General features: G+C 50.6%; 3 protein-coding genes across 3 annotated transcripts; 2 read left to right on the forward strand and 1 right to left on the reverse strand.

Annotated features, from left to right (window-relative positions):
* Nucleotides 1-20,423: 20,423 nt before the first annotated feature.
* On the forward strand, nt 20,424-73,912 carry CEMIP (cell migration inducing hyaluronidase 1; the record flags this gene model as incomplete). The annotated part of the gene is given in 33 exon segments (XM_080691670.1): nt 20,424-20,498; nt 20,641-20,734; nt 20,813-20,844; nt 20,846-20,939; nt 21,763-21,848; nt 22,748-22,853; nt 25,770-25,916; nt 26,376-26,514; nt 27,354-27,590; nt 30,590-30,769; nt 33,894-33,964; nt 34,787-34,882; nt 35,503-35,624; nt 39,572-39,704; nt 40,666-40,857; nt 48,189-48,364; nt 50,571-50,780; nt 54,483-54,688; nt 55,623-55,692; nt 56,400-56,528; nt 57,990-58,075; nt 58,959-59,090; nt 60,626-60,661; nt 60,742-60,897; nt 63,741-63,921; nt 65,022-65,237; nt 65,851-66,062; nt 66,665-66,850; nt 68,499-68,703; nt 68,796-68,882; nt 69,765-69,922; nt 72,044-72,144; nt 73,785-73,912. Coding segments are annotated over 33 exon segments (4,479 nt in total).
* A 12,564-nt stretch (nt 73,913-86,476) lies between these two features.
* MESD (mesoderm development LRP chaperone) lies at nt 86,477-92,704 on the reverse strand (the record flags this gene model as incomplete). Its single annotated transcript, XM_080693476.1, has 3 exons — nt 86,477-86,735; nt 89,366-89,598; nt 92,498-92,704. The coding sequence occupies 3 exons, from the start codon at nt 92,702-92,704 to the stop codon at nt 86,477-86,479; spliced, it is 699 nt and encodes a 232-aa protein (XP_080549602.1).
* An 8,502-nt stretch (nt 92,705-101,206) lies between these two features.
* On the forward strand, nt 101,207-102,289 carry TLNRD1 (talin rod domain containing 1; the record flags this gene model as incomplete). Its single annotated transcript, XM_080692993.1, has 1 exon — nt 101,207-102,289. One exon carries the CDS (start codon nt 101,207-101,209, stop codon nt 102,287-102,289), a length of 1,083 nt encoding a protein of 360 aa, XP_080549119.1.
* Nucleotides 102,290-142,126: the final 39,837 nt, after the last annotated feature.

Below are 142,126 nucleotides of genomic sequence, written 5' to 3' on the forward strand. Positions count from 1 at the left end.
TCATTCCCCTGGGCTGGGTTCCCCCTGCAGCACACCGGCATCTCTGGTCACGGGTCTTAGTGGGAGCCTCTCTCCCGCTGTCTCCTGTTCTCCTTGCCATGGCGCCTCCAGATCCCCATGCTGCTGGCTCTGCTTGTCAACATGCTGACCTTGGTTTCAGCAAATGCCACGTTCCCCCCTCGCCACTCAGATGTGCTTGGTGGGCTCAAGCTCCCCGGCTTCTTGCCTTCCTCACTCGCCAGGAGCCCCCAAGAGCAACCTCTCCAGGTGCCGTGTCATTGGATTTCCACTGTAGGAGGGCCCTGTATGCAGTGGTGTCGTGTATGCACACTTTTTACAACCCACTCAATGCATCCACGTAACCAGTTTCTATCTCTAAGGAAGGAATTCCCATTTTGCGGAGGCTTGTTTCTGTGACTCGGTAAGAAAAGGCCACTGCCTGCTCTCTCTGGACAGTGGAAGTGTCGGGTGTTGCGGTGAAGGAGGTTTGAGGTTCAGAGCGCTCAGCCTTTGGGATCTGGGGCTGCCCGAGTGGGTTGGTTTTACAGCCAAGTTTGGAGGCAGTGGGACGGGCTGGGGTGAGGTTGTTCTGGGTGGTAGGAGAGGAAGAGAGACGGCCAAGGGAGACGGTCACTGTGAGGTGAGAGGTGCCCGGCAGGAGGCACAGAGCTTCAAGAGCTGCCTTTGGACTGGCCCTCCGGCCTCCTGTCAGCAAAAGGCTGCACACAGACCAGCTCTCTAGGCCGGTGCTGCTTGTGCAGTGAAAAGAAAGCCTATGCTGGCCTCTCTGCCATCCATGTGGGTGGAAGAAATCAGGGCCGCTCTTGAGAGGCTCCAGGCTGCTCTGGATCCCCCACCTCCTGCTGACCAGAGGGTGCAGAAGATAGTGGACTCCACTGGGCCACACCAGAAGCTGCAAAAGAGCCTGTGCAGGCCGGAAGGTGCATGGGGAGGACCCCCCTCCTGTCTGCCGGCTCCCAGTGGAGATTTTGCTCTCTGCACTGACCCAGAGCTGGCCGCATGGCCGCACGGCCGCTCTGCCGCCAAGATGGCTGTACCTTCCGGCTTTTATCTGCCCAGTGTTTCTCAGTCCCGGTCCTGTCTTTTTTTTTTTTTTTTTTTTTTTTTTTTGGTGGTACTGGGGTTCCTGGAAGCCCTTCTACCTCCGGGCTACGCTCCCAGACCTATTTTATATTTTTTGAAACAGGGTCTCTTATGCCAGCGCGGCTGGCTTCGAACCTGCGCGATCCTCCTGTCTCCGCCTCCCAAGCGCGGGGATTACAAGCGTGCGCCACCACGCCCGGCCCGGTCCTGTCTTTTTAATGGTGCAGCTGGGCAGCCTGTCTCTTTCCTCCAACCTGCTGGTACCGTGGACCCTGCTGCACAGCTGAGCTGCAGAGGTGGGAAAGTGGCAGGTATAGAAAGAGGCTGGGGCCTCAACATGATCTCCTTGAACCCTCTCTTCGGAAGAGTCTGGTGGGTCAGCAAGGGGGAGAAAACACAAGCTCCCACATCTGATGGGAGATGGGCAGATGAGGGGGAACTGAGTCCAGAGGGGCCTCCCCCAGGGTGCCTGGAGGTGCAGTAATGCAGAAGTGTGATGGAGGGTGGGGAGCCCAGGCCAAGCAGGAGCAGGGATGGCACCCATCGCATAGGGCCAGGTGAGCGGAGGGCGGGTGTCATTCCCCGGAGCAGCCAGCTCCAGAGGCCAGCCTGTCTGGGCCTCCTCTGTGGCTCAGCCCTGCTGGCCGTCAGTTCTGCCCTTCTTGGCACCACCCCTGTGCTGTGGCAACTCAGCCGTTTTAAAATATTGGTTTGGATATTTTGGCAGCTCCTTGAAGTCCGAATGAAAAATCTGCCGGTGGCTCTGAAATGTCCTCGTGGCCTTGGTCGCTGGCTCCTACAGAGCTCCCTGGGAAGTAAACAGGCTGAGAAGCATGGTGCTCACTGCCCGGGCTGTGCAGTGCTGCCAGCTTCAGGCGTGGGCGGCTGACCTGAGCCTCGGTGCCTGCCCTGAAAGGCCAGCCTGCGCTCTGGAGGCCTCGGTCACCACAGGAGCCCTGGGGAGTCTGGGCCAGGAAGCCAAAGGTGTTTGAAATTACATTGAAAAGTCCAGCAGGCTTCCTGGGGTGGACTAAGCGAGGTGGTCAAGAGATGGGCTGGCTGGGCAGGCCTCTGGCTCTCCACCCCACAGCCGCTGCGCCTTAGCTTCACTAGCTGACAAAGCCCGCTCTGTCCTCGCAGCCACGGTGAAAGAAGACGGCTGCCATCCTGGAACCTGGAGCTGTGGCCAGGATGCTCCAGAGTCCCCTTTCTCCTCCTCTTTCTGTGAGGGGTTCCGCAGCGGCCGCGGTGGCTGGCTACAGTGGTCAGATTGCTGCTATGTGGAAATCTGAACTCTGGTTACCAGATCTTCAGAATTTTCAGCAGAGCTAGGAACCTAGATATTTGTGTAAGATTCCCCAAAGTTTCAACTTCTTAAAAACACTTGGTAGGCTGAGTTATACACATCTGCAGACCAGACTGGGCCACTGGCAGCCAGTTAGTGAGTCCTGCCCTGGCTCTCAGACCCAAGGGCTACCTGAACAAAGGTCTCCATGTCTGTGTTGGGGAGGGGAGGGCCAGAGAGAACATTCCAGAAGGGTCCTAAAGTCCACCGTCAAGGACATGGCAAATCTATCTGCCACTTTCCACAAAAAGGAGAGATTTCTCCAGTTGGTCTGTGTTCTCATCTACCGCCTTGGCACAGGTACAGAGGTGAGGCTTGCTGGCCAGGGGCACCATCTTTCCTCCCTCTGACATCTCTGGTGGCTCTCAGTCTGAACTCCCATGGCCAGGCCAGCTCATAGGCATGCCGACGAGGAGGCTCCCTTCCCGCCCTCTTTCCCATCTCTTCTGATGGTCTCCCCCTCATAGTTTCTTGGTAGCCCTTTCAGCCTGTCCATTAGAAGGAGCTGGCCAATGATAAAACTGGGAGGCCGGGAGCTGACCAATCACAGCATTTGGCCACAGTGGTAGGAGTTAATGGCAACACAGCTCGTGTGGGTTGGGGAAGAAAGCGTGAACTTTGGGATCAGAGAGACCTGGATGAACTGACAGCTCTTTCCTTAGCACATGGCCTCAGATGGTTTCCTAAACATCCTGCAGCTCTGTCTCCTAGGGGACAGGGATATCGCAGGCATGCCTAGTGAGAGGCACGGAAGTGCCCAGGCCTGGTGCTGGGTTCACACCAAGAGCTGGACGACAGCTGTGATGATGTCGGCCTCATGTTGAGCTGAACCTCCATCTGAGGATGCAATGCCAGGCTCTCAACACCCAAGGCAGAGGCTCATCCTAGAACAAACACAAGTGGGGGCCGCCTGTATACTTTATGAAGATGTATTTCCTTTTTACCTTCTGCCTTAGTCTCTTAAACAAAATCAGCATGGGGCATGCACAGCTGAGCTCCATGGGCCTCCTGCCTTTCACTCTCCAGCTCCTAGGCCTCTCTCCTCCCCCAGGACCTCAGCAAACACTTACTGAGCAGGAGCCTCCTTCCTGCTCTCCAGGGGTAGGCAGAGGTCTGAGGATAAAAGGAAGCTGGGTGCTGCTGGGACCTGGGGTGGGGAAATGTGCCCTGCTAATCCTGGGGTGAGGCTTGAAAGAAGAAGGCAAGGCGGGATTGCAGAGATGGGAGAGAGGGAATCCCAGCAGCTGGGAGGGAGTGTGGGGGGAAGTTGGAGTACAGAGTTATCCGGGACAAGAGGGTAGTGAGAGCCAGGGACCCCATTTGCTTAGGCAACCAAGTGGCAGGCAGAGTCTCTGGTTAAGAGCAAGTGTGGTAGAGGGAGGGTTTTGCAGGAGAGACGAGAGCCAGTCTATCCAGATGGCTTTTGGGGTGTTGGGAAGATGCCTGGGCAGAGCTGCCCAGAAGCGACAGCGCCACTGTGAACCAGGAAGCCCTGAGCCCTCTGGAGGCACCTCCAATGCTGACCCTCCCACAGTGCTCACCGGCCTCAGGCAGACACCCCAGGCTGTCCTGCGAGGAGGCTATAGATACACAAGGCTGGTGCTCGACAGAGCTGGTCCCCTCCAAGGCCCACCCTCCCACCTCTCATGCTTTTGTTCATGGAGCATTTATTGAACTCCTGGTGCGAGGCCGGCACCCTTAGATGCTTTGAATTCAACAGCCAGGAATTCCTGCTGTCCTCAGCTCGGCACAGAGACAGCGGGTGTGTGGGAGGAGGGTCCTGGCTGGAGCACAGGGAGGTGCTGGCCTGGGAGTCTGCCCTGTGCAGATGAGGACTGCCCGCCCTGGCTCCGGCAGCCAGCCTGGGGGAGGGAGAAGAGCCTGCCCCTCACTCAGGAGAGGAGCTGGGAGAACTGATTTGGAGGTCATCCTGACATTCTCATCTGGTGGCTTGACACTGGGGAAAGCATGAGGCTTCTCTTTTGACTGATGGAGAAACTGAGGCAGGGAGGATCCAGGCCCTGCTGGAGGCCTCCCAGTGAATATATAAGAGAGGCAGGTGAGAATGCCCTCCAAGGGGTGCCAGCCACACACCCTCCTCCCCAACCCCGATCCACGAAAAACACAGGGCACCAAGGCCCCTGCCCCATGCCCCCCGTGCAGTCTGCAGGCCTGCACCAGCCTCCTGCCACCCACACCCCCCAGGAGCAGCTGCTCAGTGCACAGGGGCTTCCTGTACTGGGACCCCCTCCCACCCACCTCCCCACCCCGGGCTGAGCCGCAGCTGCCTCCAGCCCCGGCCTGAGCCCGGCTGTGCCCTGCCTTAATGGATCTGGGGGAAATAGCCAGCAAATCTCAGCTCAGAAGCAAGGCCATTAAAGTAAGCCGAGGGAGGGATGGAAACAGCTGCGGCCTCTCCTGATTTCGAGCAGGTGTTGCTTCCCCAGCTCCTTCCTCCCTCTGCCTTTGGAGGCCACTGCCTGGTGGTAGGGGTGCAATCCCAAAAACACCCTAGGATGACATGGGGCCCTGGCAGCCCAAAGAGGGATTTCTGCTCTCCAGCCGAGGCTCTTTAAGCCAGTTGGACCTGACCAGCTGCTCCACCAAGGGCTGGGACCTCCATTTCCTGTGTCCCCACCCTCCCTGGAGGCCTGCTGTCCCCAGGGAACATGGCCCAGTGACAAAGGGAGGTGTGGGGTGATGAAGCCATACCCAGATAGCAGGGATACTGGACCTGGACCAGGACCTCCTGAGGCTGCCCCAGAAACAGGAAGGCAGGGCAGGGGTGGGGAGCAGGGCAAGACCTCGTTGCCAGGATACCTGGGACCCTGGGCACATTGTGTCCAATTCTTTTTACATTCTCAGGACTAGAAAGACTCAAACCAGAAGGGCCAGAGCATGCATATATATATATATATATATATATATATATATATATATATATGTTTGACTTGCAAAGTGATTGTAAACCAGTATATGGACAAGCTTAAAATATCTATGAATAACCAGTGTTTGATGATGATTCGTTGGGGCTGAGGCTTACATTTGAGGAGGAAATGTGTTTGAGCAATGTACTCAGCAATCTCTCTCAGTACTCCATCAATGTACTCCAAGCTCCATCAGCACAGCTCATACAGGTGGAGAACATTATGGCATAAAATTTTGCCACTGGACCCTGGCCAGTCCCCTTGTCTGTCTGCCTCCCAAGCTCTTTCTCTGAGAGGTCTTTGGGAGAAACATTTCCATCACTGGGTCTGGTTGAGTGGAACACAGGACAGCAAGCATTCTGGCCTCTAAGCTTTCCTGGTGACTTTGGCCATAGCCTGGGATAGGCAGGCAGGTCATAGCTGAGGCAGAAAGTCCTGTTGATGAGCTGGATTGAGTCACCAGGTGGGGCTAGATAGTTCAGAGAACATAGAAGGTGGAGACCCGGAGCTGAGACAGAGACGTGATGGACAGCTCATGGGGACACCAAAGGTTGTCCTTCCTGTCTCTACCATCAGAGCTGGGTGAGTCCCTGACACATCCACTGTGCATACCTGGCACACCCAGGACTTCTCTGCAAAGGGAAGAAGGGCTTTGGGCTCCTCTGAGAGTGGCATGAAGTCCTTCACCATGTATGACTGGGCGTAGGACCCTCACCGCCAGATAGCGTGGTTTGTGATATGTGGTGATCCTGGTCCCCAAAGCCAGGCTACTGAGAAGAGAGGTCCTCCCTCCATGAGCTTTGAGATCCACACTGAGGCCCTCTTCTCCCAGCGTGGCTAAGTGGGAGCCTGTTCAAAGTGGTCAAGAGCATCCGGGAGCTTCAGAGCAGGGACGACTGCTGGCCAGTAGCAGATGCCAGCCAGCCCACCTGCCCACCCAGGAGGCCCAAGCAGCTGGTGTGGGGCAGTGGGGACCAACAGCTGAGACTCACTTCCTGTCTTCAGAGAGACAGTGGCACCATGGTCCACTGCTATCCAGCACAGGCATAGATGCTTCCTCCAGAACTTGGGGAATTGATCCCTGAGAGGGGGCTGAGGAGCTCTGTACTGGTCCTGGCAGGTTGAAGAGGGAAGAACTTCCTCTGAGAAGGAGATGACCCAGACAGAGCAAAAAGTGGGTAATTTGCCAGACAGCTTGGCAAAGAGTTTGAACGGCCATGTGGACCCTGCAAGGTCTTGGAGTGGCATCCCCCTGTCCTGGCTTTCTGAAGCCATGCGGACTTCGCTGACCCAGGCCTTGTCAACTGGCCTCTGCAGGCTTTTTCCTACAGAGAAGCCATAGGAAATAGGGGGCGGGACCCAGCTCAGCCAGAGATGTGATGGACAGCTCATGAGGATACTAAACCAAGGTTCACACTCTGTGGGCCTGGAAAAGGGACCCAATGGCAGGATGAGTTCCTAGACAACTGCCCCTGCCGCCCTTGCTGATGCCTTGGTTGGCCTCAGGTGACCCGCTCAGCACCTTGGAATGTGTCTCCAGGCCTGCTCAGGGGAGTGGAGCCCCTGCAGCTGAGCCTGGGCCCTCTCTCCTGAATGCGACACATGCTGAGGCTGACGTTCAGTCCACAGCATCCTCCATTCTCCTGGAAGAAAGGAAGGAAGCTCCTCTTGACATTCACAGGGAGAATAAATGCTCAGAGCACCTAAGCATCCTGGAGCAGAGGGAGCAGGGGCTGTGCGGGACACAGAGGAGAAGGAAATAAGACTGCGGGTCCCTCCATGGCTCAGGGGAAGGTGACTGTGGGTCCCTCCATACCCCAGAGGAGCAATGCCTATAGGTTCCTCCATGGCCCAGGGGAAAGATGCCTGCAGGCCCTTCCATGGCCTGGAGGAGAGGTGCCTGCAGGTCCCTCCATGGCCCAGGGGAGAGGTAACTATGGTTCCTTCCATGGCCCAGGGGAGAGGTGACTCTGGGCCCCTCCATGGCCCAAGGAAGAGATTCTCTCCATGACCCAGGAAAGAGGTGACTAAAGATCCCTCCATGGCCCAGGGGAGAGGTGACTATGAGTTCCTCCATGGTTCAGGGTAGACTACAGGTCCCTCCATGGCCCAGGAGAGTGATGCCTGCAGGGCCCTCCATGGCCCAGGAGAGTGATGCCTGCAGGGCCCTCCATGGCCCAGGAGAGTGATGCCTGCAGGGCCCTCCATGGCCCAGGAGAAAGGTGACTGCAGGTCCCTCCATGGCCCAGAGCAGCAATGCCCACAGGTCCTAACATAGTCCAGGGGAAGGTGACTATGGGTCCCTCCATGGACCAGTCCCTCTATGGCCCAGGAGAGAGTTGCCTGCAGGTCCCTCCATGGCCCAGTGGAGAGGTGACTGCAGGTCCTTTCATGGCCCCAGGGGAGAGATAACTATGAGTCCCTCCATGATTCAGGGTAGAGGTGACTGCGGGTTCCTCCATGGCCCAGGGGAGCGATGCCTGAAGGTCCTTTCATGGTCCAGGGGAAGGTGACTATGGGTCCCTCCATGGGCCAGTCCCTCTATGGCCCAGGGGAGAGGTGACTATGGGTCCCTCCATGGGCCAGTCCCTCTATGGCCCAGGGGAGAGGTGACTATGGGTCCCTCCATGGGCCAGGGGAAGGTGACTATGGGTCTTTCTATGGGCCAGGGGAGAGGTGACTGCGGGTCCCTCCAAGGCCCCAGAGGAGAGGTGACTATGAGTCCCTCCATGTTTCAGGTTAGAGGTGACTGCGGGTCCCTCCATGGCCCAGGGGAGTGATGCCTGCGGGTCCCTCTGTGGCCCAGAGCAGAGGTGACTGTCAGTCCCCTCCCTGAGCATTCTGTTCCAGAGAGTACTGTTCCCTCCATGGGCTGTTGCCTCCTTCCAGGCAGGAAGAGCAACGCAAGGAAGACAGAGCCGCAGGTGTGCTGGGACGGTGCCAGGTCTGGTGGTCACGGGAGTGTGCTCTGGGGTGGGAGAGTGATGGGCAAAGTCGAAGGCAGTGTCTAAGAGTGATATCAGGAGGTCTCTGGGCAGTGTCAAAGCTTTTAGAAGGCCATGAGATGCAAGACCTGCCTCTCGGAGAGTATTGTGGCCGCAGGGTGGGCTGGAAGGAAGAGAATGGTGTCCGGTGAGCAGGTGGGTCTGGAGCCTGCAAATGCCTGGGACCCAGAAGCCCTGCGTGGAGCCCAGAACTGGGCGGTGAGGAGGAGGGGAGGCTGCAGCTGGAGCTTCCAGGCGGATGAGTGAGCTGGAGAACAAGGGGGCGGAGTGGGAAGGGCCTCACCCCAGAGTCACTAGTGCTGAGTACAGACTCGTGGACGGCTGAAGAAGACATGATGGCTCATCGTCCCACAGTTTGTCCAGCTGGATGGCTTACTGGTTACGTGAATTTGGATAAATCACTCAACCTCTTGAATATAAGTGAATAGCTCAGTGCGTGGTGTATAGACGGCCCTCCATACAAGTCTTTTGAACCAGAATCTGAATCTTTTGTAATTTAGTGACATTTTTAGCCTTTTGTTGTTGTTTTTTTAAATTGGAGAAGTGTGAGTAATAACTACTAGGTATTTGTTTCATACCAAGAGAGCAAGTTGTTTTTATGGTGTGGGAATATTCTGAGCCAGCCGCACATATTTCCTCTGCCATTGTCTTCCTGGTTTTTAAAGGTCTTTTGTGCCATTCAGAGAGGGTGTTATGTCTCTGCTTTCCTGTCACAGCGGGATCTGGGGGACAGCTTCCCTGCCCTTTCACACCAAGACCCTGGGGCCAGCCTCTCCAGGCCTGGAGGAAGCTATGTGCGTAGCTAGAGCGACTGCTTGATTTCAGGCTTGTCGTTGTTTCAAGGAGGACTGACAAGTAGACACAGGAGAGCAGCTGAGTCTGAGCAGCTGCAGGGCAAGCTCCCCCTCGGCTGCAGGTCAAACCTGGGATGGGAGTCAGGGAATCATCGCCTCTTCTCCTCTGACATCCAGCTGCCCAACACAGGACATGAGAGAGACCAGGAGAAGATGGCAGAAATTCCTGAAGAGCAAGTCAGATCGTTTTTCATGGGCTCACGAAGTTGGGCTCTTTGAGTTGCAAGTAGAGGCCAAGGTGAGCTGTTGTTAGCCAGCATGAGGGCAGATCTTATCCTAAAGAGGACAAGGGCTGTCTCTTAGGATCACAGGCATAAATAAAGCCAGGTCACAGAAGGGACTCGAACCAGAATAAAAATAACAGCCTGGCTTCGGGGATCAGTCCCCTGGCCCACCATTTTCCTGGGGTGAGGAAGGCCCCCAAGGCAGGCATGGCTCTGGGACCATCCTATGAGAAGCAGTTTGCAGAATGGAGACCTTGGCTCAAAAAGCCTCTGAAGCTGGAGGTCTTTGAAGCCCTAAGAATGTAATTGTCTGAATTCCAATGCCCTGAAACCCAGAGTAAGAGATGGTATTACTTGGGGGAAAGAGATGGGCAGGGAGATTGGATAGCAGAGACCAATGTGAGTCTGAGGGAAAGCTGCCTCCTCTTTCCTGAGCTCACCTGCCTCCTGGACTCAAGGGCAGTCAGTGGGGTGCATAGAAGAAGGCCAGATTAAGCCAGGCATCGTGGTACACACCTATAATCCCAGTACTCAGGAGGCTGGGATAGGAGGATTAGAGGTTGGAGACCAGCATTAAGAACTTAGACCCTTAGCAACCTAGCACCGAGGTTGAAACAAAACCTAATTTTGTTTCAAAACAAAAAATAAAAAAGGGCTGGGGGTATAGTTGGAGGTGAAATATCCCTGGGTTTAATTCACGGTAAAACACACACACACACACACACACACACACACACACACACACACACACAGGGCTGAGTAAATTTGTAGGCTTTATCACAGGGAACTGACACTTCTGTAGACCAAACAATAGGATATTGACAGCTCTTTATATGTATGGAGTAGAATTGTGATTTTGCATTGAGTTTTCTCTAGGGGACCAACTCACAGTCTACTGGGCAAGTCACAGACTCATTGGTCCCTCCCCCCACACTTTTTAGTGTTATTTTACTTTCTATTGATAAATAGTTACATGTATTTATGGGGGGACAAAGTGATGTTGTGACCCATGTGTACACTGTGGAACAATTGAATTGTAGTAATCAGCATTTCCTTCACCTCAGATGGGACAGGAGAGGTTGAGTTCACAAGCCAAAGCTACCGTTGATAGGAGGGGTCAGTTCTGCAATATCTGCACAGCAAGGTGGCTGTAGACAAGAAAGATGTGTTTGTGTTTAAAAACAGCTTGAAAGCTGGGTGTTGTGGCACGAGCTTGTAATCCCAGTATTTGGGAGGCTGAGACAGAGGGTCTCAGGTTTGCAACCAGCCTCAGCTATTTAGTGAGGCCCTCTGCAACTTCGTGAGACCCTGTTTCAAAATAAAAAATAGGGCTGGGGGTGTAACTCAGAGGAAGAATGCCCAGGTTCAATCCCCAACACTCCCACACACACAAAATAAGAGAAGAAAACTGGGCATGGTGCACACCTGTAATGCCAGGACTTGGGAGGCTGAGACAGGAGGATTGTAGATAATCTTTTAATTCCAACTACTCAAGAGGCTAAGGCAGGAGGATTGAAAGTTTAAGACCAGCCTAGGTAACTTAATGAGACCTTGTCTCAAAATAAAAAATAAAGAAGACTGGGTTGTAATAGAGTACTTTGGGTTTCAATCCCAGTACCACCAAATAAACAAGAAAGAAGCTTCAATGTTCTTGTGGTTTAAGGTCTCTTTTGCCCAAAGTGCTGGAAGAATAGACAGAAAAGCAAACTGGCAAGGGCAGGGAAAAGCTGGCCTCACACTGACCTGGGTGGATTCCAGCTAGGTGTGGCCTCCTGGGCCTCCGTGGGCCCCCAGTGAGCCAGCAAGGATGGCCTCAGTAGACAGTTGCCTCCTCTCAGCCAGGACCTTGGGACTGTGCGTGCTTCTCATCTTACAGGGAAAAGCCAGGAGTAACCTTTTCCAGGGGAAGTCTCTGGAAGACCTCAGGCAGTATAGTGGATTTGAGCAGAGCCCAGCCAGCATCCTGGGCCGCAGCTCAGCCTGGCAGAGAGGCCAGAGCCCGAGGCGGGAGCTCTGCCGGTCACCTGGCAGCTGCTCCTTCTTTGAACCAGCAGAAACTGCGTCCAGGAACCAGGCTGAGGGCCCAGGAAGCGTCCAAGCACATTCCATTTTGAAGGCTTCTGCAGGGCGGGGAGCTTGAGGCTGACCTAGATGCGAGTCTTGACTTCTCAGAGCAAGATTCTTAAAAAGTATGTCTTGGGCATCCCTGTTTGTTTCTAGTAACTGTGACTCTGTCACTGCCCTTTGAGAGGACATAGTGACAGGCAGTAACATTTATGGAATGCTTACTGTATACCTGGCACCTTCCCAAACATTATACATGTTGTCTCTGAGTCCTGGAAACCTCAATTAGGCAGAAGATGCTAATATAGCCTTATGTGCTGGAGAGGAACCTTAGCCTTAAAAGTTGAAGGGAGGGAAAGGGGGAAAACAGAAAGAGGAAAAATAAACCCATAAAATAATATCATAAAATAGCATGAAGTGCTCTTCTTTTAAAAGGAGCCTATGGAAATTTCCTGGACTCTCAGAGTCACTAGGGGGACAGGCCAGGTCTTTTAAGGTTGAAGCACCCCTCACTGACATTTAGTCGCCTTTGTTGAACACTCACTGTGCGTCGGTGTGTCTCCAGCACAGTAGCAGAACATTTTATCATCAAAGATTCATTCAGAGGAGAATGCAGACCAGAGAAGAACACACAGAGAAAGTTTCCCGAATCTATGGTTTTGTTTTCTGTGGTTTCAGGTACCCAGAGTCAACCACAGCACAAAAATACTAAATGGAAATTTTCAGAAATAAGTAATTGATAAGTTTTAAGTCTCATCCCACTCTGAGTAGAGGATGAGAACTTGTGCCCTCCCACACGTCTGAGTCATCCCCTTTCCTGCGTATCCACCCTGTATACACTACCCGCCCTGTGTCACCCAGGAGCCATCCACTCCTGAGCCCTACCATCCTGGCTGTGCAGTGGTTTAGTGGTCCTTATTTCACTCAACAATGGCCTCGGAGAACCTTTCACTGTAGCATATGTGTGGGGCTAATACTGGGGCTGGCTTCAGGCACTTAACATTTGTAAATTACTCCTAGTACATTCTACAACTTGGGTGCGTCTCAAAGTCACGCTGAGTGGACAAAGGCCCCTCATGCAGGAGACTCCATACTGGGCAATTCCTCTAGTAGGTTCTGGAACAGGAAGAACTCACCATGGTGTATTTCTGAGACTTTCAGTTAAAAGAGAGCTTGCCTCTTGGGGAGGGGCATGAAGGACAGTGTCCTAGGACAACGATAACATTCTGCACTTTGACAGCATTCTGGCGGCACGTTTATATGCATTTGTCACACTCAACACATGTACATTTCGGGTGTGTGTTTTATTACGTGTAAATTTTCTCTCGAAAGACTAAAACTACCGAACGCACACTGAACTCTAGTTAATAGTATGCACGTCGAAACACTTAAGGGAACATGTAGCGTCGTCAAGGTACCTTGAAATGTATCCAAAATGTAAGATTGATTTCTGAGTGGGGAGAGGAATAGATAGACGGACAGATGTGAGTTAAAGAAAATATAACGCAGTGTGGCTGGTAGCAGCCAGGTGGTGGGTGTGTTAGTATTCACTGTGAAGTTCTTAAAACTTGGCGGTGTGCTTGAACATTTCCATAGCATATCGTTGGGTTGCTGGTGTAAGAGGCCCCGGAGCTCAGGGCAGGGAGGGGACTTTTGCAAGAAGCAAGAACATCCTCCACACGTGTGTGTCTCGCTGGGTGTTGAAAGCTGAGACCCGCAGAAGGCTCACCTGTTCCTAGCCAGGCACCCGCTTCAGCTTCACCCAAGTTCATTTCTGCCAGGGGACGTGGGCTTTTGTTTCATAGCCCAGGGTTGGGAGTCACACCTGTGTGCAGGGATCCAGGGCTATAAAATGGGCCTCTGCCTTAGAACCCCACCTGCTGTGGCTTCCTGGAGGTGCATTTGAAGTGGTAGGAAACCAGAGTGGTTTCTACAAATAAATAACCCAAGAGTGAGAAGCCTCTCAGATCAAAGGAAGACTCCGACCCTAACTTGAACCCCAATCAAGCGAGCTCCTTCGCCTCCACTTGGGCCGGGAGGGGTGCAGAGGCCTATCTGCTGTGCAAACATTGCTTGTCTCTTTCTTCCTGGGTTTGTGTGAGCCTGAGAATGGACCCGGGAGGAGGAAGGCTGCATTCTCTGAACTGCTGCCAGCTCTGCCCCATGACATTCCAGCCCGGCTTCCAGACGCAGCAGGTGCCAGAACCTGAGGGCTCCCCCGGGCCACACGCCCGCTCAGGGCTCTCTCGTAAGCCCTCTGGGGCCCTGGTTCTTTGAGCCACTTGCTGTGGCCAAGGTTGGTCCTCTGGGGACAGTAATGCTGCTGGGGAGGGAGGGCTCTTGGAAAAAAAACTCATGGCTTAGACTTCTTTCCCAGGAAAGATTAGGTCAGAAGGTCCTGGAATAGACCAGGGTCCCTAGGAAGTTCAACTTTGCCAACTTCAGGGTCCACAGCAGCACGGAGACCATGTTTCTAACAACTTGGCAGGTAACATGGATGCTGCTGGTCCCTGGACCGTGCAGGGAATGCCACTTCCATGCCCATGATCCCTCCCCTCATGAGGCCTGTGTGCTGTAGGCAACCTCAGAAGGAAATGTATGACTGTAAACTAGCGGGGAAAGCAACCAGGATACTACCAGAGGCGTTGGAAAAGAAGGGATCAGAAAATGCATCTCTAAGAACAGGGGTTTAACCTGAGCCTGAGGTGGGGGAGGGGAAAGGTCCAGGTAGCAGGAGAGCATAAGACAAGGTCCTGGGGCAGGATGAGCTTAGCCCAGTGCAGGAGGTGACTGGAGGCCAAGGTGGCGGATGGGGAATTTTGTGAGATGGAGCTGCAGGTTGGACAGCTGGGCAGGCCAGGAGGGGCACCTGCATTCTCGGTGTAGCAGGAAGCCTCTGGAGAGTTTTACGTGGAACAGCACTATGAACCACACTGGCTGCTCTGCGAGGGGCAGGAGGGTGAGGCTGGGGAGCCGCCACTGAGTGCTCCTCTCCCACTGGAGTCTCAGGCCTCATGACTACAACGATCCGCGTTCTTTCTACTGGGAGCCACCTCTCCTAGGGATGTGCATGTCCCCAGGGGGATGTACTATGAGGGGGGAAAGGATGTGTCCCCCTCCCCAGTAAAGTAAGACGAGGCTTCACTTTTACAAGACTTTTTTTTATATTTTATATTTTTTTTATATTTTATATAAAAAATATTTTATATATATTTTTTTATATTGACATTTTACAAGAGCAGCAAGACTGTAAGGAGCTCGCTTTCCCCTCTTGGCGCTTTATTAGCCCGGCTTGTTTCCACAGTGGATGTCAAAAACACGACTCAAATTGGCTTATGCAAAAAAGGAACTTTACTGGCTCATGCAATTGAAAACTCCAAGGATAGCATTAGCTTCAGCCGCAGTTGGCTGTGGGTGCTCCAGTGTTCTCTCCTGCTTTGTGCAAGCTTCATTATTCTGGGACTTCTCTCTCTGTCTCTGTCTCTGTCTGTCTGTCTCTCTCTCTCTCTCCGCCCCCTCTCCCCCTCTCTCCATCTCTCCCTCTCTCTCTCTCTTCAGAGGCAAAGATGGCCCTGCAACTCCAGGCTTGGTAGCCACAGTGAGAGAGAGCTGGCTTTCCCAAAATTCTGGCCAATGCCCTGTCTTCATTTTTGGTCAGGTGACCATCACTCAACCAATCACTGCATCCGGAGAGCTGGCCTGAGCCACACGGGAAGGCCTACTGGAGGTCCTCGGGGAGGTCCCCTAATCCATCTGCGTTCTCCCTCCCTGTAGCTGTTTGCTCAAGGAAATGGCTCCTGATTTCCAAACAGAGGAGCAGCTCTCCCTCTCCGTCTCCACTGCTCCTCCACCATCACACACCCACCCATGCGGTGCATTTCTCCCCAGCCAACCCCAGCTGGTGGAGGACAGATCCCTCCCTGAGCCGTTTCCTACTGCCTAGAGCCCTGAACAGTCCACAGCAGCGCTGAAAGTACGCCCCACTCAGCAAAGATGTGGGAGACCTGTAGGCTGCACCCCACCTCTCCACCTCCCCAGCCTCCCTGTCCACGCCTGTGTATCTGTACAGAGCCCACTCAGAGTCCTGGCTCTGCCTGTTTGCCGGGCCTCTCAGGTTTTCAGAAGGTCCAAATCTCTTAACTTGATCCTGTGGTGCTTTTCTGAAATGCGCAACTATGAGCCTTCCTGCCCCCGGCCAGGAGCCCTCAGTGCAAAGAATGGGTTGGAAAAGACCCTCCAAATAGGCTCCATGCTGGCCTTGCACCTGGTGATGTGGAGAGGCATTTGGCATTAATCTTTGTCACCTTAGAAACAAGTGGGCATGCACAGGGCAGCTCAGGCCGGGGAGTGCTATGCTGGCTGCTGATGCCGGTATTTTCAGTTCAAAAATACAGCTGATGAGGTGTTTATGGCTACAATCACTTCCCGAGCCAGTACGGCGCACACCACCAGCCAGGAAGATGTGTAGCGCAGAGATTCCACCTGGGCAGCTCCGGGTTCTGACTCAGAGTTCCAGGAGAGGTTCGCCGCTCTCCGAGGTCTCTGAACTCTGTGCTTCAGCTGCTCCTGGCACCATCAGGCCCCTGGCCCCAGACAGGACATTTGCCAAGAAAGAAAAGCATTTTCCCAGGGTGCTAGGAAGAAAGGCTCTCTGGCCTTCTGGATTGCTGTCTGGGGAGGCCAGGGCTGGGATCGAGATCACCTCCTCTTCAAAGTCATCTTTCCAGGTGAAGCTTGCTTATTTATATACCCATCTGATGGACTGGGCTGCCAAGACAGGTGCTGAATGCACAGAAGGGAAGGACAGTTCAGAGAGGCTTCCCCAGCTGCCGTCGGCAAAGGCTTTGAAGCTGGGAGCCCCTTGGCTGGCTCAGTGGTGCGATAAGAAGTTTGGACTCGATGCCCTGCAGGATTAGACAGGAGTCACTCTAATATACTTGGGCGTGGGGCACGTCTGTGGCAGAGATTTCTGTGATTATGCAGAACTGCAGCCTTGCTCTTCTTTGTCTCTGCAGGTGACTCCCTAGAGGGAATTTCCCATATCAAAGGAGGTATATTTAGGGGGAAAGATAATTTAAGACCCCATGAATATATATAGGATAGGGTACCTGAGATGTGTGTTCACTGTCCAAGCTGTTGCTTGAAACAGGCAGGAATGCACAGACCCAGCTTCTCCCTACCCCTCCTCCCTCCCAAACAAGCATGCTGACGAGAAGATGGCACGTGTCCCATAATTCGGGCCAGAGGGTGATTCCCCTTTCAGATACTGTTTCAGGTTTCCATTTACTTTCTCCTGATGACTGTGAGCAACTCCATAGGCCTTAGTTGGCCTATCTAGAAACGAACGACGGTGATGCTGAGTCAGATCCTTCCTGCTCAAAACGTGGGAGCCCGTTAAAAATGCAGTCAGGCCCGACTGCAGACCCCCGAGGGAGAATCTGCTTTGAACAACTTCCCCAGGCGATTGATGGGCACAGAGCTGTGCATCAACTGTGGGAATAAGTGTGCGTTTCTATCAGATAAATCATAAGCTGTTTCATCTTCAGGAACCATAGGCATGTAGTTTCTGGAGAAGAGATCAGACTTTGGAACACCCCAGCCATAGGAGAAGCAGAGTAGGATGTTTTTAGGAGGGAGAAGCTCACTCAGAGAAGCCTGCCTCAGCCAAAACACAGCCTGAAAGATGCTCCGGCTAGCAGAGGCAGAGGGTCTTCTAAGTGTGTCTGTCTGAGGAGCAGGCTGGGGCTCCTGGTCCCTGAGAACCTTGTAACAGAGACCCACATACTGGCAAAGACAGCTCCTTTGCAAAAAGCTGGCAGGAGGGAGCTCAGGGCTGCTGGGGCTTCTCCGAGGCAGGCATTCTTCCTGTGTCTACCTGTGACCTTGAAGGGTGCCCAGGCTCTCTTCTCTTCTCCTTCCTGTCAAGAGAGGCAGCAGCAGCCTGGGCTTTCTACAGGGCTGGAAATGGGTGAGAGGCTGGGAAAGGGCCAGGTGGGGCTGCAGAGTGACCGAGGACTCTATGGTCATTTCTGGGAAGAAGATGGCAGATCTCCTGGGGTGAGTGGTTTTGAGTGGGTTACATACTTTATGCCTCTTTCTCCATTTGTAAACGAAGGATGATATGGCACCTGCTGGAAGACTACTGGGAGAGAGTGTTTTAGTCTGTGAACAGTGCAGAAAGCATAGACGGCCGCTTTTGAGGGCTGTGCCTGAGCCTGCTTCAATTGTTAGTATTATCATCGCAGGTGAGAGGCCCGTGAGCTTCAGGAAGAGAACTGATTATGTAAGGATGCTATTTTTTTTTTTTTTGGTCAGGTGTATTAGTCTGCTTGCTGTCGCTGTAACAAACACCTGTGATATGTCAACTTAAAGAGGAAAGGCTTATTTTGGCTCATGCTTTGGAAGTTGCAGCCAGTTGGCCCTGTGCATTTAGGCTGTGTGTGTGTGTGTGTGTGTGTGTGTGTGTGTGTGTGTGTGTGTGTAGGGGGAGCACTGAAGGTGGAACCCAGGGGCATCCTAGCTCCACGCTCTACCCCCAGCTCTATTTTATTTTTATTTTGAAACAGGGTCTAACTAGATTGAGAGTCTCACTACTTGCTGAGACTGTCCTTGAACCTGTGATCCTCCTATCTCAGCCTCCCAAGTACTAGGATTACAAGCTTGTGCCACCATGTCCAGCTGCTTTTGCATTTCTAGAGAAGCAGTGCATCATGGCAGGACTGGGATCCCATGGTCCCTCGGGGGGCTCGCTCGCAGTGACTTACTCTCCCAACAGGCCACATTCCCCAAGGTCCCAGCTGCTCCGGCAGCCAAGCTAGGGAGCAAGTCCCCACATTGTGGTTGGGGGACACATCTCCAACCACAGCACTGGGCTATCATAGAGTAGCACAGACAGGGAGAGTTAAACAGCAGACATTCTTCTCTCACAGTATTTGAAAGGCAGGATTCACATCTGATTCCTCACCGAACCTCCACAAGATGTAACCCAGAGACTAGGGCTGTATGAATGGACACTACTTTTTAGAGTTAGCCTATCCCACTTGACCTCACAACATAACTCCTGGATTGTGAGTACTGTTATTGTTTCTTTCTTTCTTTCTTTTTTTTTTTTTTGTGGGTTTGAAGATGGAACCCAGGGGCATTCGACCTCTGAGCTACACCCCCTGCCCTATTTTTCATTCTTTATTTTTTTGAAACCGGGTATCACTGAGTTGCAGAGGGCCTCGCTAAGTAGCTGAGGCTGTCCACGAACAACGATCCTCTGGTCTCAGCCTCCCGAATGCTGGGATTACAGGCGTGCGCCACCACGCCCGGCTGTACTGTTATTGTTTCTATTTTAACAATGAGAAGAGGAAGTCACAAAATTTGAGTAGTGACTTGCATAAGGTCACACAGCTGAGTTTGAACTCAGCTAGATTTTTGGAGCCCATGCCCCAGGCCCTTCTCCCCTGCCACCGAGCATCCTGAGTGGCGTGACGGCCTCCTGCTGACCACTAACCACAGGTCACACGGTGCCATATGATCTTCAGATGGAGCATCTGTTTTGATTCTCCTGACAGCCCTGGAATCCAAGGCACCTCATTCCACTTTTATTGACGTATGAAAGCACAGCCCCATGGCCACATGCTGTCCCAGAGTGACCTGCATGCAGGAGTAAGACCCTGGGACCTGTGCCCTGGCTGCCACGCTGCCCTTCAGCTCTGAGCTCAGCCTTGCCTAAGTTTTCCTGAAGTTTGAATTGCCTTCCTGCAGGTGTGGCAGCCCCTCTGCCATCTCGTCCCCCCCCCCCAAATAACCATGTGGTCATTTGGTCACTCTTTAGCACACTCACCTACTGCTCTGGGGACAGTCTAACCTGGCCCTTTCTTGCGCGTCTAGCCTACAGGAAGCCGGGGCTGCTGCAGCCTCCCCAACAGCACGAGAATCTCCCCTCGTGCCAAGAGGCTGTGGGCTGAGCTCTTGTGACTGCCATTGCTCAGACCTCTCTAGAGACCTTTCTGACTCTCTGTTCCTCTTTCTCTGGCTCTGCAGGTGACCATCCCTGGATGGCAGGGCCAGATGGCTGTGGCTACGTAAGGAAGTGCAGAGGGCCTGGGACCAGGGAGCCATGGCAACAGGGAGGAGGCAGGAGAGACGCAGCAAGACTGGCTTTCCTGCATCGCCTCGTCCCAGAGAGGCCCAGCGAGCATGAGGACCAGTCAGCAGCTGGACTTGGGCGTGCAGAGCTCCTGGGAAACTTGGCTTGTTATTCTGCAGACTCGTGGGACTGCCCAAGGTGCCGGCCAGCACAATGGGGTCTGTGCATTTTTTCACACTGAGGTTGCTGAAGGAGTTTGTCATACCCTTTAAGGAACTTGGGCCATTGTGATGAATCTCCTTCTCAGCAGCCCTGTGATCCTAGAGGGCAGTGGTTGGTCCATGTGCCACCTGAAGCCTCCTGAAGAGACTTCTAGCATTGCTCCAACATGTTCTTCCAAGGCCTTCAACAGCTGGGATTTGTTTGCAGACTACTGTACCAGCCACAGAGCCGACGCCAAAACTCACTGTCAAGAACCTTTAGTGGCCAATTGAGAAAGCCATTCTCCCTTGATGGACAGTTCCCGAGAAGGGTGGGACCCTTTCAGGATCATGTCAACAGAAAGTTCTGAGACACATGCCAGTGCTGGAAGCCACTCACAGGCAGGAAAGCAGGGTGACACCTTGCTTAGCAGCAGGGGGGTTTCTCTGCCTCGGTAGATAGCTTGGATGACTGGCCCTGGGATCTAGCAGGTCCTGCTAATGTTACAGAAGAGGGGTTTGAGCATTAGTCCCTCCATCCATCCAGGGAGTGGGTTTTGTTTTTTTTTTTGTCTTTGACATGACCTATGACATCATCAGTAGACACCAGGGGTTCAATATCGATGTTGCTGGACTTCTGGTTCTGTGAGGAGTTCAAGCCCTCCAGAGGAAGTGTGTTGATGAGTGTTACCAGGCAGGTCAGGCCAAGCGGGGTGCCCCACCCAGGTTCTCCACCAAGCGCAGGTTCCCCAGGGCCTTCCCTTCAGACTCCCCTGGGGGAGCTGGCCACGCGACACAGCTCTTTGGCAGCGGTTGGCAAGTTATCTGTGGTTTTTCCAGACTGATGAAGACCTGAGTGGAGGTCTGGCTTCCCCTGAGGACCACGCAAGGCTCCTGTCCCCGCATCCCCTCCTCTCTATTGCAGAGTGTGAAAGTGAGCCTTCCCCTATGGGGGCCGTGGGAAAGCACCGCTCCCAGACGCTGTGACGTGTGACCTGGTGATCTGGCTGAGGCCGAGAATGGGCTCTGTTGTTCTCCACAGGCCCAACCCGGGTCAGGCAGGGTGCCCGTAGAGAGGACACGGCCAGCATTGATTCTGGGAGCATGGCTCCCCTCCCCTGGGCTCCCTGTGCACCTGTGTGGGAGGGGCCGGGCAGAAGGCCCAGGTGGCCGCCCCAGGGGACAGCTCGCCTGCCCAGCACACTGGACTCACAGAGGTCTTCGCTCTGGCCTGGGAATTCAGGGTGATCAGATTTTCCCACCAGCTTGTTTGAAGGGAGGAGTTTGGGTGCAGAAGTTTTGGCCCTTTCTCTGCATGGGACAATAAGTCATGTTCTGAGGGAGACTGGGGAGACGGCCCAGGGAGAAGCCAGGTTGGCCATGCCCAAAGCCCAGCCTGAGCTCTCCGTGCACCACGTGGGACTGACTCGGGCACTGCCCAAGGGACATTGTGCTCTGAAAGGGAAGTCTCAGGTCTCTTTCTTTTTTTTAAAGCTCCTGTCTTGAAGTCAATCTAGATAGATTCCCATATTCACCTTTTATGTGAGTAAAAGGAGAAAAATAACAATGGCTTTTATAAAACAGAAGTTTAGCTAGGCATGGTGGCACATGCTTGTAATCCCAGTACCTGGGAGGCTGAGACAGGAGGGTCGCAGGTTCTCAGCCTCAGCTACTTAGTGAGACTCACCACAACTTAGTGAGTCCCTGTTTCAAAATAAAGAATAAAAAACAGAGCTGGGGGTGTAGCTCGGAGGCAGAATGCTCCTGGGTTCTATCCCCAGGTCCACAAAAAAAAAAGAAAGAAAGAAAAGAAAAGAAAGAAGAAAGAAAAGAAAGAGAAAGAAGCTTAACAAAGCAGAAGTTTGGCTCTCTCTCAACATGAAAGTAAACCCACCAGCTATACTGTTTCTGTTCTTCGCGTTGATGGGGCCCAGGTGTTTTCTCTCTGCTTTGTGTTCTCAGTACATGGCTCCCTCTACAGAGCCCAAAAGAGCTGCTGGATACCCAGCCATCATATCTCCTCCAACCAGCAGGAAAGAGGAAAGAGGGCAAGTCTTCTGGCCCCTCAGGGGGACCTGCTGGAATCTGCACATTATACAGAACCCCCGTTGTGCGGGCAGAACTCAATTCCAAGGCTACAACTATAAGCAAGGGAGACTGAGAAAAGTAATCTTCATCGTGGGTGGCCATGTGCCTAGAGAAAATCCAGGGGTTCTGTTACTGAAGGAGGGACATGGATTATTGGGTGACATTTACATATTTTTGTCCCTTCTTTCTCTTGGATAGGTAACTGAAGACAGTTTATAATACATAGGCACTTATATTTAGGCTTTCAGTATTACCCTCCAAAACCTGCTTTAGAAGCATACACTGCCTGTTTCAAAATAAAGAATAAAAAATAGGGCTGGGGGTGTAACTCGGAGGTAGAATGTCCCTGGGTTCTTTTCTCAGTACTACAAAAACAACAATAACAACAACAACAACAACAACAACAACAACAACATAATAATAATAATAATAATAATAATAATAAAACATAGGCTGGTGATGGAGGTGCCTCAGTTTATAGATTAGAGACCCAAGGTCCAGAGAAGTTACCTGAGTCAGATAGATCAGCAGGTTGATAGAATCTAATTCCCAGCCCATGTTCAATAGAAGTGTTTTTTTTGTTTTGTTTTGTTTTGTTTTTTTGTTTTTTAAGAAAAAGGCTCCATATGGGGAATGTAGCTTGAGGATCAAGGGTAAAGTTCTTTCTACACTCAGCTCCTGTAGGGCTCAGGACACACTAGGATTCTGCTTGGGGCTGGCTAGAGCGCTCCTGTCCTGCACTGCCATCCCCAGCCTCTGTGTGTGTGTGTGTGTGTGTGTGTGTGTGCGCGCGCGCGCGCCCTGGGCACGGATCCACATGGATGGAGCTTCGTGTCTGACCCCCATGGATCTCTTGCAGAGTGCTCTTGCCAGGATGGGAGCTGCCCGCAGGTGGGATTGCGTCAAGGCCCTGCTGGCCATCAGCTGGCTGGTCTTGGCCCACTTCCCGGTGGCCACACTCACAGGTGAGCCAGAAGCAGCTGGTCTTCCACATTTCGGGGTGGGAGGCCTGGCCCTCCTGCTAGAGGGCAGGGGAAGGGGTCACTGGGGTGCTGTCAGGGAGGTTGGACTCTCTGTCTTTGCTATAATCTTGGATCTGGCCCTTTTTTTTTTTGGACTTCAGTTTCATTATCCACAAAATAGTGGGCTGGTCTGGAACCAGGGATTGCAGACCAGGGTCTGTGGGAACCAGGCACCTGATGCAGAGGGAGGGAGTTGGTGGGTGGGGGAGGTGTGGTCCCCCAGGAGTGGAAACTCTAAGCATAGATTCCTATTGGCTTGCTGCCCTCGTGAATGCTTCCACTACCCCCTCATTTTTCTTTAATGCCCCCTCATTGCATCCAAGGCTACTATAGCCCCCTGACTCATTCCTGCTTCCTGCACCCAGGGGAAAGTATTACAGACTTTGGGAATCTCAATTCTGCCAATTGCCACCATGGGGGAACTGGTCGCCTCCTGGAGGATATTCTGATTTATAAGGGAAGCCAGAAATCTGGATTTTTCCATAAAGGCTCCCCAGGTTTTAAATATTAACAACGAATTCAAATTTTTAAAATGACTCTGGGGCCAGGGGGGGAAAAAAAAAAAAAGAGTGTGCGTGTCAAAGATGGAGCCTTCCCCGCTGTCTGCGCCTCCTGACCTCATGATGAGCCTTCCTGCTGCGTGTCACGAGACGCGGGGTGGGTGCCTGAGCGCTTCTCAGTGGGAGTGCTCTGAGCCAGGCCTAGACGCTCTTCTATCTCAGTATCGTCAACATTTTTCTCCAAGCGATTTCAAATTAATATCCAGGAGGACAGGGGCAGGTTTGCCTGGGGTACCGGAAACAGCGATTGAGTAACCCAAATGGGAAGCAGAAGATGAGAGTTAACGTGGCAATTTTAAAATTTCCAGCAGGGGATGAGTAGTATTAAAATCACCGCTGGCTGCTTTTTGTTTTCCTCTTTTCTTTGCAATTCTATTGTTTATCGAGTGACGGGCTTTTCTACAATAAGAGTGAAGGACTTTCCATTGGATTGCATTTTGCTCTTCTCGGTGCAAGGATTAGTCTGTAACTATATCTAGTGACACTCCCTCATTGAGTTTTCTTGAGGAGTCTTCCTGCCCCATGGGAGACATAGCAAGCAATCGACATTTTGACTCAGTAGCATATGCTTTACTTCTCCCCTGAGCCATTTCTCCAGGCAGAGAACGGGGCACAGTGTGGGCTTCTGGGGTCCCTTATCGGGTGCTGTTGAGAGTAGATAGAGGGGTGACTCCTTTCTACCTTTTTTTTTTTTTTTGAGGGTGGTGGTGCTGGGTATGGAACCTAGGAGCCTTCTACCTCTGGGCTACTCCTCCAGACCTATTTTTTTTATTTTTTATTGGAAACAGGATCTCACTAGATTGCTGAGAGCCTCACTGAGGTGCTAAGGCTGACTTTGAACCCGCAATCCTCTTGTTTCAGCCTTCCAAGAACTGGGATTATAAGCGTGCGCCACCATCCCGGGCTTTCTAGCTCTTCTTGAGATATCAAACTATGGGAGGCTCTCTGACTCTAGAGATAACCGAAGAAAAAAAATCAAGTAACATTTAGAAGCAGTAACGATGGTGAAACCAAAACTCCCACTCACCCCGTCCGCACACCAGTCTGCGCTGGGGATGTGACTGGTGGCACTCATGCTAATTTTGAGGCTTCTCTTCCATCCCTGCTCAGGGCCCTTGCTGGGGCACTGGCCTCTGTTCCTTCTAGCTCTTTCCCACAACTTTGCCATCTGACACACTGCCCTCCCTGGCAAGGGCTCATAGGCATGCTGCCTGCTTGGCAATCTCCTTTGCCTTCTTCAAGCCCTTCAAGCCACAGACAAGGGTGCTGGGGCTTCTCTGAGCCCAGCCATTCTCTCCTGGCTTTGCTCACCGGTCTTCCCTCCCTTTTCTCTTTGAGGAGCCTCTTTCTGTACACTGGTGGATAGAGCCTTGTTGGCTCTGTGGAAACACAGGCTCCTCCCAGTGCCTCTGTGGAGGTCAAGGAGATACACCACTGCTGCATGGCCACAGAGACAGGACATTCAGGCTCACAGTCTGTTGGAAAAAGCAGGGCTGAATATGCAGAACATTTTAGAGCTGCCGCAGGGGCTGCCCTTCTAGGCGGTGGTCCACAGGGCCTTCAGAGCTGTTCGCTTCCCCAAAGCGCAGCTCAGGTGGGCCACTGGCTTGGTAATTTCTTGTCTTACCAGAGCCTGCATCTCCTAGAGCAGCTCCAGACATCACTCCAGGCCCTGTAAGGGTCCTATCTGGTGACAAAAGTCCCTGTACTCAGGGAAGCCTATGATATCTCTGCCAGACATGAACAGAAAGCTTTATAGTCCCTCCCTGTTTAAAGGCCATTCACCAGTTAGGGGCCACTTTTGTTAAAGGCAGTGTTGCTTGGTAACATGGTTGAATATAGGACCATCCTTCTCAGGTTTCCAAGAGAACAGAACTAGAAAATTAGCCAAAGGTCAAATTCTCATGCAAAAGAGGGAAGAGTGTCATTAACTCTTCAAATACTGCTTTCTGGAGAACAGAATGTCTTGGAATCCAAGCAACCTGGATAAATTGTTGTATAACTTTAAATCTTGGAAGTCCTGGGTATTCTTCTGATCTACCTTTTGTCTTGTAAAGGGGGAAATCGAGCCTAGAAAAGGGAGATTATTTGTTTCCAGGCACATGATGAACCCATAGAAGATGTGGAACTGGATCCCCAGAGACCAGGGCATCTCTGATCTCTAAGGTCTTGGGTTTAGTTCTAGTCAAGAGGAGACAGGGGCATGAAGGTGCTCAACACCCCACCTGCCCCATGGTCTGCCTCAGTCCCGTGTAGTGATGCCAATGGCTGGGAGCAGTGACGTCTCTCTTGTTGGCAGAGTCAGAAGAGTGCCCTGATCAGAACCCTGAGCTGCAGCCCTGGAACCCCGGCCATGACCAAGACCATCGTGTGCACATTGGCCAGGGCAGGAAGCTGCTGCTCACCTCCTCAGCCACCGTCTACTCCATCGACATTTCAGAGGGAGGTAAGCCAATCCCCCACCACCTGCCAGAGCCATTAGGCGCACACAGGTTCCGATGACATTATGCACAGAACCAATGCCATGTGCTCTGGGTCCCTGTTGGAGCCTCTGGGTTTTTGAGATAGTCATCAACTCGGAGCACTTAGGAATGGCTTATCAAAGGTCCAAGTCTTTTAAGAGGGATATTTGTAAGGGAAGCTCCCTACTGTACTCTGAGCTGTCCAGCTCTCTTACCTTGAGCTGCTTGGTTGTTGAATGCAGTGCATGTAGCCATGGCAGTAAGCCACATGGGCATCATTTGATTACTGCAAAGCCAAGAGGAAGGTAATTATTTATAAGACAGCACAGAAGTGTTTGGAAGATGTGCCTTTCCCCCACCTGGATAAAATAAGGGAGCCTGCCCTGGGCTCTGCTATGGCCTTACCTTTGACACTTGAACCCTGTTCCTTCCTACCTCTTCAGGCAAGCTAGTCATTAAGGACCACGAGGAGCCCATCATTCTGCGCGCCCGACACATCCTGATTGACGATGGGGGAGAGCTGCATGCTGGGAGTGCCCTCTGCCCTTTCCAGGGCAATTTCAGCATTGTGTTGTACGGAAGGTAGGGAGACCTCTCAGGGATGGGACTCAGATCTGATGGAAGGGTTTCTAAAGGAGGAGGAGACAAGAGGGAGATAGTCATCCTGCCCTGCCAGGTCCCAGCTGGGGAGAATGTAGCCATGGACGCAGGTGAGCTGGGAAGTCACAGGGTAGGCCTGCGTGCCACACTTGTGTTTCGAGTGTCCCAGCCATTCATCTGCCCTCTAACCATAGGACAGTTTGAGAGGCTCTGCAAGTGTTTATTTAATAAGTTATGACATCTGGGAGTGGTGGTGTACTCCTGTAATCTGGTACTCAGGAGACTTGAGACAGGAGGGTTGTAGGTTCGAGGCCAGCCTCAGCAACTTAGCAAGGCCCTTAGGACTTATTAAGACCCTGTGTCAAAATAAATAAAAAGGGCTGGGGGTGTATCTGAAGGTAGAATTCCCCTGGGTTCTTCAGCCTCTAGTACCAAAACAATGAGTTATGACAGACAAGATGGGGGAAATTCCATATGGAGTTCGCTCCTGCCTGCGCCTCTCATTCAGTGATTGAGAGTTCTGGAAAGTGATAGCCAGACCCATGTGCTGGGGAGCAGAACCAGTCTAGTGACCCACACATCTCAGGACCAAAACATGGACCACTTAGCGCTGAGGAGAACCCACATGTGAACTGACCAGCATTCTGCTGGCCTCTGGGCCTCCTGTTGGCCTGTCTTAGGAAGGTCGGATGGCCCCGGCTGTTTTACCAACCCCTCTGATCACCAACCCTATCTGTGGTGCCAGGTTGGGACTGGGGTAGCTCAGACCCTGCATGTGGGGGGCAACACGGGAGCTGCCAGCACAGGGCTTTCTCTTGCAGGGCTGACGAAGGCCTTCAGCCTGACCCTTACTATGGCCTGAAGTACATCGGGGTTGGCAGAGGAGGGACCCTCGAGTTACATGGACAGAAGAAGCTCTCCTGGACGTTTCTGAGCAAGACCCTCCGCCCAGGGGGCTTGGAGGAGGGGGGCTATTTCTTTGAAAGGAGCTGGGGCCACCGCGGAGTGATTGTTCATGTCATCGACCCCAAGTCAGGTGCAGTCGTCCATTCTGACCGGTAAGCCTCCCCATCTCCTGCGCGCTTGTGCACCCAGCACAGTGACTGAGCACCAGCCGGGGGCTACGCTAGTGCTGGGCGCAGAGCAGAGAATGAAGGCGGGGATCCGCTCCTGCCCTGCGAGAGTTCTGTCGTCCCCAGGGGCTAGCCTGCAAAGCTGCATTTAGCAGGACGCCTGCACAAAGTATGCCAGGGGCTCTGCTTCCATCAAGACGGTCTCAGCCGAGGGTGGTAGCGCATTCCTGTAATCCCAGGAATTGGGAGGTTGAAACAGGAAGATGGCAGCTTTGAGGCCAGCTTTCCAACTTAGTAAGACTCTCAGCAACTTAGCAAGATACTGTTTCAAAATAAAAATATAAAATATAAAAGGCTGGGATGTCTCAGAGGTAGAATGCCACTGGGTTTAGTCCCTAGTACAAAATAAAATAAAATAAAATAGAGGACAGTCTCCTTACGTACATGTCAATTCCTAAAATATGTATAGTATCATTACTCCTAGCAACCCAGGAGGAAATTGCATGCACACACGTGCATATGCACACGCATCGTGCACACACATGCATTTGTGCTAGAGTGCTGAAACCACAGAGTCAGATCATGTTAATTGGTAAGAAGAAAAATAAGGAGAGGGAAGACCCGTAATGACTGCATCACCTCCACGCTCTGCCTGAGCCGGGCGGAGCAGTCCCAGCCCACAGGTGAAGCTGGCGTTCAGAGGCCTGCTTCCACAGGAGGAGACAGTCTCAGCAGGGCATGGTGGTGCACTCCTGTAATCTCGATACTTGGGAGACTAAAACAGGACTGCAGGTTTGAGGCCAGCCACAGAAATTTAGTGAGATCTTGTTTCCAAATAAAAATCAGAATGTCTGGGGATGTCGCATGTATGTAGAAGGCACCTATGTTCAATCCCCAGTTAAAAAAAAAAGGAAAAAGGAAAAAGAGGACGGTCTCTTCCATTGTGTGTCGATCACTTAAATATGCACAGTATTTTTACACATAGCAAGCCAGCCTTAAATTAAATTCCTTACAGAGCTGGGTCATGAAAAGTTGTCTGGGAGCTGCTTTAGAGGTTGCAGATAGAACGTCTGCTTGTTCCAGGCCTGCTTTGCCTAAAGCATGTTGGAGACCTCCTGGATGTGAGCTGAATGTGCGGATAATGACATTAATACGCACACACACGTAAGCTGAGGGCTCCCGTAGAGGTGACCTGAAGGAGTGGAGACATAGGTGGGTTCTTGTGATCTGTAGGCTTCGCTTAGGTAGAAGAAGGTGGGGCTGAGCAAGTGAAGACAGGCAGGCCTTGGTGCCCTAAGGGGGACCCTGGGGTGGGCACTGGGCTGGAGGATGAGGCAGGGCTGGGCTAGTTATGCAAACAGGTAAGTAAGTCTGAAGTTCAGGAGCACCTCTCCAGTGTCTTTGCACAAACATTGTTTCTTTTACTCAGAGAGAGAGGGAGAGGTGTGTGTGTGTGTGTGTGTGTGTGTGTGTGTGTGTGTGTGTCTGTTTTACCGGGGGATTGAACCCAAGGGCAGTCTACCTCTGAGCTACACTCCCAGACTTTTTTTCTTTTATCCTGAAATAAGATATGTTGCTGAAGCTGGCCTTAAACCTGCTGTCCTCCTGTCTCAGCCTCCCAAGTACTGGGATTATAGGCATGCTCTACCATGCCCGGTCAAACATTGTTTTTCTTTTCCGAATTCTTCTTGGCCATTCACACTCTTGTTTTTTTCTATATTCATTTTAGAACTATTTTGCACGTTAAGTTTCAAGACAAATTCTTTCCATTGAAACTGCACAAAGTCTTTATACTTGTGTGAGAATTGGAATTGTTACCAAATTAAATTTCCTTCATGAATTCTTCTTGCCAGTGGTGTAGGTTTTATTTCTGAGCTTTATGTTTCACAGACAGTATATGTGTAGGGCAGTAGGTTATCACTGTCAACTTTGACATGATCAGCTTAGTGTAGTAGTGACAGGTGCCTGTAGTCCCAGCTGCTCGGGAGTCTGAGGCAAGAGGGTCCGCTTGAGCCCAAGCATTCAAGACTGACTGGGGCTACACCATGAGACCCCGTCTCACAAAATAAAATAGAGAGTTGCTCAGTTTTATGACATTGTACTTGTAGTCAACCAGGCTGTATTGTAGACTTTAATTTTAATAGGATAATGTTATGGTAAGAGTTCTTACCACAGTAAAGTAAAATAACTTGCCAGGTATGATGATGCATGTCTGTAATCCCAGTACTTGGGAGGTTGAGACAGGATGACTTCAGGTTTGAAGCTAGCCTCAGCAACTTAGCGAGATTCTGTTTCAAAATAAAAAAAAAATAGAAAATAAGGCTGAGGGCATAGCTCAGCAGTAGAATGCCTTTGAGTTCAATCCCCAGTACCACAAACAAACAAACAAACAAACAATGTCTTAAGAAAGGACAAACAGGAAAATTAGAAATGCAACAAGTTTTACCATAGTTAAGGGCTATATCACTGTTCCTCAGTATATACAGTTAGAGATGACATCCGGAAGACTTAGGACGTGTGACTGTCATAAGGCTGCTATGGTGCAGGAGATTCGGGTAAGCGTTAAGCTCTTGTGTGGTTTCCAAGGGTTTGGAGGAGCAGTTTTCATCTGATGGGAGTTAGAAATCCCTGAGTCTCGAAGTGTCTGATCTTTCTCCTGCAGGAGGTTTGGCTCCTGTAGGAGGTGAGCACCGCTGTCTCCAGAACAAAAAAACAGTCTAGGAGGCCTGGACTCCAGATCTGCCCTGATACACTCATTTCTGTGGCACTTCACCCAATGAATGGTTGTTAGGCTTAAGTCAAACATCTTGGACATCGTGGCACGGTGTGCAAAGTAGCCAGATTTACTGCTCTTTAAGGAAAAGGCTCTTTGTTTGGGGTCTTGGGATGCTCCTGGGCCTCTGCAGGAGACCCTTTTCAGATCTGTCGTTTGACTGCTGTTGAGACTCCACCCATCCTCTCTCCTCTCTCTCCGCCCTTCGTAGTTTTGACACCTACAGATCCAAGAAAGAGAGCGAACGTCTGGTTCAATATTTGAATGCCGTGCCCGACGGCAGGATCCTTTCCATTGCAGTGAATGATGAAGGTTCTCGAAACCTGGATGACCTGGCCCGGAAGGTGATGACCAAGCTGGGCAGCAAGCACTTTCTGCACCTTGGGTTCAGGTACTGCCCATCGCGTCCTCTCCCCCAGGTTTGGGAACTTTGAAGCAACCTCATCTTTCCCCCTGCCCCCCAAGTAGTGACATCTGCTTCAGACATACTTGGGGCATGTTCTTAAAGGAAGACTAAGTTTTCTTACAAGCCCAGCCTACTTTTCAGATACACACAAGAAATTAGTATATATAAACTCAGCCCGTCAGCTTCTTACAAAATACTGAGTGCGCGCTGTGCCTGAGATCCATGCCCAGGATTGCATTCAATTTTCATTTCCCCTTCGTTAATGAAAAGTTCGTATCATGTTTTGGGGATTGGCAGACAGTTTTCAGAGATTATACAAAGAATCTCTACCCAGCCAGACACCCAGGGGAAGGGGTCCTCTGATACGTTTCCAGGCGAGTTTGTTTGCACTGGACTGCGGCACCGTTCCGTTGGTGTGCACATGCCTTGGCACCAACACCAGGCCGTTTGCCCTGTCGTAACCACTCCTTTGCATGTAGGTGAGTCAGATCCCAGCGTGTCAGAAGCCGGAGCTACCTGTGCCAGGGCTTTGGGAGACTATAGGGTCTCTCCCTGTAGCTTCCAGACCTGGGAAGACCAGGAGTGGTCCAGCCTCTTCTAGTCTTAGATGAAAGCAACTTTCTGGCTGGACGAGAGTCCCTGGGCGGCGGAAGGTGCTCCAGGTTCCAAGGTTCATACCCTGACAGCCGGGGGCTGCTGCTTCTGGAACGGAAGCTCCAGCAGGAAACAGGAGCAGCCAGAGATGACAATGATACCTTGGCAATGCGCGGCTCCTTTGTTAGCAAACACTGCGCGCACTTCAGTTGCTTCCTCGTTTCGTAAACTAAAAGGCCGGTTTACTGCCTTACACTGGGAGATACAACCGTGGAAACTGGCTGCTTGGGGCTTCAGCAGAAGGTGGCTCTGGCTCTGGCTGAGGCCCCCGTCCCAGTTGGAGTCTGGGCCACATCTCCTCTGAAGTCTGCCTGCAGACAAGTGACTCACCCTCCCTTAGCATGGTTCCTGCATCCGTAAAATGGACTATCTTAGGAACTATCTCAAAAGGCTGGGGAAGACTGTCTGTGATACTATAAGCAAAATATTTGTCATTAAACTGGCACAGACTAAGCAGTCAATAAATGTTAGCAGCTCCTCTCCCTTTAGAAGCGAGAGCCACAGGAAGGATGGTGCCGCCAAGTGCTGTAATGTGCTCACCTGGGTGAAGGAGACAGGCAGGTGGAATTTCAAATCTATTCTTTACTTGCACTGGGGACACACTCTGAGTGATAAGACCAAAGCATCTGGAATCGGTAGGGACACTGAGACTTGGACCCTGGGTTTGCTCATTTATTCAGGAAATGGTTATGAACAGACACTGGCAGGAGGCCCTAGGCTAGACCAGACTCGCCAAGCTCTCCGCAGAAGGCAGAGGCGAGGGGAACGTGGTGAGGCCTCGCCTCCTGAGAGAGCGGCAGAGTGGGCAGGTGGGGTTCAGGCAGGCCTGCAGGTGGAGAGGAGGCCACACAGGGGCCCTGCAGACCCGGGGCAAGAGAGCAGCTCTCCTGAAGGAGAGGGGGAGTCCAGGCAGCCACATGGTGCGTGAGGGTGAGGGCCAGGGGCTGGGGGACGGCGCAGGATGGCACAGGCCTCGGCTCTATGTTAAGGAGCTCCAGTTTTATCCCAAGGACTGTGGGGAACTGTTGAAGGATTTTGAACATGAAAGTGACATACTTGAATCCCTAGTTAACCTCAGTTAATCACCATTCAGTAATGGCTTACCTTCCCAGACAAGAGAGCCAAACACAAATAATAGAAGCTCTCCAGCGCCTAAATCTATTGCTGTCTCATAGTAATAGAGTTGACCACTGCAGAGGAAGGAAAATATCTTCTTCCTGTTGCCCTTCTAAATCCTGACTAGGTTCCCTGTAACAGAATGACTGAATCAATAAGAGGAAGGCCTAGACATTTCTTTAATATAATAAACTGTACGTGATGTGGGAAGATGGAAGAGCTAACCCTGGGTGCCTTTTTGCCAGGTCTGATATTGTAGAGTCGGAGGTTGTGAGCGGGGTATAGTGAGCCTGGGAGAATCGTTGCCACGCTTCTCTGCTGGGTTCTCAGCATGCCTCTGTCTCGGGAGAGGAGCATGCTCTTTTCTTCTGGCTATAGGGTGGGCTTCTCTCACATGAGGGCTCGTGACCTGCAGCAGGAGAGAAGGGTGCAGGATGGTCAGACCTACCATTTCTCAACTTCAGCTTAGAATGTTTAATGGGCCATATTTTGGGATCACGTGTTCCAAATCCATCACTATATTGGGCATGATGGGAAGATAGGAATGGGCAGGGAAACCATTTAGCCTGGCACCACATTCTCTCATGGAGGAGGGATGTGTTAACAGCTTCCCAAAATCATAAACCTTCTTCTCCGCTGGGTGTGGTGGCGCACACTGGTAATCCCAGCATTCGGGAGGCTGAGACCAGAGGATCGCGGTTCGCGGACAGCCTCAGCTACTTAGGCCCTCTGCAACTTAGTGAGACCCTGTGTCAAAATAAAGAATAAAAAATAGGGAAGGGGGTGTAGCTCAGAGGTAGAATGCCCCTGGGTTCCATCCCCAGACCTGCAAAAAACAAAAACAAAAACAAAAAATCTTCTTCTCCTTACCTCCTCATTGCAAGAAGATGTCTGTTGTTTCCAGGGCCCCAGGCAGATGGCTGGTGGCCAGTCAGATGAGCCTGTGGCTTCTTCCTGGAGCTCAGCCCCTAGGGGAGAGAGGCTGGCCACCTAACCTTTCTCTCTTGGAGCGAGCTTTGCTATAGGAATGAGGCACTTGCTCGGGGCATACTGAGATCGACAATGGTTCTCTCGTCAGGTGGCCTGTTGATTTGTGATTCGTACCTGGGTCCATGCCATCATGGCTGAAAGAGGCCGATAACAAGCAGATGCCAGTCTTGGGGGATCCCAGACACCACCTGCAAAGAAAGGCTCTTGTTCTTCTGAAGTGGGAAGCCCCATGAACACACTTGCCCAGCAGTGGGGAGAGAGGCTGGGCCACCTGGTGCTGGTCCAGCTCTGTCCCCGTATAGGTTCAGACATATAACGAAGTTGACTTTTTGTCATTTTTTCCCCTCAGACACCCTTGGAGTTTTATCACTGTGAAAGGAAATCCCTCCATTTCAGTGGAAGACCATATTGAATATCATGGTAATAAATGGCTGGGAGGGGCCTAAATCCCTCCAGTGTCTCTTTGACCAGGCAGCTGTGGGTCTTTCTGCATGACCACCTCCCTGGGAGTGTGGCTGCCCCTCCGTCAGCACCCAGCTGAATGTCCAGCCAGTAGCTGGCCATGTCACAGGGAGGGGGCCCAGCCCTGGCTTATGGGAGGTCAATTATCTACCACGACACCTGTACTTCCAAAGCAGTTTCCAATGACTTACTCTAAACCATAGACACACATGGGAAGTCTAATAACTGAGTGGGGTCAGCAGGGTCATACTTTAGCTACGAACCCTTATGGAGCTGTTAATCCCACAATCCAGTCTCCTCCATCCTGTTAGGGTGGGGAAAGGTCTTGTTTTTGTTTTCTTAAAGAAATTGTCAGCCGGGTGTGGTAGTGCATGCCTTTAGTAATCCCAGTATTCAGGAGGCTGCAACAGGAGGATCGCAGGCTTGAGGACAGCCTCAGCAACTGAGTGAGGTCCTCAGAGACTTGGTGAGACCCTATTTCAAAATAAAATAAAATAATAAAATAAAATAGGAGCCGGGCATGTTGGTGCACGCTTGTAATCCCACTACTTGGGAGGCTGGGACAGGAGGATCATATGTTCACAAGCAACCTCAGCTACTTAGGAAGGCCCTCCACAACTTAGTGAGACCCTGTTTCAAAATAAAGAATAAAAAAAAAAATTAGGGTTGTGGGTGTAGCTCGGACGAAGAATGCCCTTCTGGGTTTTTTCTGTCCCAGAGACCAGATCTTCCGAACTCAAGCGTCAGTCTGGTCACTAAAGCGTCTGATCTCTCTGACAGGACACCGAGGCTCTGCTGCCGCCCGGGTTTTCCAACTGTTCCGGACAGAGCATGGGGAGTACTTCAACGTCTCCTCATCCAGCGAGTGGGTTCAAGGTGAGAAGTTTGAGATGACCTGGTAAGGCCAAACTGTAGGGCTAGGCCCAAAGCCCCGTCCATAGAGAGCTTCCTCTTACACCACAGACACCGTGCAGGGACAACTAAAACTTCACGACTGAGAGCTGGCTAGTGGCTCAGAAAGCTGTTCTCCCACTGGTTACTATTTGAATGCATCTGAACAGGGGTCCAGGCAGTTGGTTTGGTTCATGGAATATCTTTTACATGCCAGGCAACCATGTCAACCAGCCTACAGAAACAGAACCTGGAGGGAACGTGGTCTTCACCTCGCCCAGCTGTGGGACTGCAACCAGCAATGCTCCTCGGCAATCCTTAGATGATGAGTTCATAGATGGATTTTATTTCTCTCTTTTTTGTTTTTCTTTTGCAATAACAAGCAATAACTATTGCCTTTACAAAACCAGAAAGTCAGCAAGAGTTTTTAATTAAAAGGTAGGGGAGTTGGGAGAGTTGACAGGTGGTTTCTGGAGCCCCTTCACTCTGGCCTGTCACCGCCATGGACCGAGGACACTCAATTCCCACTGTGCCCGGGGCCACCTGAGCATGACTGGCCCTCACGAACAACTTCCTCTCTGACCCTGTCTTTGCTTTTTGCCTAGATGTGGAGTGGACAGAGTGGTTCAACCATGATAAAACGTCTCAGACTAAAGGTGGGGAGAAAATTTCAGACCTCCTAGCAGCTTACCCCGGAAAAATCTGCAACCGTCCCATCGACATACAGGTACCCAACTCGTGCTAATTGAATAGTTAGGAAGGCTTTACTTTGAAGAAGACTCTACAGATCACAGACTTTGAGTGGTGGAACTCTCCTGACCTCCTATGAGGCAGGAGAGTATCGTTCCACCCAGAGGCTACATCCAGGCTTATGACCTGTCTCAAAGCCAGGAATCACCCCCATCCCAGGTCCTGCTTCTGATCTCCTTCCTCTCCTTACCTGCTTCTTCAGCCATGGTGAGGGGTCCAGCTCAATGGCCCAAGTTGCCCAACTCTTTCCCTTTGGGTCCTTGACTGCACTGGAAGCTGCCAGGATGTGGTGTGCAAGCCGAGCCCCAGAGAGACAGTACACTCGAGGCCATGTTTTCCACTGAGCTACATAAGCTGGTATTCAAAGAATGACCAGTGTCTGCTTGGGGTCTTCACCTAGAGTCCACCCTGCCCAAAGGAGACCCAAGAGTGTGGAGTCAATGCCTGAGGACCACAGTTCTTCAGCTCTGGGTGGGTAGATCGCAGAAGACATGGGCAAAGTAACTAGATCTGCTTCCTGAACCCTTATCCTTTTCCAGAACCAGATTTGAAGCCATTTAAATGTTTGATATGGAATTAGAAGTCACTTAAGAAAGACTACTGCTGCCTATTTTATCTTCTCTCAGTAATTATAGTTGACTCCCGATAACCATGGGTTTCACATCTGTAAATTCAACCAACTACAGATGGGATACTCTTGGGGAAAAATTGCCTAATAAACACGGACAGACTTTTCTTTTTTGTTGTGATGACCTGAACAACACAGTGTAACAACTATTTACATAGCACTTACGTGGCATTATTATACATAATCTGGAGATGATTTAAAGTATACTGGACAATGTGCATAGGTTATATGCAAAACTTGCACCATTTAAAAGAAACCTGAACTTGGGCAAATTTTGATCTTTGTGGGGGATCCTGGCACAATCATAGATGCCAGGGGAAGGCTGTGATGTCGCCCTTATATCTTCTTCCGGATGCTGAGCTTCCCCTATGCCACCCTGGCTTCTGCCTGGGCTCTGGGAGAGGCCACTTATCTGGGGAGGGCACTCTGTTCTAACTCAGCACAGGCCCAGGAAGCCTTTCTCATTGTTTGGCTAAGGCACTTCCCTTCCCTGCGGCTCCAATGTTATTGAGGAGGATTTACCCAGATTAACTGGCAAGCTGCAGATTCCTCTTGGGTCCAACAGAATAAAAAAGCACGGACTCCCCCAAAGCACATCCTTCCCAGATTTCATTATCATTTTCCCTTGTAACCTTGAGCATTCTGGTTTTAATTCTAAAAGAGCCATACTCTTATCTCTTTGGTTCACTTGATCACAGGAAAGCGAGTCCTTTACCAGCCTCCCCTCTCCAAATATTTCTGTAAATCCTCAAGGCCTGCTTCTAGGTCTACAAATCCTTCCCGGTATCTGCTCTGCCAGGTGTCTGGCCCTTAGACCTTTGTTGATTGAAGGACTACTTCTCTGTGTTAGAACAGTTTTCCCTTGGTCTTTCCCTCTACTCTGCCACCACATGGACATGGGTCCTATCAGAGTGTCTCCCAAAGCACAGTTCACTGTAGGCTGAGAGTGCTGCAGCCTCAGCCTCCCCCGGGGGCCCACCCACACCTCATCACCGCTCTCTTTAGCCATAGCACACAGCTCAGGGTGCTGCCACCAAAGAGAACACTTGACAAGGAATTCCCACGTTCAAGGTATCAGCCATCAAAGACCCAGAGAAAAATGAAAGACCTACAACAGTCCCCTGAGGCTTGGGCTGCTTTGAAGATACTTTGCTGAACATTGTAATTCTTGTTGTTAAAGAGATACCAAAACTTTGGATATGGAATATAATGCATATATTGTGTTTAATTTTCACAGCAAAACCATGATACTGTTTTACAGATAAGGAAAACAACACTCAGAGGGATTGAGTAACTCACCTAGGATTACCAAGCCAGTAAATGGCAGAGCCAAAATCCGAGCCCAGACTTATCTACCTATGAAGCTAAGACTTGTGCCCCAGCCCACTTCAGCCCTCAGGTGCTCACAGTTTATGTCCTTTGTGGAGATACCTGGCTGGATTTCATTGGAATTTCTATTCAGTTCTAGAATAGAACCTTGGCTTCCTTTTGGCAAAACCAAGGTCCATTGAGGCAGTCAATTAAGATCTCAGAGCCGTGCGCCCCCAGGCGTAGACCCAAGCTGGAGTCTATCATGAGGAGAAAGTGCTGTCCCCTAGGGGTGCCAGGCTAACCCACTTCTCGACGCTAGTCCTTAATCCCCTGCAACTCCCAGACATAGCAGAGGATCTCTTTATACCAGTAAAGGTAAAAAACAAAATAAACAAACAAACAAAAAAAAACAGTGGTGCTGAGATCATTCTTCAAGTTAAAGCAAAGGAAAAAAAAACAGAATCAAGTTGAAATTATTGTTAGATGTCACACCTTGAAAAATGTCTGGTTCTGTTGATATTCTTAGACCTAGTTCTCAGTATTACAAAGTCTCCTGCTGCAGAACATGCCAGCTTCAGGAAAACCTTATGTCGGGGGTCACTGGGCTTTCCAGGCCACCTTAGGCTTGGCCCTGAACCCACTGAGCTAAGCAGTTTCCTAGGCAAATGAGTTCACAAGCCAGTCCTCTGGCTGCCGAGTCGGGATCGTGGGAAGGGGTGTGTTGCTTACTGAAAGGAGCATCCTGAGCTGTGAACTTCACTTGTGCACATCTGCGGGAACCTCTTCAAGCCAAAGACAGGAGACCTCCTGGGTTCGAAATATTTCCTAGAAAGTCTTCCATTTTTGAAGTTGGCTCTGTTTGCCCCCATTTCCAGCTCTGATTCCTTTGGTTTCAAAGACTCTTAACGGCTGCAGCCTTGCTCTAAATTGCATGTCTCTAAGGACAGTCTCAGTCTTAATGCAGACACACCCTGGCTTTGGGACAGTACCAGCTGGCAGGGATCGGGGATGGTGTCCTCCCCCGAGCCGGCTCCCTGGGTTTTCTACTTGGCCTTTTAGCCCCTCCTGCAGGGGCCCTGTGGATAGAGACTCTGCTCTTGCTGGGCCCTGGGTGGGCGCTGGGGATGGGGAGATGCTCAAAGCCTGTTCCTTGTCACTCCAGGCCCCAGGTAGGAGGGGCAGATATCTCAACAAAGGACATGAACTGTGAGCACCTGAGGGCTGAAGTGGGCCAGGGCAGAAGTCTTAGCTTCATAGGTGGAGTCTGGGCTCAGGTTTTGGCTCTGCCATTTACTGGTTTGGTAATCCTGGGCAAGTTACTCAGCCCCTCCGACTGTTGTTTTTCTTATCTGTAAAATGATATCATGGTTTTGCTATGATGATTAAATGCAATATATGCCTCATATTCCACATTCAGAGATGTTGTATCTATAACAGAAAGAATGGTCTACATACTTACTGTTCATTGGAATTGCCTGAACAACTCTTAAAGAGTTCCAGTGCCCAGGCTGTAGCCCAGATGCAATCTAATCTCAGACTCTGAGGATGGAGTCTGAGCATCAGGGTTTTTTGAAGATTCCCAGGTGATGGAGAAGCACGTGTGGGCACAGAGAGTCCTTAGGAAGTGAAGTCCCTCCCAGCATGGTGCTGGTGGTCTGGGCTGTCAGACCTTGCCCAGATCCTAAGGGTTCGCTTATTTGAGATGCACCATCAATGTTTTCCCAACAAGCAAGTTACTGGTCTGGACAGCCAGTACTGTAGGACCCCAAGCAAGGCTCTTGCCCATCCCAAGACTTAAAGCTGTCTTTTTATAACAAATTCATGTGGACAGGAGTTGGGATAATCATCTCAGGCCATCAAAAATAGTTTTGCAACAGAGACAATTTTAGACTTGTAAGTACATGTTGAAAACATTAATCATCACCTTTCCTCTTTATATAAAAAAACACCATGACTTTGCTCTGTAATTTCCATGCCATTCCCAGGCCACTACAATGGATGGAGTTAACCTCAGCACTGAGGTTGTCTACAAAAGAGGCCAGGATTACAGATTTGCCTGCTACGACCGGGGCCGAGCCTGCCAAAGTTACCGTGTGCGGTTCCTCTGTGGAAAGCCTGGTAAGCAGCCCCCTGTCTCTTTGTTGGGGAGAGAAATACAACTGTGGCTCCATCTTAGGATTTGGATGGCTGGGCCAGCTGGCTCCCGGTGTCACGAAGGCACAGGACTTCTGCCACACATAGACACAGAGTACCGATGTGGCAGACTTGGCAGCAGACAGCAGAGCCCCACCCAACCCATAAGTGCTTCAGAAGGGCCAGGTCTAGCCCGCGGATGCCAGGGTGTAGATGACAGGCCTCCTGCAGCCTCCTCTGCAGAGAGGAACAGCTCCTTGGGTCTTTGGGTGCCATTAGTTCAAACCTAGTTCCTGAGGTGCTCCTTAGAAGCAACTGGCAATGGCTGGTTTATTCTGGGAGGCACATAGTCCTCTGCAGAAGGCAGTCATTAAGGATGGGTTACTGGAGGGGGAGAAGTTCATGGCTACTGTAAATAATAGTTGAGAGGAACTATATTTGTTTTATATCTTGAGCAAAGTGGGTGTGGTTAGATGGCCACATTTAACTCCAGTTAAGAAGTTAGTGGAAAATTCCCTGCCCAGAGCTAATGAATGGCTCTTTTCTGGTCAAGCTTTTTGTTGACTTCAAAAATCTACCAAAATGGGGGTGGAGTAAGTTGGGTAATTTGGGTTTGGGATAGGCAAACCTGGCATCTACTTATTTAGGGAGAGGAAAGGAAGAGGTGGCCACCGCCGGGTGTGGTGGCACACGCTTGTAATCCCCGCACTTGGGAGGCAGAGACAGGAGGATCGCGCAGGTTCGAAGCCAGCTGTGCTGGCGTAAGAGACCCTGTTTCCAAATAAGAAAAAGTATAAAATATGTCTGGGAGTGTAGCCCGGAGATAGAAGGGCTGCCAGGAATCCCAGTACCACAAAAATAAAAATAAAAATAAAAAAGAAGAGGTGGACAGCCAAGTTTGCTGTAGCACAGGGCTGTACCTTAGTCCTTCCCATTTTGGTTACAGTGAGGCCCAAGCTCACAGTCATCATTGACACCAACGTGAACAGCACCATCTTGAATCTAGAAGACAATGTGCAGTCATGGAGGCCGGGAGACACCCTTGTTGTCGCCAGTACCGACTACTCCATGCACCAGGCAGAAGAGTTCCAGGTGCTTCCCTGCAAAGCCTGCACCTCTAATCAGGTCAAAGTGGCAGGTAGGCTTTTACTTATTCCTTTCAGGCTGGATGAATCTGAGAACTGAAAATCACAACAAATCTGTATCAGTTAGCTATGGCCATGATAATGCTGCATAACAAAAAAACAGCCTTAGAATCTCATGGCAAATACTTATTGCTTGCTCATGCATCAGTAGGTAGTCTAGGTGTGTTGGTCAGCTTTCTGTTGCTGAAGTAAATGCCTCAAATAAATTAACTTAAAAACAGGAAAGACTTATCTTGGCTCACAGTTTTGGAGGTGTCGGTCAATTGTTGGCCCCATTGTTTTTAGACCCGTGGTGGGGAAGTACATCATGGCAGGGAGTGTGGGATAGAGAAAGCTGCTCACCTTTTGGCAGCCAGGAAGAGCCAAGAGAGACAAAAGAGTGGGACCTCAATATCCTTTCCAAGGTCATGCCCCTGATGACCTGACTTCCTCCCTCTAGGCTCTGCCTCTTAAACATCCTACCACCTCCCAGTTGTGCTACAGGCTGGTGACCAAGCCTTCAACACATGGGGGATACTTACCCAAAGTTCTTTTGGAGAAAGTATTTTCGTTTGTTTTGTTTGCTAGGGGCAGACAAGCATAAAGAACACAAAGTCTGGCCCGGCATCCATGAACCAAATTCTAGGAACCAAATTCTAGCTGTGTGTTCTTGGATGGTTACATAACCTCTGTTCACCTCAGTATTCTCGTCTCTAAAAATGGAGATAATGATTACTTTTCAAGTTCCTCGTGAAGATGGAAGGAGTTTGTCTACATGGGGAATTTAAGACAGTGCCTAGTGTATAGTAAGTGCTCACTGAGGGCTAGCTTCCCTTACTATTAATACCAGATGCAGTGATTTTCAACCTAAAGGCTTAAAGATGGGATAGGAGGTAGGATATGGCTGCCAGGCTTGGTTGCCTGGCAGTTGATCTTGTATGTTCTACATTTTATTATTTCTGCTATTTGGGGATATATGCAAGTAGAAGGGGGGTGAAGGGAGAGGGAAGCAAACTATTCCTATTAGTATTATTAACCAGTACAGGGTCTCAGGAGGTCTATCACAGGCCCGCAGTTATTTTTCTGCAAGTCTTGGTGTCTGCAGGCCTGGATGCCAGCTCTGTGAATGTGCCAGCCGCACCCTTCCTCTGCCCCAGGCTGGACCGGCGCCCTCGCTCTTCCTCCACAGGGACTCGGAGGAGAAGGAGGAGCTCACAGCTCACTCAGCAGGCAGTCAAAGAGCGCCTGTGATGTGCCGGCTCTGGGGTGCCACAGAGAGGAAGACAGCTGTCCTCCACCCTCGGGGAAGCTGCAGCCCAGCAGGGATAATAGACACACGTCAGAAATTCACTCCAGGAAAAACAAACCTCAGCCGTGCTCACTGCCCATGTGTGGAATGTGGGAGGGGCTGGGCGCGCAGGAGAGGGGTCAGTGAAGTTGGAGCAGGCACAGGAGCCCTCCCAAGGGAAATGAATGGTGGCGCTGAGAGCTGGAGAGACAGAAGGAGGTGGCAGAGGAAGAGAAGCACAGCCAGAGGGGAGCGCAGGGGGAGGGCTTTATTCTGAGTGCAAAGGGAAGCCCCTGAGGCTGGAAACCTATTGGCTATCCCTTGGCAAGGACAGACTTCCCGTGTCTGTGTCTACAGGAGGGCGCTAAAACAAGCAAGTTCCCAATGACTTTGGATCCTCAGGCCTTTGCCGGTGCCCTCTGGGTGGCCAGGGGCAGCTCATTGAGAACAACCTCTGTGCGTCACAGTCCTGGACTCTCTGCAGGAGTGGCAACAGACTCCGGGAGCTGACTGCTCAGGGCTCCAGGCAGGATGGGTGGCTGTCTGTTTGTGTGTGTGTGGGTCTGACTGTGAGTCCCACCAGCATAGAAGAGAAGGCAAAGTGCCCCTGGGAGAGTGCTCGGGTCTGTTGGGCCCCATGCTGCCCGAGGAGACCTCGCTCCACAGGTCCTGAGAGGCAGCTGTGGTGCCACGGTGGCCCTGAGACGGCGGGAGGGCGAGGTCAGAGTGTGTCTGGCTCGCCCTGCGGAGGGCTCTGGATGCTGGTGCAGAGCGCTGCCCCTCTTATCAGTGTCTGGCCAGCGGGGCCACCTGCCCCTGAGGCGCTCAAGGCTAGACGGAGAGCAATAGGGCCACTGCAGGATCCTGAGGAAGGACTCTGGGGGTGCTGGAGGCCCTTCAGGACCCCACAGGCCCCGCAGCCAGCACTGCCTGTTTCTCATCTCTTTCTGCCAGTCCACACAGCCCACTGCCCAGGTGTCCAGGGTGGACCGTTCACTTTTCTCAGAAGCTTTGGGGGCCCCGTGAAAGCAGCATCTCCAAGTGAACAGCACACAAACTCCCCGGCAAGGGTGCCTGCTGTCCGTCTGTCTAGGAAGCTGGCAGTCCCTCCCTCCCGTCCACTCTAGCCCCACTGGCATGGGGCAAGGCTTCTCTGTCCTCTTACCTGTGTGTCCCTCCACTGATCCTGAGGTCCCAGCCCCGGGCTGGCTGCAGAGAGGGACACGTCCTTCCTCAGTCCCAATTTCCAGTAAACTGCCCTTTTTGCATCTTAAGGGTTTACTGATGGGAAACAGATGGGGTAACAAAAGGAATGAAAACCTGTGAATCATCTAAAAAAATATTTCAGAATTTTGCTAACCACAGCGTGACTCCTGACGCCTCCGAAGTGGCTGTGGCAGTTGGATGCCCCCTGTGTTCTGCCCGCTCCCCCTGCCACCTTCCTGCTTCGCCTATAAACACCCCGCATCCCTTGACTTTCCTGTGCTGTTCCAAGCACTCTAAGAACCTCCTCGCTGTCTCTTTATGAGGCTCCTGCCTTTTCTAAGACACAGACTAGGAAACCCAGACTCTGGAAATTAAGTGTCTACACTAATGCTTCCCCGGTGGTAGCTACCAGCGACGAATGGCTATTGGAACTCACTTAAAGCTAAATACAATGAAAATTCTATTCCTTAACCCCAGTGGCCAGCTCTCAAGTGTCCAATGGCCACATGTGCTCAGTGGCTACCATATTGTATGACTCAGAATGGAGCCTGTTCCATCAACAGAGAAGGCCCCAGTGGGTGGAACGAGTTTAGACACAGCTAGTTGGGGTTTGAGCAACATAAAGATCAGAGCTTTCTGGTTCTAGGCTTGGGTGTGCCTGTTCCAGAAAGACCCCTGCTCCAGAAAGACCCCTGCTTCCAGCTTCTGCACCTGAGTATGGCTGCAGGCCCTCTGTGATAGAACTTGCCTCTCTGGGACCCTGTCCCCCAAGTCCCTCTGAGCTTGTCCTGGTGCCTGATGGTCTGAGCAGGGCACACATGGTCTCCTGCTCTCCAACCCACTGGGTCCTGCAGGGTGTGGGGTACAAGTGTGTGTACCTGCTTCCCCCTTTGCAAGGCCCTTGATATTTCTATGTCTCTTACCCCAGGTGTCTAGCTCTGTGCCACCCTGTGAAGAAGGCTTGGGGGTTTGTTCATGTGAAGCTCTGCACAGGACAGTTGCAGAGAGATCTCTGCCCAGTTCCCCTCCCCTGGTCCAGGTGCTCAAGAACCTTCTGGTTCATTTGGAGAATTCTGACCTGGCTAAGTCTGCTTGCCTATGACCATGTCTCAGGAAAGGAGGGGCAGATGGGAGGATTCCACAGACAAGAAGGGATGCTGGGAGCCAGGCACTGGCTTTCCCTGGGACAGAAGTCCAGGTGAGGCACAGGCAATGGCTGTGTAATGCCTGAGAGATGCTGTGCGGCTGAGCATTCATGCAGAGCTCCATCCTCTTTCCCTTCCTCAGCTCATGGGAGGTCCCTCCCTCCACCTGGGAGCTACTCCTGCACCCTGACTGCTTCTCCCACCAAACAAAGAAAGCCTGTTGAGTCTGCTGCTCCTGGCCCTGGTGGTGAGTTAAGGCCTGGGCTCCAGTCTTAACTCGGGATAGCACCCGAGACACCTGCAATGTTTTCTGTCAGGCTAGCCTCCTGCCAGGTGCCAGGGGATGTTTTAAGCACACTCCTTGGACTGTGACTGTGACTGACTTAACCATTGTAGATGCCTAGCAGAGAATCGCTCGTGGTACAGGGATGGCTTACTGAGTACCTCTGCCACAGAGCAGAACAAGGCCTGGGAACAGGGCTGGTTCTGAATGGCAACAGTGGGAGGTGGTGGGTCTCCTGAAGAGACTCTCCTGGCCGCTGCAGGAAAGGGCCTCTGCGTGGAAATGAGGTGATATACCTAGCCCTCCATGCTAGGGGCACAGACAGCAAAGAGGTTCTGGAAGGCAGCCTTGCATCCCCAGAGAGCCTGGCCTTCAAGTTACAGAATTGAAGCACTGACCAAAGTGCTCTTCTAGGCAGGTTGAGGCTCATGGCTCTCGCTTGGTGGTTGAGAGAAAGCCCCCTGGTGTCAGTCCTTCTTCCACATTCTCCTTGGGGTTCTTGAAGACACAGGGCAAGCCCTAAGCACCCTGTGGCCTTCCATGTTCTCAAACAGGAGACAAGGGAGCTGGCCTAAGACTGCAGAAAGCCTTTCTGTGTTGGATTCTCCATAATGAGACAGGGCTATAATCAATTTCCAACATATTCTCTGCTGAATTCGTGTCTCCTCATTGGCCTTCAGACTCGCACCAACGCAGCCTCTGTCCCTTTCTTCCAAGCCAGCTGTCTTTCAGGCCAGAGTGAAGTTCTTTTTGGGAGAGGTTTTGTCCCATGTCTAAAAAGGGTCTTTGGGCCACAGACACCATAGGCAGGGGGTGAGACAGGATGGAATGAGGCATCAACGTGGGTGCCCCCGAAGGACCCTGCTTCTGGACCTTAAAATGAAGGACAAAGGTCCCCATGATCCAGACAAGTGCTACAGCAGGAGGTGCCAAGAAGTGGGCCTATGTTCTGCAGAATTGGCTACCTGTTTCCTCGCTTGGTGTCAGAAGCCTGGGAGGAATAGACCAGCAGCCCCCTGCGTCATCTCCACTCCAGACCCCTTGGCAGGCACAAGCCTGTGGCCTCAGATGTATCCAGGGAGATGGAGACACAGTAAACAGACTCTTTGCAAGGTTAATGTGTATGTGTCTGCTGTAGTTTGAATCTGGCATGTCCCCAGAGGCTCATGTGTTAGGGCTTGGTTCCCAGCTTGGCACTGTTGGGAGGTGGTGGAACCTTTGGGTAGTAGAGCCTAGGGAAGAGCTTAGGGAAATGGGAAGTGCCCTTGAAGATGACTGTGGGACTGGACTCTCCCTTTCTGTTTCATTCCTGGCTGTGAGCTTCTCTTCTACACTCTGTCATGATATGATGTTTGGATGCAGGCCTAAAGCAACAGGTCAATCTAAAATCTCGGAAACTATGAGCTGAGATGAAACAAACTTCTCCCCTTTTTAAGTGATAACCTTAAGTGTCCATTACAGTGATGGAAAGATGACTGACAGTTTCTGAGACTCTGTGTGTGTGTGTGTGTGTGTGTGTGTGTGTGTGTGTGTGTTCATGATACTAGGGATTGAACCTAGAGGCATTCTACCTCTGAGCTACATCCCCAGCCCTATTTTATTTTTTTATTTTGAAATGGTCCCGCTAAGTTTCTGAGTGCCTTGCTACACTGCTAAAGCTGTCCTCAAACCTGAGATCTTCCTGTCTCAGCCTCCCAAGTACTGGGATTATAAGCCTGTGCTGTCACACGCAACCCCTGACTCTCTTAAGTTGGACTTAGCAGTAGGATATTAAAAGCCTCCAGATAGGTTCCTACCGTGGTCGAAGAAGGTCACCTCATATAGCCAAAGGGACTTTGTAAATGGATCACATTTAGGCTCTTGAGGTAATCACATGGGTCTTTTATAAGAGCAACAGATTTTCCCTACATCTCCATAAGCAACCATTTCTGCTCACTCCTAGACATTGGCCCTGTAAGACTCATTCCAGACTTCTGATTTCAAGAACTAAAAGAAAATAAACTGCTATTTTAAGGCACTTCATCTATGGTGATTTGTTACAGCAGTGATAGAAAACTCATACTAACTCATGAAGATATTTTCTCAGCTTTGTCATAAATTTATATCTTGAACTAAAATGTTCCAGGAAACCACCATCTCACTGAGTCTACAAAATTATATAACTATCAACATCCTTAGCAACAGTGCAGGCTCACGGGATGTGTTCCAGGTGAAGGGGAGGGCAGGCAGGGGTCAGCTCTTCCTGTGGTAGGGAGCAGAAGAAGGTCAGTGCCGCTGCTATTATAGCTAATTATACCCATGGCCTCTGCTGTGGTCACGGTCATGGTGGTACCTCAGGGTCACGGTGAGCTCAGTGTTGTCCAAGTCCAGGTCGCAGTGGAAGCCAGTGGTGTGGGAGGTGGTTCAGGCAGAGATGCCACATGGAAGCATGTGGCTCTTTGTAACTGTGTCCTCAGACGGCAGAGGAAGCGTCCACAGCCAGGTCAACAATCCTAGTGATGAGCCAAATTTAGATCCAGGCAGAGATCTCTTTATTCCAGAAAAGAATTAATTTGAGGCAGCCAATTAAAGACAGTTCCAAAAATTTGAACCCTTTCTACCCAGAAAGACCTATAAACCTTCACAGGACACTTGCAGTGTTACTCAATTGAATGTTTTGAGGCATCCTATATATAGGAAGATGGGAGGCCATGAGTTAAAGTGCGTTTTCTGCACAGATGTAGGGAGAGGAGATGGGAAGGAAAGCAGCATGTGTATTTGGCAAGAATGGGAGGAGTAGGGGAGGGAGATGTGGAGGGGAGATGTGGAGAGGAGACGCAGGGAAACTGGCATCTGGCTCCTTTCAGACCCCGGACTGTGGATGTGCCCCTGGGGCTGAGGGCTGAATGCAGGTGTGCACAGCTGGGCAGCCAGGGCCAGAGGCAGAAAGAGCTTTTCTGTCTTGAGATGCACCTTCAGGAGACACAGGGCGCAAGCTCTGTGGGGTCACCCACAGACCAGGCTTCACTTCTCCCATTGCTCTAGGGCAGGTCTCCCTGCAGTCTGTGTGAGGCCAGCTCACCAAGACCCACACATTCTTCAGCCCCTGGAGAGGTCTTATGGCCACACCTAACTGCTGCATGGCTTCCTTCCATGGCCATGTGTCCAGCAGAAATATAAGATAGTCCAAGACCAAAAGGCAGAAGAGGAGAGAGATCTTAGGGAATGGCTGGCTATTTCTACCACAGGCAGACCTAAGTGTGTATCGCTGTAACCCCAATTCTAAAGTCAGTCCACAGCTCTTCCTCCCTGAGACTGGGGGCCAGGAGCCACCGTGCACTCAGGGCCCACAGGTGAGCCACAAGTGCAGGAGAACATGGCAGGGCGCAGAATCCAGTGGGTTCCCATACAGCACCTGCTGATCCTCCTCTTGCTCTGCCCTAGGAAAGCCATTGTACCTACACATCGGGGAGGAGATGGACGGTGTGGACATGCGGGCCGAGGTCGGGCTCCTGAGCCGGAACATCATGGTGATGGGGGAGATGGAGGACGGATGTTACCCCTATACCAAGCACATCTGCAGCTTCTTTGACTTCGACACCTTCGGGGGCCACATCAAGGTATGGTCTGCCTGTCCAGGCCTATCCATGCAACCCAGATTCCCAGGAGGCCAACCCGTGGAGGGGAGATGTGGGGAACAGGAGGGAGATAGAGGGAAGCAGCCCCCTGGAAGCTGGAGGAGTCCTGTGGCTTGTCCATTGGTGTGACGTCACACCTGTCAGTGCAAGAGAAAGGGGATGGGGGGAGAGAAAGAGAGCAGTGGACTCAGCTCTCTACTCAAGGCCAAGCATAGCACTGCATCCCGGCTCCCCATTCCCGCCACCTCCTCCTCACCATCATCATCCCTGGCTAGCTCCTGGAAGAATGAACATTTGACACACGTAAAGCTGTGGTTATCATAGATCTTCACAATGCACAGGAAACGCTGAGCCGGGAAGGGGAGCTGGAAGCCATGGTATCATGTGCCTGAGGTCTCTTGGTAGGGGCTGAGGAGAGACAGACACCCCAAGCTGCGCGGCTCCCCCTGTGCAGCAAAGAGAAGTAACATCCCTTCCTTGGAAGCTCAGGGTCCCAGTTATCAAGCTCAAAGAGGATTTCTTTCACATCTGTGTACAAAATGCCTGTTGAGTAGCACGGGACACCCAACAGGATGCAGGTAGTGTAATATTATCTTGGAGTCTGTGAAGAGAATTCTCTTGAAGCTAGTCATGTTCCTTAAAGGACAAGAGTTTTCTTTTCTTTTTGGTACTAGGAATTAAACCCAGAGATACTCTACTTCTAGACCATTTATTTATTTATTTATTTATTTATTTATTTATTTATTTATTTTTGTGGTACTGGGGATGGAACCCAGGAGCATTCTACCTCTGAAAAATTTACCTCCAGCTCTATATCTTTATTCTTTATTTTGAAACAGGGTCTCACTACGTTGTGGAAGGCCTCACTAAAGTAGCTGAGGCTGGCCGCAAACCTGAGTTCCTCCTGTCTCAGCCTCCCAATACCGGGATTATAAGCATGTTCCACCACATCTGGCTTATTTCCTATTTTGAAACAGGGTCTCGCTAAGTTGCTGTGGGCCTTGCTAAGTTGCTGAGTCTGTCCTTGAACCTGCAGTTCTCCTGTCTCAGCCTCCCAAACACTGGGATTATAGTTGTGTGCTAGCATGCTTGGCAGGATAAGACTTTTGTAGTTCTGAGGAGACTAACAGAGTCAAATGGAGTGGACACGGGACCTGCTGGCATTTTACCCGAGATGGCTCTGTGTCGCGCAGGCCCACATGATTCTTGTCGCTCCAGGCCCTGCTTGTTGAACATTAGTAACATTCTCCCATAATAGTCATCACCCAAAAACATCTGTGCCTTTCCAGCCCTTTCCTGGGTCTGGGTTGGGGGCTGTTGAGAAGCTCCTTAGCAAGATCACAGTGCCAATGGCAGGAGTATTTCTCAAGCCGCGAAGCCCCGTTTCCAGTGTCGAAAGTGATCCTGAGAGGCCTCACTCTTGCCCACTGAGCCCAAACTAGGCCTCAGAATCCTTCTCAACACAGTGCCTCAGGCATCCACTACTGGAGTTGGTGTTGCAGTTGACGTCTGTTTGGGGTGAAATAACTGGCTTGTTAGCATCCTCCTCTTCTCACAGTTGGCTGAGCCCGGCTTTTGAGGGGGAGCACTTTCCAACTGCTTTCTTTCTTTGTGAGCTCCAGGAACTCAGGCATCTGTGGGCCAGTGGCTCCCCTGAGCATGTGAATACCGTGCAGAGAGTGTGGGGGGCACCCACCTCTCACCCACCCACTTACACGTGGCGAGGTCTCAGCACTAACATCTCCCACCGTCCGCCAGAACGTCTCATGGTGGACGGCGACACGGTATCCTGCTGCCCACAATCCTCCTTGATCTCCATTTCCCAACTCCTTCCACACATTTTCTGCCAGTTCTCCCAAGTTCTCTCAGGCCCATCCCTCCTCCATAATACCCAGCGGCTCAGTAAGCAGAAAGAAAGGTCAGAGCAAGCCCCAGCGGTGCACAGCGGTGCTGGGCACCTTGGGTCCAGGCGGTCTGTCCTCCCTGCAGCACCCTCTGTTGTTAGCAATGAGTTGCCTGGTGAAGAAGGCTGTGCAGCCCAACCCATGCGCACAGGGCATCTTTGATGTCCTGACTGCTGGGTAGGGACTGATTGGGCACCACGGAATATAGCTCTGCCCTCTAGGGATGGGGGCACAGCCAGGGTGAGAAGCTCCTTGGCTCCTCTGACTCTTACCGTCCTCTCCAGGTGGCTCTGGGTTTCAAGGCGGTGCATCTGGAGGGCGTGGAGTTGAAACACATGGGGCAGCAACTGGTGGGCCAGTACCCAATTCACTTCCACCTGGCTGGAGATGTGGACGAGAGGGGCGGCTACGACCCACCCACGTACATCAGGGACCTCTCCATCCACCACACCTTCTCCCGCTGCGTCACGGTGCACGGCTCCAATGGCTTGCTGGTAAGTGCCTCTGGGACCAGTGTATGGATTTGGACCAGGGCGACTGAACTGTCCCTAGCTTAGAATTTAGGACAATATCAACTGTCAGCAGGTCACCCTCCAAACAGGAAAGAGAAGTAGGGGTGCCCTCCCCGAAGGTGTAGAGCGCAGGGATGGGTGAGTGAATAGTTTGCAGTGGCTGCTTGTTGGGAGGATGTGAAATCCAGGGCTGGTCTGTGGCCACGCGTAGGGATCTGCCAGAGCAGATGGAGGCTCATGCGGAGGCTCTGGGTGGTGGCGTCTGCCCCAGAATTGAGCTCCCCTGGTCCCTGTCCTGTGGCACCCATTGAAGAATTCGTTCAGAGAAAGTGCTACAGTAAGATCTTCTCCAAGCAAGCTGCTCATATGCCAGAGGCTGGCCTGGGTTTTCATGTAACTATTACACTAACCTGGTCCTCATTTGTAGGAACTATAAGCTTACGTCCTCTACTCACTTGAAACCCAGACACCACACCGTGACAGCCTCTGGCTGTGGGTTTCATTTTTATTTTTGGGCTGATATGGTATGGAGAGGAATGTTTGATAATTTTCACACTGAATTGATAATTCGACAGCTACACTTTCTTAAGTGAACTAAACTTTCATTCTTTATACACTTTAAAACCAGAAGTCACAGAAGGGCACCTTGCAGGTTGAGTCCAGCCACCAGATGCGTTTTGTGTTGTGTCTAGAGAACAGTTCACCTAAAAATTGAGACAGGGCATAAAAGTCTGGATTCCGGGCTTCTCTCGGAAGTCAGATAAACCTTTTGTGCAGCCAGGCGGCCCAGGAGCCACAGCTCTGGCCTGTTGCCCATTATTTACTGCACATTCCCCAAGCCCTAGTCATTCCCCTCACTGCCCGCTGGCCCCTGTGGACAGCTGAATCGGGACCCTGTTTAGTGCAGCAGAAGGCAGCTCACCACAGGGCTTGGGGCCCTGGGGAGAGGAGGGAGCTGCTGGCATGCCACTGGGAGCCACTGCCAGTTCTGTCCAAGGCGCTCTTCTATCATGAAGGAGTGCTGCTGTCTCTGTGCCTTGAGAGTTGATCCAAACCTTCCCAGCGTGTAGAGAAGCAAGGATGGGCTTTGGAGCCCCGTCTAGAAGGGCCTGGTCCAAGGGCTTGATCAGCAGTCTATGTCATAGGAACTTGGGATCATTTAACCACCCTGAACCTCAGTTTTCTTTTCAGCCAAGTGGTCACCAATCTAATGGCATCACAGTTGGTCAAATGACACCAAACATTTAGGGCCCAATTATCTATCCACCCATCTACCCATATCTCTATCATTTGTTTATTGTGTATCTCCGTCATCTATTTATATGTCTGTGTATATGTCATCTATCATCTATATATCTATCCTCTTCTCACCCTCTTCTTTCCTCTCCTTTTCTTTATTTTCTCTCTCTCCTCATCTCTCTCCTCCTCCTCCTCCTCCTCCTCCTCCTCCTCCTCCTCCTCCTCCTCCTCCTCCTCCTCCTCTTCTTCTTCTTCTTCTTCTTCTTCTTCTTCTTCTTCTTCTTCTTCTTCTTCTTCTTCTTCTTCTTCCTTCTCTCTCCCTTTTCCTCTCTCTCTTTCTCTCCCCTATCCCCTCCTGTTCGTTTTCTCCCTCGCTCTCTCTCTTTCTCTCTCTCTCCCTCTCACTCTCTCTCTCCCTCTCTCTCTCCCTCTCTCCCTCTCTCCCTCCCTCCCTCTCTCCCTCCCTCCCTCCCTCCCTCTCTCCCTCTCTCCCTCCCTCCCTCCCTCCCTCTCTCCCTCCCTCTCCCTCCCTCTCCCTCCCTCCCTCCCTCCCTCATCCCAGTCCTGGGACCATTCTAAGGGGGTGTAACACTGAGCATCAGAGCTGACAGGACTTCAGAGATCCCTCTTCATATGAGGAACCCTCAGGCCAGTTGCTCAGCCAGTGTATATTCCAGGAGAAACTTGAACTTGTGCCTCTGACTCCAACCGCAGCCAGCCCTCTGCCTCCCCACGCTCCCCACTGACCCCGTGCCAGCCTGGTCTCATTCCTAGAAGGGAGAAAAGTAGCCAAGGTGAGAGGCAGTATTTCTTGTGATTGGTACGCGAGTCATGCAGCCCCACAGATGGGAATCAAGTCCCCATCTGTCCTGGGGAGAAGAGGCCTGTCATCTGTAGATGTGTAGCTGTGATAAGGTACCAGGAGATAACACGTGTAAGTGTTTGGCACCCAACCGGCAAGCTGTTTCTCTTTTTGCCAATGAGGCTTGGCCTCTTAGCACAGCTCTGGGTCTGGCAGGGAACTTCTTCCCGGGCTGGCTGGCTGGCGCTTGTTAGAAAAAGAATGCTGTTCACATTCAGAGATTAGCCACCCGACCTGGGCTCCAGGCAGCCAGTGGGCCAATGGCCAGGTGGAATTCAAGAAGAGCAGTGGTAGGCGGCGGGGGCCTGGCTGGGCATTCTCTAGCAGGAGGCTATTTATCTCTAACTTTCCTGCTCACCAGGAAGAACAGAAGCACACATTGGATGGCTTACTGAAATGCCTATTGAAGGAGGGAGCAGGTTTCCATGACGCCCTTGCCTATTGCCAAAGATGGGGGGCAGATGGGTGACAGCTTGCCTGGAACTAGGTGCTGTATGTGTGGAGCCTCCCTTAAAACACCAGGCTCCAGCCAGGGCTTTGCACGCACAGCCGTGTGACCTTGGACACGCCTTTTAATTCCCTGGGCCTCATTTTCCTCTTCGCTAAGAGAAAAAGAATCTATTAGAGGATTGGGTAAGTTTTCAGCAAAATGAAAAAGTAGAAGAGGCCAGCCCCGTGCTCAGACACAGAGAGGTTTGGTTTGGGAGGGTTCTCAAAGGATGTCTCTTCTGTACATGGACAGCACAGACACCCGTGTGTGCAAGCGTGGGACAGCATCCTCCCCCGGTGTGCAGGACAGCATCCTCCCTGTGCAGGATGGTGCCTGCCAGGGTGCGTGACAGCACCTTCTCAGCACGTGGGGAGCACACCCTCTGTGCAGGATGGCACCCCGCCCCGTGTGCCCGAAGGGCCCTGAAGTATGCACAGTTGCAGGGCCTGGCTTTGAGCGGCTCTTGGATCTTCCAGAGCCCAGCCTGAGGCAGGTACATGGAGTTCGAGTCCCAGATCTTGTGGTGGGGAGAGGTGCCTGAAGCCAGGGCAGGAGACCTGCTGAATATGCCGCCCGCGCCCTCCGTCTCTCTGTTCAGATGTGCTCTCTGCTTCCCCATTGACTCTTTCCAAGAAGGCAAATGGAGATCTGGAGTTTGTGCCCCTTTCTGGTTCTCAACCAGGGATTGCAAATGTGGTTTCCTGTGTATTACAAGCCAAAGGGCTGTGGATCTTCATAGACACTGACCACGGTGGGTCTCCTACGCCCTGCCCACTGGGCTCTCATCTGGGACCCCCACCGTAGATTCCAGTAAGCTGCCTCCTCCGCTATGTCCCCTTCAGATGAGGTTCACAGGGCCTCACCCAGGCCTCCTCTTAGGGGATTAGTGCCCAGCTGGAAGGAACTTTTCAGAGTGGCCATTCCTGCCCCTGCCCTCCCTCTCCATTCCTCTGGCACTTGAGTCATGCTCACCTCTAAACCCCCAGTGCTCTTTACAGGGTCTGCTGTGTCTGACACTAGTTAATGCTTGCTGAATGACTGGATGAGCACATGGAAACTGAACTGTAAGTGAAAGGGCCCTTTTTCCCCACAGGTCAAGGATGTTGTGGGCTATAACTCTCTGGGCCACTGCTTCTTCACGGAAGACGGGCCAGAGGAGCGCAACACTTTTGACCACTGTCTCGGCCTCCTCGTCAAGTCTGGAACCCTCCTGCCCTCTGACCGCGATAGCAAGATGTGCAAGATGATTACCGAGGACTCCTACCCAGGGTACATCCCCAAGCCCAGGCAGGACTGCAAGTGAGTGCCCCATCCTGCCAAGCCCAGCCCACAGGGCTGTGCCCACTGCCCACTTCCCCAGGGTGTACCCCCAGGCCTGGGCAGGATGTGAGCAAGTGCCCCATCCTGCTCACCTGCCTACCTCCCCAGGTGCACCCCAAGTCCAGGCAGGACGTGAGTACCCTACCTTGCCCATACACAGTCCTGCAGACCCGTGCCCTGACCCTGACCCTCACGTCCTCAGCCCAGGCTCCTGAGAGGTACGGGCCTCACAGTCCTTAAGTGCCTGCTACTCCCAGCTTCCCCAAGAGTAAACAGGTGCCTCCCTGCTCAGCTTGCCTCAAGCACATGGTCTGTCTGCGAGAAGCACCATTCCCACCCAGGGCTTTAATTAATATCCCACAGTGAGTGTATTGTTGAGATGAGGCGGCGGGCAGCGTCTTGGCTCCCACAGTGGGACATAATGGCCCCAGCCACACAGATCCCTGTCTAGCCACAAGACACAGAGAGACAGGGAGACAAAGACAGAGAGACAGGAAGACAGAAACGGAAAGACAGAGAGACAGGGAGACAGAGACAGAGAGACAGAGAGACAGAAACAGAAAGACAGAGACTGGGAGACAGAGAAGAGAGATAGAGAGACAGAAAGGGAAAGACAGAGAGACTGGGAGACAGAGCTAGAGGCCGCCCTTTGAGTGCACAGTCTGCCCTATAGAAGCGGCTCCTCTTCTGGGTCCTACTTGCTGATCCAGTCCCAGGCTTACCCTGAACTACTTCTACCGAAGAGCCCTTTCAGTCTTTGAACACTGGGTTTCAGATGGGGAAATCACTGCTGTCTTGATCTGACATGAACATCTTTGAGCCCATATTTGAGCATCGGGCACAGGCCTCCGTGTAGAGAGTAAGTGCCAGTGACCCTCATGTGACACCGTTCCATGCCTGTCCCTCCCTGCAGTGCCGTGTCCACCTTCTGGATGGCCAACCCCAACAACAACCTCATAAACTGTGCTGCCGCAGGGTCAGAGGTGAGCAGAGTCCCCTTTCCCTGGCAGGAAGGGAAATGGAGATGTGCAGGTTGCCCTGGAAAGACGTGTGTCCTGAGTCCTGAGTTCCTGCAGTATTCTGAGCTGTGGTGGAGGAGGGAAATAGCCTGGGGCTGGCGGGAGTGCTGCAGCGTGGCTTTAGTGACCACTCGGTCACTTCCTAACCTGGCCACCTCAGATAGTGAGTGTCAGACACTTTGTAATAACCTGTCATTAGAAAGAAAGCATTTTACCTTAGAGTGGTGCCAGGTACACTCTTGTACGTGCAATTTGGCCTGGATGCTATTATCTGACTGGAGAGAAAGAAAACTGAGGCAGAGAGGGTGAGGATGCCCAGGGCAGGACGTTTTCTGTCTATACTGTTTGGCTCTGACACAACTTTTGGCACTGCTGGCTCCCTGGGGCACTTACCCGGCCCTGACTGGGGTTCCCTCTGCACCAGGAGGAGCCTGCAATGATTGACACCTGGCCATGGGGAGGGATGATTCTGAGGAGGCTCCTGAGTGCCAGGGTGGACCAGGACTTACTTCTGTCTCAGACGCTCCACTGTCTCCCTCGGGGCTGGGACCACGGGAGGCTGTGTGGAGGTGGGTGGCAGGCCTGTTTGAGCTCCCGCACAGCCCCTGGGCCACCCTGGCCACAGCTACTGGAGCTGACCCTTGGCTTTCTCCCCATGCCTGCCCCAACAGGAGACTGGATTCTGGTTCATCTTTCACCATGTGCCAACAGGCCCCTCTGTGGGCATGTACTCCCCAGGTTATTCGGAACACATTCCACTGGGGAAATTCTACAACAACCGAGCACATTCCAACTACCGGGTAGGCGCTCCCAGCCCCGCCTCCCAGGCTGTGTGCGTGTGTGCGTGCCTGTGTGCGTGTGGTCCCCTTCTGGCCTGCAGATGTTTACCCGGCCATGATCTGAGAAAGGCAGAGTGGCCTCCGAGCCTGGGCAGTGGTCATCTCCACAAGGTCTCTGTCAGGAGCAGCCCCCACCCCCGCTCCACCAGGCCTCCATGTCTCTCAAGGCCCCGGGCTGAGCCCCTGACTTGATTTTGTGGTTCGCTTGTGGGGATTGGTGCACTGGCTATGGAAAATTAATCCTGACCCACAGCTCAGCAGTCAGGCATGGCTCAGAAGAAAGGAGGGTGGTACCAGCTCCTCTGCCTTCTCCTTCCTCATTTGCTTTTTGGGAAGCAGACCTATGTAGGCAGGTGATCGAGAAATCCCTCCATCCTTGCTATCTCTCGAGTGCCTAGCAGTAAGCAAGGTGCTTGGGAAAGAGGTGAGGGGGTACCATGATGGCTGGGGTCTCCACTCAGACAGGAGCCTCCTGATAGGACAGCAGTTGAGGCCAGAGCCACAAGATGCAGTATTCAGGTGAGGCTGAGACAGACACAGTGCTCTAGGGTCGCAGTGGTCTTGAGGATGCTGGGGCCAGGCACGGATAGGCTGGTGCTCTGGTCCAATTCCTAGTACAGTGAGGAAATGGAAGCTCCTAGAGGGTAATGTCTTATGTCCAACCAGGAAGAACAAAAAGAAAAGACATGCTCTTAGAGCAGCCTGTACTTTACGCCTGGGTGGTGGGGTAGGAACAGCGAGGAGCCATGAGCTGGGACAGAGAGAGGAGACCCTGGCCGTGTTGTGACCAGGGACCGAGCTGCAGGGCAGTTCCATGGGACAGTGAGCAGGTTCTCCACCTTCCTCACTGCAGACTCCCAATTTCCGTCAATGCTGGTTTTATTGGTACACTGAAGAGTACGAGAGCACACACCTGTAATCCCAGTATGTGGGAGGATCACAGGTTCGAGGTCAGTCTCAGCAACTTAGCAAGACTCTGTTTCAAAATAAAAAAGCAGCTGGGCGTGATGGCATATGCTTGTAATCCCAGCACATGAGAGGCTGAGACAGGAGGCTCGCACAAGTTTGAAGCTAGCCTCAGCTACTGAATAAGGCTCTCAGCAACTTGGTGAGCCCCTGTTTCCAAATAAAGTATAAAATAGGTCTGAGAGGTGGGAAAACCCCTGGGTTCTACCTCCAGTACCACAGAAAGAGGGAGGGAGGGAGGGAGGGAGGGAGGGAGGAATAGAGAGAGAGAGAGAGAGAGAGAGAGAGAGAGAGAGAGAGAGAGAGAGAAAGAAAGGCTGGAGTGTAGATCAGAGACAGAATGGTCCTGGGTTTAAACCCTGACCCCTAAAGTAGTATGTGGCAGTAAGGCAGAGTGAGAGAAGATGTCCGTGGCCTGCTGTGGCAGCTCACACTTCCCTGTATATCATCTCCCAGGCTGGCATGATCATAGACAATGGAGTCAAAACCACTGAGGCCTCAGCCAAAGACAAAAGGCCCTTCCTCTCCATCATCTCAGCCAGGTAAGTCCTGGGGATGCTGTGCCCATCCTGGTGTCCTCTGTCCAGTTTCCTCCTGCATCATTTGTTTAGCAAGCCTGCTGGGCATTGAGCTGGCTGTCACAGGAACCCAGTGAAAATCTGAGCAGAGCAAAGTCTGAATTAGGAGTCAGGCTCTAGTAGCTAAAGGCAGACAGAAATCTCTAGAAGTTCCCAGGGCCTTCTGCAAAGACAGTATCTGGTCAGTCAACAGGAATAGCCAAAGCCATGATAGGCTAGGCTGGAATATAAGGGTGCAGAGAAGAGAGGATTACTTACCACAAATCAATGAGAAAGAACCCGAGTCGTGCCTATCAACTGGCCTGGTGTTCAGCTGTAAGCCAGAGGTTACTTTTGAAAGGTGCTATCACGACCATCAGCAAAGCCAGTGCCCTCCGAAGGGTCTGAGCTGTGTGATCTCATGATAGCATCGTGGGACACCCATGTGCATCCAGGCTCAGCACCCCATCCTGTAGCTAAGAAGTGTCCAAGAAAGGTTCTGGCTCAAGGCAGCCTGCCAGGAAGCAGGAGAGCTAGCGTCTCAGCCTCTCCTCTGGGCCATGTGGGCTCCACACAGGCCAGCTTGAGACTGGCTGACTGAACTGGCCTCTGTGATGGGAGCCTGTGTGGAGGCCCACTTTTCAGGGCTGCTGATGGACAAGAAAAGTGCTGGTACCCTGCATGGGCTGGCCTGGGGACAGCCCTCTGGCCTCCACAGTGGGCTCAGGAAGTTCAGTGCAGAACCAGGTGGTGCTAGCCGGCTTCTATTCCATCAGTGCTGTCTCTGGGAGTTCCTGAAGCGGAGTCAGGAGCCCTGAAGGGAGTCAGCCCGGGACCCCCACACCCATGTTCTCGCATGGTGTTCCAGGTACAGCCCCCACCAGGATGCTGACCCACTGAAGCCCCGAGAGCCGGCCATCATCAAACACTTCTTGGCCTACAAGAACCAGGACCACGGGGCCTGGCTGCGTGGCGGGGACGTGTGGCTAGACAGCTGCCGGTGAGTGGGGGTGCCAGCTGGACGGCAGAGGGTGAACGAGGCCAGGAGGAAAACAGACAGGCTGGCATTGATCGGGCTTCCCAGCCTGGCAGGGGCCAGAATAATAAAAAACAATAGAAAAGCCGCATACTGGCTGCGACCCCCCGTGCCGCATGTGTGGGTAGTGGTCACTAGCTTCACTCTCTGGAGGTCGTTTGGCCAGTGTGGCCCTTTTGGGGAGATGTCTCCAGTATCTGCCAGATAAAAGGATGAGAGTTGGAGGACAGCTGAGGAGCCAATGCAGTAGTCCAGATAGGACGAGAACTTCTCTGCCTCTGAGCTTGCGGATCGTGACCAAGCCTGTGTGGGAGATCACTGTATTTGAGATGCTTGGGGAATATTCAGTAGAAATGTCCCACATTTTGGAAGCATGGGCAGGAAGTGTGGCTGGTTAGAGTCACAGGATTGGGGGGGGGGTGGAAGCTGTGTGTCTGGGGTCCCCGGGGACACAGTGGAGTATGGGGAACCATGGAGTGTGCTGGGGGCGGCAACATGGAGCAAAGCCAGGGTTCTAGGAGACAGGAATCGGGGTGTGTTAGAAAAGTGGGCCTCCAATGACCAATTTGAGCCAGGCAGATGTCCAAAAAGAGGAAAAATGCATGTGTCCTGAAAGAGTAGTCAGTGTATAAAAGAGTGCATTAGGAGCTAGGGGACATTCAGGCCACCATGACCCACTGGGACAGCAGAGCCAAAGGGAGATGAGGACTTCCCAGGGCCATAGATGTGAGGGTGAGATGTGGCCCAGGTCTGCAGGTTCCATGCAGTCTCTGGAGCGTAGGAAGCAGAAGGTTGGGGAAGGTGGCGGCTGGAGAAGGTGAGCCTGGATGGATGTGTGGGGCAGGAAGGAGGCAGGGAGACTGCCCCACCCAGAGGGATGAAGGCAGCACAGACCTGGGTTCAGTTCAGATTCCCCGCGGCGCTCCCTTAGTAGGCCCAGCCTTCCTCCCAGGAGCATGCGCACCTGGACACCTCAGGGCTGCATCAGCAGGGCATGGGCCGGATGAGCACAGTGTGACTGCAAGGTCTCTTCTTACTCTTCTCGGGGTCAGCACCTGCCCGACTCCATGGGGAACTGGGACATTAGCTGTTGGTATCACTGAGGCCGGGACAGCTGTGAGGATGTCAGGGAGTGAAAGGAGCCATAGCCACATCTCTGCCTTGCTCAGTGCTGACCCGAGAGTGGGGTTTTCCTTGTTCCTTGCTCTGCCCCAGTTAGCCCTGGAACCTTGCAGGTGGTGGGTAGAAGAGGGGAACAAGTGGCACCCAGCCTGCAGGCAGCTAGAGCAAGGTGCCATCAAAGGCCAGCAAACACAGGCATTCTGCCTCGGAGTGGGAGGGGGTCCAGAACGTCCCCCGCAGTGCGGAATAGAGAATCGCAGGTCCCTCTGCTCCATACAGTTCTCCCCCATATGGCCCACAAGTTGGCCTCCAAGGGCAGGCTAAGGTCCTCTGGCTATGAGCAGGAGCACACTTTGACTCTCTGCTCTTGTCCCCAGGTTTGCAGACAATGGCATTGGCTTGACGCTGGCCAGGTAAGAGCGGCTGTCGCGGTGCCTGGACCTCTGAGGGAGCCCCTCTCTGGAAGCTCACCCCAAGCATCTTCTCTTCACAGCGGTGGGACCTTCCCTTATGATGATGGCTCTAAGCAGGAGATCAAGAACAGCTTGTTCGTGGGTGAGAGTGGCAACGTGGGGACCGAGACAATGGACAACCGGATCTGGGGCCCAGGCGGCTTGGACCACAGTGGGAGGACACTCCCCATTGGCCAGTAGGTTTGCAGCCATGGTCACGACCATGTTTTATGTGACTTAACCTAAGTGCAGCCAGAGAAGCAAAGGAGCTCATGGGTGGCCGCTCCCTGCTGATGACCCCGCAGTCTTCCACTCGGTGCAGCCACTGGAAGGACAGGGGCTAGTAATTGAGGAGTGCAATCTGAAAGGGGGAGATGGAAAACACCTGACTGCATGATAGGATCCAGGTCTTTGTTGATGGGGACATGGTGTCCAAAGTGAGGGCTGTGAGCAGGTGCACTGGGCTGTGCTACCCACTGCGGAGACTGGGAGAGCGAGTGTCAGGCCAGGCATTCCTACAGGGAGGTGCAGGAGGTGGCAAAACCTACAGTCTCTCAGGACACTGGGCTCATCCTTGTGGTCCCATAGGAGACAAGTCTCATCCTTCCTGGCCGAATGGTTAGGATTGGAATAATGTAAGAAAGGCTTGCCAACCCATTGGATTTGCTTAGTACAAAAGAGCAAGGCCACCCTGAGGCATCACGGGCTTTGCTACTGGAGGATTTAAATGAAAGCCGATGATGAGCAGGTGGCTGAACTGGTCAGCTCCTTAGAAAGTACAGCCTGGGAAAGTGGGCTGCAATTTGGAGGCCAGCCTAAATATGATTCCTGCTATTAGAGTTAGGATACAAAATATACACCGCCCTAAAGCAGGCAACCCAAGAGCAGAGCACTGGTGACTATCCAGCAAGACTCTGCAAAGGAGGGCCCCAGGGCACAGCTTTGAGGCCTTGCTTCTATCTCACTTAAGGATGTAGTGGTCCCTTCTGTCTCTCCCCACGTGACTCTGCATCCGCATATTCAAGGCTCTCTGCAGAGAGTTCCCAGCCTCCCAGGGCCAGAGTGCTCTGATGACTTCCAGAGGCGGTCTTGTCCATGGAGGTCTGACAGCTCTGTCCAACTCAGGCAGGTCCCTCGCCTGAGCTGAAAGCAAGAACCTAGGAGTGTGCTGTCCTAATCATGGCGGATCCATACTGACCTGAACTGGGTTAGAATCTACAGAGCTAGCAAGAATAGGCCGTCCCTAAAAATACCTTAAATGGACAAACGCACGGAGCCACTCCATGAGAGTCAGGATTCACAGTGAGGAGGTTGAGTCATAAATATAAACTGGAGGCAAACTTGGCGTGAGTGGGGACTTCCTCTAGAGCCATGTTGGGACAGAGAGGTTCCAGGTAGAAGAGTGGGGATTATGGCCTCTTCCCAGGGATAGATCCCTCTTCTGCTTTCTTCCCTCCTTTTTTCTCTTTATGTTCCCTGTGGAAGGGGAGTGTGTGACTCGGAAGAAGAGACACTAGTATAAGCACATATATTGTGCTTGGAGGAGGAGCAAGCCTAAATTTGTGGCCAGGCCCAAGAGAGGCCATCAGGGCCCAGTCTCCCGAGGGCCCTGGCTTCCCCTGCCCTGCTCAGGAGCTTGAGGCCAATGGGAGAACCTCCTCTGAGCAGCCTCCTCCCACCAGGCCAGGGCCCTGGCTCCTCTTCAGACCTCCTGTCCCCATCTCCCACCGGCTGCCTCTTCCCATTTCCTTCCTCTGGCATTCTTGGGCCCCCCCCCCTCCACAGTCTGGCACACCAGTAGGGGCTGCCTTTTCCTCTAGGGATGCTGGGAAATTTGCACTGCAAGTATTGAATCACCTTTCATTCTGTCCTTCTCTCCTCTGTTTCCCAAACCAGCACATTACCAACTGAAAGGCTTACTCACAAGGAGAAACTTCCCTGCGTCTCAATTTGATTAAATTGTTATAGCAACTAAAACCAAGGCAATAATTACTAACAGTAGTACCTTCCTGAGGGACATGATATTGGCACCTTCTAGTGGTATTTACTGTATTTATTTACCCAAGTAACTCCTCATATGATGGAAAAATTGGAAGAAATGTTAGAATGGATGACGATCTCCTAAACTCCAAGCTAGCAACTAGATAGATATTCATTTGTCCATTTATTTTTCCACCCATCCATCCATTATCTACCATCTCCACCACCTACCTATCCACCAATCTGCCCACCCACGTACCATCCATCCATCTACCACCAAGCTATCCATCTGGTGTCCATCAGTATACCCATTTATAATCTGTCCATCCATCTACCTACCCATCTATCATCCATCCATCCATCCATCCACCCACCTTTGTATCATCCATCCATCCATCCATCCACCCACCTTTGTATCATCCATCCATCCATCCATCCATCCACCACCCACCATCCACCATTCTTCTGCCCATCCGTGTAACCACCAACCCGCCCACCATTCTTCTATCCACCCATCCATCCACCTACCCAACATCCACCTATCTACCCATCTACCCCTCCATCACCTATCTCACCATTTATTCATCCATCATTCATCAAGCCATCTACCATCCACCTATCTACCCACAATCCATCTATCCACCTGTCTTCCCCCATCCAGCATCCCTCTCACCATTCATCTATCTACCCATCTACCATTTATCAATCCATTCACCATCATCTACCATTTTTTCTATCCATCTACCATCCATCTGCCCAATTATTCATCCAGCAATCACTCATTGACACTTACTGTGTCCATGCAGTGAATGAATTAATGAATTAGTAATGATTTAGAATGGGGGCAGCTGCCAGAGGAGGGATCAGGAATGGTTTACTCAGAAAGTCTCTCCTACCATTCACCTTAGAGGCATCCATACAGACATCACTCATTTTGCCTTTCCCAGTTTCCACCCCATTCCCCTCCTCCCTCCTCATGTTTGGCTTAGTGATTGACCATCCACCAGAGAAAAGGCAAACATGACCTTCAAACTAATGTCTGGCTTCCTTGATGCCATAGGAATTTTCCAATCAGAGGAATCCAGTTCTATGATGGCCCCGTCAACATCCAGAACTGCACCTTCCGGAAGTTCGCAGCCCTGGAGGGCCGGCACACCAGTGCCCTGGCCTTCCGCCTCAACAATGCCTGGCAGAGCTGCCCGCACAACAGAGTGAGCAGCGTGGCCTTCGAGGACGTGCCGGTGAGTGGGGCACGGGCCAAGTCCCGGCCAAGCCCAGCCTCGGATGGTGATTCACAAGCCCTGGGCTTAGAGTTTGAGCTGTTGCCACCACCACAAGGGTTGAAAAGCCACTTCCAAGCCGGCTGGGCTGCGTCCCAGTTTGCTCAGCATCCAGACTGGAAAAATACAAGCATGGGTTGCCCCGCGGGTCACATCTGTGTGAGCACCCACTGCGCTCCCTTCCGAGCCCCTGGGTGCCTCAGCAGGCACTTCGTGCTGGCCCAGGGTGCTGAGGCTGTGCTCCAAGGCTTTGCCACGCTGGGCACTGTGACTGGGCCACTTCACTTGGTACAAAGGATTCAAAAAACCTCGCAGTTTTCATGGGGAATCTTTGCCAAAGATGTTGTGTCTCATCCTGAGAGCAGAATGTAAACAGGGGCCTCCTGGATATAGACAGAGCCAACAACCAGAGCGGAGGGCCAGGAGACCGGGACGTGAGACCCGCAGGTCTCCATCTCAGTGCCTTGTCTCTGGGGTGTGGGTTCCCAGGCCTGTCCATCCTTTTCCCCTCCCCCTCCCTGCCTCCGCCTTTTCCTCTCTGCCCAGCACCAGCAGGTGCAGGGAAAAGACACAAAACTTAAATTACTGACTCTCTTGCCTCAGGTCACTTTAGCCTGAAAGAGTCAGTCACAGACATCTAGCAGTCCTTGCACAGCAGGACCATCTTCCTGAAGCCCCAAGAGCTCAGCATGCCTGCACCCATGCCCTTCCTCATACCCACCCACCACCACCCGGTCCTGCTCACACACACTCCCTGCAGCCCCCTTCCTGTCTCTGCAGTCAGCAGGCCTGCCTAGCAGACCAGTGTCCAGGGCCGTCCCAGCACCAGCCACTAGGGAGCAGAGGCCAAGGCTCCTGCTGTGTGGGAGCTGCTCACTGAATGCTTGGCTCTTTCTGGGCCTTCTGAAAGGTCAGCAGCGCAGGTTTCTACAGTGCCCAGAGCATCTTGGGCTTGGCTGGTTTGTAATGTCAGCAGAAATCGGAAACTTCGCCCTGGCCTGACAACGGCCACAGCTTGCCTTCACCTCTGGCCCAGCCTAACTTTCCTGGGCTCTGTTCAGATTACTTCCAGAGTGTTCTTTGGAGAGCCTGGGCCTTGGTTCAACCAGCTGGACATGGACGGGGATAAGACGTCAGTGTTCCACGACGCCGATGGCTCTGTGTCAGAGTATCCTGGATCCTACCTCACCAAGGAGGACAACTGGCTGGTCCGGCACCCAGACTGTATCCATGTCCCCGACTGGAGAGGTGCCATCTGCAGTGGGCGCTTTGCACAGGTGGGGACCGGTGCTCAGCCAGCATCTGGCCTGTCCAGCTTGTGCTGTGCAGAAATCTAGTTTTCTTTTTCCTTGGCTGTTGGGTCCCCGGGGTTCAGTGCCTAAGGTCTTGCCTTCAGCTTTTTTTCTCTGAATGAGACAGCAGGCGCATGCAGTATGCCCTGTCCCCATAGGGGCTGGGCACCGAGCGCTGAGGGAGGGGCAGGACCTAAGCCCAGGTGTGCAGGCAGGTCAGCTGTCAATCACACTTGTTGCCTTTGCAGTAGGATTAGAAAAGTCCTCTCTCTCCCTCCTCCTTCTACATGTCCCTCCTTTCCCCAGAACTTGCCATCTAACTATTAAGTAAGCTCTTCTGAGACTCCACTGGGGAGCTCCTTAGCAGAGCATGGTCCAGGGATGACAGAAAGAGCTAGTTGGATAGCAAAGACAGCTGTATCCCTGGCAGAAGGAGATGTCCCCTTATTTGGCCTTTCTTTCCTCCAAGCCTCTAAAAAGGGCTCTGGGAAGACAAAGAGCCTCTGGAAGTCCGTCTGAGGTCAGACAATAACCAGACGCTCTTGGAACCACCCCACCTCACGGCCTCCTCATGCCTTTCCTTTTTGGGTGTTAAAAGATGTACATTCAGGCCTACAAGAGCAGCAACCTGCGGATGAAGATCATCAAGAATGACTTCCCCAGCCACCCTCTCCTCCTGGAGGGCGCGCTCACCAGGAGCACCCACTACCAGCAGTACCAGCCGGTTGTCACCCTGCAGAAGGGCTACACCATCCACTGGGACCAGACGGCCCCCGCCGAGCTCGCCATCTGGCTCATCAACTTCAACAAGTGAGCGGTTCCCTGGGTGGCTCTTGGGGAGCACAGGCGGTGGTGATGAGGCTAGCCTACATGGTCCTGCAGAAAGAAGCTGGGGGTCACGTCATCCAGGAGTTGAGAGCTCCCTCAGCGTGGGTGACTGCGGGTCCCTTTGCCTTTGACATAGGGGCAGTATTACCTCCCAGAAATGCAGGGCAGGTGGGGCGAGACCCTTGAGTACGTGACAGGTGTTCTGGGTCCTACTGCTGCCATCTTGCTAGGAGGGGAAGGAGGCAGCGTGAGGGAGAGCAGCCGGGCCGGGGCACCTGGGCGGGGCTGTGCATCATGTCAGAGTATCTGTAGGTGCAGTATTTCCTCATCACAGACTGTGAGAAGACACTTAGCAGACCAGACATGGAACAGGCCGGGAAGGGGGGGGGGGCGTTGTAGCTGAAGGAATGCCTTTCCCATAGCCTAATGCTTGAAGCAGGCACGAGCTTCCCACTCCTCCAACACTACTACAACTAGGCGCCTTCTGTATTCCTCAGATGAGATGGTCTCTCTGTTTCTGAGTGTGCCCCAGGGCCCCGAGCCTGGATGTCCCTACTTGGAACTGACTCTGCTTCTGGTCCTAGGGGTGACTGGATCCGAGTGGGGCTCTGCTACCCGCGAGGCACCACCTTCTCCATCCTTTCTGATGTCCACAATCGCCTGCTGAAGCAGACCTCCAAGACGGGCACCTTCGTGAGGACCTTGCAGATGGATAAAGTGGAGCATGGCTATCCGGGCAGGAGCCACTACTACTGGGATGAGGACTCGGGGTAAGGGGCTCCCGCTGGCTGCGGAGAGAGGCTTGGCCTGGTCTTGTCCGGGCCTTCCCACAATCCTCAGAGCCACCAGGTGGTTAATGCCAACAATGTAGGTTACCTTCCTGGGGACCGTTGATGCTAAATCTGACTGTCCAAGCACTGGTGACATTTCTAGAAGCTGTTAAGATTTGGAAGGAATACACGCCATATTAAATATACCTGTGGATTGTGGGGAATTTACGTATTTCAGAAAAATAGTGAAAGTAGAAAATAAGAATTTTAAAAAAACATGGTATATTGTCTCTCCAAATCCAGCTAGAACAAATGATATTGTCTTTAATTTATAGATAGGAAAGAAGATACAGAGAAAACAGGAGAATGTTGCTTAGAGACCACAGGGCAAAGTTGGAACAGCTAGATCTGAACCCGGAGCTGTCTGTACGCAGATCCCTTTTGTGTTTTTGGTACTGAGGATTGAACCCAGGGATGTTCTACCGCCAAGCTACACCCCAGCCCTTTTTACTTTTTTTTTTTTTAATTTGAAACCGTATCTCACTAAATTGCTGAGGCTGGCCTCAAACCTGGGATCCTCCTGTCTCAGCCTTCCAAGTACTGGGATTACAAGTGTGCGCCATTGTGCCTGGCACAAGCCTTCACTAAACAGTGCTAGTTGACGTACATTATGATGGAAGTGGGGTACCTGGTCATGGAGACAAGGGAGCTATTTGGTCTCCTCTCCTAAAAGCAAATTTAGCCTAACAACATCAGAATGCAAAAGCAGCTCCAAAGCCATAAAAGAACCCCTGGGACTGAAGGTCAAAGGTTATCTTATGGACATTTTTCTACTTTTTTTAGTACTGGGGATTGAACACAGGGGTGCTCTGCTACTGAACTACATTCCCAGCACTTTATCTTTTTTAAAAAATAAAGCTATGGCTCTATCAATTTGGTGAAGGGAAGATTAAAATTAAAAATAAAGAGCATAAGCTGGGCATAGTGATGCACGCCTATAATTGCAATACTTGGGAGGCTGAGCCAGGAGGATCACAGGTTTGGGGCCAGCCTCAGGAACTTAGTGAGGCCCTCAGCAGCCTAGTGAGACCTGGTTTCAAAACAGAAAAAAAATAAATAAATAAACAAACAGGGCTAGGGGTTTAGCTTAGAGGTAGAATACCCCAGGGTTCAATTCCCCAGTACACACACACACACACACACACACACACACACACACACACACACAGAAAAGAAAATGGAATGAAAGAAAGTATTATTGTTTGGAGAAAAATAAAGAGAGGAAGACTGATATCACGTCCCCACCAGGCACAATGGCGGGTACAGAACCGTGGCTCCATCCCTCCACAGGCCAGTTTCCCCATCAAGCAGATGAGGATAGTAACAGTACTATGTATGAACAGGGTTGGGGGTCAGATGAGATGCTGTGTCCTCTTGCACGGTGCAGAGCGCACCCTCAGGACATAATGGTCTCTGGCCTTACCTGAACTGCAATGATCTTACTTCTCCACTTCCTATGATCCTCTAGTAGGCACGGCTCCATTTTGCAGAGGTGTCGGGTCTCACCCCAGGCCTGGCATGAGTAGGCGTCTGGGGGGGAGGAGGTTCTGAGCGCAGGGTGAGCACCCGTGCCACCTCCTGTGTGCAGGCTGCTGTTCCTGAAGCTCAAAGCCCAGAACGAGAGGGAGAAGTTCGCCTTCTGCTCGGTGAGAGGCTGTGAGAGGATAAAGATTAAAGCCCTGATCCCCCGGGACGCGGGCATCAGTGACTGCACGGCCACCGCCTACCCCAGGTTCGCAGAACGGGCCGTGGTAGACGTGCCCATGCCCAAGAAGCTCCTGGGTGCCCAGTTGGTGAGTCGCCGGTGAGCCCCTGCACGCGCCAGGTGGGCCCCAAGGGAAGCCCACTCGGACCTGCCCACAGCCCTGGTGCATTTGCTTTCCAGAGGACAAAAGACCACTTCGTGGAGGTGAAGATGGAAAGCTCCAGGCAGCATTTCTTCCACCTTCGGAACGACTTTGCCTATATTGAAGTAAGTCAAGCTGTGCCGCCTCTCAGGCAAAGCCCAGGCTGCCCCTTGGGCCTGGGCTGTAATCAGCAACCCAACACTGGGTTGCTTAAAACAGAGAAGGGTACTGCCCCTCAGCCTGGCAGCCAGAGTCCTAACTTCCAGAGGCTTCCAAGCTGTCCCTGGCCTTCTCTGGCTGCCGGCGGCTGCAGGCGATCCCAGGCTCATGTATCCGCATTGTCTTCACGTGGACTTGCCTTCTGCGTCTGAGTATCACACCCCTCTCTGCCTTTCTTTATATGAGCATCTGTCACCGGATTAGAGCCCAGTCTAAAAACCTTAGATGCTTTTAACATTAAGGTGTGTGTGTGTGTGTGTGTGTGTGTGTGTGTGTGTGTGTGTGTGTGAAAGAGAGAGAGAGAGAGAGAGAGACAGAGACAGAGAGAGACAGAGAGAGAGAGACAGAGAGAGAGACAGAGAGAGAGTGTGTAATTAGTGCATCTGCAAAGAAATTCCTTTTTTTTTTTTTTTTTGCGGTACTAGTGACAGAACCCAGGGGCATGCTACCTACAAACTACACTTCCAGCTCCATTTTTATTCTTTATTTTGAAGCAAGGTCTCACTAAGTTGCAGAGGGCCTTACTAAGTAGCTGAGGCTGTTCATGAATCCATGATCCTCCTGTCTCAGCCTCCCAAATGTTGGGATTACAAGCATGTACCACCATGCCAGCTCAAAGACACTATTTCTGAATAAGGTCACTATCACAGATTCCAGGTGGACCCCTCTGTGGAGGCCAATGTTCACCCCTTGTAAAGGGCTGCAGAGACTGGGCTGGGGACTGAACAGCCAGGGTGGGCAGGAGAACCCTGGGGCTTCAGCAGACTTCATCATGTCTCTGGCTGCAGGTGGATGGGAGGAAGTATCCTGGCACAGAGGACGGCATCCTGGTGGTGGTAATTGATGGGAGCCAAGGGCACGTGGTGAGCCATGCCAGCTTCAGGAACCCCATCCTTCAGGGCATACCGTGGCAGCTCTTCAACTATGTAGCAGCCATCCCTGACAAGTGAGTCCATTTCTCTGTTTCTGGAACTGGCCAGTGGCAGGGCAAAGCCTCTTCCAGAGCCCTTGGTTGGGTTCCCAGTCTGGGAGGCTTGGGGAGGCTGGGGAGTTGGCCCACAGCTCAAGATGCTGGGTTGGGGACCCTTTGCGCCTGCTGCTCATGTTGGAGCCGGAGCTCCCGTGAGTGTAGGACAGCCCAGGGGAGCGTGCCTGCCCCACAGAAACGGAGAAACACTTTCTTGTGCCTCCTACACGCTGCATAGGCTGGGGCTTCTGGGATCCTCCCCTCAGACCTCTTTTCTGAGCCCCACACTCCATCCACCTGCTGCTTGGATATGCTTCCTGGATGTTTTGTTTGGAATTGAATCCTCATCCTTAAAAAAAAATCTCCCAATTCAGCCACTCCTCCTGTTTTTCCTGTGCTGACTAAATCCTTAGCATCAGTCCAGAGAGCGGGACAGAACTGTGCTGCTCCTCTCCCTGCCCAGGCTCACACGAAGCACCCTGTCCCCTGCACCTGGAGCCCGGCTCCCTGCCTCCCTGGGGCTGGCCCTCCCCTGTCCACGGGTCTCTCTGCCACCACTCTGCCTCGCCTTCCCCCCACACCAGATACAGATGGGGTGGCCCTGGCCTTCTGCTCTGTGGGAGACTGCTGGCCAGTGCAGGGCTGAGGCCAGAGGAGTGAAGCCAGGCAGAGAGGCCTGACCTGGGCCGGCAGGGTGGGCTCCAGGTGACACCACTGGCAAGAAGCCTGTGAGCTAAGCCAGATCCCCATCCTGTGGGCACGGCCTTCCCCGAGTCCAGCCCCACTGGAGGCTTAGCACAGTCATCAGCATTAGCTATTGCTCTAAAATGAAACTACTACAGGGAAACATTTTCCTGGGAACAGAGCGAGCCAATGCTGAGGATGTACTGGGATGAGTCCTCTCCCCTAACGCTCGCCCCTCCTCCCCTGGCCTCCCCCTCCAGCCCCAGTTCCCTTCCCATCTGTCCTAACTGCACACAAGCCCTGTGCCTGTTAACAGCTTTCTCCTGCTCCCAAGGGGACCCAGTGGGGGGTAACAGGGGTTCCAAAATCCCACGCAGTTTTTCCATGTCTGGACTGTGGTCTGTGGTCATGGATCTCCTTTGAGATACAAGCTGGGGCCCCATGGAGCTTCTGCCCTGGTTTGGTTTCTGCTCTGAAGGGAGGTGCTTGTTGCCTGTCTGGCTTGGCCTGAGTCGCTCACTCTGGAGGCTGTTTTTCCCTAAATATGACCCCAGGTAGGAAGTGGGCATGCCTTGCACCCAAGCTGGACTTTTGCCATTTGGGACGTTCAGGCTGGCACACACAGTGCACCAGGCCTCTGCCTCTCCCCGGTTCACCCTTGGCAGGTCCTCTCAGACACTGTGTAACCATTTGCTCAATCTCCCCATTTGCAAAACAGGCACATCTTCCTCACTAGAGAGTAAGGCGACGGGAATGTAAGAGGTCCATCCGAGCACGTGCTAACTGCATCATGCTCTTCCCAGAAAGATCTCAAACTGGGCCATGCTCTTGCTGCAGCTCAGGGAGGCGGGGCCGGGGCCACACAAAGCGTAGGGCCCCAAAGAAGGCCCCCAAAGAACCATGGCTGCTGGAGGAAGCCCCTAGCGTAGGATTCTCCTCCATCAAACTGCACAGTGTCACTAGCAGTTAAAAAAATGCAGATTCTGGGTGGAAGGGCTGCCGTGAGTCAGCTGTGGTTCTTCTGAGGTCCTGGGTAATGCCAGCATGACTGGCCCCAAGGCTGCGTGCTGTGTGTTGCTCCAGACAGGGTCCGCTCCGCCTCCCAAGCTGCCTCTTCCTCTCCCTTTTGCTTCCTTCCACCTGCCCAGCCGTCTCCATTGCCATCTTCCCACCGGTCCTTTCCGAATAGGACTGAGAACATTCAGAAGAAGGCTTGCATGCCAAGTCCTGCCACGAGCTCAGCCCTGGCGAGGTGCCGGTGCGGCACCCAGGTGCTGTACTCCCTGCACACTGTCCTGCTCCGATGCAGACACGTGGGACGGGCGCTCAGGATGGGCATCGGGGACGTCGCACATGAGCCGGCATCCCTCCCGGGAAGCCTCCTGCCTTTTCACCTAACTGGCCCCTTCTCCTCAGTTCCATAGTTCTCATGGCATCGAAGGGAAGATACATCACCCGAGGCCCGTGGACCAGAGTGCTAGAAAAGCTGGGGGCAGGCAAGGGTCTCAAACTGAAAGGTAAGGGGCTTCAATTGACTGCAAATTGGAGGAAACAAACGCCCCTCAGGGAGGCCACTGCTGCCCCTGAGTCCAGAATGTTCTTTCCCTCAAGCCCTGGCTACGGCCTTAGAGCCCTGGGACGGGTGAGCAGTGTGTCACCTGTATTATACAGCAACTGCATCAGAGCTTGTGAGCAGACACTGACAGGAGAGTGCTGGACTTGTCCATCCACAAAGTGGCCTTTATTCAACCAAGGTGTCCTCGGGAAAGTGGCCTTGTCATCTTCAGACAGGCCGGGGCCACCGTCTTCCTCAGTATTTTAGCTGACACCCCCATTTGTACGGTCCTTTGCCATTTGAAAACTTGCACTTGTCTTCTAAGATAGGTTGAGTTGAAAGCCAGGGAATCTACGTGGCTTGTCCAAGGCCAGGCAGCTCTCTGTGACGAAGCCCAGCACAGGCTTCCTGGCTTCTGAGCTTGTCCTGTGCAGAGAGGGGGTGAGGATAATGGCATCACTGTGGCTGCACACAAACTGGGCCTTACACCTTGCTAAAAGCCTCACCATTGCGTTGTATTCGTTAGCTACCCTCCCAGTGGGTACTGTTATTTACACTTAGGGTGAGGAAACCAAAGATTAAACACTTTATCACTTGCTTGGGATCAGGACGTAGATCTTAACCTTCCTAAACCTAAGCCCGGGTTCTGAGCTATCACTTCATCCTGAGTACAAAAGATACCAGGAGCTGGGCGCAGCAGCACATGCCTATAATTCCAGTACTTCAGCAAAATACAAAACAAAACACCAGCACCAGCAACTCATCACACAGATATTTATCCCAGGCAGCAACCAGAGGAAAACCCGAGGCCTCTGAACCCAGGGGCCGGTGGGCAGCGTGCCGCTGTTCTCCTTCCCACACGACAGCTTGTGGGCCAATGCGGACAGGAAAGCCTAGAGAGGCAGCCAAGGGAGAACACAGGAGGAGCAGCAGCCTTCCGGGGCCAGGCCCGCAGTCATTCTCAGGCTTCTGTCTTTTCAATTAAGACACTTCTGGTGCAAGCTCATTATGTAAGGTGGCCCAAGTCAAAGTGGCACTTGCCCACTGTGATGTGTGCTGCCTGCTAGGCTGGGCCATCTTGAGTATAGACTGGAGCCTGGCCCCCAGGTCAGTGGTGCTCTGAAATGGGAGACAGAGAACGCTGCATGGGGTTCCAGGATCTAGCTTCCCGGTAGAGTTCTCGTCTGAGTTGCACCACACATTCCGTGTCGCAGAAGCTCCTTCTGAAGCCGCGGTGAGATCGAGCCCAGGATGAGCCCTTGCAGACAGTGCTGTGACCAGGCATGCGGCAACCTGGGGCTGTAGGATTGGCTATGATCACAAGGCTGGCTGGCAGGCAGCTGGCTCCCGGGAGCTTGCTGGGCCCCAGGCCCATAGTGCATGGCTCTCCTGAGTCTCACAGAGCCTGCCCAGGTGGCATGAGGTGCCGGTGATTCCTACACACCTCAGGCGATCGAAGGCAGAGCCACAGCAATTGAGCCCAAAGTGCCCTAGGGGGACACAGCACAAGGGGACTGGGAGAGGAAGGGGAGCCCTGGCATGAATGGGGGTGGGTGATCATTCTTCCCCAGCGGTCTGCTCATGTGGCTCATTGCTTTATAGAGAAACTGGCATTTATCGGCTTCAAGGGCAGCTTCCGGCCCACCTGGGTGACTCTGGAGACGGAGGAGCACAGGGCCAGGATCTTCCAAGTCGTGCCTGTTCCTGTGGTGAAGAAGAGGAAACTGTGAGAACAGCCGCCGCCCTGGTGCCTATCGCGTGGACTGCGACGGGGGCTCTTGGCAGCAGGGCGGGGCAGGATGGCTGGTTCCCCGGCCCCTGTCCAGCAGCTGCCTGGGAGGCCGGGCGTTGGCCCTGATGGGCAAGGGAAGGATATCAGAGCCCCCAGTGCTGCCCCCTCCCCACTCCAGCATCTACCTGCAGCCCGGGCGTGCTGGCAATGGCGAAGCCTCTCTCCTGCCGCCCTGTGGTGCTTCTCGCCTACCTGTGCCTCTTCAGTGGGGATGGGACATACCAGGAAACTGGTGGTGCTGGCAGCAGCGCTCTGCCCTGCCAGGAGCCTCAACCGACCAGGAGGCTGCCTGCAGGTCTGTGCCACGCAGACCTATGTCACCAGTAGGCGCTCTGGGGCAGATGGAGGAAAGCCCCTTCCCATGGCGAATCTCTGTTGTTCTGTGAACAAGGGCCACCAGGGAGTAGGGATGGGTGTGCAGACAGTGCACCAAACTGGGGCCAGCCGGCCTGCTTCTGGGGTAGCCTGCCTTCTGAGAGACTGCGGCCGGCGCGCTGGGATAGACTGGGTGACTCTCGGAGGGCCTTGTGGTTTGGAGGTTCCAGAAACCCGGGGCTCTCACTTTGTACCCGGAGCCCAGCAGTAAGTAGGCGAGAACATTCTTTTCATGCAACATCCAAGATGTGGGGTGGCCCAGGGCACGGGGAGGAGAGATGAGGACGCACATCTCGGGGGTGGGCTCGGGCCGATGGGACAAGCACCAGGCAGAGGAGTCAGGAGAGATGGGGATAGTAGAAAGGAGCCTGGGGGCCAGAGGCTTGTCACACAGGAGGCAGAAGAGAGGTGAGGCGGCCTCTGGAGAGGTTGAGGGCTTCCTGCTGTCACCTGCAGAAGCTGGGTAACAGCACGTGACCTTGCTAGGTGACATGACATGAGCAAGGTCAGAGAGGAGAAGGGGCTGGGCTGGTGATGCGCTCAGCCCTCCCCATTTGAGGGGAGGAGTCTAGTCCTCCCTCCAGGGAATGGAGCTGGAAGGACTCCAGGAGACCCGGTGTGAGACTGTGGCCTCAGGGTTGGGGGCCTTGGTGTCCCCTCTCCACCTTGTCTGTAGCCTTTGTCTCACAGCTGGGGACAATGGGGCATGAGAGAAAAAGAGCCTGGCCAGGGTAGGGCCCAGCAAGCCCTCTCCCAGCATGACTCACGGGGTTCCATGCTCCCAATCATTTCTCGCAGGAGAACTGCCTTTGGAGGGCAGAAAAGAGCCAGAAGAGAGCAATCTTGAGATGGCGCCTCTGGCACGAGCCCGCCCTCCTCTGGGGCTCGTGGCCCAGCCCTGTCACTTTGTTCCCTTGGGCTCACCGGCTGCAGCTTTCCCTTGGTGCTATATTAGTCGCTGCAGTCTCCAGAGTCCTTCAGGGCAGCCCTGCAGATGGTGTGGGGATGCACCACCCTGGAGCCGTGGCCCCCCATGGGTCCAAAGAACCACCGGCTCTGGCCTGGGCCCTCAGCTGTTCCCCACCTGCTCAGGCCCTGCCTGTGCTGGAGGCAGCCCTGAGAGCCCTGAAGGAGGGACGCCTCTATCCATGGCCCCCCTTCATACTCTTTCCTTCAGAGAGGGCTTGCTCGGCTCCCTCTGCCCAGCGTCCCCTCCCAAGGCTGAGCAGCTGCTAGAGGGCTCTTCCCCATCTGGCTGGTCTTTTAGCTGCTGGGAGAGGACAGTGGGACCAGGATGGCTACTTCAAAGGCCAAAATGACAGTCAGGGCCTCTGCTGAGACGGAAGCAGCAACAGGAAGGAGAGTCAAGGTGACCTGCCTACAGTCCCCATGGGTTTTTGTTTGGTCCACGCGAAGGCCTCACACTGAAGCACTGGGAACACTGTCATTTTTGGGTGGTGAGGCTCCTGAAATGTTGCTGGCTCTGTTCAAGAAACATCTGTTGGCAAGTTTTCAGAATTGTACATATGTCCAATGGATCAGCATCTGTACATAAAACTTCTTTTCCTAAACCATTTGCTGCCGAGAGTCAATGTCCAGGTGTTTTCTTGGTGGTGAAAATTTTCTGATTGCTTAGAAAGTTGTTTTTGTTCTTTCCGTTTGTAAGTACTACAGTTACTTTGGCCTTTAAGGAAAACAGCAGGCCTCTGAGATATTTGTCTCCTGTTGCTGAAATAGCTGGTTCTATTTCAAGAGTTGGATGTATAGTGTGTCTTGTATGTCATCATTTCTCATAGGCATCTCCATGAACAAAGATATATTTTCTATTTATTTATTATATATGTACTCCGGTGTCACTGTTCGAGAAATGAAGAATCGTCTTAAATGTCGTGTTCGGGATGTCTTTGAGTACTTGGAAAGAGTGTACCTAGCTGAGACATCAGCTCCAGTCGGGAAACCTCTCCATGCCACAGTAGATGTGCAAAGGTTGTCTTCCTCCTGTCTTTTGTTTTGTGTTCCATCAACATGGTCCTCATTGTACACCAGTTCTCTACAGAAAATAAGACTGATGAAAGCACCCTGAGTCTGTCTCTTTTATTACAGTGGCCTTGTTCTCAAGAGTTACTTACGTGTCAAAGTCCTGCTCTGTCCCTGGAGGGTGCCCACGAGAGTGGATTAACATGGTCCCTGGATAGAGGTGCCATTTATATGACCAGTCGAGTTCGGGGTGTGCTATGTTTTGAGCCATCCACACCTCCCACTGGGAGCCAGGCTGGAGGCCTCTCTCCCTCTCAGGCACTAAGAAGAGCTTGGAGGTTGGGATGGGAAATTAGGTCCAAATCAAGCTGCCAGAGAAACAGGGGGTTGTAGGAACAAGTGAGGGGCAGAGGCCAAGCGTGGTGCATGGTTCAGGGTTGTGTTAGGCAGCCAGTAGCCACTGTGGCTGCCTCATTAAGTCATTTAGATTAAATGAAAGAAGCCCATTTTTCACTTGTACTGGCCACACTCTGGATGTTCCCACCACGTGTGTCTGGGACTGTTGTATTGGACTTTGCAGATACCAAACACTCCATCATCAGGGAATTCCTCTCTTGATGATTTCCAGAGTTGCTGGGACTTACATACTAGGATTTAAAAAACCCAGTATCCCAGATCCCAAAGGTTGCCAGGCAAGGGCAGCCTTTGCAACCTAAGCATTCAGCCCCCTGGCCCTTTGACTCATGGTGTGGCCTTCCTACATCTCGGAGGGCATACTTCGTGGGGTCTGTCTACTCAACTCCTAACCTCATCCAGAACACCCTGTGTCATGCAGCTTTCTGTCACTGTGACAAAGCTCCTGAGATAAGCAACTTGACAGGAGGAAAGGTTATTTTGGCTCACAGTTGCAGAGCTTTCATTCCTGGATCGCTGCAGCCCGCTGCCTTGGGTCTGTGGTGGAGGAGGCCTGTTTACTTCATGCAGCTGGGAAGCAAAAGGAGAAGAGAGGAGGGAGGGAGTGGGGTCCCAATATCCCCACCAGGGCACGTCTCCATGGCCTGACTTCCTCCCACCAGGTCCTACATCCTGAAGACTCCACCTCCTCCCAATAGCACCACAGGCTGGGACCGAGCCTTCAGCATGTGGACTTTAGAGGACAGTCGAGACCCAAGCTACAGCCCAGCCACACCCAGAATGATGCTTGACCAAATGCCTGGGCACTCTGTGGCCCTGTCAGTTGACACAAAAAAACCCTCAGGACAGGCTCTTTTCATCTTGATTTCCTCCAAAGTACATGAGCATCAGGAAGTTATCTGTAGCAAAATTTTGCTGAGGATTTTGGAATATCGTATAGTAGCAACTTGAAATAGGATATCAGTCATCCTTGCCCAAAAGCTCCTCCACCCTTCCCTCCCCCGACACAAACACAAAACGTAAATTCCTGGGTCAAGCTGCACTCTGAACCCCAGAATTCCGCCCTCCGTCGCGCCTGTGGCATCGTTGCTATTCCCTCAACAAAAACTCACCAGTAAAAGCATTTGCCCAGTGTTTCTTTAACCAACTCTCACCAGGGGCTCAGCTGAGCTAGGGGCCATCTCTCCGGTCCTGACTCTGTAGCAACCAAAGGCCCCGCGGAGGGCTTGCGATTGTAGCCTTTCTTTCTGGTGATCCAGCTGTCAGCAGGATTGCCCTCGCCAAGGGCCTCAGTGTGTTGGCATGGGGGCACTCGTGGAGAATGCACGATGATGACTGTCCCCTTGTCTTGGGGAAGACTGGCTGGACTCGTCCTGGAGGGCCTGGTAAGGAGGAGTGTGGAGGAAGAAAGACAGGAGGCACAGGAAGAGGAAGCCCATGCCCCTGCTCCCTTTGTGAAGGAGGAAGGCGTAGGCAGTGGTGCCAGCATGACTGCTCTCCCCTGCTGTCCCCAGGCTTAGGGCTGGTAACTGCTCCCCATGTTGGCAATTCTTTTTCTATTTTTCTTTTTTCTTTTTTTGTGGTACTGGGGGTGGAATCCAGAGGCTTTTCTACCTACAGGCTATACTCCCAGACCTATTTTTTTTATACTTTATTTGGAAAGAGAGTCTAAGTTGCTGAGAGCCTCACTCAGTGGCTGAGCCTGGCTTTGAACTTGTGCGATCCTCCTGTCTCAGCCTCCCAAGCGCTGGGATTACAAGCGTGCGCCACCCCTGGCCCATGTTGGCAATTCTAGGGATACTGCATCACTCTTTGTCAAGGTCCCCAGTCGTGATATACACAGAGTGCACCTGTTTCGAGATGCTCCTTCATGCCACCTACTTTTCTGCTGGGACCCTGCTGATGCTTCATATGTGAGAAGCTCTTACAAGGCAACAAGAAAAAAAGAAAACACGAAAGAAAAACAGGAAGGGACCGATTTAAGGAAAAACACCACAGGCAAAATGTCCAACTGTAAATTCAACTTTCAGTCGGGCATCGTGGCACATGTTAGTGATCCCTGTACTTGAGAGGCTGAGACAGGAGGGTCACAGGCTCAAAGCCAGCCTTGGCAATTTAGCAAGACCCTGTGTTCAAATAAAAAAATATAATAAAGCACTCGGGGTATAGCTCAGAGATAGACTGCTCCTAGATATCACACACACACACACACACACACACACACACACACACACACACACACACACAGAATTTATCCTAAAGAAAGAGCTACTCCCCACACTGGGTGTTCATGCACACACCTCGGGTCCCACCACCACGGCTCACAACACACTCCTATGCGCCTTGTGCTGCACACGCACACCTGCTTGTCCTCGCCTAGTGGCCCCCTGCCCTTCCCTGTTACAGATTTCCTGGCACTTCCCACATCTGTTCACTTGTGTGTTTATGTGATGGGGACTCATCTCCCACACCCCACTGTTCCTGCCCCAGAGACTTTGCATCTCCTTTGCCCTAGTTCTATGACTCGGAAGCCTAAAGAAGGGGCCTGAGTGGCATTCCTGCAGGAGGGCTGCTCCCGTGGCCAAATTCCAGCTGAGGCCCAGAGGTCTGAGGCATTCTAGCCAGGGTGCACACTGCTAGAAACTTAAGAGGTAGGAGCCCAAAGACAGAAAATGCAATCCTTACCCTGCAGAGTTCTGACAGAGGAGCGAAGCTCTGGGTGGGGGGTTTGCATGGAGGATCCTGTCCTAGGGAAGTCAGGAACCCCTTAAAAAGGATTCTCCCAAGATGTTAGTTCCAGGCCTGGAAGAACTTGTCACCTTTGTTTACAAAAGAGGCAGGGCCCCAGAACATCTACGATGATGTTCAAAGTCACCCTAACTTGGGGCCAAGATTGGAGGCAAGGATCAAAGAGACTCTGTGTGTCCAGGCCTGTGGCGGGAGCCCTCCCTCCAGCGGGAAGGATGCAGGCTGGCCCAAGGAGCAGACGGAAAGCAGCCCAGATGTCCTGGGCATTCCTGACATTCCACCCACGGCAGCCCTCCTTCTTCTGTGCTGCCCGTGTAGGGCTCAAGCCATCAGTGCTGAAACTTCACCTTACAAACCTCAGCAGACTTCTCCAGGAAAAATCCTTGCTCTGGGTTTGCCTGGAACTGTGTGCTAAGACTCCAAAGTCCTGCAAGTAGGCTACTGAGATACAATGTCCAGCTTTAAGCAGATTCAACAAGGTCCTGGAGAGTCTGTCAGGGGTCCCCAGCTGTGAGCTCAGATTTGCCACATGCTGGACGGAACCTCCAAAATCTGCCCACCAGAAATGTCCTTGTTCCAGCAAACAGCTCAGTCAATCATCGGCCCCCTGCAGCCCATCCTAAGCTCTGGCGGCCCTGCTCTGGTCTGCTGCTTTGTGGATGTGACCTTCTTAGTTAGGAGTGAAGGACTCAGCTACGGACACCCAAGGGTAAAGGCCTGGTGGCATGGCAGGTGCTACTGTTGGGAGGAAGTGGCCACTTTGCTTTTGCACACTTAGCAGCGGGCAGATGGCCAGCCGCCTTCTGAAACCATTTCCATGACCCATGCAGACTTCCATCCTCATCCTCTACCTTGGGTGCTGCCAGCCCCCAATCATGGCCCAGAGGGGATGCCTCCTGCCTCTGCCTAGCTGTGCCCTGGGGAAGGCCTAGCCCCAGGAAACATGTGACAGGTGAACAGTGATGTCGAACATCGCACTCACACCTGGCCCTATCCTCGCAACGCTCCTTCCAGAGGTGGGCATGTACTTACATCAGCACCTCAGGTTAAGCGGGGACCTGAGGTAGCTGGCCAGGACCATCAGCTGGGTGGATCTGGCTTCCCATCAAGTTCTGATGGACACCAACCCTGTGGGGTTGTAGCAAGTAAATAAGAGGAAGGTATGAAGCCTATGCACAGCACAAGGGCGGCATGCAGCCAGGGAAGGGTGTTGAGCCCAGAGTGGGCTGATACAGGTGAACAGCACAGAGCCCTGTATGCCAGGAAGCCAGGGGCCTGCCTGCTCACCTATCCCCCTCCCTCCTGGTGACTTAGGAACTTGCTGGTGTCCAGAGCTACTTGAGGAGTGCTGAGGCCCAGGCAGGCGGGTCTGCAAAGAGGGCCAGAGTAGGAGCGGCTCTCTTCCCAGGCAGATGGGGCAGGGCAGGGGGCTGGCAATAGGATACAGGAAAATACTTCTTTGGGCCAGTTTCCCTGTGTATAAAATAGGAATCCTAATATAGTATCTGCTGCCAAGGTTGCTACGAAGATGAAGTAAATTAATACGTTAGAGTAGCACATGGAGATGGATAATCCCTCAGGTTTCAAAGAAATTCAGGGACAGAGGTGTAAGCAGATTTTCACAGTCATTCTGCAAACATTGAGCAATGTGTTAATTAACCTAATAGCTGAAGAATCCTCAAGGAGAAGCAGCCCGCCCCTGGGAGGCCAGCTGCGAGGCCAGTCTCTGCTGCCCCCTAGTGGGAGCATCCTTTAACTTTGAAGTTGACTTCCCTTACGGAGGAGCATCAGCTCTTTAGAGTGGTGGCTTTAGAGAAAGGGTGGAGCATAGCCAAGTCCCTTTCCCGTGTGCCTAGGTTTTCTTGCCTGTATGTGAACAGAGGCGAAATCTGACTCCACCTGACGTGGTTATGCAGGAGGAGAGAGCTGGCTGGCAGGAGGGGGCACTGCAGGGCAGGTAAGGCCCACAAGCAGGGCAAGCTGCCAACTCTGAAGTCCACCCCATGCTCCAGCTGAACTGCGCAGCTACCACAACCTCTCCTGTTCTTTGGGGGTTGTTTCCTCTCAGACTTTGTCAAGAAAAAACAGAGCATGATGGTAGTTAGAGCCAAAATTAAAAAAAAAAAAAAAAACAAAAAAAACCAGGGGAAGAGGCCACTGCACCTAACTGGGCTTCTAATTGATCAAGGCATGAAGAGGTGGGAGTTCCAAGTGGGGACAGGCAGTGGACTAGAAAACCTCGGTGCCAGGGGCTTCCTAAACACACTTAGTGGGATCCTCGCTGCAGGCAGATCCGTGATTAGACACCGCCTGGGGCAGCAGGGGATGGGAACCTTGAAGAGGCAGCAAGTGGGAGCGGGTATCAAGGGAGGGTCTTGATGAACTGACCTGACGGGATTCCTGCTGGAGCCAAGGACTGATGCTGGCTGGGACCTGTGGGCTGGGAGAAGCCGGCCTGTTTGGTCAGGAGGGGCTCCTGTTCGGCTGCAGCAAGTCCTGTGAAGAACTGGATCCTTGCCCACTGGAAATGACCCCAGCTCACAGCCCTGGCCTCCCCGAACCTGTCCCAAGACCCCTCCCAGCCTCACCACCAGACAGCACTGGACACCAGATTTCACAGCCAAGTTGATCTCTATGCTCCACAGAGCACTCGCATTACTGAGCCCAGGAGTGGATATGGCACCCAGAACCTTCGCCGGCCTTCCCCAGCCCCCTCTCTGCCAGCCCTTGACCTTGCCTGCTGGGCCCAGGAAGCAGCAGTCCTAAGGTGCTTCTCTCCAGGGCCCAGGGACCCTCAGAGATGATGGTTAGAGGGAACTGGGCCAGGTGACGCAGCTTGGGAAGCTGGGAGGAGCTGTGGCAGAGGGCAATCTTCCTCTTCTGGTTAACTTTTAGCACTGCTATGATGTTAGTTTTATAAAAATCAAGATTCCAGCTCACTCTAAAAGCAAGAATGTGGGAACTCAGGAAATTTGAATTTTTCAACACGTTTCTGATGGTGCATCAACTCTATCCTCTGCCTCACTGCCTCGCCCACCCCATCAGACATGGTGTTTATTTAAAATGCTTTGAGCCGGGCGTGGTGGCACACACTTGTAATCCTACCATTTGGGAGGCTGAGACCGAAGGATCACACTTCGTGGACAGCCTCAGCTACTTAGTGAGGCCCTTTGCGATTTAGTGAGACCCTGTTTCAAAATAAAGAATAAAAAAATAGGGCAGGGGGTGTAGCTTGGGGGTTGAATGCCCCTGGGTTCCATCCCCAAACCCACAAAATAAATAAACACATAAATAAATAAATGAGGAAAAAGAAAAAAAAGTTGAATTTGTATTTGGAACCAACCTATGTCTAAGAGGATTAAAAACATTTTCAGAAAAATTAAATGAAGGCATTTCGTAGTAAAACTACTTAATTTTAAGAAAGGAGAGTTCCTTCCTAGAAATTGATACAAAAAAGCAGTCTGAGAGCAGAGAACAGTGGCCTCAGACCTGCCCAAGGGAGAACTGGTGGGGAGAAGGAAAGCCCCAGAGATGTCACACCTCCAGTCAGTACACCTGAAGAACAGTGGCCCTCTGGTTACAGGTGGCAAGCTGCTACCCACCTTGTCAGTGTACAAATAACAGTTAAGCAGCAACCAGGGAGACAGGAAGTTTGTGAGTTCTTTCATTTTGACCAGTACTTAACACACACTACCTAGGTTTCATTAAAAAGGATGAGCTGGGTGTGGCGGTGCACGCCTATAATCCCAGTACTTGGGAGGCTGAGAAAGGAGGATCGCAGGTTTGCAGACAGGCTCAGCAACTTAGGCCCCCTGTAATTTAGTGAGACTGTGTTTCAAAATAAAAAGTAAAACCAGGTGTGGTGGTCCACACTTGAAATCTCAGTACTTGGGAAGCTGATAGGAGGATCGCAGTTTCACAGACAGCCTCTGCTTCTTAGTGAGGCTCTGAGCAACTTGGCAAGACTGTTTCAAAATAAAAAATAAAAAACAGGGCTGGGGGTGTAGCTCAGAGGTAGAACCACTAGTACCCCCCCAAAAGAAAAAAAGGATGTTAGACATTATAAAGGAAACCAACAGAAGTACTAAAAACCATAGCACAACCACTCCAAACCAGAGGGCCCGAGGATGAAGGGAGGTGGAAGCCAGCTTTGTGGTTGAAAACATCACCCAAGCGTGTTCCATCACTAGCCATTACAACAGGAACCCCAGGGGTTGCTTGTTAATCACGGCTTTTCTTCTGTTCCTGAGTCTGCAGCTAGGGCTGGACGGAGAACCAGCTCCTCTCTGCTGCTGGGTGCACTGCGACCGCACTCACTCCTGTGCTGGGGCTGGAGACTCACAGCCAGGGCTGGAACAGGTGGCTCCAGGCACCTGTCACCACAGGGCCTCTGCATGGGGCCCCTACGAAACACTGGTTACAGGGCAGAAAGCTAAGTCAGGGTATTAGATCTATGAAATTAGCAAAGCTGTGAGCATGGTGGTGCACACTCGTAATCCCAGTATTTAGAAGGCTGAGACAGGATGGTCACAGGTTCTTGACTGGCTCCAGCTACTTAGTGAGGCCTTCCATAACTTTGTGAGACTCTGTTTCCAAATAAGGAAAAAAAATAGGGCTGTGGGCATAGCTCTGAGGTAGAAGGCCACTGGGTTGGGCAAGGTTGACACCTAGGGCAAGGATAGGAAAGACCCACTGCTAGAGAAACTAGATGAACAAAACCATTCAGGAAAGCACTTAGGCAAGAGATGCCAAGACGTTCAATTAAGCCTGTTTGGAGTCCAATGCTGGGAACTTACCCTTCAGATACAAACACAAGTTCACCAATATATGGCCAAAAATGTTCACAGCAGCATTGGCCAGGCACTGAAAGGCTGAAGGCTTAGGTGTCCCTCTGCAGGGACCAGGAGACACTGGGTAGAACAGTGTGACACTCTGAGTCTTCTTGCTCAATCAAAACAATGATCTGACAGTATAGCTGCTCTCTCCTAAACCATTATAGCTACACTTTACAGAAACTCAATAAATTGCCCAAGTAAAAACAAAAAACTGAGGGGCAGGGCTAGTTTAGATCTGGCTGGACTCAGAACTTGGAATACCAGCACTTGCCTGAGTTGGCTTCCCCTCAAGCAGCAAGGGGGCCGGGCTGCTTCAGCCTACACACCCTCTTCAAAATAAAGGAGAAAAAGCCGGGCGTGGTGGCGCACGCTTATAATCCCCGCGCTTGGGAAGCGGAGACAGGAGGATCGCACAGGCTCGAAGCCAGCTGTGCGCACTGGCTTAGGAGACCCTGTTTCCAAATTTAAAAAAATGTAAAAATAGGTCTGGGAGTGTAGCTTGGAGGTAGAAGGGCTTCCAGGAACCCCAGTACCACACACACACACACACACACACAAATAAAAAATAAATAAATAAAATAAAGGAGAAATGAGAAACGCCTCTTCCTAAACTGGGCATGGTGGTGCACGCTTGTAATCCCATTCAGGAGGCTGAGGCCTGAGGACTGCTTGTTCGTGGCCAGCCTCAGCTACTTAGTGAGGCCCTCCGCAACTCAGTGAGACCGTTTCAAAATAAAGAATAAAAAATAGGACCGGGAGTGTAGCTGGGGGGTAGAATACCCCCGAGTTCCACCACCAGACCCACCAAAAAAAGAAAGACCTTTTCCTGAGGGAGCTCAGGCAAGCTCTCCAGGACTGGCTCTCATTAGTGCAGAGGGAGGCCTGATCAGAGGCTTTCACAGGAAGTAGCGCAGGGCACGAGCCTCTATGCCCAGGCTGCGGCACCAAGGGGCTCACTGAAGGCTGTGAGAGTGGCCACCCAGACATAGGGGGACAAGACCTCCAAGGCCAATAGAGTAGCTGAGCTGTAAACAAACTTGTTCTTTTTTTTTTGGAAACAAATTATCAACAGTAGCTCCACTGGTCAAAGGTACTGGCAGCAGGTAGACATACTTTTCAGCTGTATCATTCTCTAACAATGACATTTTCTACCATGCACTCACAGGTGCCATTTTAATTGCTTACAATCCCAACTGAGGTTTTCAAAGAACTTAATTCTTAAAAATGACATCTGCATGTAAATGTTCTTATTCAGGGTAGGCTCCAACTTATGAACAGCAAAATATTTGACACAAACAGAGGCACATTCTGTTAGTACCACATAGAAACACCACAAGTTTAGGCACTTTTATCAAAGAAAAATGTTTAGAAATACTGTAAATGAGGTCACTGAGTCTTCTGCAAGCCCTGCAAAGGCCTGCTAATACATCCTACAACTGTCAGGTTAAGCAGAATGCATGAGTCTCAACAGCAGCCTCTCTGTCCTAAATAAGGAAACAGATCCCCTCACTTTACGACCACATAAAACCTGACAGACAGCGAATTCTCTTTAACTGATGAGGGACTTAAGTCACAGAAATTTGATATGACGACTGAGGATTTCCAGGTGGCACTGTTTTGTGTCCTCTGAGTTTCCTGCAGATGGGGCTCACCTGCCTTGGCTTCCTGGCTGTGCATCTGGACAGCGCGTGCTGCCCAGCTCCCACCCACGCTTCGCCCTCACCGCAACAAGGGCGACCGCAGCATGAGCACTGGCTCATTCTGGCGGGCTTTAAAAGCTTGTCTGATCAGAATCTGTGATTGCTCTGGTTAACAGGAAGCCAGCTCAGGCAGCCGGGCCCATACAGAGCATGGGTAGTGAGAGAGTGTGGCGTCTCAGGGCCTTGGCACCCAACTAGAGTAGGAAAAAGCAACACAGCTGAGTTTCCACGGAAGGTGACTCTATAGTAAACGTGAACTTGTCAGTGTCCACTAAGTAGAAAATCCTTGACTTAATACGAAAAGCCTCTGTGACAGTAGTTCTCCTACTGACCACAAACTGTGGTAGACCCCTCCTAGAAGAAATGAGTGTCCTGGGTGTGCAGTTCCGTGCCCGCCCTGGGCCAGCGAGGAGCTCAGTGTCTGTCTGCCCTGCTCCAAGCTTGGCTGCCCCACTAAAGGTCTTCTCGCTTGCGCCCAGCTCGGTTGTCTTCCCTGGGAGCCTGTGGTTTCGTGTCTCCCGCCTTCTTCTTTTTGCCCTTCTCTTGTTTTGTTTTATTTTTCTCGCTGCTTCCTCCTCCTTTGCCAGGATACACCTGTCCTTCCAGAGTGACATCTGCACACCTGTCTTGACCGACTAGGAAGTCCTTGATCTCCCAGGCATAGCTCCCATCACGAAGCATGAAGATAGCACGGTCAGATCCCACGATGAACCTGGGCAGGGATGAGACAGTCAGCAGGAGAGGGCAAGGCTGGCAGGCCAGGGTAACACGGAGCGCCCCACCACGCGAGGCAGGTGCATACTCCACACCAATACAGGCCAACAATGGCTTTCCAGGGCCTACGAGCTCCTGACATTTAATGTCAGGAAAATACTAGTTTGTGAAATTACTTCAAAAAGACACCGGGTATTATACAGGCTGAACAGATCCTTCTGTCGAGGGAGCATAGGGAAAGACCCCTGAGGTATGCCAAGGTGGCCAGGTTGCTGGGGGTGGGGGCAGGGAGAAGCCCACTGGTATCCATTCTATATTCTCAAGTGTCACTTCATTTCTATCTGTTTTATGTTCTGAAGGGGCCAGTTTAAGTTTTGTTTAATAAAAAGGTTCTGCTGCCGGGCATGGTGGCGCACACTTGTAATCCTCACAACTTGGGAGGTGGAGGCAGGAAGATCGCGCAGGTCCAAAACCAGCCACACTGGCTTAGGAGACCCTGTTTCCAAAAATAAAAATAGGTCTGGGAGTGTAGCCCAGAGGTAGAAGGGCTTCCAGGAACTCCAGTACCACACACACACACAAAAAAGCTTCTGCTAATAAAAGCTAAAAGCCACTGGCTTAGAGCAGGCCCCTGAAAGGTACAAAACTAAGCAACTAGACAGAGATCTTGACCCAAGGTCACCAGCACAAAACTCCAGCTCATCCACACTTGACAGGGCCCAAGGAGCACAGAGGAACACAGCAGGGTCCAAGTGGGCTGCTGACATGGCCCATGGGCATGATCCTGCCATCCGCAAGGGCCACCCCATGCCTGCCTCCACCACTCTCAGACCTGGCACCATGGCTGCTCTTTTACTTCTGGTACTGGGGATTGAACCCAGGGGTGCTCTACCACTGAGCTATACCCTTCATTTATTTTGAGACAGGGACTCACTAAGCTATCCAGGTTGGCCAAATTTGCAACCCTCCCACCTCAGCCTCTGGAATCATTGGGATCAGAGGCAGGTACAGTGGGACTTGCTGTTCTGAGTGGTTACTGAAGCTAATCAAAGTGAACGTTTTCTGGCCTGAACACTCTGTAAGTGCCTCTTCAATTCCTTCTCATTACTTTCATGCTTCCTCAACTGAGACACTGAAGCTCCCAAAATCAGAATTGTCCTTGAGGGGAAAAACACCGACTCTTTCACACTGAATTTTGAGATAACACTAAGCTGTAAAAATCAGGCCCCTTCACATTCTATTAGTTACCTGTCCGCAACCTGATGTGGGCTTTATGTGCGAACACTGCAAGACACAAAAGCATCCTCCTCTGGACAGAGACTTCTAAAGGAAGCCAACTGTCCTGGTCCTGATCCCTAATAAAAGACAGCCAAAGCAGGAGTGCTGCACTTGGTGCCGCACACACTGGAGCAGGAAAAGACACACAGCTTTCAGAACTTCCCCTCCCACACCTGTGCTTCTATGTTAACCCACACTGAGAGTGTAAAGGCAATTAGAGCCTTAAAAAGAGAAATAATTACGATCCTTGGAATCCCACAAAGCTCTGCCAGGCACATCCTAAAACTACAAGAACAGCAAAAGCTTTTTGAAGATTACATGCAGCTCCACCAGATGCAATTAGTACCTCTCTCCCCGTTCTCTGTGACTGGCCTTGGTATGTTGGGTGTAAAATCCATGTCACTTCAAAGCACCTCTATGGTAGGCTGCAGTATAGCAGAGATAGGGAAAATAGTAAGTGGGCTACCAGAGACAAGATAGCACCGCCTGAACCTGGTGAAGAAGTGAGTTAGATGGGCATGGTGGCTCACGTTTATAATCCCAGCATTTGGGAGGCTGAGGCAGGAGGATCAAGGTTTAGACAGCCTCAGCTACTTAGGCCCTTTGCAACTCAGTGAGACCCTGCTTCAAAATAAAGAATAAAAAATAGGGTTGGGGGTGTCACTCAGAGGTAGAATGCTCCCAGGGTTCCATCCCCAGTACTGCAAAAAGAAAGAAAGAAAGAAAGAAAGAAAGAAAGAAAGAAAGAAAGAAAGAAAGAAAGAAAGAAAGAGGAAGAAATTATCCCAGTTGACATGGTAACAAAGATAAAGAAATACCAGCAGCAAAAACTGTATTTAAGAGACAGAGCTCCAACAGGAAGAAGAATTCTGTTTCAGACTCTCCAGTGTGTATCTCTCCAGCATGCTGCTTTTCTTTCTCTTCTCTCTTGTTTTGTAATAAAATCCTGCTTAAGTTTTGCAATTTAGTCTCTTGACTCATCATTTTCCTGGTTCATGATATCTATCTGAACTGGTGGAAGGAGCCCACGGTGCCATTACAAACCATAACCTAACTGTCAGACTGCAAGTCATCTTTGAGCCTCAGAGAGGCTAGGCTACACAACTGTCCAGTCAGCTGAAATGCAAGCTAAAGGTACAAAGCTGAAGAAAACTGAAAGATCAAATGAGATACAAACAGACAAATGCACTGCCTTTGACTAATTATAAACACTCTTACTAAAAGAAAAATAATTTGGATAAATTTAAAAGAATCCTAGAGAGAAAAGGCCCCTTTGCTTGGTGGAGCCTGCCAAACGACACCCTGTGCCCCAGCACAGCCTCGGTTCCCCTGCTGCTGCCGGGGCCTTACCTCTGCACATCGTAGTTAGCGTTGAACAGACTGCCCTGCCACAGGCTGGTGATCTCCTCCGTCTCCTTCTCAGTGGGGTTCCCCGACACCGTGACAAACATCATGAGGGTCTTCCCTTTCTTCGTCATTTTCAATATACTTTCAGGCTTGCCTGGGTCTATCTGCGAGAAGTCAACAGGGGCCGAGGGCCGCTTGTGCTCCGGAAGATCTCCTTCTTCTATGTCGTCATCTTTCTGTTAGGATAGGGAAAACAAATCTGTGATCAGAAGCCCGTTTTTTCCCTGCCACAGTGAGCAGATTTGAACAGGAGGTCTGGGCCAGATGACCTAAACCCCCAGGGCTTCCTTTCTGCTTAACTCAGGAGCAAAGTCTAAGTTCCAGGAGGTACTTAATACCTGTCACCCCAGGTTACCATTAACAGAGAGCCCCTATGTGACAAGTTCTACAGCTCTTTTACTCTCAAAAGAATCTACCCAATATGGTGGATTATGAAAATGGCCACTGTTCTTGGATGATCATATGATAAAACTACCCAGCAACAAAGAACAAATATTGATACACAGATACATATAACAAATCTCAAAAACACTGAGTGACAAAAGCCAGGCACAAATAAGACACACCATACAATCCCATCTGTTCAAAGTTCAAGAACAAGCTAGGTGTGGTGGCGCACACCTGTGATCCCAGTACTTGGGAGGCTGAGACAGGAGGATCGCAGGTTTGAAGGCATCCTTAGGCAGCTTAGCAAGACTCTCAGCAACCTAGTGAGACCCTCGAAACAAAAAGTAGGCTGGGTGCCATGTCTGACTTGGAGGAAGAATGGCCCAGGTCCAAACTCCAGTACCAACGAAACACACGAACAACAAATCCAAGGGGAAAAATGGAAAACAGAAAAATCCATCGCCACATCAAGAAGACTGAATAAATATTTAGGATAAGGTTATAGATGACTAAACATCCCAGTGCTGTAATATTTGAGTCATACAACTCTTCACACTCGTAAGGTTTGCATTACCTTTGAAAATTAAGTAAAAACTCTATAGATTCAGGACCTCACAGGGCCTGGCTTCCACCAATCTTCCCATCCTCGCCTCCTACTACTTTGCTTCAGACATACTGTCCCAACCAACCTCCTCTAAGTATTGGACTCTTCTAGGTTCTTTCCCTGTTTCTCTCAGTTAATCCTTGTAGCCACTTTGAGGTGGGCACTACTAATAACCATCATTTTGCAGATGGGGAAACTAAGACACAAAGAGTTTGTGTGTAGTAGTGGGGATTGAACCCAGAGATAGTCTATCATTGAGCTATAACCCTAGTCCCCCTTTTTTTGAAACGGTCTCATTAAGTTGCCAAGACTGGCCTCAAACTTGCAATCCTCCTATCTCAGGCTCCCAAGTACAAGGATTACAGGCATGTACCACTGTACCCAGCTGGCCAAGAGTTTCTTTACCAGTCCAAATTCACAAGTGTAAGTGGTCTGAACCCAACCAGTCTAACCAGAGCCCCGGCCGATTCATCTTGGCACTATTCTGCCCAGTTCTCACACCTCTTCCTCGAGCAATACTGGTGTCTGAAGTGCCCTTCTCCCACTTTTCTTAGCCTGCTGAAGTGCCACTGCCCCTACATTTTCCTTGGTCTATCTAAAAATACCAGTTTCTCCCTGAAGCCCTCTGAGATTCCCACGGCACTGCCTTTTATAGCAGTGAGCCATACTACTTTGTGTTATGGTTATTATTTTTTTTTTAATCTACTGTTCCTAATGGATCCATTGCTTATCTCTGCAGCATCTTCATCTAGCTCAGGACCTATTTCCAAGGCAGGATTTTCTCACTCTGGCAAAACTAAAGGCTTCATTTGCTAGTCCAAAGAAACAGGGAGATTGCATGGGAGATGAGAAGAAAAAGTCCCCTCTCCACTAGTGGTATGCACACAATTAACTCTACCCCAGTCTTTCCTTCAGCTACAGGTGAATATAAAAACACACATCGAGTTTCTTCTAGTCGAATGCATCATTTTAACTTTGTGTGTGTGTGTGTGTGTGTGTGTGTGTGTGTGTAACCCAGGGGCTTCTCTACCTCCAGGCTACACTCCCAGACCTATTTTATACTTTATTTGGAAACAGGGTCTCACTAAGTTGCTGAGAACCTCACTGAATAGCTGAGGCTGGCTTCAAACCTGTGTGATCCTCCTGTTTCAGCCTCCAAAGCGCTGGGATTACAAGTGTGTGCCACCATGCCTGGCTCAAGTGACATTTTAAACTCATGTTTGAAAAAGTCTTTACTCCTCCCTACAACACTCACACACACACACACAATCACAATTAGCAAAACATCAGTGTTGGGAGGGATCTTAGGAATAAAACCTCGTTTTTCAGATAAGGAAGCAGGGACCCAGAAAGAAGGCATGACCTTCCTAAAATGACAAAGTGGGTAGAATCCAAGTTTCGGACTCCACCAAGGACAAACAAGACAATGCAACCACTTCTGGGAAGAAAGAAGTTTGCAATGTGGTTTTGATCAGTGAATTTTACCTCCAAAGCTTATTCACACTCTCTGTAATTACTGCACACCAGTGCATACAAATAACAAACCAGAAAACTTATTCTCACAAAACAAGCCATTGGTCTGTTAAACGAAAAACGAGCTCCACGACAGAGCCACTAACCTTTGCTACTCACCCCGGACCTCTCCCCAGCTGCAATAAGATAAACCCAGCCACGAAACTGCTAAATACCCAGCCGGATCGTATACTACACTGACTCCCAAATGAAAAGTCAGAAATCCTACTGATCTAGAAGTCCAAGTAACTATCAAAGCTGAAGTAACCCTCTTGAAAGATACCCATCCCCACAGCCCTGGCCCAGACACAAAATGGGGATGAACACTCTTCTGGAGTGGGCAGCGCTCGCTGGCCAGGGGATCAAAGCAGAGGCCACCAGACAGCCGAAGGAAAGGAGGGCTGGAGCTGAGAGGCCTGGGCTGAGGCCCGGGGAGGGGGCGCAGGCCGCGAAGGGGTTAGGCCCGGCCAAAATGGCGGGAGCCAGTCAGCACGGTCCGAGGTGAAGGCAAGGGCTCAAGGCGCCGCGACCGGACGGGACCGGACTGAGAGAGACCAGGCTGCGTCGCGGACCTCCCACTGCTCCAGGAGACGCGCCATGTCCGCGTCATTGTAGTCGCGAATGTCCTTCTTCTTCCGCAGAGGCGGGGTTGCCTCTCCGGGCGACCCGGCCAAACCTCCGGCCGCGCAGGATCCCTGCGGCGGCAGCAGCAGCAGCAATAGCAGGTCGGAGGCGCAGAGCAGGAACACGGCCCCACGAGCCCAGCCGGAGGCCGCCATCTTCACCGCGTCGAGCGGTGCCGCCGCCGGACGCCGGCTCCGCCCCCGACGTTAGCCACGCCCCTGCCTTGCGTCCCCGGCGCGGACTGCCCGCCCCTAACTGACCCCGCCCACCCACTCTTTATGGTCCCGCCCCTGGCGCCTTTGAGACCCGCCCGCCCTCGCCTCAGGCCCCACTCTTGGTACTAGGCTCCGCCCCTCGACGCCTGGCCGCACCCTCGACGTCCCCAGAGCGAACCGCCCGCCCTCGCCTTAGGCCACGCCCTGTGGATGGCTCAGCCCCGCCCTCCGCCTGCTGTTTGCCCCGCCCCCCGGGGCCCTCCCCGGAAACCCCGCCCACTAGCCCCGCCCTGCCGGGGCGCACCCGGACCTTGCTGTCATCTGCTGTGGGGGCTCCAGAGTTCCCTGGTGCAGCGTCCCGCAGGGCCTCACACTTGGCCTGCAAAGTGACGGGAGGCTTTGGAGGAAGCCACTTCAGGTGCCAGGGGTTACCCCAGTTTGGGGAGATTTACTTCGACAGCCAGTTGCAGTTTTTTCCAGAAGGTGGTAAACAGGCCCACTGCCTTCTGGCCTATCACAGAGTCAGTTCAAGCAGCTTTCGATATTAGTGTCGTCTAAACTCGAAGTTATTTTTAGTCATTAATTTTCATTTGTTTAAAATAGTTCAGTCTATCCTCCAATTTCAACCTAAAGCTGGGGCCCTGACTAATCCTTTTTGAGGCTAAATCAGTAAAAAAAAATTTTTTTTGTTTCTTACTTTAAGAGATTTTGGCCAAAGATGCTTTAAAAGTCCACAAGTTTTAAATGGCTTATTACTGATATGTTTTAAGATTTTAATTACAAAGAGAACATGAATGTAAAATCAAACAATATACAAAATTTAAATGCTGACCCCACAATTCTCACCAACCATAATCACACATCACAAACATGTTCAAATATCAGTTATCTCTAGAAATGGTTTTATTGCATTTACAGTTTATTATAGCTTTCTGTGTGCTGGTGTTAAGTCTATTAGGCTCCTTAAGTGTTTTGTACTTAAAAATATGACACAGAACTTCCATTGTTTATGTATTACACAGTATTCTAAACATTTGTGTATTGTTACACTAGTAGTTTATTTCCCTATTCATTGACATTTATTGCCAGGGGTGGCTTTTTCTTTTTCCTTTTCTTTCTTTCATTTACTTTTGCTATTACAACAAGAAAAAAGAGCGGCAATACACCTCTTTCTTATGCGTGTATGAATACAATTAATAGGCTGCATATAACAGAACGCTGGCTTTTAAAAACATTTAAACAGTGGGGCATGGTGGTACATGCTTGTAATCCCAGTACTTAGGAGGCTGAGACAGGAGGATTGCAGGTTCAAGGACAACCTCAGCACGTAGTGAGCTTCTCATCAGCCTAGGGAGACCCTATTTCAAATTAAGAAATAGGGCTGCGGGTATAGCTGGGAGGTAGAATGTCCCCAGGTTCAATCCCCAGTGTCACAAAAACAAAACAACGAAATAAAAAAAAAATAAGCAAAATGAAAGGCTTTGCTGTGATTGTTGTTTCTTTCACAGGAGCAGGTGGAAGCCTGCCTGGTGGCCCTTCAGTCTTGTGTGCACGGCCTGCTTTCTCAGCCTCCGCCATTGCACTGGCTCAGGTTCTGTCCCCAAGTTCTAAAATGGCTACTGCAGTTCCAGCCATCAGGGTGACTGACGTTCAACCAGAGGAAGGACAAGAAAAGGTAAGCCAACCCAGAGGATGCCTGCCAGTAGGGTCAGCTTCTTGGAAGCATCCTCCTTAGATGCTGTACTTTGAGCTCCCTGACTGGAACCTAGCTCTCCAAGAGAGGCTGGAACTGTCTTCTAGCTGCATATATTGTCAGCCCAAATAAAACTGGTATGGTTACTGCAGCCAGGCATGGTGGCCCACGCTTGTAATCCCAGTACTTGGGAGGCAATGACAGGAGAATTGCAGGTTTGAAGTCAGCCTCAGCAGCTTAGTGAGGCTCTCAGCAACTTAGTGAGACCCTGTTTCCAAATAAAATATAAAATAAGTCTGGAGGTGTAACTTGGAGGTAGAAGGCCCCTGGGTTCCATCCCAAGTACCACAAAAAACAAAAAACTGGCATTGTTACCAAGGGAAACGCATAAAGTGGAGGTTGAGAAAGCAACTAGCTAGTGATGTCTGTCTTACTGTCACCCTTAGGACCCTTAGGACCCACTGGAGGGGTGGGACAGAACTACATATTCATGTAGGCCTATGTGCAAACGTTTCCTATAGTCTACATAGTCATGCATGTAAAAGCAGAAATATGGTGGCATGTCCTGACATTCTACATGTTCATACACAGCTATATGTAAACATGATGGCATTTCCTATTGTAATTAAGTGGAAACAACTTATCAGCGAGGGTTTTTTTTCTTTGGTTTCATGGGGGAAATGTCAGAGGCATTCACCGGGGTACACTGTCCACCCAGCAGCTTGAGCTCTGGGCTGGTGCTCATGCTAAAACCACAGCTGTGCGCACGCATGCTCTGCTGGGAGAGGCAACCTGGCCCTTCACTTCCCAGGCTGCTCCTTTAAGATGCAAATGTGCTGGGGTTCTTGGCCCACAGTATCTGGTTATAGGGAATAAACATCTTTTAGTGTTTCACAGCAATTATTGGGATTGGGTAAAAAGGTTTAGGGCTACTGATTTTCATCTAAGGAGGGAATCCATTTGGCTTATAATCCACAGGTGTGAAACATCTGGACCAACTGCATTTTCAGTACTTTGATATTTGAAATATACTTTGGGGTTTGGGAGCACGATTCAGTTCCACTCGGAAGGAATTTATTTACTAACAACCTACTGTTGGCCAAGAACCAGGTGAGGCAGTGGTGCAGGGATGGGAGACTGTGGGCCGGCAGAGGAGGTGAACAGACCACCCGAGCATGATGCAAATGACAGGGCCTTGCAGATGGTGTGACTAAGATGAGGGTATCCCTATTTAAGAACAAACGCCAGGTTCCAGGTGTGGTGGTGCACACTTGTAATCCCAGCATTTGGGAGACTGAGACAGGAGGATCGAGGTTGAGGTTTGCTGACAGCCTCAGCTACTTAGTGAGGTCCTGTGAAACTCAGTGAGACCCTGTTTCAAAATAAAGAATAAGCCGGGCGTGGTGGCACATGCTTGTAATACCCGCACTTGGGAGGCTGAGACAGGAGGATCACGCAGGTTCGAAGCCAGCCTCAGCTACTTAGTGAGGCTCTCACCAACGTAGTAAGACCCTGTTTCCAAATAAAATATAAAATGGGTCTGGGAGTATAGCCCAGAGGTAGAAAGCCTCTGGGTTCCACCCCCAGTACCACCAAAAAAAAAAAAAAAAAAAAGAATAAAAAATAGGGCTGAGGTGTAGCTCAGAGGTAGAATGCCCCTGGGTTCCATCCCCAGTACTGAAAAAAAAAAAAAAAAATTGCTTAATGCATGTGAGGTCACACAGCTAATACAGCCCCAGGGCAGAACTCAGCCCTCAGAGCCCAGGGACACTGGACAATGAGCTCTTTGGTATGTTTTTCCACCACGGCACCACCATCTGGGTTGATCAGTGTGGCACCCAGCAGTCACACTGGAGGCCTAAGAAAAACAGATGAAGAGTCTGAAGCCAAAGCCTCAGCTGGGGCCTGAGTGTGACCCGGGTCTCGGGCAGGGCTGGAGGGGAGGCCTAGAGAAAGCGCCAGTTGATGCTCCCCCCACCTCGCTGTGGCTGTAGGTAGCAAGGCTGAATCCCAGATCTAATTAGTGTCTTCACCTGGCTCAACTCAGCTCTTGTTCCCCACAGCAGAGGAGGGTGGAGCAAGAATTCCTGGCACTGTCTGCAGTCAGGCAGGGTGATGCTCACCTTGACAAGAAACTACAGTGGTACTGAAGCCCATGACCCGAGGGGCAGGGACCTTGTGTCAAGCACTGGCCTTTTAAGAGACTGAATCTTGGATGGTACAGGAGGGTCTGGGGTGGGAGAGATGCAGCTGGGAGAGGCATGGGGTTGTCACCATGCACAGGCTGTGCCCCTTTGCCATTCATGGGATCCCCACCTTTCTGACCATCACCAGGTAGACACTGGAGGCAGCTAGATTTGGGCTCATTAAAGGACAATTTTCAGCTGGGCATAATGACACATGCCTGCAATCCTAGTATTCAGGAGGCTGAGATAGGAGGACCGTAGGTTTGAGGGAGGCCAGCCTCAGAAACTTAACAAGACCCTTAGCAACTTAGCAAGATCCTGTTTCAAAATAAATAAATAAATAAATAAAAAGGGCTGGGGATGGAGCTAAGGGGTAGAATGTCCCTGGGTTCAATCTCCAGTACCAAAGAAAGAAGAAAAAATCCTGAAAAAAAAAGACATTTTTCAAGCTGGGTGTGGTGGCATAATCCCAGCATTTAAGAAGCTGAGACAGGAGCATCACAGTTCTCAGACAGCCTCAGCTACTTACTGAGGTCCTTTGAAACTCAGTGAGACCCTGTTTCAAAATAAAGAATAAAAAGTAGGTCTGGGGGTGTAGCTCAGAGGTAGAATGTCCCTAGGTTCCAACCCTAGTACCGCAAAGCAAAAGGACATTTTTCTTGCAGAGAGGCTTCACAAATGAATGAATGAATGAATGAATGAATGAGCAGTATAAACATTTATTGATGGCTACTCAATGCATCCCAAGTGGGAGATGAGATCAAGTCCTTGCCCTTAAAGAGACAGATGACAGCACTGTGGAGAGAGTGAGTTCCACCAGCAGTCATAACACACACGTCTAGTCACACTGAAGCTGTGTGGTTGTGAGTCTGCCAGAGGGGCCAGAGAGGCTCCAGGTGAGGTAGCAATATACTCAGTCTGTCTGGGGTTACTGAGTTCAAGGTGCTCTTAGAGATCTTGTGCTGGTCGGTGTGAAGGGTCCAGAGTGCCTGAACCTGGGTTCCTTTTCTCTTCCCCAGGACTCCAAAAAATGGGAACTACTTCTAAAGACCAGGGTCTGGTAAAGGAATAGGATGCAGAACTTATTTATCTATTTATTGGTACTGAGGATGGAACCGAGGATGCTCTATTACTGAGCTACCTCCCCAAGCCTTTTCATTTTATTTTGAGACAGCATCTCACAAAGTTGCTCAGGCTGACCTCAAACGTGAAATCCTCCTGCTTCCACCTCCAGAGCCTCTGGGATTACAGGTGTGCACCACCATGCCTAACCAGAATTTATTAAAAAGTGCAGTTCATTAATTTTCATATCCATGTAGGGTACCCTAGTAGATGACTGGAGAAGATTCCGGATCTTCCACGTCCTTGACCCCAAATGCTCAGGTGTTTCTGCCAAGGTATAAGTGGTCCCAATACTTGGGAGGCTGAGAATGGAGGATCACAAGTTCAAGGACAATTTCAGCAACTTAGTGAGGCCCTGTTTAGACATAAAAAATGTTGGAAGGTGTTGTTTAGCGGTAGAATATCTCTGGGTTCAATACCCAGTCCCAAAAATAAGTAAAACTAAGAACAAAAAACAAAGCAGAGTGTGGTGCCTACAGTGCAAAGCAGGAGGCTATACCTAGAAAGACCTGCACAGGGGCTGCCTCATCTGAAAAAGAAAGCAGCAAGAAGAACCAAGAAAACAATCCTATAAATTTTTAAACTAAACCAAACCTTGTAGAATAGAATGGGACAGTCCATGTGCAATACAAGTTTACAGTTGGATGGAAAGCATCTAGTCACAAAAGCAAAAGAGAATGCACAATAAAAGAAAAGGAAAATGGGACATCAAATGGCTTTGAGGAAAGTCCTGATCCCAAAGCAGCTTCATGAGTAAGCTAGACAGAGGGAAAAGATTTTTCTCTCTCCTATTTTTTTTTTTTTTTTTTTGGTTCTGGGGATCTACCTCCAAGCTACACCCCTAGCCCTATTTATTTATTTATCTTTATTTTGAAACAGGGTCTAACTGGGTTGATGAGTATCTCACTTCGCTGAAGCTGTCCTCAATCCTGATTCTCTGGTCTCAGCTTCCCATGTACTGAGATCACAGGCATGCGCCACCACACCCGTATTGTCTCCTAAGTTTTTAGAGCTAAGGTGCTATTCCTGGGCTACCATGCAAAGAGTCTGATTCGTCCAACTATTTTTCCCTTGTAGAAAAAAAATAAGTAGGTTCATCTAGATTCTAGAAACCCTCTAAGGGCACTTCTAAGCTGTAAGTAGGGCGGCCTGTCTGTTCAGGGTTGAAACTGCTGTTCCTTATTGGTTGTAGGTCTCACAGTTTGCTCTCCAAACTGGGTTTAGATGATAAATTGAAGGCCAGTCTAGTTTTAGTAACATTTGTAACTGGCTGAGAAAAGGTGACCTGGGGCCCTAAGAGGGGACAGAAGAACAAACATTTGCTTGGCAGACACACCCAGCACGTGCTGGGGGGGGCACTAGAGGGCCCAGCTCTGGACTGCTCAGAGGTAGCCCTGCCCCTGAGCCCTGCGGGGGCCAGGTGTTCAACCACTTCCTGCAGAAAGTGGTGGTGGTGGTGGTGGTGCTGGTGGGGAGGTTCTCACCCTAGCATGTAGTCTCCCCACCTTAGGAGGATACTTGAGGCCCCTGACCAGCAGTTTCACTATCTGTAAAACTGAGATAATAATGTTTACCTCCAAAGGGTGTCTCTCTTGACAATGGCCGCTATTATCCCATGCTGTAGACAGCAACCCAGTGCGGATATCCTGGCTCAAATAAGTCTAACGGCTATTTACCAACGGGATGGGCTAGCAGGCGGAGCGCAGCGAAGGGACACTTGGAGAGAGAGCCTGTACAGGTCGCACAACTCATACAATCCTGGAGGCCTGCTTCCAAGCCCGCGGACCCCCTTACCGCACGTCTGGCTAGGGGGAGGGGGCTTGGGCCCCCGCCCTCAGCCTCCGTGGGGCTCCTTACACCGCGTCCTTCTCTTCACCCCGCACAGCCCCTCAGGAGCCCGGGGTGGGCCCGGATTAAGCACAACAAAGGGCAGGGGAGAGCCTGGCAAACTGATCCAAGTCCCACAAACCGAAATGCCTGGGCTCCAGCGAATCTCCAGGGGCTCCTATCGAGTGGCCTCCTCCTTCTGGCCCAGAAAAGAGGTCGCCTTTTTAGACTTGCTCCCCGGGCGGGGAGAGCCTGGGCCCCGGCTCTGGCTGGGAGCTTACGTAATGCCGGCCGGCGGCGGCGCCCGATCTCCCGGGGTGTGCGCGGAGCCCGGGTCGGCCGCCCTCCCCAGCCCCTCGGCGGGGGCGCGGGACCCCCGGCCCGGCGGGCGGCGCGGCGGAGCGCTGGGCGGCGGCCCCGCAGCCGCCGCTTCCCGGGGGAGGAGCGGCGCATCGCGCAAGCATCCGGGAGCGGCGGAGGGGCGGGAGGAAGGGCGAGGGGAGGAAGCGGGATTTAAACGAAAGGCGGTGACGCCACACAAAAGACTTCTATAGGCTCCGGGGAGGTTACGGCGAGGTGGCGGCGGCCAGCCGGGCGCGGCGCGGGCGGGCAGCGGGCGCACCCACGCCGCGCGCGGAGGAGGCGGGTGCTCCCGGCGCCGCGCGGCCCCCGCCCTTCCTTTCAGTTTCTCCGCGCTCGCTCGGAAGTTGGTGGCTGGCGAACATGGCAGGGGCCGGGGCCCGGGCCGGTGGCCGCGGCGCCGCGGGGACCTTCTGAGCCGGCCGGGCCGCGGGGAGACGCGCGGGCATCGATGCGCGCGGCGCGGGGCCGCGGGAGAGCGCCGCCGCCGCGGGGGATGGACGCGGGCCGCCGCCGCCGCCGCGGGCCGGGAGGGCGTGCCGCCGCCGCCGCCGCCGCGGGCCGCGCGCTCTGAGCCCCGGCGCGCCATCTGGCAGCTCCTGCCCGGCTCTGACTCGGCGCGACCGCGCGGCCACACCCTCGGCCCTGCGCCGCCGCTCGGGAGCGCGAGGCGGGAGATGCGTGCGGGGCGGCCGTCGCGGGGACCCGGCGCCTGAAGCCCACGTGCGCCCGAGCCCAGGTGGCCCGGAGCGCGCGGCTGACAGCGCGGCCCGCCGGGGCCGCCGCCCGCGCTCCTCCCCAAGGAAGGGATTTTGATTTCAAAGAAAGGAAGGAAGGAAGGACAACTCCCAGCTTCCCTGGCCCGCCCTCTCCGCGCCGGCGGCCGGGCCGGGCCATGCCCAGGAAGGCGGCGGCGGCGGCGGCGGCGGCGGCCCGGCAGAAGGGACTTTCCTGGCAGCACCGCGGCTAGGAGCGCGGACCGTGAGTTGCTCTGCCCCGGTTCATGATTCCCGCCAGCCCGCCTGGGGGCCGAACGCCGCAGCCCCTCCCTGCGCCCCGAAGAGCCCCCGGCGTCCCCTGGCACTCGGGCCCGCGCCCCCCGGGCCCCGGCCGCTGCAGCCCGGTGCCCTCTGCCCGCGGCGGTGGATGGCATGATGGTGCGCGGAATGCCCCGTGGCCCTGGCCAGCTGAGCGGCGGCGGCGGCGGCGGTGGAAGCGGGCTCCCCAGCGGCATGCCAGTGCCCCCCGGGCGCGATGGCTAGTGGCAGCTCCGGGAAGCCCACTGGCGAGGCGGCTTCTCCGGCTCCTGTGAGCGCCGTCGGCGGGGCCGGCTCGCAGCCGCGGAAGAGGCTGGTGTCCGTCTGCGACCACTGCAAGGGCAAGATGCAGCTGGTGGCCGACCTGCTGCTGCTGTCCAGCGAGGCCCGGCCCGTGCTCTTCGAGGGCCCCGCCTCCCCCGGCGCCGAGTCCTTCGAGCAGTGCCGGGACACCATCATCGCGCGCACCAAGGGGCTCTCCATCCTCACCCACGACGTGCAGAGCCAGCTCAACATGGGCCGCTTCGGCGAGGCCGGGGACAGTCTGGTGGAGCTGGGCGACCTGGTGGTGTCGCTGACCGAGTGCTCGGCGCACGCGGCCTACCTGGCGGCCGTGGCCACCCCGGGCGCGCAGCCCGCCCAGCCGGGCCTGGTGGACCGCTACCGCGTGACCCGCTGCCGCCACGAGGTGGAACAGGGCTGCGCCTTGCTGCGAGCCACCCCCTTGGCCGACATGACCCCGCAGCTGCTGCTGGAGGTGTCGCAGGGCCTGTCGCGCAACCTCAGGTTCCTGACGGACGCGTGCGCCCTGGCCAGCGACAAGTCCCGGGACCGCTTTTCGCGCGAGCAGTTCAAGCTGGGCGTCAAGTGCATGAGCACCAGCGCGTCGGCGCTGCTGGCCTGCGTGCGCGAGGTCAAGGCGGCGCCCAGCGAGCTGGCCCGCAGCCGCTGCGCGCTCTTCAGCGGGCCCCTGGTGCAGGCCGTGAGCGCGCTGGTGGGCTTCGCCACCGAGCCGCAGTTCCTGGGTCGCGCGGCCTCCGTGAGCGCCGAGGGCAAGGCGGTGCAGACCGCCATCCTGGGCGGCGCCATGAGCGTGGTGTCGGCCTGTGTGCTTCTGACCCAGTGCCTCAGGGATCTGGCGCAGCACCCCGACGGGGGCGCCAAGATGTCGGACCACAGGGAGAGGCTGAGGAGCTCGGCCTGCGCCGTGTCTGAAGGCTGCACCCTGCTATCTCAGGCTTTGAGGGAGAGGTCTTCGCCCAGGACTTTACCGCCAGTGAATTCCAATTCTGTGAATTAGCGCCCCCACGCCCCCCTTCTCCCACCCCCAGGCTGAAGGAAGACACTTATTCTCTGCCCCCCCCCTCCATTTATACCAAAGAAATCATAGGTGAACCCCACAAAACCCATGTTGAATGCCCAAGAGGAATCCCCAAAGCAAGGCCGCCGCCCAGGGTCCGGGTGCCCGCCAGCCCACGCGGCAGGAGTGGGAACAGAAGAGGGGTCCCTGTGCCCCACCCAGCCCGGCAACTGAATCTCATTATGAATTGGGCAGGAAGGAGGTCATGGGTTCATTTCTTCCTTATTTTAATTAAAAAAGAAAGGTTACCTCAGTTTTCACTCCTTAGACATGGATGTAGCTACCTTTGTGTATGTTGTTATTTTTTAAGCAGTCGTGTTGAATTAGGAGAATACTTGGTGTGGAAAGAGTATGACTTTGCCATGTGATTTGCAAACGGGGGAAAGCTACTGTGAGCGTGTGTTTTATTTTTTAATTTACACCATAGAGTGATTTTTCCCCCCCCCAATGTCAAGTTTTTACCTTGCATGTACTGGAGTATTTATTTCATCTATTAAAATGTTATGTTTCTCAGATGGCTTTTCAGTTATTGTTGATTTTTCTGGGACTCATCTAGAAAAGAGGGGGTGGGAGGAGGCAGGTCCCTAACGAGTGAGGTACAGGCTGGCAGAAGCCCAGCCTTGTTCTTGCATTCTGCCTGCCTTGTTCTGATGAAGCTGCTTTCCGATTCTGTGTGGGTGCCTTCCCTGCTCAGGATCTATGTATGGAACTCAAAGTGCTGTCTGTCAAGTGAGAACATTCAGCTTCCTTATGTAGACAGATCTATTCAAACCAGATCGCCATTGTTTTAGAAGCAGCGGCATAGAGTTCTAGACTGTTGAGGAGAGGAAGATGTGCTCTGGAAAGTGTTGGGAACTTTCTAGAGCTGCAGCATGACCAGACAAGAGGCTCATTTTGTGACTTTGATTAAGCTATGCCTGGGGTGATTGGAAAGAATGCTTTGTTGACTGAAACTTGGACTCAAGGTAGTTTGTATGTAATGCAGACATGTAAAGGATTTTTCTTTTTTGATAATATTGGGATGTATGGTTTTGCTGAACCTGGGCAAATGTTAAATATTTTCTTATTGAAAGAATAACACATCTTTATGGTTCTTGAAGCCTGGGAAGGCAGAATGGATAAAAACTCATACATGCTTTAAATTGTACTTAACATTTTTCTGGGGATTTGTTATGCTTAAACCTTTGCCGCTTCCACAGATGCAAAAAGAATTTTTCACTGTAATATAGTAGAGAAATAAGTCATATTATCTGTTTTACTTGCTTGAAGGGCTGTTTATTGCATAAATATGGCCTTCAACATGTAAAGTATCTTTCAACTGTTTTGGGGGTAAGACTAGGACTGTTTTGCTGCTCTGAATTTGAAGTTTGAAAAGATCTAAAAGTGATAGAGTACACATATTTTTTCTAAATGGTCCAAGAATAGTTTTTTTCCCCTCTAAAATCCCAATAGGTTTAAACTTATTATGGAATTGATGAAGGAACCCAGAGGTATTCTACCTCCAAGTTTTAACCCCAATCCTATTTGTTTATTTACTTTTTTATTTATTTTTGCTTTTGAAACAGGGTCTCCATGGTTTACTATGAGTCAGGCTAAGTTGCTGAGGCTGGTCTCAAACCTATCTCAGCCTCCCAAGTGCTGGGATTATAGGTGTGTACCACCATACCCAGCTAGGTTTGAACTCTTAAAGCAGGAGATGAGAATGACCTTGAGAATGTTTAGTCCTTCCCCCCCTGCCTTTCTGGAAAGTCTATTCTGCATTAGGTTTAGGAGGATTTGGGTGAAGAGAGGGGGACTTGTGCCAGTACCTGTCCTACATGCATATAGAATTTTTGCTTTATTTATAGGAGTTATACAAGTGATGAACAATATAACCATATGGTTCATTTAACTGACACAGATCACAAAAGATAAACTGAAAGGAACAGACACAAAATGAGGGCCAGAAGTCTGAGGATTTGGTATTTGATAAGAAAAAAGAAGCTGGGTATGGTGGCATATATCCTGGTACTTGGGAGGCTAAGCAGGAAGATCCCAAGTTCAAGGCCAGCGTCAGCAACTTAGGCCTTTGGCAACTTAGGAAGACCCTATTTCAAAATTAAAAAAAAAAAAAAATTAAAACATAGTGTTGGGGATGTACCTTGGAGGTAGAATGCCTCTGAGTTCAATCCTAGCACCTCCAAAAAAAAAAAAAAAAAAAAAAAAAAAAGAAAAGAAAAAGAAAGAGAATAGCCAATGTTTCCCTGGACTCAGTTCACAAAGAAGCAATTTTCAGGACATTTCAAACCAAAAGAAAGAAAGAGAAAGGAAAGGATGAGTGAATCACCTTTCTTGTCTATTTGGATGAGGCTAACTATCTAGTCTCCAAATTAATTTGGAAAGTTCTCCTTCTTTTAGCCAAATCATAGTTGCTCTCAGTGTTTCTGTATTCTAAAGTTCCCGGCAATATTCAAGAACCTTTTTTCTCTAAAACTGATAAAGTTTTAAACCTTAAGACAAATGATATTTAACCTTGTCTCTCTCTGTTTATGAGATAAAGTTCAGATTTTTTTCTCTCCCTGCAGGTGTCTTAAAATGAATTGTTTGTATTTTTTTCCAGTAGGTTTCAAGAAGCCAGAGTGAGGTCACAGGCACATTATTTCTGTATGTCTGCATTGCTTGGCTAAGCAAGGGACTTGGACACAGGTCTTTGGCACTTTAACCTTCCAATGAACTAGGCTGCTAAACTTGTTTTTAAATATTGCCTGGTTTTTAAAAAGGAGTATCTCAGACCTGTTTCATAACAGGGTTTAAGAAGGTCAATAGTGATACTGGTTACAGGAATAAAATCAGAATGTCCTGACTTCTCTCTCTTTTTTTTTTTTTGATTTTTAAATTAAACACACTAGTTAATTGAAGACATTAATCCTTGGGTTCTTCTGATCTCTGAGGGCAAAATTTCTTGCACAGACCTTATGTATACCATCTTGGCCAGAGGGGTCATGAGAAAAGGGAATCAATTGTAGTTCAGTGCTCTGAACAAAAGTCATTATTTATGACAGTGAACCAAGATAAATGGAACAAAATGGGATTTCAAATGTAAGACTTAACCAGAAAGGACAACTCTTTCTGGGTTTTTTTTTTTTTGTGTGTGTGTGTGTGTGTGTGTGTGTGTGTGTGTGTGTGTGTGGTACTGGGGTTCCTGGAAGCCCTTCTACTTCTGGGCTACACTCCCAGATCTGTTTTATATTTTTATTTGGAAACAGGGTCTTAAGCCAGCGCGGCTGGCTTCGAACCTGCGTGATCCTCCTGTCTCCGCCTCCCAAGTGCGGGGATTACAAGAGTGCACCACCATGCTCGGCTCTTTTAAGTTTGACTTTTATCATTTGTCCTGGGTCAGTGTTAGGAAATACAGACGTTAAAGTGTGAATGTGCATATGTGTGCATACACATGTGTATGCTTCCTCAACCTCTGTCGTTATGGTTCTGGAGGTGTCAGTTAACAAATGATTAGTTATTTTATAAACACTTTTCTTCTTAAGTTGGCATAGGGATCTAAAATATTTGGCAGTTCGAAATAGCTAATTTTAACAGAAACACCTGTTTTTGTTGTTGTTGCTTTTTTTTTTTTTTTTTCAATGACTGTGACTATGGTAACATGGAGATCAGGCAGAGAATTTGAAAAGTGACTGCCAAAGTCCCCCGGAGTTGTGCTCTGGGTGGCAGAGGCTGGAGGAGAGATCCATAATGGCTTAGACTTGCCTGGCGCTGTTCCTGGCTACCTCTGAGGGCTTCCAGCAACCAGAAGAATGTGAGGGGCCTGTTTGGGGTTTTCAGTGTGGACTCAGTACTGGTTTCCCTTCAGGCAACTTCTCCTCTGGGTTTATTATTCATTTATTTGGCATATGTATGAAATGAATCTTTCCCCATCACCTAAGTAAAGTGACTCTTCAGGGCCGTTTGGACAGGTGAGTTGTCTGCTTCCCAGACAGTGGTAGAAGGCCCAAAAACTTAATTGTCATATACTATGAGGGAAAAGTGTGATAGGAGCATCTATGATTGAGGTTGATTTATCAGTAAACCTCTTATGGTGATAGGCTATAGTCCCTGGTCACAAAGGTAATTGTTTTTTGGAAAAATTGTGTGGGTCAGGTGCCTGTAGCAAGTGTACATGAACAATCAGTGAAGCGTGGCTGTCCTGAAAGGCTGCTGTCTAGATTCTGTGCTGCTCCAGGACCCACAGTATTGTCATCCTGGGGACCTACCTCGGTCTCGCCAGTCAGGAGCTCACCGTGGAGCCACTGGGGTTTTAGCAACCTTCCCTGGCTCTTCCCTGGTGCTGCCGCTACTGAGCTGGAGGTTCACTGCCTGGCTTCTTTTTCTCCCTCCCAACTTTGAGTCCATTGCTTCTATATCAGGAGGCAGCAGTATTTCCTCTTTTTCTTTGTTTGATCAGGCAATCAGATGGGTGTCTCCCACCTTCCTTTTATATTTGGTATTGTGAGGACTTGACTCTTTTTTAGAAAGAAGATAATTTGATCTCTCTTGTCAATTTGGAATCTTTGAGAACCCAGGTTTTCTTCTGGGTTGTGTCTGTGCGTGTGTGTGCACGTGCACGCACACGTGACTCAAGTTCAGAGTTCTCCCCCACCTCTCACTGCCCTTTGGAGGTAAACTGAAATCATGCAATAGTAAACCAACAAAGCAGCTGGTTTTCACACACTGTTGACACCCTGGAAAACTGGAATTAGCAGACACAGTAATGAAAAATCAACCTATTAGCTCTTTGCCCATGAAAGAATTTTTGAGGACTTCCGGGAAGATGGCGACCGAGAAAAGCGGGGCTTAAGAGTCCCGCTAACAACCAATCTCCATTACCACAAAAAGAGCGCCTTTCATAGCCAGAAAACACCATCACCAGAAAAACAAAAAAACCACCAGGCTCCAGAGAGAAAGCGGACTGAGAACAGAGCTCAGGGCCACAGAGGAGACACACGCGCCCGAGGACGCGGCAGCAGCGCCATATTGCCGGCGGCAGCGGCGAACTCAGCGGACGGCTACAGCAAGCCGAGGTGAGCCGATGCGGAACAGCCAGGCGGGATCTTTCGGCGCAGACAGCATTTAAAGCTCCCAGTGGCTGAGCTCAGCACACGCTGCAGGGATTCAGAGTGGAAATCAAAAACAGAGAAGAAAAAATACGCCAGCCTCATGGCCGAGGGCGTGGCAGAGGCGCCATATTGCCACCGGCGGCGGCAGCAGCAGTGAATTCACCGAGTCCAGTACAGCTACATCTACGTACTCAAGAACAGTGAGTCAAATTGCGGGCCACAGAGGAGAAATCCCAGTATTGTGCCTCCTGGGACTTGACCCAGTGAGGGAGTGGTGGTGGCAGAGATATCACACCATAGGAGAGCGTGCAACCTGGCACCCCCCATAGTTTAAAGCAGCCTCTATCGACTCCCTGGGTCAGAGACTCTGTGATACAACCCAGTAAAGGAGTAGTAGGGTCTGAGATAATACAGACTCGAGATCCAGAGCACCTTAAGTGAAGCCATAGTGACCCAAGGGAAGAACCCAGAGAAGGCACAAACCTCTGAAATCATGGGAAAGAGGAATAACACTGAATTAATGAATGTGCACAACCCCACAACATCAGAACCTGATAAAACAGAAAATCAGAGATTTCTAGAAGATCAAATCAGGAAAATAACTGTAGAAATAATAGAGGTGCTTCGAAAAGAACTCAGAGAGAGCCAAAAAGAGATAAAGGATGCAATTAATGAAGTAAAGGCCTCAATTCAAAGCACAAACAACCGATTAGACCACATGGAGAACAGAATCTCACTCTTAGAAGATGAGCAATCCAAAAATGAATGCATACTTTCTAATCTAGAAAAAGATATCCAACAGCAGGAATCTGACATTGAAGAAATATGGGCCCATCTTAAGAGAGCTAACCTAAGAATAATTGGAATAGAGGAGGGAAAAGAAAGTGATACCAAAGGGATCAACAATCTCTTCAAGGAAGTAATAGCAGAAAATTTTCCAAATATAGAGCAAGAGGTTGATACACAGATCCAGGAAACTTATAGAACTCCCTTTAGACAGGATCGGAGAAGAGGATCCCCACGCCATATAATTGTCAAAATGACCAATGTGGAAGCCAAGCAGAGAATCTTAAAGGCAACAAAAACAAAGGGCCAAGTGACATTCAGAGGCAAGCCAATTAGAATCACTCCAGACTTCCCAAACCAAGTCATGAGAGCCAGAAGGGCTTGGAGTAACATATTCCAAACTCTGAAAGAAAACAACTTCCAGCCAAAAATTTCCTATCCAGCAAAACTTTCTATCAAATTAGATGGAGAAATAAGAAGCTTCCATGACAAACAGAAACTGAAGGAATTTATGTCTTCAAAACCAGCGCTAGAGAAAATACTCAAAGAGATTAACTACAAAGAAGAAATAGGTAACACTCACCAGAACCAGAGAAACAAGAGTTTCCATCCAACAGACAACTAAGATTGGTTATCTGTGGAGATTCATTATTTATGTTAGTCTTTTACCTATCTCTAAATTGTATTGTTTGCCTTTATTGTTGTTAATTTTTAGGATTTCTAGTTGGAATATTAATATACCTTCAGATATAGCATTTGGAAATATTTTATCCAATTCTATTAGTAACTGTTAACTCTGTTTACATTGTCTTTGGATATACAATATTTTCTTTTATTTTTTAGGGAGTTTGTATATTCTTCTGTTGCCTGTGCCATTGAAATCATATCCAAGAAATCACTGCCAATTTCAATGTTGTGAGGTTTTATGACCCAGATTTTCTCCTAAAAGTTTATAGGCTTAAGATTTATATTTAGGTCTTTTATCTAGTTTGAGTTAATACTTGTATGTGGGATTAGGTAAGGGTCCAATTTTATTCTTTTCCATGTAATTATTATTTTTCAACAATATTTAGTTAAAAGATTATTATTTCTACCACCAAATCTTCGTGGAAACCTTGTCAAAAATAACTTGACAATATAGGGAAGAAGTTAGCTCTAGGCTTGTATTTAACTCCAATGGTCTATATATCTGCCTTTAGAACAGTACTACACTGTTTCAATTATTGTAGCTTTATATGGTTTGAAATCAGAAAATATACATCTTCTAGCTTTGTTTTTGCTTTGAGATTGTTTTGGGTATCTAGAGTCCATATTCCATATCAGGATAGATTTTTTTCTGAAAAATAAATATATGATAGTTTCACCTAAAAAAAAGAAAAAAATATTCTCTGGTAAGAAAGAAAGCAAAAAGAAATATTGAAATGTTATCTTTAAGTCATCAAAAGCTTGGTATCAGACAAATGAAACTGTTATGTGAGATTATCATTTTTAATTTTTGATAAATTGCTATAATACTAGATGTCAACCACTAAGCCAAGCATGGTAGGGAGGGATGGGGAGAGAATGGGGTGGGGATCGGGTGGGGGCTGACTGGGCAATGTGTGCATGTATGTCTACAAAAGTTTGTATCCCACTATGATGTATGAATACAGTGCACCAATAAAATAAAATTTAAAAAAAATTAAAAAAAAAAAAATAAAATAAAAAAAAATAAAATAAAAATAAAAAAAAAAAAAATAAAAAAAAAAAAAAAAGAATTTTTGAAAGCCCTATATTCACGAACAAATGCAGTGTGCAAACATAAATGAGGCAGGTTTTATGGGCTTTGCAACACACAGTATACTCCAGGAAATGTACCGGGGAAAGATCTTTTAGCCTTGTCTTCCAACAGGGACCCCAGAGCTGCATCAGCCTCACCATCACCTGGTAGACACACAGAGCCTCAGCCCCACCCCAGAACCAGACCCCCATAAGAACATGTCCTCTGCCAAGGGCTCCAGACCATTCCTGGCACCTGAGCAGCTGAGTAGCATTGTTTTAGGAGAAAATGTGGTCATCACTGAGTTTCTGTTTTATTCTTCACTGTGGGAACCTGAGCATTTGTTATGTTTACTGGAACCTCTTTAGTTTGTAAATAGCTTCATGTATATTCTGTAACTGGGCCCAGAGAGCAATCTTACGAGGCAGGCAGGTATTGCTCACTGCGCTTGTCATTTAAACATTTGTGCCTCTGTTTTCCCATTGTGAAAATTAAACCAGATATCTACAGTGAATTCCCTTGTGATAGCTCTATTAGAGTAGTTCTGTCTGCTTCACAGTCATGCCATTAAAAGTTATGTTAAAAAAATCAGACTTTTACTGGGTGTGGTGGTGCACCTGTAATCCCAATACTTGGGAGGCTGAGATAGGAGGATCACAGGTTCAAGGCCAGCTTCAGAAACTTAGTAAGGCCCTTAGCAAACTAGTGAGACCCTGTTTCAAAATTAAAAAATAAAATAGGACTGGTGTGTAGCTCAGAAATACAAGGCCCCTTGGTGCAAAAAATAAATCAATAAATCTATTGAAAATCTTGGCCTCGCCCTTCCAGTCCATAAGTACCTTAGCACAGCCAGCACATGGTAACATCCTTCAGGGTGGTCCAAATAACAAGTACAACCCTATATTCTTAGTTCTTCTCTAAGAAGAGTTGTCCTGTGTTCTCAGTTCTCCTCTAAGAAGAATTCTATATGGTTTCAAGCTTCCTCTCCAGATACTTAAAGCACTGGGGTATCTTGAATTTTCAAAGCCACAACTCCAGCCAGACATTTCAAACTTCATGGAAGAGTCCAAATGCTAATCAACACTTACTAGCAAGTCGGGTGTGGTGGCGCACGCTTGTAATCCCAACATTCGGGAGGCTGAGACAGGAGGATTGTGGATCGAAGACAGACTCAGCTACTACTTAGTGAGGTCCTTTGCAATTCAGTGAGACCCTGTTTAAAAATAAAAAATAGGACTGGGGGTGTAGCTTGGAGGTAGAATGTCCCTGGGTTACTGAAGGAAAAAAAAAAAAGACTTTTTAGCATAGTTTGAAGCAATTTTAAACTTTATGGCCTACAATTTGACTTACAAGTCTGTGTAAATGTCTAATAGAAGTGTATCCAGATTATGCTATGGTATACAGAAAGGACTCTGTTGTCCCTATATTTTAGGAAGGGAAATTGGTACAGCATGCATCCAACTTTAATGAGCCCTGAAAACTTAATGCTGAAACTAAGTATTAATAGCTTCAGATTAGGTTCCGATTCACCTAGATTTTAGATGGTATTTAATATATTACTGATAAAGCAAAGAGTCATTCATCAGTTACCTTGATATATTATCAGTTGGCATTGTTGGAGAACTGGCTTGACTATAAACCTCCAGAATTGAACATACGGTGTAGGAACTAGGTCAGACTAATGCTCACCGGCACACTTTTGGTTTAACTTTTGATGACCATCAGTATCTGATCCTGAATTCAGTTGGTAAGTTCGTGCCAGCACCTTTCTTCACATAGAATAGTCAGTGTATAGGTTTCCTAAAAGTTTCCTTGGTAGCTAGGTTTTACTTAAATATTCTTTCTAGAATATTCTAGGTTTTACTTGAATATTTCTGTTTTATGCTAAACATAGCATGATTCTAGTTTAATTTTCAAGGTATATAGGCTTTTGGGGTTAGAAATGCTATCAAAAGGTATCTGTAGAAATGACAAAAATCGACCAGCTAGTATTTTATCAGTCTTTGATGATGGAAACAGTACTCCACAGAAATTTCTACTACACCATTTCTTTAATGGAGTCCGCTGTGGACATCATCATGTAGGCGTGGCTTGTGACTAAAGTGAGTTCCAAGAAGATAGTTTTATATCCAATTTGTTTCACCCACAATGATGGATATTTCAGTAGGAAATCATTTTTCTTCCTAGAGAAATGGTTATCCACATAACTAATGCAGAGGCATCAACTGAGTAGTAGAAATAAATTAACTTAAAGATACACTTTGTAGGTGACTCATGTATTCTAGTTCCGTGTGTTTGTGTTTTACTAGGGATATTGAATCCAGGGCCTCACACATGCTGGGCAAGTGTTCTATGACTGAGCTATACCCCAGCCCCTTTTCACTTTGTTTTAAAACAGGGTCTTGCTAAGTTGCTGAGGTTGGCCTTGAACATGTGACCCTCCTGATTCAACCTCCTGAATCATTCTCTTTCTGGAGCTCAACAAACCTTCTTGTCCATTGAAGTCTTTCCATTCTTATTCAACACTTTGGGGTAGAAAGAGCTGTTCTTGTTTTTCAGATGAGGGTGCTGAATTGAAGTCACTTGCCCAGGGTCACACAGCTAGTAAGTCGGGGTCAGAAGTGGGAGCTAAGGTCTGTCTGATGGAGCCTGAAGCATGCCACCTGGCTACAGACTGAGCTTCCAAGATGAAGTCCCTCTTTCTGTGATGTGACACACATCAACACTGATGACTATTCCTATGGTTTCTTCCTGAAGCCTCGCCTTTGCTCTATACCCCTGGGCCATTTACAGAGGGCTCCAGATACCCATGCCCCCATGGAAGGACTTGGGCAGTGCCGACTGCATGCATAGATGGCTTCTACCTGCTGCAGGACTCCAGCATCCTAAAGGATGCCTGAGGAAGACTGACCTCTGATTTCCCCGACTCCTCTCCTGGGATTTCTAAAACACAGATATCTTTGTTCCTTATCAGCCTATGACCCTTCCCTGGTTCTCCCATGGACATTGGGATAAAAGTTACACTCCTTCTTGTAGCATTCCTGGCTAGTTTGTAATTTTCTTTTCAAACTACACCCATAATATCAAGCCACCCGTAGCTGTCTGGTAGAGCTCCTCATTTGTCTGGCTTCTTCCTACTTATGGGCTATGGCTCAGGCATCCCTTCTTGGACCATTTCCCTGCATCCTGCTTCTCCCTGACACCTCTCCCCGCTCCTCAGCCCAGGGCAGCCTCTCCTGCGGGCCCCTGTTGTCCCCTGCCCTGTTGCATTTTTGCGTTTACCCAGGTTATTGCAACTGTTTACCTACTTTGCTCTCAGGATGGATTTTCATCAGGTGTCAACAGAAGCATCTTTTTTTGTTTGTTTGTTTTCTTTTTTGGTGCTGAGGATAGAACCTGGAGGCATTCTACATCCCAGCTGCATCCCCAGCAATATTTTGTTTTATTTTTATTTTTGAAATAGGGTCTTGCTATGTTGTTGAGAGTCTTGCTAAGTTGATGAAGTTATCCTTGAACCTTTAATCCTCTTGTCTCAGCCTCCCAAGTACTGGATTGCAGGTGTGTGTTGTAGCATCTGGCTGGCTGTAGCATCATCTAGTGACTAATACAATTGGCCCAAACAACGAATGCTTCTGCATGAGCAAATGTAATGTTTTTGTCATCAATCTTCCACAGATGAAGAGTCTCAAGAGTACAGTGATTCATTAACCCTCTCTCTGTCTAGGTTTCCTTGGATCTGTTACTGAGTTCCCCCCATTCTCATATTTAGTACCCTCAGCCTCTGCCCCCACCCTAGCCAGCATCCTGTCAGTGATGGGAAGTGTCAGTGGCATCCTGTGTCAGTCTCCTTCACAGCCTGTGCCACTGGCCAACATAGGCTGCTTCATGGCCTTCTCTCTTCCCACCAGTCTTAGGTGCAGTGCAGCAAGCCCAGCAGTTGTACTTCAACCTCCAGCCGTCAGAATCCCAGCACGTTCATTCAGGGCCATGACCATGCTACAGCGCTGGTCCCACAGGGAACAGGCCAGGTCCTGATTGGGCACGGGTCCTTATGTCCCACCACCCCTCCAAGCCTGTGTTCTGGCACAAAGGATCTCAGGTCACACTATCCTAGTGCCTGTCTCTGCTGTGCTTTTGTTGGCCTCTACATAAGGCGTCTTTCCCATCTCTAGACATCTGGTAACCCCTGGAGCCTGGAGGGCTTTTGGACCCAAGGACTGCAGCTTAGTCTGTGCTGCAGAACGAGGCCGCCTTGGGGAGTTTGAGGTGTGTGGACACTCTAGAGCCTTGGGTGGCACAGGAGACGAGAGGCCCTGAGGGGAACCAAAATCTTCCCTCTTCTGCTGCTGTAGGTTCCTTGGGGTCTTGGCTGAGTTTGGGCTTGGGCTGTGAGATGTAGTACGGGGTGCCAACTGGTGCTGATTTTTGTCCCCCTCCTTGGGGATATTAGGCCCAGCAGGGAATGACATACCACCCTGGGAAGGGAGTCTTTTTCCCACACATGGACTTAGAACCACAGTCCCAAGGGAGCCCTTGAGACCAGCGTGAGAATTGGCTGAGGGAAAGAGTCCTGGCTTTCAGTCCCATAATTGTTACAATACAGAAATCACTCATGACTTTCCTAATCAGTTTTGGGCTGTGATAATGTGCTTACACCAGGCTCTGTGTGAGCCGTGCCCAGCATCAACCTCTGCCTACTACCCTGCCTCCCGGGCCTGGGATTCTGCAGATGGACTTAGAAGCTGCATCCTGGGGGAAGAGAAGAGGTGCTGTGCCAGGCTCACCTGGAACGCAGAGAGACTAAGGCCTCCAGGCCTCAGGTCCTTTGGGCTAAATTTCCAATTTGAACCCATCTTTTGAATAGTTCCATTATATATATTTCATTTGCTCATTGGTACTGTCTAAAATATAGAATTATAGTTATCTTACTGAAATTACAGAATGTGTGAAACAAATCTATTAAATATAATTATTTAACTTTCCCTTCCATACCTTCCCCTCTCCTAAGCCTGTGTTTTCAACCACTGGCACTGAAATCCTAGTTTCCACAGAGTGAAAAGCGGGTAAGACTTGCCGCACTGAATGGCCACTAATTTCCATAAAAGCTAAGTAAGACAAGGTGCTTGGGTTCTCTTTCTGGTGGCACTGACTGGACTGGATGCGGAGCCCCACAGGGGTCGGCCTTTGTAAGCTGATCAGCTATGCTGTGGACCTAGGATGATGGCCACCGAGTGATCCTGGCTTCTCTCAAATGGGTCTCTATCTTTTTTATTTTGGAGGTACTAGGCAAGGAACCCAGGGGCCTTCTACCTCTGAGCTATACCCCTAGCCCTATTCGATGTTTTTAAATTTAGAAACAGGGTCTTTCTAAGTTGCTGAGAGCCTGTTGCTGAGGCTGATTTCAAACCTATGATCCTCTTTTCTCAGAGATTACAATTGTGCACTACCATACCTGGCTGGGTCTCCCATCTTCGAAAATAATTTTGTTGAGCCGGATGTGGTGGCTCACGCTTGTAATCCCCACACTTGGGAGGCTGAGACAGGAGGATCACACAGGTTCGAAGCCAGCCTCAGCTGCTTAGTGAAGCTCTTGGCAACTTAGACCCTGTTTCCAAGTAAAATATAAAATAGGTCTGGGATTATATCCCAGAGGTAGAAAGCCCCTGGGTTCCACCCCCAGTACCACCAAAAAAAAAAAAAAAAAAAGAAAAGAAAAGAAAAAAAGAAAAGAAAATAATTTTGTTGCCAGGTGTGGTGGCACATGCGTGTAATTCTAGTGTCTGGGAGGCTGGGGCTGGGGTGTAGCTCGGAGGTAGAATGCCCCTGGGTTCAATCCACAGTACCACAAAATAATAATAATAATAATAATAATAATAATAACAACAACAACAACAACAATTTTGTGAGGACTAAGAAAAGAACAAGGACTTCAAGCTGAGTGTGGTGGTGCATACCTGTAATCTCAGTATTTGGAAGGCTGAGATAGGAAGATCTTGTGTCCAAGGCTGGCCTCAGCAACTTAGTGAGACACTTGACAACTTAGTAAGACCCTTAAAATAAAAGGGTAGGAGTTGGGGGTATAGCTTGGAGGTAGAATGTTCTGGGTTTAATTCCCAGTAACACATCACACACACACACACACACACACACACACACACACACACACACACACCACACACACACACACCCTGGTGAGGACTTCCAGCAGCCAGTGACAGGCTGGCCCACCTACCCCATAGCACCTCCTTCAATTTCCCTGCGGGAAGCCCAATATCCAGGCTTTGCTTTCTCTCAGGCAACCCCATCTCATGTCCAGGGTCTTTTCTTGCTGGCAGCTGGATGTACATCTTAGCTGACAGTTCCTGGCTACATACTGGGCTAGGCACCAATGACCCAAATGTACAGCTCATTCCCTCTGCTGGGAGAATTAATTCTCACAGAACATAACATGCTTTTCAATAAGACTGAGGCCCCCCAAACAAACAAATAACAACCATGAGGCTTGGAGGAGTAAATCTGAGGCCGTGTTTTGGGGGGTCAAATACACTGGAACAGAAATCTCAACTCCGCCCTTTGAGGCACTCAGCATTTCACCCATAAGCACCAATTCTAAGCTTTGCCCATGAGGGAGGATGTCACACTTGGCTCCCACACAATCCATCCCCCTCAGAACCCCAACTGGCAAAGTACTGAGCTTGTATCTGGTGATTCATCCTCTCGGAGGGACGTTCTCTGCCCAATTAGAGCGGCGATGGATTGTGTCTGGGGGAGGAGGCAGATCAGCCACATGCTTTTACCTACAAAAGGGCCTTATTTAGGAACAGGTTGTCCATAGGCTCTGGCCTGGTAACTTTTCTTAATACTGAAGATGGGGGAAGTACGTGAATTCTTCCATAGCCATGAAATGGCTAAGCCTCAAGTCCATGTAGAACTGGGGCAGGGGACGAAGCCGAGGAGTTGGGGAGTTGCAACCATGTGTTGCTGAAGGTGGTGGCAGGGCTTGGGAGCCTTGACTTCTGGTGCAATTGCAAGCTTTGGATATTGCATAATGTTCTGGGGAAGAGGGAGTTGTCCTTAACTGTCACCTCCACCAGTGGTTCCAAGATGCTGGCCAAGGACCAGAGCCCATCTGTGATGGAGATTTCACTCTGAGCAAAGTGGAAAGGAGAATTGTGACATGTCAGAGTGCTCGTGGGGCTTTCACAGACTTCCTTTCCCTCTGGGAGTGTGTCCCTCTTCCATGTTTGTTGGTAAGAGGTCATCTCATGAAAATAATGGCGGTGGTTGCAATGTGTGTGTATGTGTGTGTGTGTGTGTGACTGTGTGGTACTAGGGATTGAACCCAAGGGTGTTCTAACACTGAGCTACCTTTCAGAGGAGAAGAATTGCTGTTATTTCTACAAGTGGTTTCTTCAAAGCCATTGTGCACAAACTACTGGAAGAGAATTCTGTGTTCTGTGGCTGCCAAGGCTGGGTTCCCACGGGACTTCCCTCCACGTCCCATGTGACCTTGAACAAGCTGTGCCCTCTAGGTCTGGGTTTCCACACCTGTAAATGAGGTCACTGGCTGGGCGTGGTGGCGCATGCTTGTAATCCCTGCTCTTGGGAGGCTGAGACAGGAGGATCACACAGGTTCAAAGCCAGCTTCAGCTACTTAGTGAGGCTCTCAGCTACTTAGTGAGACCCTGTTTCCAAATAAAATATAAATGGATCTGGGAGTATAGCCCGGAGGTAGAAAGCCTCTGGGTTCCACCCCCAATACCACCAAAAAAAAAAAAAAAAATGAGGTCACTGGGCCAGGTCCTTTATGTTGGTGCCAGCCATGTTCCTTAAACAGTTGAGTTTTGTACTTCCCTTTTTTAGGTATTTAATTATGTCTAGCAATCTGGGACAGTTTCTTTAGGGACTCACTGGACAGTATTGGGGTGACCCAGGGTCTGTTTCTGCTCTGGGGCTCTGGGATGACACCTGTATACAAACCAAATTAATGATGAAGAAGCAGGATCCAGGCTTCTATTGAGGGGCTGAGAACCAGCTCTTAAAAAGGAGAACTTTTCAATACAGGGCAATTTATTTGACACTGGAAATAAGTAGTGATGCAAACAATGTAACTCTCACTGGCTGCATGTCAGGCACCTCAAACCCATTATATACATTATTTCATCCCAAACTTGTAAGATGCTGGGAGGTAGATGGTTTTATTCCCATTTTACAGGTAGGGAGCTTGAATCTCAAAGGAGATAAGAACTGGTTTATGAGATTGCCTCCAGGAAAGTGAGGTCATGGTCAAAAATGCAAAGAAGAACCAGATGAGCCAATCTTGTCTTTTGAGTCTGCAGAGCTGCAGTCAAGATCTGATAAGGGTATTTTGGGGATTTCTGTAGAAGGATAATTGTGATCATAAGAGCTTTAATTGTAGGTGCTGGATTTTAAAATGAAGAGCCCTCCTTTCCCAATGCCTCCCACCCCCAGGACTTCAGCTTTCTTTTTCTTCTGCCACAAACTTGAATCCTCCTCCCTCCCTGGTTCTCTATATTCATAGGATGCTCAGGATAGGCCTGAGTGGCTCACAAAGCAATGGAGGAAAGCTTGGAGCCTCAAGTCCCTTCTGCCTGTGGAATGTGCTAGAACTATTGCTTGGGGTCCTCAGGCGAGGATCTTTGTTCCCCGATGGAACTGGGCTCAGGTGCGGGGCCCTTCCCTGTGTTGTCAGCGGAGGACAGTGGAGGTGGACATGGCCAGGCAGCGGAGAGGAATCCCTGTAACTCAGCACCCTCTGCCCCAGGCTTTCCTAACAGTGGCTGACAGTTGTGCCATGCTGTGTTTCAGGTGCATTTCCAAGCAGTTGTTCATACAAACCCACATCATTACCATGACAGCTCAAGGATCATCATCTCCATTTATAAAGGAGAAACTTGAAGTCCAGAGAGGTCTCCGTTCCCATGGTCACAGCTGGCAAGTGATGGAGATGGGAAGTGAGCTTGGGCAGTGTGGTTCCAGAGTCCATGGAAGGTCCGGCTGGTCCAGGCGTGCCCCCTGAGGCAACCGTGTCCTCCGATGCCTAGTGGAGGCCAGCAGTCCCTTAGAGTGGCCCACTGCTAACCTACCATCTGTGTGTGAATGACTCATGATGTCTTCATCAGCACAGATGGGCTTCTGTTTTGTTTTGGGTTTTTTTTGGTGGTACTGGGGTTCCTGGAAGCCCTTCTACCTCCGGGCTACACTCCCAGACCTATTTTATTTTATTTTTATTTTATTTTATTATTATTATTATTTTTTTTTTTTGCGGGTCTGGGGATGGAACCCAGGGGCATTCGACCTCTGAGCTATACCCCCTGTCCTATTTTTTATTCTTCATTTTGAAACAGGGTCTCACTGAGTTGCAGAGGACCTCACTAAGTAGCTGAGGCTGTCCGTGAACCACGATCCTCCAGGTCTCAGCCTCCCGGATGCTGGGATTACAAGCGTGCGCCACCACGCCCGGCTCTATTTTATATTTTTGAAACAGGGTCTCTTACGCCAGCGTGGCTGGCTTGGAACCTGCGCGATCCTCCTGTCTTCACCTCTCAAGCGTGGGGATTACAAGCGTGAGCCACCACGCTTGTAATCCAGGCGCTTCTGTTTTTAAAAGAGGATGCTGGGTACCCAGCAGCTTGGTGGGATTTCAGGTGTTGACACCATGTGAAGGAGGAGAAATTAGGAAGCAGCAACCTCATTCTGGAGTCCGTCCCCTTGGGCCAGCTGTACAACTGATCTTGCTTTTGAACGTCATCACTTTTACCTCCCAGCCCCCCTCCCCCCAGCAACAGGGACTTTCTTGTTTGCAAGGATACAGGGAAGCAAAAAGCAAAACAAAACAAAACCGAAAGTGAGGCAGGTTTTGCTAATGACGGCGGGGGCTCCCAAAGCTCACGGAGTAAACAGTATTCATTGCCGTGTGCTTTGCGCTTTCTATACATTCTCATCTCATACAGCACAGTTATGAAATATGCACATTACCGTTACCATTTTACAAAGGAGCGCCAGAGTCTAGGAGGCTTCCAACCTGTCCAAGATTGTAGAGTGAATAAGTAGAGTCAGGGTTTGGACCGGATTGTTTTTCCTCCAGCATTTGCATTTTCAAACTGTTTCCTTGGGCCTTTTCTGGTGTGTCCACACTATCGTAACCGCATTCAAAGGGGAGTCAGCCACACAGGGTCAGAAAGGCAGCTCTGCCTCCCAGTGGGCTCAGGCAAACCAGTGCCTGCTGGGTTGCTTAGCTCCCTCTCCTGCTCAGGCTGCAGGGCAGTGTCTGAGGCTCCCTGGGCGGCTGCCCCGCCAGCATTGCCTCAGCCTGACCAGGGGCGGAGGAGGGGTGGGGTGCGCCTGCAGGCCCCGGGCCAGGAACCGCCTGGTCAGTGACTACAGCCTTGATTTTCTGAAAAAGTAAGGCTTGCTCAGAGAGGCTTTGCCCAAGAGGAAGGAAAAACTAAGGCAGCAGAGTTTCAGCTGACTCTAAACCCGTGACCCTAGTGTCACGGTCACTCGGGGGAAAGGCCTGACCACTCCGCTTCCCCTCTGTGCAGGGAGGGATGCTGCTGCGGCATCATCTCTGCTGCCCTGCGCCCTGCCGCTGTTTTCTTCCTGCTGAATTTACTTGAGTATCTTTTGAAGTTCAGGATCAGCTTGGCTGCCCGGGTAACCTAGATCTGAGGACAGGAAGCTTTTGGATTAAATGGTGACAGGCATGTATTTTGTGCCTAGACATGGGTAAGAAAAATCTTTAGAACAGCTTTTTGTTTGTTTGTTTGTTTGTTGTTGTTTATTATTTTTTAGGCTTCTTTCAAGCACCTGAAGTAACTCCTGAATGATTCAGGCAAGTACAGGCAGCCGTAGGTCAGGGGAGAGGAGACTTACTTAGAGGAAGGAGCCCCAGATCCAGAGCTCTCTCTCTGGGAAGCTTAGGGAAATGGAGGCGGATCGTTCTGGGAGAAAGGAGCAGGAGTGCAGTGGTCTTGGGCCTCTCCTACCGCACTCTGAACAGGGTGGGCTGGAGAGGCAGCTCACCAGGGAGCACGCGGGCACAGAGCTGATTTGAGGCTTCAGAGGGCCCCAGGTGTCCTGCAGAGGAGCCAGGTCTGTCTTCCCCTGGGCTTGGGGGGTTGGAGGTATGAAAGCCTGGGTGGCAGAGCAGAGCAAAGGCAGCAGGCAGCCTTCAGAGCAAGCATGTTGGAAGGAACCGGAAGGGAGAGGCAGCGGCAGGGAGCCCAGGGAGGAGGCCTTTCACCCCTCGCAGGCCTGAAGGTGAGGCTCCCACCCAGGGAATGAAGCAAGTGGAAGGGGATGCAGACTGTCACACAGGAGAAAGACTCCAGGAAGTGAGAAGGTGGAGGCCAGGGAGGAAGTGGAGGCCAGGGAGGAGGCCACAGCTCTAGGGGCTGGATGAGATCAGGGAAACACTAGTCCCTCTCTTTGTGAAGTAAACTCTTAATTCAAGTATAACGTTATCTGCACATCCTGAGTATGCAACGTGAAGTCTTCACATAGCGGAAGCACCCTGTGTCAGGACACAACACAGCCACCCCACACTCTTCCTTCAGCAGCCCCTCTGTTCCCCTCCTCCCACCAAAGACTACCGGCCTGACTCCAGAGGTCTTTTGTGTGTGTGGATGTGGTACTGGGGATTGAACCCAAGGTCATTCTACCTCTGAGCTACCCACCCCCCCCAGTTCTATTTTTTTTTTTTTTAATTTTAAAACAGGGTCTTGCTAGGTTGATGAGACTCACTGGTTGTTGAGGCTGTCCTCGAACCTGTAATCTTCCTGTCTCAGCTTCCCAAGTACTGGGATTATTATAAGCCTGCACCACCACACCTGACTCTACTTTGGGTATTTCATTTGCTATGTTGTGAAATTCATCCATGTTTTTATGTGTACCTGTAGTTCACCCATTCGGAGCACCGCATGATACCCCACTATATATGCACAGTTCATTTTCTTTCTTCTGTGAGTGGACACTTGTGTTCTTTGCAGGCCAAGACTGTTAGGAATGAAGCTGCCTCGGACACTGCCCATCTGAACGCGCAGGAGTGAATGTTTCCTGAGTACATCCTGAGGGGAGATGTGCCGGCTGCAGACCTGCATGCTGTTTGTTATAGGCCTGCCCAAAACGTGCTTGGGTTTTGACAGCTGAGTTTTATGGGGTTTTTTTGCGGTACTGGGGATGGAACCCAGAGCTACACCCCAGCCCTATTTTTTTTCCCAGCTCTATTTTTATTTTTTCCCCCAGCTCTATTTTTTTTTTTTTTTTTTTTTGGTACTGGGGATGGAACCCTTCTACCTCTGGGCTACACTCCCAGACCTATTTTATATTTTATTTGGAAATAGGGTCTCTTAAGCCAGCAAGGCTGGCTTCGAACCTGTGCGATCCTCTTGGCTCCGCCTCCCAAGCGCGGGGATTACAAGCGTGCGCCACCACGCCAGGCCCCAGCCCTATTTTTTTATTCATCATTTTGAAACAGGGTCTCACTGAGTTACATAGGGCCTCACGAAGTAGCTGAGGTTGGCCGCGAACTCTGATCCTCCTGTCTTAGTCTCCCAAACACTGGGATTACAAGCGTGTGTCACCATGCCTGGCTTGACAGCTGAGTTTTAAATGGCAGCCATGAAACAAGATGATGGAGGGGTGAGTATGGTAGCTCTTGATAGGTTAGAGATGAGCTGGAATGTAGGATCAGGAAGGAAAGTTAAGAAATGTGTGTGTGTGTGTGTGTGTGTGTGCGCGCGCGCGCGTGTGCGCTTGTGCACTCGCGTATGCTACTGGAGACCGAACCCAGAAGCTACATCCCCATCCCTATTTTATTCCTTATTTGGAAACAGAGTCTTGCTGAGTTGCTGAGAGCCTTACAAGTTGCTGAGAGCCTTACAAGTTGCTGAGGCTGTTCTTGAACCTCCAATCCTCCTGTCTCAGCCTCCCAAGTACTGGGATGTCAGGAATGTGCCACCATGCTCAGCTCTTACTTGTTTCTAAGATTGTTCAAAGTCACTTTCATCCTTGAGCAGTGAATGGAGCTGTCAGAGTGGGGACCACACCCCATTCCAGCAAAGAATGGTCCACAGTCCCTTCAGGTTCTCTTGACTCTGCTAGGAACATCCCTGAGCCAAGTTTCTTTATCCACCCCCTTCCCTTTTTTGGAATATGTGCAAAATATAAATTTTTTCCCCCAAAAAAGTTAGATTTTCTCCTGGGCTTATGACATGTGGTCCTTTGTTTTAAGTCACAGTTCCATCTCTTCAAGCAACTCAATTTTGCTGCAGTTTTAACATCTGCAAACCTGCACTGGAGGAGGATGCAAGTTGGTCAGGCAGCTCCTGCCACAGCCAGCTCTGCCCAAGGATCTCATAGGAGGCCCAGGGATCTCAGGGCGAGGAAGAGGGCAGCGGAGAGCAAGCTCTGGAGGGCACCAGGTCCAGTGGGGCTGTCTCCTTTCACCGAGGAAGCTTTTGCCTGCAGACCAAAAAAGGAGTTTGTAGCATATTTAAAAAAAAAAAAAAGTGTTCTATACAACTAAATACTTATGTAGCCCAGATGTTCATTTGAGGCCTTCCTACCCCGCCAGAACTATGTGAAATTCACTCAAACCTTAACCAATTCCACAGTGTAGAAAAGTACAAATTCCTCCCAAGACCCTCTTGTGCGCAGAGAACGCAGGCTCAAGGCCGTGCTACTCTCAAGTTTTGTTCCCAGTTGTGGATCTGCAGGTCCCCACTTGTCTCCCGGGGGGCTCCGAGCTTATTAGATTCAGAGCTACTGATCAGAATATGCCTTTCCTTAGGATCTCCAGGTGGGTTGTATGCGTGGTTTAATTTGAGAGGTAGAGGTCTAGGGGAAGATTCGAGGAATGTGGCTGTAAGGGGAGAGGAGGGTCTCTAGTGCCTGACAGATCTGGGTTCAAGTCCCAGCTCTGGCATTTACTGGTGAGTGACCTCTGTAACGTGATCGGTGGACTCCCCTGGGCTGCAGCACCTAGAAGCAGATTGCCAGCTGAGATAATGCACTGAGCTGGCATGTGCAGATTCTCCAGGCGTGTTCTGTCCCCGCCCCCCTGGACTTGCCTGGCTTTGGAAGCAATGGGACCCATGCTCTGTGGCACGAGCCTTCTGGCAGAGACCTTTGAAGGGAAGGTCTAGGAATGCCCTCTGGCTTGACTCTAGTGGGCATCGAGTGTCGTTCTGGAGCTGGTGGTGAGGGACACGTGGCACTGCCACGCTCTCTTCCTTCCCTGGGCAATCTCGGCGAACACAGTGGGACTACCAGCCTGGATTCATAGCAGAGGGAGGGGGACAGAACTTTCTTTCCTCCTGCCTGGATGCATTTGTTACTGCCCTAGCTAGCATCATGCTATAGATGCACATAGCTGTGGATGAATCTATTTCCATTTTGCTTAAAATATAAAGAGTTGGGGTGAGGCTCAGAGGTGGAGCACTTGCCTAGATATGTGAGACCCTGGGTTTCATCCTCAGCACCTCAAAATATGTAAATAAACGATGCAGTGTTACAGTGCTGTAGCCGCATATACTGTACATGAACTACATGCACAGTAGTGGTACCCAAGAAGGGGTAGGAAGGCCTGCAGAAAGGCTTTGGCATCTTTGTCCCAGGTGGCTTGAAATAGGCTTATGGATAGGGCTGGCTCCTGGTCTCCAAAAAGAGACTGAGTCACAGAACAGAGGGGTGGCTGGGCCTTAGGAGAAGCAAATGCTCTTGGAGATGCAAATGCTTAGGATCTTGCCCCCCATCTTCCTCCCTGCTTCTTTTGGTGTGCTGACTTTATTTTACATGCCTTAAGAAGGCAACCAGCCCCGTAGAAAGGTATACAATAGTCTCTACCATGAGGTCCCGACCCTGACCCCGTGGGAAGGGAGATGCTACAGAGAGCAGATCCCTTTGCAGAGAAGGACCTGGGAACTGGTAGTGAGAAGCTGGGGGCATGTGCATGACAAAACAAAGAGCTATGGTCCCTTCATCCTTACTAGTGGGGACAGAGGGATAGAATGATCCTGACACCCGCCCACTGGAGGTCAGTGGTTGAAGGTGCAAGTGGACCTTGGAGAGCTAGCCGTTCCAGTGTTCTCTTACTATAATCACATACTGAATGGAGAAATCACCAGTAATCGCTAGCACCCTTTGTATTAGCAAATGAGGGATTCTCATTTATCATTCCTTACGTGAAGCCCTTCAGAACTTCTTCCTCCTCAGTTCTAGCAAGATGGTTATAAGATCATGATGTTTTGCTGCTGAAAATAAAGCGTATTACATCACTTCCTAAACAGTGTCTGGACCTCCCTAAAACTGATCTGTTTTGAAGATACGGAGTTGCAGGCTCTGTCTGTAGTCCTCACTGGGTTCCACTCCCACAGATGTGTTCTCTAGAGCTCTAACAGGACTTCTGCCTTCGTTGTATGTGAACCTCTCGGGCACCTGGTTAAAGCGTAGTAGATTCTGCCTCCCGGTTCTGGGGTGGGGCTGGGAGTCTGCGTTTCTCAGGCGCTCCCAGGGGACAGGGCAGCTGCAGCCCTGCTGAGGGTAGAGGCAGGCTCTGCTGGCGCCTCTCCTTTCAGTCTCCCTTAAGTTTCTCTGTCTTTCAGCATTTCTGCCCTCTGCTTCAGGTCTCTTTTAAGCCCCACGGCCTTGTCTTCTAATTATCCCCGACAGGGCTGCTTCGCTCAGGTCATATTTTCCTCTGGTTGCTCAAATGTCAGGAATAAAGTCAGCTGGCTAGAATTTCTCAGCAATGCGGATAAGAAGTGATGGAGAGAAAGGCTGAGAGCTGCTAGACTTGGAACACAGAGTTTAGATAAAGGAGAGCCAGCTGGGTCCGTTGGAGCATGGAATTCCAGAGACTGGCAAGACCGAGGCAGGAGGATTGCAAGTTTGAGGCCATCTGGGCAACTTAAAAACAAGAAGGGCTGGGGGGGGGTGTGGCTCAGCGGTAGAGCACCCCTGGGTTAAATCCCAGTATAAGAAAAAAAAAATGTTAAAGGCATAGGAAAGGAGAGCCATGTGAAGTAGGCATGATGCCAGGGGCAGGAGGCTTCAGGGACTGGACGGCTTGTGGACTTTGCAGGTTTGAAGAATGGAACCCTCATACTGAAAGTGTGGCTCAGAACTCCAAGCACTCAGCCCACCCCTGCAGGGAGAGGGAACCTATGCTGAACCAGCAGGGCCATCCATGCTGAGCCGGTCCCCTGACCATGTGAGGCGGAGTCTTCCGCCCCGACTGCCCACCCCGTGGTGACCAAGGTCCTCACGTTGCCCCTGGGGCTCGGGGCAGGACGAGGATCTGCTAAATCAGCATTGACTGACCAAGAGCTAAGCCACTGTTCATCGCCATCCTAAGCCTCAAGTAAGTGGCATTTGTTACAATGGCAAAAACTGGCTCAACGCACTAAATAGTAAGAGGAGAAGGGACATGGAGGGGATTCTGCCCAGGCTTAGAGTGTGCACAGAAGACAGGAGAAGAGTGACCTGCACTTGGAGCCTGGGACGGATGGAGCCCTGGGGAACCCTGGCTCTCTAAGAGGCCTTCAAGGCTCTGAAGGAGAAGGAATGGAGAAAAGGCCGCCGGGGGGAGATGGTGTGGAACTGCAGGGAGAAAGAGAAAGTGCAGCTGCTCAGCCTGCTCTCCCCATCTTCTCCAGCTGGGAAGTAGGACCAGCATGCCGAAGACCAGGGCCACCTCACACCGCCCTGAATGGAGGAGAGAAGACAGCGGCGCGGGAGGGAGGGCAGAAAGAGGGCCCGGCTCCTGGGCTCAGATGAATTCTGAGGTCCTAGGAGGAAGTGCAGCCGGAAAAGCAGAAGCAGCGTTTGTCATCCTCCAGAAACCAACAGTGGTGGAAGAGGGCAGGATCAGACTAGAGATTAGTTATTCTAGGAAAGGGAGTAGGAAACGGGGAATCCAGATCCTGACCACAAATTACTTCTAAATTCTGGGACATTTCTGGAAGAGTCTATTTCCCATTTTTATTTTAGAAATAGTATTTATTACATTGATAGCTTAGGAACAAATGGGAAATAAAATAGATATTGATGAGAGTGTACATGTACTTGGAAATAATAATAGCTTATATTTATTGAGGGCTTATCAAAGGTCAGTCAACATGCTGTGTGGATTACTTTAGTCAATGCAATTATCATCTAATGAGGAAGGTGTCTAGCATTTTCATAGTTGAGGACACAAATCCTATGACATGTGATAGCCTGCTCTGTCTCACTCCAAAGACAGCACCTCTTCCCCCACCCCCCATCTTATCTCATTTTCTGTTTGATAACAGCGTCTGAGGCTGGGTGACTTTATAAAGAAAAGAGGTTTATCTTGCTCACAGTTCTGGAGATTCAAGGGCTCGGTGCTGGCCTCAGAGTGGAGCGAGCGTGTGGGAGAGGAAAAGGCCACACAGGGGACAGAAGTCTTTTTCTTATAATTTTATTTTTTAAAAATTGGTCTATTTTGCAGATGGTAAGTGTGAATGGAAACAAATAATTAAAATGTATTGTTCAAAATCCATAGTTGGGCATGATATCACATGTCTGTAATCCCAGTACTTAGGAGGCTGAGGCAGGAGGATGGCAAGTTTGAGGCCAGCCTTAGCAATTCATCAAGACCTCGGCAACTTAGTAAAACCTTGTTTCAAAAACAAAAGCAAAACAACAACAACAACAACAACAAACCTAGGCTGGGAGTGTAGCTCTGAAGTAGAATGCCCCTGTGTTCAATCCCGATTATCCAAACCAAACCAAACCAAACGAAATGCACATAACTAAAATGGCCTAAAAGAATTTAAATAACTAAACATTCAAAAGATTTTTGTAAGTTTGTAGCATTTACTTATATTTCTGAAATGCTGCAGGACTTTGGTCCCTTGGAGGGCCGGCTCCTTACCCCACAGGCCGTCTCAGGACACAGGCAGGTTGCTTATTAATGACCTATCAGGACGTTGGGCTTTAAAATCTTGCAGTTACTGCCAAGTCCTGGTGCACACCTGGGCTTTCTGTTTCTTTGGCTTGGATTCCTTGTTTGTTTGTTTTATGAAGTTTGTTTTGTTTTGTAAATTCTTACACACGCTCGGAGAGCCATGTGTGTTTACTCCCTCAGCGGACTAGGGAGGTGCGAGGGTGTGGCTTTGGAAACTTTATCCTAGAGGCTTTAAAAAAGATAGAAAGTAGTGTGAACTTCCATGGCATGACCTGTCATTACAAACTTACAAATGCTTTTTTCTGTCTTCTTCTTCTTCTTCCTCCTCCTCCTCCTCCTCCTCTTCTTCTTCTTCTTCTTCTTCTTCTTCTCCTCCTCCTCCTCCTCCTCCTCCTCCTCCTCCTCCTCCTCCTTCTACTTCTTTTTTGCTAAGGTGTTTCAAAGCAAATTCTAAATATGATTTGAGTGATGGTTTATTGGGCTCGGGAAGACAAGTTCAATAGAGAATGGAATCAACGAGCATTAGTGTAATTGGCAGATAAAGGAGGAGGGGAGAGAGAGAGAGAGAGAGACAGACAGACAGATAGACAAAGACAGAGAGAGAGGGAGGGAGAGAGAGAGAGAGACAGAGAGACCAATGAGGGAAAGACTGAAATAGAACATCCATAATAAAATTACTATATTTATCCCTGAGTTCCTCTCCTGCCTCATTTCCACAATTTTCTCCACTTCCTGCCTACTTTGTTCTTGGCTTTGCAGTGTCCACAGCCGGGGTGAGCCGAGCACCTCCACACTGAGGCTCTGCACCAGAGGGAAGCAGAGACCTGCAGCCTCCTCCGCTCCCACCTCTGCGCTTGTTTCTGGAAGGTGCAGACTCTGCCCATCCTGGAGGTTGGTTTCTGGCTCCTTCACTGCACAGAAGTGACTCTCACACAGCAGCTTCTCCTTGGCTTGCGAGGCTTGGGAATGTGGCAGGCAAGAAAATGATGGAGAGGAGCGACTTATTTATTATTGGGGGCACTTCAGCCTTGAGCAGCATTTCCTCAAACCACAGTCCTTCTATCTAGGGAGGATTGATTCCAGGGGCATTCTATCTCAGAGCTACTTCTCTAAACCATTTTCTTATTTTAAAACAGGGTCTTGCTAAATTGCCGAGGCTGGTCTTGAACCTATGATCCTCCCATGTCAACCTCCCAAGTACTTGGATTATAGGCTTGTACCACCATGCCTAGGTATTCATCTTCTTTTGTGTGTGTGTGGTACTGGAGGTAGAACCCAGGGGCTTTTCTACCTCTGGGCTATACTCCCAGACCTATTTTATGTTTTATTTGGAAACAGGGTCTCACTAAGTTTCTGAGAGCCTCACTAAGTAGCTGAGGCTGGCTTTAAACTTGTGCGCTCCTCCTGTCTCAGCCTCCCAAGCGCGGGGATTACAAGTGTCCACCACCACACCCGGCCCTATTGATCTTCTTTTGAAAACCTAGATTCTAGAAAGGAATAGTGGGGCATGTCTACAATCCCAGGGACTTGGGAAGCTGAGTCGGGAGGATCAAAAAGTTATTGGCCAGCCTGGGCAACTTATGGAAACCTTGTCTTAAAATAAAAATTAAAAAAAGGAATGGGAATGTAGCTCAGAGATAGAGCACCCCCAGGCCAATCTCTAAACACACACACACACACACACACACACACACACACACACACACACGGCCTAGATTCTTATAGAAAAAGTTATTTTTGAACTTTTAGGCTTTTTATTTTAAAGTAAATATGAACTCACAGAAAGTTGCGAAATAAAGTACGGTACACCCCTCACTTAACTTCCCCGAGTGCAACATCTTCCTCACTATAGAACAAGGTCATAATCAGCACGTTGCCACTGGCACAACACACTTAGCTATAAAATAGTCCTTATTTGGTTTCCATTAGTTTTTTATTCGTGTGTGTGTGTGTGTGTGTGTGTGTGTGTGTGTGTGTGTGTGTTTCCATTCAATTTCAACACTCTTTCTGGTAGTATTCCTCTCTACAAAAGGAGGCAGATCCTAGGCGCAAACAGACCAAAGGGCAGTGATATGTGTGCTAGAGCTCTGGGCATCTCTGTCTTAGCCTCATATGTCACCGAGAGGTGACTTTGGTGCCATTTCTACCCCTGCGCCATTATTGGAGGACAGGGCCACCCAAGCCATCTGGGCCACCTCACAGAGCACACGCTTGGCACACAGAATGCCCACCAGGTGTGCTGCAGTGTCACAAGCTTCTCTCTTCACACGAGCTGCGTGTTCCCCCCTTGTGCTGGGACCTCTCCCCAGCCTCATCTCCTGGGCCCCTTGGGGTGCGCTGGAAGCCCTTGGTCATTGGGTGAGGACTTCCAAGGGATGGCCACCCTTTCCCTTCCTGTCCATTCTTGGACAAGCAAGAAATTTTCAGTTCACAACAGGAAACCAATAGCTTTGTGCTATCGGAAGACATTTCCTTCACAGCACAAAAATGTCTGAGTAATAATTTTGAGCTGGGCTTCACCCATTTCCTGTGAAAGGAGGCAAATCCACTATCCTTATCCTGCTGAGTTCTGCTGCCAGCTGCAGTGGGAGAGGCCCATCTTTCCCCGGGGCCACCTCAGGTCCAGCAGCCTGTGTAGGACTCAGTCGAGATGGTACCTCAGCATGTAGGCAGGACATAGAGACACCGGGACTGCCTCATACCGACCTTGCAACCTGGTTCACAGGCAGCTCTGGGAGTGAAACACCTGACTGATATATTAAAAAAAAAAAAAAAAAGGTTTCAGCTTTTCAAGACCCAATTTGGCAACCAGAAATGAAAAGATGTGGGAGCCAGGAAAAGTGTGGGGGATTGGGTTCCACCCCCTCATTCCTAATATTGCCTGTGGGAATGAATGACCACGGAACCATTTTGCCTGGCCATTGGTCCATCCATAGTCTCAGAACAGGGCTTGGAGCTATAGCAGACAGATGGTACAGTCCAGAGGGGAGCGGACAGAAACAACAAGCATGTAATGTAATGAGGGACAGGCATATACCAGGTGCAAAAATCAAACCAGGTTGTGGGCTAGAGAATGGGAAAGAGGAGATGCTGTTTTATATAGAGACCGCGGAAGGCATCTGACAGGTGGTGTCTGAACAGAAGCCAGAGGAATGAAGGACTGAAGAGCCAGGGTATCTGGGAAAAGAAAGTGCCAGGCAGGAGTGCAGGCTATGAAGGGTCCTGAGGCAGAGAGGGTGGGACTGTCGTGGAGCCCTGTGTGGTTGAGATACAGAGAGAGAGCATTGTACAGGGAGAGGAGGCCACAGAGGGTGGCCAGGGGGAGACAGTGCACCATCCCAAGGACTTCAGTCTTTTACCTTGAGTTGTATGGGAGCCACCATTGAGTTTAAGGACACAGGTGAGCTGATCCGACTCAGGCTTGAAAAGGAGCACCCTAGCAGCCAGGTGAAGAATGTAAAGTAGGGGGAAGAATGTGTGCAGGAAGGGCAGATATCAGGCACATCTGGGCTCCATCTAGGGGGAGGAATTCATCATCTGCAGAGCCCCAGGAAAGACAAGTTCCGTGGGGAGTGGCCACAGATAATGATGAGAGGATGAGAGACAGGGCCAAGTCCTAGGGCCCTCCAGCATCAGAGGGGGGTGAGGATGTGCCCAGAGTGACCAGCCAGGCAGGAGGACTCCCACCCCGCCACCCATGGGCTGGAGTGGGGCCGTATGCCCAGAGGAGCTGGATCCAATCCAGAAGAGCTCTCCCTGCCTGGCTGGCAGTTGCTGATGTCCCCAGCTTTCAAGACTGTTCGATTATTTCCACTGGAATTGGTGAAGGAGGAGAATTTAATAGAGGCTGAAAATCTGGGTCTTGATGGCCAAGATTAGATATGACCAAAGCGAGTCAGGTTCTTTATTGTTTAATTAATTAATTAATTAATTTGTTTGCAGTACTGGGGATAGAACTCAGGAGCATTCTACTTCTGAGCTACACCCCCAGCCCTATTTTTTATTCTTTATTTTGAGACAGGGTCTCAATGAGTTGTGAAGGGCTTCACTAAATAGCTAAAGCTGTCTGCCATCTGTGATCCTCCCATCTCAGACTCCCAAATGCACCACAATAGCCAGCTGAGTCAGGTGTTTTATTTTGAAGAAAGAGGTGACATTGTGGGAATCGCCCTCTCTCTAAACTTTTGAGGACTCTTTTCTTAGATGTGAATTCCAAGGCTGTTCTTTTTTCTTTTTTTCTTTTTCAGGTCTAGGGATGGAACCCAGGGGCATTGGACCTCTGAGCTATACCCTCTGCCCCTTTTTTTATTTTTATTTTGAAACAGGATCTCACTAAGTTGTGGAGGGCCTCACTAAGTAGCTGAGGCTGTCCATGAACTGCGATCCTCTGGTCTCAGCCTCCTGAATGCTGGGATTACAAGCGTGTGCCACTATGCTATGGGGAGCCATTAAGGTTTTCCCCTAAAAGAATATTTCTGATATAGCTGACTGTCCTTCGCCCGGAGTCAACAAGGTTTGGGGCCATGGAAAGTTCAAAGTAAAAGGTCTGAGAGAAGATCAGGTGGCGATGGCACGAGGGTACTGATTAACCTACCTGTAATGGATGTGCTTTGGATTAGTCTCTATTGTATTCCGGTGGTGATAGCACGGGGATGTTAATTGACCTGAAACTCTATAAATACCTCAAGAGAAATGAACCCGTTGTCAGCCCAATAGAGAATATTGACCCAGGAGCAGTCATCAGCCAGTAGGAAATATTGACCCAGGAGCAGGGGTCGACCAGTAGAGATATTGACACAGGAGCAGGGGTTGGCCAGTAGAGATAGTAGGCTGGTGGGTCCCCCCACGTTAGAATAAAAAAACTCTTGGAATCAAATTCTTAAGAGTTGAATTCTTCATCCTCACGCCTCTCTTCGGAACCCGTACTTTTGCCGGCTGGCTCCGGCATCATGCCCGGCTTCAAGGCTGTTCTTTGACACAGAATACCTGTCTTTCCACCGGGAGCCCTGCAACTGAGGAGCCTGCAGCCCTCTGGGCTCCCCTACCCATGTATGTGGGGCTGTTTCTCCAATGTAAACTTCTGCTCAGTGATTTCACCTTGCTCATCTTTATAACTCTCAGGGCACAGAGCCTGGCTTCCGTACTCCATGGACGCTCGTCTTATGTGGAATGTAAAGTTTCCTTTTCCTAAATATAATTTTCCCTTTTATTAAAACATCATCTAATCCAGTTTCTTGGCAGAGGACACCCTTGGGCTGTAGTTATTGGCAATATTATTATCCACTTAAGCAAAGGGAAAAGAAATCAGAGCTATTTATTGAGGTCCAGAGCCAAAGCGGCCCCTGTAGTTCCTTTGGTCTCTGGTTTTCAAATTCCAATTGAACTATGACTCCAGGTGAAAAGAAACAGATCTTGAGACCCCCTGGAAGAAGGGGAGCCTTGTCTTCTGTCCCTGGAGGATTTCGCCCAGCCTCCCACATGGAAGTAAAGAGCGCTGGGCCTCATTAGATGGCGGGGTCACCCTGCAGCGCTGCAGAGTTCAATGCTTTCTGTTTGGTAGACAAGCCAACCTCTCTAGTCTCACTCTGGGGCCGACGTCAGCTTCCCTAGCCCCATGCCTCTAAATCCTTCTTTATAGACAAGTGTACCCCCAGTGCGTACAGCCTAGATGGAAGCCCACAGCCCACAGCCTAGAACACAGAGAGAGGTACGCCAAGATGGGGGGAAACTAACATCAGTCTTTGGAAAGTGACTGAAAACCCTAAGACCTTGGGACACACAAGCTCAATTTTTGTAACGCTTTCCCCTGTTTTACAGCCTGGCAGTTCTCTCCAACTGCCAGGGTCCCAAAAGGTCAGGAAACACCCACATCCATTGAAGGTGAAAACTGCATACTTTGATTTCTGGGAGGGTGGTATATGTCCTAAGAAGGCATGGTTTTGGTTAGGAAACACCTTGGTGAAGAGAGGCTGCCCGTGTCGTGGGCCGATGCAAGCAAGTTCCCAGGGGCTGCACAATCCTGCGAGAGATGTGGGATTCCCAGGGAGCCCCAGGAGAGAGGGGCCAGGGGCTCGTCAATGCCTGCTGGGTTCTGTTGTTTGTCTTATTCACTAGTTGAGGAGTCCCAGTACATAGGAATAAAATAAAATAAAATGTTTGTTCAATTAAATAAAGAGAAATGGGGGGGATTACTGTGGAGGAACTTGATGGTTTTCTTGTGGTTTAGGGTCTGGGAGCTTAAGCTTTTCAACCTGAATATCAGAGGAATGAGACATCAGGAAGATTGGAATTGGAAACACTTGGTGTACACCCACTTGACAGGCGTGGAAGGTAGCTCAGAGATGTTGAACTCTCTCCCCAAAGTTGTTCAGATATTTGAGTAAGAATGTTAGGGTTCAACTCAAATCTGCTCTGAGTTTTGGCCTGGTTGTTACACAGAAGGTTTCTGACTGCCCCTCCCCAAACCCTTATAAGTTCCTACTGGGCCATGTTCTCCCTTTATTGAAATGTAAAAGGAAATGGGAGGATGTGGTAGATTCCCGAGTGACAATGTGTGATTCGCTGAATTACTGTGAGCATGCTTGCTCTCCCGGGTTGATGCCCAATGTGGCGGAAGTGTGGAAGAGGCTAAGGAGGGAGGGGAGAAGGGAGCCGCACTGGCCCAGGGCCGGAGACCCCGGTCCTACATGAGCTCGGCCCCTCTCACCCTGACTGGGCCAGTCACACCCCCTCTGCCAGCGCCCCTGTTCTGTTGAGGAAAGTGAAGAGGTCAGATGAGTTAACACCAGTGTTCCATGATCAATAGTTCTTTATTCTTCCTCATATCAGCAAATCCTTGGGTATCAACTGGCCTGGTTTCCTTGGGACAGAGAGGGTTACTGGGACGCAGACTCTCAGTTTTAAAGCAGGGACAGTTCTGGGCCAACGGGGCCAGTGGGTTACTGTAGAAGCCTCGTCCTTTGAGGCCACTTGGGTGGGCGTGGAAGCCAGTCTCCAGGATGGTCTCAGTGGTCCTCACCACCTAGTGCTCACAGTCCTCCCATGTGTACCAGGGTTGGTTGGTGTGACCGAGCATATGGCCGAGGTGATGGTACATTGCTTCTGAGTTTAGGTGCTAAAACACCATCTCCCTTCTGTCTTGGGCTCTGCTTCTGGACCCACCTTCATCCCTCACTGAAGGGAAAGCTAGCTGTTTGCTGTCAGGGCGCATGAAGCTCAGCCAACAGTGAGGACGGAGCTCAGCTTTGCACACGGATGTTCTTAGGAGCAGATCCCTCAGCCCAGGCGAGTCCTGAGACGACTTTAGCTCCAGCTGACGTCGGGACTGCCCCCACGAGAAGCCCTGAGTCACAGTCTCCAGCTGAGCACGCCCAGTTCTCACCACTCAGAGGCTGTGAGCTAATGCATGTTGTTATTCTAAACTGCCCAGTTTTAGGATAGGTTATTAGATAAAGCAGATCACTAACAGATAACTTATCCTGTGAGAACTCTGGGAAGACAGAAAGGGACAGGACTTGCTCTCCTGGTCACAGGGACTGGTTGAGGGAAGTGTAGGGCCTGGGGCTCATCCAGTCAGAGTAAACTTAGAGAGCTCGATGCACAAACTCTCTGTTAAGCTTTTGGTGTGAGCGGTAAGACTCGAGCCCTGAATTGCCCAAGGTGAAGAGAGGTAGTGAGAGGAAAGAAAAGAGGGGCCAGGAGAGGGAGACACGTGGAGACTCCAGCGTTGAAGTCGAGGATGGATCCTGGCTTTCCTGTGGGAGTCTCCGGTCAAACTGCACCTGAACTTGACCCTTGGCCTGTCCAGCGACATAGCAAAAAAAACCCATTCCCTTTTGTTCAACAGATTTTGATTTTCTGCCTCTTTCATCCTCAGTTTTCTATCTGATTCAGCGACTATCCCCCACTTTAGAGGAGGGAAAGCTGAAGTTCAGAGAGGTTGAGTACCGAGCCCAAGGCCAGTAGCTAGTGAGCGGCCGAGGCAGCATGGGTTCCAAGCATCTCTTTCTAAATGCTCTTTCACTGACATCACTCGGGACAATGGGCTAGCTTCTCAGAACCTTGGTTTCTAGAAATTCCTGGAAAGACTGAATACATCAGGATGAACAGGGCACAAGGCAGAGGGAGTTCATTAGGAATTAATGCACAGCTCCTTCGTGCTATGTTCCTCTGGGAGAAGGGTGAGGCCTGGAGAGCCTGGGAATAGCCTGTACCATTAGTTATAGCATGTATATTACTTTTCTGATTAAAGTGGTTGATATAAATAAAACAAAGCAGACAGGTGTCTAGGTGCTCCAGGCTGGAAGCGTTAGGAGGGAGCAAAGTACCAGTGAATTCGACTAGCCACGACTGGCCAGTGATCGATTTCAGTGATTGAGGCAATTGGCATGAAGTGCAGATCCAGGCCGCCCTTCCTGTTGGTCATTTTCTTCCATAACACTCTCTCAGAGATGGGGAGTGAATCCTGGTTACCACCTTCACATCCGGTGAGTGACTTGGTTAGAGTTGAAGGACAGGTGCTACCAGGAGGGGAGAACCAGTAGATTCCTCGGACACTGCCCTCATGGGAGCCAGGGGACAGGAAACAGAAGTGAAAGTTAACTGGAGCTGGGAAACCAATGTGGTTGCTTGGAGACACAGCCCAGGGTTGTAAGGAGTAAAGCTTAGGGATGCCGAGGGTTCCTTGAAGTCCCTCTGGCTGGGTGTGTCTCAGGTGCAGGAGCCCATTGCGTGATGTGGGGCCGGAGCCACTGAGGAGCCCGCTCTGTGCCTGGGAGCAGGGCTCCAGCAGTATAGAAGTCCCACCAGGGGCGGCTCTGCGGGCGTGGTGTAGGAGCTGGCGTGGAAGGGATGAGAGAGCTGGAGAGTGGGGAGTTAGTCTTGGAGAAAGAAATAAGGGAGTTGGGAGGAGAAGTGAGAGGAGCAGGATTCCACAGAGTCCCTGCAGTGGAGAAGGCTCCTGGAGACAAGAGGGAGGGAGGAGGCGACTGGCAGAGGCGGGAGTTCTGAGGAGAAGGGAGCACCTGGTGGACGCTGGTGGTGAGTGGACCGGAATGGTGGCTGCCAATCGGTGCCGGCTCTGCAGGGGCCTCAGCTGGGCATTGGCCAGTGTGTAAACCTGCCACCCACAGGCTGCCAATGATGGCCTGTGTCTCTTTCACTGGGCTACCCAGCCACTTACCAATTAGGTGCTGAGAGAATATGAAAGCAGAAAATCCATCACAGATTTGAACTTGCCTTACTGCTCAGAAGGCCTAAAATCATAAGGTTATAAGCACCCATTTTTTCCCCTCAAGTATTATTTTTCATTTTGATTATGAAAACAGATATTTGGAGAGAAACTCTTCTCCACAAACTGGGGGATTCATTAGACCACGGAAAAGAGGGCAGCCACAGGCTGGTTGGACATGAAAGAGAATAGAGACGTTGTTGGGGAAGGTTCTTGTCACTCAGAGCTTTCCCAATCTGTTTTTCCTGGGTCTTCAGGTTCATGAATAATTTATTGAACAGTCTGAACTCGTGGTGGAGATGTGCCTGTTAAAAGCTCTATTTTTTGCCCTCCATTGTTCTATGACAAATCTCCCATCTTCCTCCCCCTCCATGGCATCTCAGAGAGCTGAATCCCTGATGTAAAACTTCATTATCATATTGAATCTGAGGCCTGCTTTTCCTCACCCAGCAAGGCCATGAACAGAGGGCCTGGGTGGATGGGATTGGCCTTCACACTCCCTCCAGGTCCTCTGTCCTCTGGCCACTCCTTCTCCACTGAGCTAGGACTGGTGCCCTGGCCCTCCCTCCCTGTGGACAGCAGCTGCATCTGTCTCTGCATCTGCATTATGGCAGACTGGGTGCCAGATACTCAGATGCTGGCTCATCTGGGGCCCCAGATGAGTCCCATGGAAGCCCTTGGAAGGGCCCTCCACCTGCACAGCTCCCAGATGGTAGGCTCCCTTCTGGCCCAACCTGACTTCTTCCTCCTTTCAGCTCCCACCAGAGGGTCTATTCCATTGCTGAGGTCTTCCAATTTGCTGGCTGTCTCTGTTGAGTTGGTTCCAGCCACAGAAAACTCCCATATTCAAACCACTGCCAGCTGCCCCGCTGTCCACCTGCCACCTCTCCCTGATTCTCTTTACCCTACTCTAGTAACCATGAAAGCATCTTACCTCTTCTTCCATGTAAGAAGCCATTTAACTTAATATGATGTGAGCTGTTAGGGTAGTTTTCCTTTCTTTTAAGCTGCCCAGTTGCTTTTACTCATTTTCTTGGACTACCCATCCCAGGTACTGGGGGTGGAAAGCCCCAGGACTTCCTGAGTAAGTCTGTGACTTAGATTCTCACGACTCCTCATACTCCCCCTTGATTGTCTGCCTAATACGCAGATGAGAAGGGAGGACACGGTAAAAGTTGGGGCTGAGACTCCTCTTGATTCTCTTTTGAAGGGGGATGATAATTATTTGGAATGCAAAATCTGTTCCTTCTCAGTGTAATTTCTCAGTTGCAATAAAAAGACTCACACATTACAATTAAGGCAATTAAAAATTCTCACTCTATCAAGCTGAAGTTATGAATTAATTCAAAGTGTGATGCACATAGGGAGAGATTGAAGCTGAGGTCTGGGAGGTTCTTCCCTCTGAAGGGTTCTCCCTCTTGACTGACCTCTCTTGTGACTATCCTCCTTCTTGACTGTGCTCCCTCTGGAGAGTCCTCCCTCTTCACTGTCCTCTTATGGACAGTGCTCTCTCTTGAGGGTATTCCTTCTCCACTGTGTTCTTGAGAGTTTTCCTTCTTGACTGTGCTCTCTCTGAAGCATCCTCACTCTCCACTATCCTTCCTCTTGACTGTGCTCCCTCTGGAGAGTCCTCCCTCACAAGGGTCCATTCCAAGGCCCTGGGAGGGACCCTAGCAAAGTGTTCACAGGACCATGTATTTCATGCAATTTGAACAGGTTAGATATTTAACCACATTTGGTTATGAGCACTCTTTCCACTCTGGCCTTCTCTCTAATTGCCCCTTGTGTCGGTTGGGATTGGTGTGGCCACAAATGTTTTTGAGGTTTGCAATTGATTTGGAGGTACATCTAGTTCGGGTGAGGTTGGCCACATCTGTGTGACCCACTGTTGGGTCCACGTACAGTCGAATTGTTGTTCTGCATTCCTGTATGTGGATGGCTTTGGGGATCATGCCCGTCACCCTTTTCCTGACTCTTCAGTACCATGAAGTCACCGGGGTATAGGAAGGGGTTGGACTCCCATGGCTGTGCCCCACAGTGGCCAGTGTGGGAGGCCATGGGTACCAGGGAGAAGCAAGGTCTGGAATATACTCAGCCTCTACAGTTTCCTTCCTGCAGCTGGAACATAAAATCAACCCCGAGCATCTGCCCAAAATAAGGGAAGAAATTCTGGCTCACACTTAGGATAAAAGCAGAAATGACTTACAAAGATTAGTTGCTCTCATGTCCTAGAAGAAACTTGATGGACATTGTTTCAGATTAACAATTACACAGTCGTGTGTGACATCAGTAGTAATGAGGTGTGAAGCTGAAAGAAACTTCAATATCTTATTAAGAGTAATAAATAAATTTTGACCAGCTATGCCAAAGGAGAGACTAAATTGGCTTTCCATTCTTGCTATGGAAGATGATACTGACAATTGCCATCATATAAGCAGGAGGAAAGTAGATGTATGATCAGAAGTATAGAAAAAAGTATTATAGAGAGTGTTGTATAGTTAATTAGCAAAAAAAAATATGTTTCCTTCTCAATTTTGTGAATTTGTGGTTTTTTAACATGGGCAATTGTTTTTATTTTTTATATTTTTATTTTTATTTTTTTGGTGGTACTAGGGGTGGAACCTAGAGGCTTTCTACCTCCGGGCTATACTCCCAGACCTTTTTAATATTTTATTTGGAAACAGGGTCTCTAAGTAGCTGAGTCTGGCTTCAAACCCATGCGATCCTCCTGTCTCAGCCTCCCAAGTGCGGGGATTACAAGCGTGCGCCACCACGCCCGGCTGGGTGATTGTTTTTAATTTTTTTCCCCTTATTTGAGAAAATCATTTTTATACCTGGTTTCATTTTGGGGACATGACCTTCTTTCTCCTAAGGATGGTCCGTGGTTTGTTGAGGGATCAGCTAGCCTAGAAAACTCTCCAACTTGCAGAGAATCCATGGTGGGGTGGCCCAGATATCCAGCCATCGGAGTGGCTGGGAAAACGAGGGTTCTGACCTTTCAGCTCACCTTGTCCTGGTGAGTGGACAGAGCAGACGGATCGGTCCCTGGTCAGCAGCACATGAACAGCGTCTTTCTGGAGGATGGCTGGGGGAGGTTATGCCACAGTGACGGGACTGACCTAGGAGATTCTCGTTTTTATTTTGCCTTTGCTTTTTTGCCGCCATGTTGGTTTCTGCACTATTTTTCCCCCAAGAGGGAAAACGAAGGCAAACTTTAGGTGTCTCTGTCTGGGTCTTCCCACTTCACTCTGTTTCCTCGGCACATTCTGATGACTTCCTAACACATGCACGTGGGGGCACGTGCACAGATACATACACGGCAGGCACACGCACCGTCACACATGTTCATGCATGGTCACACGTTGAGGCATACTTGTGTGTGCTCTCTAGCAACCACACCCCTCAGCCTCTGTATCCTGGGCAGCTCGCGGCCACCCTGCAAAGCTGGGCTTGCCGGCCTGTGCTGCACACTGTCCAAGGGGCAGTCCAGGCCCCCCGGGCCCATGGGGACACAGGCCACCCTGACAAGAGCTGCACACGCTTCCTCCTTCTCTGCTGGGAACTCTGCCTCTTCCTCCCCACCCCCGACACCTGCATACTCTAGAACTGTTTTCATGTTTCTGGAAGCTTCCAGACGATACCACTCATCTTTCAGGCTGACTGGAAAGGCTAAGTGGGCATGTCTGGTCTTAAAACAGCGTGTTTCTTACAGTGATGGCTTCTCAGCTGGGTCAAACCAACCCAAAGTGGGCCTTGTGACTCACTGCCATGGGAGCTGGGCAAAATACTTTTCCTGAGGTTTTTCTTCTAAAAATTATGAATGGACAAGGGGGTTGGTAATGTCCCTCTGCTCTGACTCCATGATTTACGACCTACAAATACTTTTTTAAAAATTGGGGGTGGAATCCAGGGATACTCTACCTCTGATCTATACCCTAGGCCTTCCTTCCTTTTCTTATTTATTTATTTATTTATTTATTTATTTGGTACTCAGGGTAGACCCCAGGGTCATTCTACCTCCGAGCTACACCCCCAGCCCTATTTTCTTTCTTTATTTTGAAACAGGGTCTCACTGAGTTGCTAAGGGCCTCATTAACTAATGAAGCTGTCCGCGAACCATGATCCTCCTCCCTCAGCCTCCCAAATTACAAGCATACACCACCATGCCCAGCTTTTCATTTTATTTTGAGACAGTCTCACTAAATTGCCCAGGCTGGCTTTGAACTTGTGATCCTCCTGCCTTAGCCTCCCAAATAACAGGGATTACGGGTATGCACCACTATGCCCGGCAGGAATGACTCACAGATATTAATTCTGCTATAGTGTTGGGCCTCAGATGGTGGATACCACAGGCGAAAGGTTTCAGTTACTGGCAGGCTGCAGCTTTGGGTCAGAGCTAGGAGTTTGAATTCTTGCCTCTTAAGGTCTGGGGCTCTAGATCAGCCTTATTTTCTATACATGGAGCAATAATTCATTTTGGCTTTTGAGTGCAGAGCAAACCATTGAAGCCCCAAATCTTTAGATAAAACACTCCGTGCTTTTCTTTTCGCAGTACCCAGGGGCATTCTACCTCTAAACTATACCCCCAGCCCTATTTTTTATTCTTTATTTTGAAACAGGGTTTCACTAAGTTTCAGAGGGCCTCACTAAGTAGCTGAGGCAGGCTGTGAATTTGCAATCCTCCTGTCTCAGCCTCGCAAGTACTGGGATTACAAGTGTGCGCCACCACGCCCGGCAAAACAGCCCATGCTTAATGGAACACCTTGAGCACTCTAGGGCCATGCATGAAGGAGGCAAGGAGATGTGGAAAGGAGACTGCTTTCTCTCATGGATGCTAGGGAAGACCCTGTGCCCTAGCATGAATTCAGGGAGCCTAAGGGAAAGGTGTTAAATAAATAAAAAGAATGAGGCCAAAAGTTGCACTGGGTGACATGTGCTAGATGAGAGTGTTATAGTTACAGAA

The sequence above is a fragment of the Muscardinus avellanarius genome, assembly GCF_963383645.1.
Source record: "Muscardinus avellanarius genome assembly, chromosome: 3".
Classification (NCBI taxonomy): Eukaryota; Metazoa; Chordata; class Mammalia; order Rodentia; family Gliridae; genus Muscardinus; species Muscardinus avellanarius.